The sequence below is a fragment of the Dermacentor variabilis genome, chromosome 5, assembly GCF_050947875.1.
Source record: "Dermacentor variabilis isolate Ectoservices chromosome 5, ASM5094787v1, whole genome shotgun sequence".
Taxonomy (NCBI): domain Eukaryota; kingdom Metazoa; phylum Arthropoda; class Arachnida; order Ixodida; family Ixodidae; genus Dermacentor; species Dermacentor variabilis.
Window position 1 is genome coordinate 42,349,885 of NC_134572.1, and position 126,125 is coordinate 42,476,009.

The window sequence follows — 126,125 nt, forward strand, 5'->3', positions numbered from 1 at the left end:
ATTAGGGTTGATGTAATTCGGCACCTTGGTGTGTCGTGATGTGGGCAATCTAGAAGCAGGTGATGTATATCTTCGTCTACAAATCCACAATCACATTCGGGGGTTTCCACTGGGCCAATTCTGTGTAAGGACTGTTTTGTGTAGGCATTGCCTAGCCTTAATCGATGAATAAGGGTTTCCATATTTCTGTCAAATGACAATGCAAATTTGAATTCAATAAACCATTTTGTGTTCTTATCGTTTGGAATCCATCATTAGTCACCTTTCTAGGAAGCAGTGCTTGAATAACCGATTAGTGGCGTCCTTCAGGGTGCGCATCTGACTAATATCCTTGATTGCTTGCATCTTAAGTGAGAGGTTAGCCGACCACTCTTTCTCGCCCTGTCGCCTTTCGAAGCCTTTACTTGCTGAACATCAACCAGCTGGGAACACAGAAAGAAATAAAATGGAACTTCAAAACACTAATACAAAAATGTTCGATCAACAGATCGCTAATATTTCGACTGGTCTTTGCTGATTGATGGCAGTATAACCGATAAGGCATATGAGAAGTTCTGCAATCAACTTAAGCACTTTGAGCGCCTAAGTACGTATACTGTAAGGAAAAAGCGCAGAAATAATATTGGCGGGCTTAATGCCGATATTATGCGTGCCGTATCGTTTATAGATTGGCCCTGGAAGCGCTGCAAACATGCTCCTAAAAGTGACGGATTAAAAGCTGAATATAAAAAGGCGAGAAACAGGCTAGTCGGGCTTTTTGCGAACAGAGAAAAGACTGCATTTCTTGAATAAATTCAACCAATCGCGTAAACGTTCTGCGAAAATGTTGACATTAATAAATAATCTTAGGAGAGAAAGTGACGGGCTTTCTAATACCATTGACTCATATTAGGATGACAAAAAAAAACTGTTAGCTAAAGCATTCAATGGTTTCTTCTTGCATGCTTCTGACAATGCCTTGTCCCAACTGGAAAATCATTGTGCGTTGCAAGAATCTACGTTGTACGTTGCAAGAAAATCATTGTACGTTGCAAGAATCTGTGTCGGCGTCTGCCTTTTTCTTTTTTTCTTTTTTTGCTAGCCTGTCAACGCCTGACCTAAAAAAAAGTTTATTTTTAGTTTTCGGCAAAGTAATCCACCAGGAATAGATGGCATATCAGTAGGCACTCTTTGAAGAAACTTTGATGGCCTTTCAAACATCTTGCTTTTTATAATTAATGGTTTTTTTTAGAAACCACAGTAATTGACGAGACTCTCAACACGGCTATCATTAAGCCACTGTATAGAGGAAACAGGAAAGATGAGGTTGGAAATTTTTTAGACCAACCTTAATTTTGCCGGCATACTTTCTCAGCTACTCGAAAAATTTCCGTACGATTACATGACGTATTCTTTTTTTAAAGATAAGTGTTCGATTTTATCACTCGTACAGTTTGATTTCGTTGCGAATCGAGGTACCACAGCCTCGTTAGAAGAATTCTCAGATGAAATCTATTCCGCATTTGAGAACAACTTCTTCACCTGTGCGCTATTTCTAGAGATTTCTAGCTGTGCGTGCTAGCGTGTGGATTGGCCGCCATGAAAGACAAAACGTTGGAGCGAACCTCATTATTTATTACTGATGCTCTCCGCCTCTTTCTTGTGAAGCTGCCGGCTCTTGCTTCAGCGACTCGTAGGTGTTGAATATTGTCATCGGGCTCGGTCGCGTACCCGGGTGCCAGCTTCGAAATATTCTTGCAGCCTGCCGTCTTTGTCTGCCTGCAGCTCCTAGGGCAAGGATAATGTCTGCTTTTTCCTCGTTGGAAAAAGGCATCACGAAATTGCTCGCGCTTAAACAGCCAATGCACGATAGCCCGTTTATCGCTGTCTGGAATTACCACCTACCACCACCACCACGTCCATCAGTCGCTTTACGCAGCGCAGGAGATAACGGTTGCTAGTTTAAATCGAACAGCCAACGCTTGTGTCGCTGCCCTGTCGCTTCTTAAGCAGCAGCGCACCTATGGCTGTCTGTGCGCGGAAAGCTTGGGATCAGTGCAATCATGACACGCAAGCGGGTATGTCACGTTGTGTTTTTTTGTATTTCGCGGGAATCCGCAGTGAGCTGAAAAACACAAATACTTAATAGATAGAAAGACAGAAGCTCTTTACTCGGATGTTTTGCAACCACTCGGCAACTTTCTAATTGGAATTTCTTTTACTAGCTAGGGGGTGCGCGCACGCGCGCGCGCGCCTGTGTGTGTGTGTGTGTGTGTGTGTGTGTGTGTGTGTGTGTGTGTGTGTGTGTGTGTGTGTGTGTGTGTGTGTGTGTGTGTGTGTGTGTGTGTGTGTGTGTGCGTGTGGGTGTGTTTGTGTATGTGTGTGTGTGTGCGTGCGTGTGTGCGTGTGGGTGTGTTTGTGTGCGTGTGCGTGTGTGTGTGTGCGTGCGTGCGTGCGTACGTGCGTGCGTGTGCGCGCGCGCGCGCGTGTGTGTGTGCTGCAATTATTATTATTATTATTATTATTATTATTATTATTATTATTATTATTATTATTATTATTATTATTATTATTATTATTATCATTATCATTATCATTATTATCATTATTATCATTATTATCATTATTATTATTATTATTATTATTATTATTATTATTATTATTATTATTATTATTATTATTATTATTATTATATCCAATGCAAAGTGAGAAAACAAGTTACGGAGAAAGGGAATTTAATCATGCTCAGCCCGGTTGACCACCTTACACTGGGGAAGATGTAAAGGAAATTGAAATTATTGGGTTCTACATGCCAAAACCGCGATCCGATTATGAGGCACGCCGTAGTGGGGGTCCACCTGGGGTTCTTTAACGTGCACCTAAATCTAGGTACACGGGTGTTTTCGAATTTCGCTCCCGTCGAAATGTGGCCGCCGCGGCCGGGATTCGATCCCGCGAGCTCGTGCTTAGCAGCCCGACACCGCAGCCACTAAGCAACCACGCGCAAAGGTAAACAAACAAAGGGTATAAAGAGGGAATACAGCTCGCATCACGCACTCACACCCTAACACGTTTGTCGTTCAATCCTTCAAAAGCGGTCATTTAGGCTGGTGCATGTCAAGAAACACAGCACCGCTTTTGTGTCTTTGTACCAACACTACCAAGATCTCAGTATGCTCTTGTGTCCGGACCAAAGGACCGGACACAAAAGCATCATGCAGCAGTGGGAGCGTTTCAACCGGAGCATGCCAGTCAATCTCGAGCTCGCGCCTCTCCGGAGAAGTGCAGCGACGTGGCGTGCAGCGCGGAGCCTTCCTCCTCGCTACATTCTATGCTATATAGCAAGGCGCGCCTTCGCGCTTAAGTGTTTGGAAGCACGACCCCTCGACTCACTCGTCCTCGGCAGCGCAAGTGCTGCTGAGCCAGCGCCGAATATATCAGACAACGGATGTTCGCCCGCGATCACGAGACCCATCGGGCCGCGGCCATCGCCCGGCTGCATGCAACGAGTAGCGCCCATCCCGAGCGATCGCGAGGGCCAATTAAAACGGCCACCTCGTACATACGCTCGTCCGCGCCACCCCGGCGCGCGTGTGCGCAAGACGCACGCGCACAAAAGCGAGCCCGAGGTCCCGTCGTCTTCGCGCTGACGACTCGCGCCGGTCGACGAGCTCCGTTCTTCGTTTCCTCCGCGCTTCCTTTCGAATGCAAAACACGCGCGCTGGGCCGTACGCGCGGCCGACGCCGTTGCTATATGCGCGGTCGCAATTAACCTGCTCCCGTTCGCGACTGTTTCGTCCCGTCACAGAGGTGTGCTCCCGAGGCGCCCCGCGTCGAAGCCGCGCCGCGTTGATGGCGTCCTCGCGTGACCGCAAGCCGACGCAGCCCTGTTTGTGCGAGGCGCGCTTCCGCGGGTTTCGGCTGTCCTTTCGTGAAGACTGTTGCCGAGGCAAAACGAGTGCGCTAATTGTTAAAGCGATCGCTCGAATGGTCACCGGTTCGTGAAACGCGACGCGTTCGGTGCGTTTCTCTGAGTGAACAGGCTCCCCTGTGCTAACTTGAGAGCTGCTGATGATCTGCCGAAAACGATTATGTGAATGATAAGCCTAGCTCGTATATTGTTGTAGACGAACCACCTTGGCCTTTTTTGCAGCCTCAGAAGCGGCCAAGAGACGCGAACATTTTTGTGATATTCTGAAATATCTGACTGCATTGAGTCCATACGTAAGAGACAGAAGGCATGAATTAATATTAAAAACTGACCTCTTAAGCTTACCTCCTATAGTAATATTCTAGAGAAAACAAAGCCGCCATAACAGACATGATGCTTTAGAAAGCTGAAGTGTGAACACATAATTTTATCAACGTCAACAAAGGAAAGGGTATATTAAAGCTTTCCTTTGATCTATGCCGACACGTATTCAACGTTCAAGCATACATAAACATGTCTTGCACATGCAAAGTCGGCACAGCCAAGGCCGCGTAACTAAGGCGCTTAACTTCAAGAATCCTGCAGTGCATGATTCTGTTGACAGCTGTTAGAAAAAAAACCTCGATGCGGCTCAATAGCGGTATTAGTACAACGAATTTAGACGTAATTTAAATGGAGGACGGGTCGGGCCTGAAAGAGATGTCTGGCCTAAGCAGAATGTACACGGCAGATACACTGCTGTTTTCGCATTGAAAGTGGCCCTTCGTTCCAGCCTTTCTGCATACAACGTTCCTGTTTTTTGTCTACAAACTACTCTTTCTTGTGTTTAGTCAAAAACAAGGATGATCTTTCAAGGAGCACTGGTCAGAAAATAGTAAACTTGGCTAAGGGTGCAATGTTTTCTTGAAACAGATATATATCAGGAGTGTGCGTATTTCCTTCACTCAATTTCTCTCCGGTAGAAATATGATTGCCGTCAAATAACCTATGTTTTCATCAATTGTCACATTATGACCACACTATATTCACGTGTGTCATGCGCGCGCACAATTGGTGTCTATTTATGTTTTAAATGGAAAGCATCACATCTCTGTCCTGTCCTCTGCACGAAATAATCAAACATTTATTTTGGTTTACCCTCATGTCTATCGCGTATTTTTTTCTTCTTCATCTTTCTGATACCGTGCAGTGCCTACAACGAGCCGTGCACTATACCGCGTGGTTTGCCCGTATGTAGGAAATCGTCGTCAAACGCCGTGCGCACGCTTTCGACGTCGATCACCTTCATCTTCCGCTCTGGGGCACATCTCGAACGGCCGCGTGCCACGCGATTTTCAAGGCCGTTCCCTTCGGGGTGGCCCGAGCAGAGTATTTCGTTGGGGGTCCCCGAAAAGGGTCCCCCACTCGCCGCTGGCGTCGCCAGCGGGGCTCTCGCTTCGAAGCACCAAATTGGGCCACGCCTACTCGGTTGAACAGGGGGCCCATCGCCCATGGAAAATCATGCGCGTCTGCCCGCTGCCACTTGGTCGTCCCTTAGCTGGGAGGCCATTCTCTCTCTCCCTCAACATCATCTGCCTTTCGCCGGCGCTCCGAGCCGTCGTCGTGATTTTGGCGAATTGACGTGAAAGCGCCCGCCGGAGCTCGGCGCCTGGCCGCTTTGGCCAGCAGCGTCTACCCTGCCGGAACTGTGCCTTCTGCTCCCATGCGACGCGTGCTTCTTCACCATGTCCGTTTTGTTCCTCGCCGAACGGGGCAGAGAAAGTCAACGAACGGACGCACGACTGCTGAAACGATCGGCCGTTTCCTGTGCGCGTTTTTACTTCGCTTTCTTCTTCTGCTTCTTCTTCTTCTTCTTTGCTTTCTTTTTTCACTTATGCCTAAATTTTGTGGTGGTGGTGGTGATGGTGCTGGTGGTGACCTCCGCGAGGTATGCGCAACGATCGGCAGACGTCACTCGTTCTCTCTATCTCTGATGGCTCAATTATCGGAATGCTTTTTCGAGGAAGCCAAAAAACACTCGAACAATACGCTGGCCAGCAACGGCCGTTCCAGTGCTAAGTTTTACTTGAACAAGAGTGCTTTCTACCGAACTCTCAATTGCTCTTCCTGAACTCTTTGTGAGAAAGAGACAGGTTTTGCTTCGTTGAGCAGTCGGCATTGTAGCTTCGTTGTGCAAAACAACGCCAAATATGCGACGCGTTTCAGGCGTTAGAAAAGATGGCAAATACAAGCAAGAACCAAAGTGTATGCCCTGGCAGCAACACATAAGAGTCGCAGGCTTTCGAAATGAAAAAAAAAAGAAATTATTTTTCCTCAGTCAAAACATATTTAGAGAAGAATAGAGTCCAATATTAATAAAATAAAGAAGAAGGTGGCCGGATTGAGACATTTATCAACAGGAAAAGCACGACCGAAGAAAGCGGCTGTCAGCTGGCAACATAAATATTTCGTTTCGACAAATTTTTACGCTGTTCTACAAAACTTGCAGTTTGACTAAAATTGGTGGTTGAGTTTTGGGCTTCCATTAAGTGTTTTACAATATTGCTTGTCAGTTTTACAACACAGAAGCATTGTAGAAAATCTGTTTCGAGGTGTCTATCTCTGCGTATATAGACTCATCATGGCAGTTGGACTCGGTGGGATCCATTTTGAAATCCGCGAGAGAGAGCTGTTAAAAATAATCTGTCATAACCCACCGTTTCCGAGCGTTGTAGTCTCCGTGGGACCCCTCTTGCGTAATTTATACGAAGGAACACGTGGGCCATGTTTTGAACAGCAAGTAGGCCGCCGTCACTGTCAAGGCAAGCGGCATGAGCACAGCACAAGACAGCCGTTGTGATTCATCTCACGCGCGCCGTGTTTGCTGAGGCTAGGCGCCGTCAATCGCGTGCGATGTGGCCCTACGAGAACGCTAAATGTGCGTTGTTAGAGCCCTCTGAATTTTCTACATAGCAAAGTGAACTGGAAAAACGTATAACGCGCACAACACGTAAGCCAAGGTGGCACCAGAGTGATATGCCACGTTGTCGCAAAGTCGCTGCGTGTTCAGAAGGGATGCGTATTTGTTCGTCATAAAATTGTTACTCTGTACAGTTAAAAATTGAATGGCGACTCATGTTTGTGGGCCACTGGCGAGCTCAGGCCAAGATAGTACGGAAATTCACTTTTTTTCCCCTGTTTATCATCCCGTCCTTTCCTTTGGTCATTACGTATCGCTAGCTGCCTTAGATGCAGCCCCGAGACGCCAATCTTATACAGTTGTTAAAAAGTTCGCATGTTTTAAAAATGGCGCGCGGAAAGAGCAGTTAATTGCCACTGGCTAATGCTTTAGGAAATATGTCGGCATAAGCTCTTTTTAGAATTTTTCAAAATTTTGTGCTGATAGCAGTTTATTCGAGTTTATTTCGGTGCGTAATTCGTCCGCTAGTCGTTTCGCCCACTCGCATTCCGAAAGCACGTTCTGGCCATCGTAAGCGCACGCACTACAAGAAAAAGAAGCGGGAAATGACGCCCAGCGTTATAGCGCACACATACGGTTCGTGCCATTAAAAAAATAATAAAACGTCATCATCATCATCACCATTAAAAAAAATAAAACGTCATCACCATCATCAACCTTCCGGCAGTGTTCGTCACGTGCAATCACAACTAAAACGTCAGAGCTTGGAGCGGCTACTGCAACGCTTCTTTCCCACATGACCGAGAAAGCGAAAGGCCTCAGAGGAGGCCGCCGACAGCACGGTCATATTCGGCCGCGGCGCCTTCCATGTGCTACTGCTGCTGTTGGCTTAAGTCGCCATGTTCGTGTCGTATACTGGAAGATCTGGGATCGTCGAGTGGGGACAAGGTTTGCGAGTGGTTCTGGCGCCTTAAGTTCACCGATGGGAGCTTCACGTGCAGAACGTACAAGAAGCTACAAGGGATACCCAACACGCCAATACATAACTCCCATTGGTTTTGGTTTTCGTAATAAGCCGCATATGAGCACTGCTAGACAACTTGTCTACCCCTCAACTCTTCCAAGTTTAGTTCTCGCAAAACGGGAAGTCCCGGGAGTATGGGCGTCGCTGCTTTCGTGACACTTGCATGACTTCCGCCGTAACCTTACTTGAGGCGAAGCTAGAACTTGCAACAGGATCTAACTTGTCAGATTCAAGCGTGCTTCCTTAAGCGGTTTCCTAAGGCGCGATAAATCGCTTATCCGATTCTGACTATAAGAGCCCTTTCCTGACAATGACGTGTCAATTAACGACATATACAGAAGGAAACCTTGTTTGCCACGCAGCATGTTAGACAACACATAGTAATGCTAAGTAGCAACTTAGTGACTGAGCGGATGCTGTCATCGTTCGCTTATTTTCACAGCCCGTTCCATGTTCACAATGAGGATAGCTTGCCGCACTCATTCATGTCATACAAGAAAAAGCAAGATGGCTAACATTGGTTTCGGTTTCTGTATAACAAGAGAAGCGCATGGACACTGATAAGCACAATTTCTATTACTCGCCTAAGTTCGGTTCTGGTTTGCTCGTGAGCTTTTGCACTAGCACGAACGCGTGCTGCTGTTTGGTACGTTCCTGCTGACATATAGAGTCGGGTGTCAGCACCGTGCAGCTGATTCGGCAGGGGCGACGAAGCAGCAACTATACTATTGTATACAGCGTGAGTAACTAGTTTTGTCACTACCCTTTAATTTACCCTTTGTAGTACATATCGCGGTCTGAATATACCCGTCTGATAGCGCATTTAATCCTGTGTATCACATGAACACGCCTGTACTGAGCACTCGCTGTACTAAATGAGACCGAACGACCTGGCTTCTTAAATTAAATTATGGGGTCTTACGTGCCAAAACCACTTTCTGATTATGAGGCATGCCGTAGAGGAGGAGTCCGGAAATTTTGACCACCTGGGGTTCTTTAACGTGCACCTAAATCTAAGTACACGGGTGTTTTCGCATTTCGCCCCCATCGAAATGCGGCCGCCGTGGCCGGGATTCGATCCCGCGACCTCGTGCTCAGCAGCCTAACACCATAGCCACTGAGCAACCACGGCGGGTAACGACCTGGCTTCTAGTAACTTTCTCCCAGTTAGACTTTCTCGCGCACCCTTTCACTTCACAAATTTCTTATGATGGTTCAACGACATCATCGTCATCGCCGCTGTAAAGCAGCCAAGCGGAGCGAAAGCTCGCAAACCTTGAAGTTCCACCGTACATTGAGGCATCACCGACGGTGACTATTGCGCACTGTGCTTTTTTGGGGCACTGACATTTTCCTGCATATGTCAATCACACAGAGAAGAAGAATAGACAATTCTATTGTAAAATGTTAAAAATACACCTGTATAGAGGCCAGATAGTACAGCGAAGCCGAACTAAGCCTGATACATCTAAAAGCGCTTGTGTTACTTACGATCTTTTTTTTATGTTCCAGCCTTTGCACATCCGCGCAGAACACCTGTTAGCTTTTATATATTTAAGCAAGACTGCATGCTAGCGGCTTGTACTATTTGTCTACAGCACAATTTATATTCCCCCTTTAATTTTTTTTTAATCCGTGTATTTGCTTAAGCCCACTCTTTCTTTTTTTCTTCCTTTTTTTCTTTCTATGTGATTTTTTTTACGGTTGAGACAGCAAGTCATTTTAGTAAACATCTCCTCTACAAAGCAGCTAATAAGACAGAAGAAAATCGATCGCCATTCGCAGTTATACAAACCTACCATGAATGCAGATATCGTCCGATGAATTTGCTTATGGCGAGGCAAAGAATTTTGAACGACTCCACAAGAGCCCACGTGGTGCATGGAAAGTAATCGTGACTCGGGGTGACAACTACGAGTCTCCTATATATACAAGCTGCGACTTCCGTCATATTTTTCATGTAGCTGGTAATTTGTAACCAAATTTTTCTTTTCGTGAATTTGAACACCACGGTTGGGGAAGAAAAATACGTAGAAACATAAGAAGAAACACCGAATGAATGTTGCACCAATTAACGATTGCTCGTGGCTTGCGCGTCCCAACTGACATGTTTAGCGATAATTTATATTGTGAACTTTACCATCCCTTTTAACTTCAGCATAAGTGTTGAACAATTATAACCGATTTGATGTAAACTTAGGCGCCCTATCTCATATTTTCACGAACGTAGGTTTGCGTTTTTTGGCCATAATAGCTCGATATATTTGTCGCTCACGATGATACACGGTTAGATAGGTATTTCACGCTTGAAGCGGCGAAGGCTGGGGCGGGCGACACCGACCATGCGTATGTCTTTTCTGATGACATCGGGTTATCAAAATGTTTAGTTTGGTGGCTCTAACTGGGGGGGTGTTGGATGAAGACGTTGAAAGAACTTCCTACATTTTTTTTCACATTTTTTTGTGTATGTGTGTATATATATATATATATATATATATATATATATATATATATATATATATATATATATATATATATATTGAAATTGTTATACTCGCTTATATTACATAAAGTTTAAAGATGTGTTCATAGTTAATCGAGTGCTCTAATGTCATTATGTACGCCCAGAATTTCTCATCGGCATGGTTTCGGTGCTCGTCAGTATTTTAATGAATTAAGCTATGAACGTGACGAAAGATGTATCTGCAAATAGCGTGGCGTGCTGCAGTGGCATACTGTTTTTTTTTAAAGAGTTGTCTACAAAATATCCGCAGTTCTTGTGCCGCAGTATAAGAAAACACACTGCTAGTTGATTTTATTTGAAGTGTGTGCTTGAGTGATTTGACAGAGTGACAAAGTTAGTCTGAAGTGCGCCAGTTGGAGGTGACCTCACAGCGCATTTCTTGCTTCCGCATATAGATTGGCACAGCGTGTACATAAGACGCTTCGTATTGAATGACGATTTCCTGACCATGTAATTTTTTTTTTTGTAATATAGTTCTGTTCAAGTGGTATTTTCGCACATGGTGCATTTATGCAGCTATTTACTATGTATGCGTACTCCACCAAGTACTAGCGAGGATTAAACATTATCCGTTCACATATTCAGCTTTTGGAAGTGTACAACGAGTGATTGCAGACACACGGTGACAATTTTATTTTATTTTATTTAGGGCTTGATGTTGTCCGAAAACCAAACAGGAGGAGAAATAGGAAACATAAAACGATAAGGAAGACAAGTGCGATTAATATCAGTTGGAAGCAAAAATCATTACAAGATTAACAAACGTATTGCTACGGGCTATTGGAAGAAGATGATGTCGACACTTGAGTTTACTGGGACGTACCCATAAGCGGTCCGTGGCTGATCTGAGGAAGGCGACGTGCATTGCTTGGCGTTGCCTGGCCTCCATGTTGGCCAGTGCTTGCTGCCCCTTGTAAGTACACCATGAAAATAGTTTACCTACTCTGCTTCCACGTAACAAATGCCTACAAAGAAAAGCGAGTACACCGCCTACGTTCATAATGATGCGAAGTACAGGAAACGTGCGAGCAGTCTACAAAGGCAGAGATAGAGATAGATAGATAGATAGATAGATAGATAGATAGATAGATAGATAGATAGATAGATAGATAGATAGATAGATAGATAGATAGATAGATAGATAGAGAGAGAGAGAGAGAGAGAGAGAGAGAGAGAGAGAGAAAGGCCTAATGATACAAAATGAAGAGAGGTCGGTTTGAGGTACATTCCTCTAGCCAGCTACTCTGCGTTGGAGGAAGGGGAAGAGGGAAAGAAAGGGCGAAGAAAAAGGCGCATGATGGGTGACGATGATGAGAGGAGGAAGATGTAAAACATATAGTAAGAAATTCGGACCACTCAAAGCCTGCAGTCCAGGCCCGTCGGTTTTTAAAAAATCAAGTAAGGCCTGGATGACCTAAAACTCCAAAACCTTGGTGTAATATTGAAACACCCCATCCAAACTTCGTCGCAGGTACAAATCACGCAGCAAAAGAAAAAGAAATGCCTTCGATTGCTGACGTTATGTACAGTGGCGCAGTATTAAAAGTGCGGCGTTATCAACCTCGAAATTTTCAAGAAGCAATACACTTGTTCTTTATCTTACTTTTTCGAAAATTAAGAGCGCTACGTTCCAGCGCACCCTCTTAATAATCCGAAGCGGAAACGCGAAAAATATTATGGAATAAAGGGTGTTGCATGCTGCACTATTTGATATGGGTGTTGTATATTTCTTCATTATATATCACACTATAGTAACTGGTACAAAATAACTAGAGGGTTGTGGGTATACCGTCATACACTATACAATATACAGGGAGAAACAAACAACGTAACAGGTTGAGGCAGAAAACTACGTTTCGACAGCCACATGACAGACGCGTCATTTGTCTGAACCATTCGCTGTTCATCAAGTTTAGAAGCGTCAACGGTGGTAAGGAAAAAAAAAAGAATGCATATTCATATTTCCAGGGCCCTTTCGTAAACACGTGCACGCAGACATTCAGGTCGGAATCTACATATTTTCTGGAAAATATGAGGCTAGTTTCCTTATCAGCCTATGAACATGGCCTCCTGCAAAACACAGGAGGCGCTATTCGTCGATGATTTGGGGGAAGTATAGCAGTGCTTGTCGATTCGAACGAATAGTGACAGTGGTGGTGTTGCATTTCGCACATCTTCGCTGTCGTAGTTTTGTGACGTGTTAAAAGAAATTAAATTATGGCGTTTTACGTGCCATAACCACGATATGAACATGACTTTTATGACGTACGCCGTAGTGGGGGACCCCGGAAATTTTGACCGCCTGGGTTCCTGTAACGCGCCCCTAAATCTTAAGTATGCGGGCATTTTTGGCATTTCGCTCCCATCGAAGTGCGGCCTCCGCGGGCCGGAAATCGAACCCTCGACATTAGCTGTGCAACCTGTTGGCCCAAAGCTGCACCGGCGGGTCTCTCGACGTGCTACGAAGCACATCAAGAACGCACTTAGGCCGACATTGTACGTCCCAAGTGTTGTCGAAATCAAGCATCTGGCTTCAGTTCACATCTGGCCTGTGTATGCGCGCGCGTGTGCGTGTGTGTGTGTGTGTGTGTGTGTGTGTGTGTGTGTGTGTGTGTGTGTGTGTGTGTGTGTGTGTGTGTGTGTGTGTGTGTGTGTGTGTGTGTGTGTGTGTGTGTGTGTGTGTGTGTGTGTGTGTGTGTGTGTGTGTGTGTGTGTGTGTGTGTGTGTGTGTGTGTGTGTGTGTGTGTGTGTGTGTGTGTGTGTGTGTGTGTGTGTGTGTGTGTGTGTGTGTGTGAGTGAGAGACAGAGATAGAGAGAAGCGAATTATACATTGGAAATAACCGCCAAACAAAACAATTGAAAAACACAGAAACTCATCAAGCTTTCTGAACCCACCACCTGGTTTGTCATTGGACAAAAAGCAATGAGACTGCGGACGTCTCTTTTTTATTTATTTCTTTTAACGCAAACGGGAGTATGCTCTTGCTTTCTGAAATTTTTTTTTCGACGCCCCATAACAGGGACAATACACTACCGAGTGCCGAACACGCGATCCCATTTGCCACTATTGTTTTTACGGTATCTGCTTTTCTGCAAAATACCCTATTTTCGTTTGTCTGTAGATGCATATATGGAGAGTGTTATGTTATCAAACGGGTATTTGATTCGATAGATGTACCAGAGTCATGGATGCATGTGCTTCTGCAGACAGGTGCATGAAACATTCGCATTCGCTTGTTACGCACGTGCCGAGCCAATTTGTACCCTCCCACCAGCTGCATAGTTCCAGTTCGAGCCACGGAAAACACAGGCGGCCAAGCCCCTAGCAGCGATGAGCGATTCACAGAAGCCGCGGACACTTCTCCGGTAAGTCGTCACTATATCGATGTTCACAAAGCGAGGCCAGAAGCCAGAACTTTTGGTTGAGTTAACTGCAAGCGGTACCGGCTCAACCGTATCATTGGCATGGCCGAGGGCCTTTTCTAATGATATGCATCAGGGCTGCTAAAAATTTTCTTTAGCGAACAATTCTATCGCAAGAGCCTTTTATGAGTGCGGGCCCTTATGCGTCTGTGCAACGAAGTCGCCTTAGAAGTGATTGTGAAGTGATGCTTAGTGCGGGTAGGCTACAAGCCTGTAGTTCTTTTAAAGCGGGATCGCATCTGCCGCTTGGTTAGCACGTGTGGATCGAGCACTAGTCAGAAGAGCGCTTAGGGCGCTGTGCACATTCTCACAGGCTATAGAGTCGTTGCTCTGTCTAGCAAGCACCCTACGTTCTCACCAAGGTTGATGACTCGAGCTACATGTGTTACTTGTCGTAAGGTAAGGCTTCTGTTTCCGTAAGAAGAAAAGCGTCTAGCAGATTAGTTTTACCCCATTTTTTTTTCTTTTTTGAAGCCTACTTAAACAGGACATTGCTCGGCATAGGCGGCGCGGGATATTGTTTTTTCGTTCCTATACTTTTTTTCCAAACTACGTGTGATGGGCATGGGCAGGGCATGTAATGAGGAGAGAAGATAACCGACGGTCTTTAAGGGCTATGAACAGGATTCCAAGAGAAGGGAAGCGTAGCAGGGATCGGCAGAAAGTTAGATGGGTGGATGAGATTAAGATGTTTGCAGGGACAACATGGCCACAATTAGCACAAGATCGGGATAGTTGGAGAAGTGTGGGAGAGGCCTTTGCCCTGCAGTGGGCGTAGCCATGATGATGATGATGAATATTGCTCGACCGTGCTTGTTTCTAGCCCCCTCGTGACGGACAAGCGTTTGACTGGCGCCTAACGGAGCGACATGTCCTTCGTTCACGTGGGAGGCACTTTCCGAGAAGTTGCCATGAAGGTGGTGCAAGAACAAGTATGTCCGTCTTCGTGAGCGTGCGCTTCAATTACCCCAGTAGCGGGCTTACGGATTGCCTTGCTTTATTTGGAAGAGATTAAATAGTTGGCGCGCTTCACATATCTCCCGTCATTCGCCATAAACAACAGAGCGTTGACGCGACCTCCGTTACAGAACAAGAGTGTTTCCTCCATCATAATAGTTCATGTATAACGTTATATAAGCCTTCAAATAATTCTCGATAACTGTTTTCAGGCCTGGAGAGCGCAAACGCAGCAGCTAAACTAGTGAAAACGGGAAAGGTTCTTGGGGCCTGTTCAGCTTGAGCATAACTAATAACTTTTCTTATGGGTGAACCCGCTTGCTATCTCTTGTCTTTTCAGTGCAAAGCAGAATTACTAACACGTGAGATAAGCCGTTCAGCAAGCAGCAAGGAGGAGTTCTCTTAATTTATATATACAGGAAGGGTTAGTGACGAGGTGGGTGCTGAGATTATATGAGATGAAAATGACTCATTTCAGCTTCCCACACAACCAACAGCACTAATGGAACGGTGTAGCCTGGTGACAAAGAACAAGACTTCACTAGAGATGAAGTTCGGGCTAGTTGGTTAATAATGATCGCCAAATACCAGCGCGTAAAACACAGGGGGCAAGAACACCGCTGTGTATGTCTCTTTACGTTCGTCTTTTTTTTTTTTTTTTTTACGCGCTGGTACTTCACGATCAGGAATCGGACGTAGACTGAGTTCACGCAAACATTGCATGCATATAGTAGAGGTATGGCGAAGCCAGCACGTTTGCAAGGATCTAGATGGCGCATACTCGTAGTTATTGTTTGTATGATCATTAATTTAGGCACGTATACGGTAAACCTCGTTCTTCCTCCTTGCAGGAAGAAGACAACGCCTTTTATGTGTGTGACCTGCGGGAGCTGAAGGACAGAGTGCGCCTCTGGCGGCAGGAGCTACCGCGGGTGGTTCCACATTTCGGTGATATATTGTTGCAGAAATTTCCAGGCCTAACAGTTTTCATAAACACGAAGGACTCCAGAGACTAAGCTGGCAAGCGTTGACTCCGAAACAACAGCAAGAATATATATTGAACTCCCTCTGCAAATACATTTAAGGTTTTCCTACTTGGTTTATATAATCGATAACACTTCCCCGTTTATCCGACGTTAGACGGGATCAAATGGCGACGACAAGGGGTAAACAAAACGTTGATTTAGCGGAGCACACTAGCACTGTGCCCTCATATGCATGTACACGTGCGTTTAATAGTGCACAAAAATGCATTGGCGCCTTTCTTCGTTATATTTTTCTTGGTGCAGACGATAAAAGTGTTCATTTTCGCATAAAGCACAAAACGATAATAGTAATAAAAGTGCACAAATTCTCACTTGTGAAGAAAAGTAATGTTAAAGACGCGATAATTTTTTTTTCAGCCATAAAGGCTTGCACAGATCCCGTCGTCCTGCAAACTCTAGCATGCGAAGAAGTGAACTTCGACTGTTCAAATAAGGTAAGAGGAGAGCCGGACAACTAAAGTCGTACTTCGAGGCTACCCACCGCGGCGCCTTAGTGGCTGTTGCGCTGCGCTGCTAAGCACGAGGTCGCGGGATCGAATCCCGACCGTGGCGGCCGCATTTCCATGGGGGCGAAAACGCATGCGTGCCGTGCATTAAGTGCGCGTTAAAGAAAGCCAGGTGGTCGAAGCTAATCAAGTCATAGTTCTTGCACGTAAAACCTCAGTATTTAATTTCTTTTGGGGGCGAAATGCGAAAACACCCGTGTACTTAGATTTAGGTGCACGTTAAAGAACCCCAGGTGGTCGAAATTTCCGGAGTCCCCCACTACGGCGTGCCTCATAATCAGAAAGTGGTTTTGGCACGTAAAACCCCATAATTTAATCTAATCTAATTTCTTTTCATTTTTTCCCTCTCAGGCTGCTTGAGTCATGCGGTAACAATCGTTAATGGCGATGTAATACGGAAGCGTCACTGAAGCGACAGTGCAGCTTCATTAATGTCAACGATAACAAAATTTGATATTGCGCTTGCGCGCACTCACACAAACGTATTGCACAGGTATGTAAGGTACGCACGCAGCAATTACACCATAGCCTACATTACCTTTTTATGAACTGCGCACATGCGTTAAGCGGTCTTGTTGGTGGATTCCAGAATCGGGCGTGAACAATACAAAGGGTGAAACGAATTATGCTTAGACAAACATAATTGGTTTCTCCAATCTTATGATATGCTCTGCTCGTGTACATTCCCGTTATCTTATAATCTACGCGAATGTATAGATAACTAGACTACAGCAGTAGCCTGCACATATTAAACACAGTCTTCTGGTATGAACTATTGTCGCATGGAAATCGAGGCTTGTTATTTTTGCGGAAAACTAATGTTATCTCTCTCTCTCTTCGACAGTGGGAAATCGAGCTGCTTGTCAGCGCTGGTATTGACGTCACTCGGATTCTTTACGCCAACCCCGCCAAGCAGACATCCCATCTCGAGTTTGCCAAAAACGTTGGAGTCACTTTGATGACCTTCGACTGCGCTGAAGAACTGGAGAAGATTTCAGACAGGAAGGCCAGGTTATATAGAGGAATCTTGTTAAATGCAAGAAAAAGAAAAAAGGAACATTTTAACTCGGAAGTTAGCCTGAGATGACAGGTGGTACACGAGTCGAAAGCGGAAGCCTGTCTTTAAGGAGTCAAAATAAAAGGACTAATCCTTTCTTTTGGTGTTAGGATGGTTAGGAGTGCTTTCTTTTGGCATTCTACGTTCAAGCTGCACTTCTTCATCAGCCTCACGTTACCGCTTGTTTTAAGGTGCTCGGCACTGACCGATTCGAAGAAGATCAAGAGCCGACCAAATTTTACATGAGCTAGATATTTATCATTGTTCTTAAATTTGAAAACTACAATAACAAATGAAAAACGGGAACTTTCATACCTCGATATTATATAAGGAAGAAAAATTTATGATCAAATTACTTGAAGTGTATCTGATGAATGGTTCTAATTGGAAAAAAAAAAGTTCTGTTTCTGTAGGACGAGTAGAACTCACCACTGTATTTTAAATAGATCTTTTGAAAAACTCTGTTAGCTGAAGAAACAGTCTCGCATAAACCGTAAATGCATGCATCGATATTTATGTGCCTTAGGAACATTATAAAGTGTAATTTACCAAAGTACGGCTTTTATATTACTGCGGTTTACAACATTGTTGCTCCATTTTTCGAGTGTCTTGCGATGTTTTAGTATCGTTATAAATCGCCTACTCTGGTGATAGCGCAATTTTTGTTTTTGTGTTATTGCAAACGAATTTATTGGTTAGATTCAACAGTTGCCTAAAACAGACAATCCCTTTTGGCAGTATCGCCGAGACGGAATTTGACAAGCCCAACCTAAAGTGATGGCTTCGGACACTCGTATTCATTAGCACCTCTAAACATCTTTATAGGCTCCTGCTAAGGATCAGAATTCAAGGAGGCGCAATCGAATCCAAGATGGCCTCAAAGTTTGGATGTTCGCTAGAAGAAGCCGCATCTCTGCTACGCACTGCTATAACTTTGGGAAAGTCTGTGATTGGCGTTGCGTGAGTCAAATGTTGGCATAATTCGTAATTCGTGTTCCTTGTTCCTTCTTGTGCTTGTCTATGTCCGGTTATAACCGTTTTTCCCGCCACATTGGGTCACTGGGTATGTTCGAATAGATAAGTGTCGCTTTTCAAAGACAAAAAAGAACCTTTTAAATTAAGCTTATCCGGTGCTGTGCAGAATCAAAACCGCGCCGTATATATTCAGACACGCGCCATGCGTGGACTTCGAGGCGGCGGCGCTAGATGGCGCTGTGAGTCCAGCGACATGCGCGAGAGAGGAGCCCGGTTGCATTCACGCCTCGAGCATGAAGCGTTTCGGTGGAGGCAATACGGTGTGTCGCTGTACTGATTTAATGCTAATCATATTAACGTCAACGATCATCGTGGTATATGAGTTGTGCCGGAATCTTTTTTTTTCTTACTTTCATTACGCTATTAGGATTCTTTGCGTTAGGTAGCGTCTTGTTAGAGCTGAAGTAATGCTCTCTCTAAAAGACTTGATATAGAAATGTAACAATTTCAAATTTTAATGCGATAGCATTCTTTGCCTACCCCCCCCCCCGTTCGGCCTGTCTCGCTGGCTGTAATGATGATTTCGCAAAAAGAAAAGATTTTTAAAATTTAGTACCCTTCGAGGATCGAACCCAAGCCTGCGGCATGGTAAGCGAGCAAATATGACAGTACAGTGAGCAGTACATACGAAGAAATTAACATCATACAAAGCAACACCCTCCGTTGTACTAAACACTAGGAAGGAGCTAAACTCTCAACAATTTGCTTTAAAGTTAGCTGTTAAAAGTCGATACAGGGCGCGCCTCAGCAGACATCGAACCGGGAAACGCAGCCTTACTTAATCGCATCACTTGGTCGTTGCCTCGTTGCCGCAGCCGTCTTCGCTGCGTATACTTCCGTGCAACTTTGAGCCAGCATCGTGCAAGTGAGGCATTTCTCGCTTGTGTGTCGCTCTTGATGAACGACGGACTCCGCCGAAACTTCGAAATCAGATCTCCTTGCTTTTTCATGTGCTCCTGCACTTCATTCAATTTATTAAACGTCGGAATCTCCGTCGTCGTCGTCGCGAATCTCCTATGGCTAGCGAAATGACAGAGATTAAGCAATTGGTAATTAGTCAGAGTGCTTCGGCCAGCGCGTCGACGCCGACCGCCACAGAAGCACCAGTTCCGACCAGCGACTCGGCCGGGGCCGCCAAGCGTAGGGCAGTTTCCGGTAAGGAAGATTCAGATTCGCAAACTAATGAGATCAAATGCATGCTGGTCACGCTCACTAAGAGCGTGCAACAGTTACAGCAAGGCTTAGCACAGGTGCAAGTCGCCCTAAAAGACCCGAAGAGAGGCCTAGGCGCGCTGTGCGATCGCATGGACGCCCTCGAGCGTCTGGTGATCCCAAGTAATAGATCCAGAACTCCGACGCAGGTTGTTGTTCCGATTCGAACGCGTCGGGGACTATAATCAGGGCTACGAGCACATCGGCGCGCCAGGGGGGGGGGGTGGAGTTGGAGGGGGGCACTTCTTACGTGCACCTTTGCTTACAGCAGGTAGCACAGAAAATTTGTCTAATCGTGGATAGTTCCAAAGAGGAGTTCAGAATTTGGCAATGGAACTGCAGGGGGTACTCCAACAAGAGGGCTCCGTTGCAGCAGTATTTTAGATCGCTAGCTAACAAACCACAGGTAATAGCATTACAGGAAACCCTCGTCTCTGCCGCATCCCTCCCTGGTTATCGGGCCGTCTCCGTGCAGCCCAGAGGTCGGGGAGTATGCATGTTAGTTGACAGGAGGCTCACACACTTGTCTCATTATCTGAAGCTGGCGAGTTTCAAGGTCGCATACGCCATGGCGGAGGTTCTGCTCAACACGAGACAACGCAACCAGCGGAGAAACAGCGTGTTTATAGTCAGCATCTACAGCAATCCTAGGATTCGCGACAGCAGTTCAAAGCGATACTCAAGAATTCCGTCGACCTGGCCGGCACCCATCCCGTGGTCGTCGTCGGGGATTTCAACGCACCGTACGGAGTGTGGGGGTACGTCTGCGACACGAACAAGGGCCGGCGTCTGTGGCAGAACGCCAACGAAATGGACCTCACGCTCATCACGGACAAGGCGCTCCCCACCCGAATCGACAACTCGGTGAGCCGGGACACCACCCCCGATCTGGCGTTCGTGAAGAACGTCGAGGGAGCCGAATGGAGTAACACCGCAATGGATTTTGGTAGCGACCGTCACGTGCTCGAGACCCGCTTCGACGTCACCCGAAGTAAATCCAGAGAGTTCACCGTCACGGACTGGGACCTTTTTCTCCAGCTCCGCGGCAACGACAGCGCACCCGTCCCCATAAACCTGGAAGATTGGTGCGAGCGAATTGAGAGTGACGCCGAGTCATCCACTAAGAAGATCGTCAGCGACCTGGAGATAGAGAAGATGGACAGCAGGCTAGCCCATCTGATCGAGGCCAAGCAGGCGCTGCTTCTCCGATGGAAGGAACAAAGGTTTAACCGAAGATTGAGGGAAAATATCCCCTCGCTTAACAATACCATCGAAGATCACTGTCGGACCCTCGGCAAGCAGCAATGGGACGGAGTCTGTGACTCGATCGACGGGCAGATGCGTAACAGCAAGTCCTGGGGCATGCTAAAATATCTCCTCAACGAGGGCAGCACCAGATCCAGTCAGAGACACACGCTCGAAAGCCCTGCACCAAGCCACCACATCCTGTTCCCAGGACGAGCTGGTTGCCAAGCTCATGGAAAAGTACCTTCCCGTAAAGGACTGAGACGAGGAAGACTGGTTTCCCGACCACCTAAGTGCAGCCCGTCCGGAGTTGGGCGAATACTTCACAATGAGGGAAATTAGACAAGCCATTTTTCGCTCTCAACGGCAAGAGTGCGCCAGGTGCCGACAGAATCACCAAAAAGATGCTGCGGAACCTTGACGACCGTTCTATCGGATACCTCACCGAGAGGATCAACGAGACGTAGCAAAACGGCAGCGTCCCTGAGTAATGGAAGACCGCCAACGTCGTCCTGATCCCCAAACCCAGCAAGGCTCCGAACGTGGAGAACCTCCGACCCATCTCTCTCACCTCCTGCATCGGAAGAGTGGTGGAGCACGTCATCCTCAACAGACTAAACAGATATCTCGAGGAGAATAACCTCTATACTCGCGACATGATTGGTTACCGTGCCGGCCTCTTGTCGCAGGAAGCCATGAAGATGATCAAACATCAAATCATCGACGGCAGTACCAGGGACACCAGGGCCCTGCTCGGACTCGACCACGAGAAAGCGTTTGACAACGTTCTCCAAAAATACATTCTGGCCTCCGTCGCACACCTCGAGCTGGGCCCCAGACTATATAACTACGTCCGTTCGTTCCTGACGGGGAGGAAAGTGAAGCTGCGGATTGGCGACTTTGTCTCCGACGAGGTGCTCCTGGGCCCACGGGGCACGCCACAAGGCTCGGTCATTTCGCCTGCTCTCTTCAACATCTGCATGGTCGGCCTCTCAAGGAATCTGGCCCAAGTTGAAGGTATCAAACACACCATCGACGCCGACGACATCACGATCTGGTGCACCGGCGATAGCGAAGGGCAAGTGGAAAGCTCCATACAAGAGGCGCTAGACGTCACGGAGCAGTACCTGCTACCCACCGGACTCAGATGCCCCCCGACCAAATCTGAGCTTCTGCTTTATAGAAAAGAAAAAGGCGGTAGACCCAAGGGCTGGAAACCGGTCTCGGAAAATGACATTCACCTGCTCATTCGGAGTGGTGACCCGATACCCAGGGTCGAAACCATCGGAGTCCTGGGTATGTTCATCGAATCAGGTGGCGGCAACGGCACTGCGTTGCGCAAGATCATTGCGAAGACCGACAATGCTTTTCGCCTCGTGCGAAGGGTCGCGAACAGACATCGTGGCCTCAAGGAGGACAACCTGCTTCGGCTCATCACCGCCTTTGTGCTGTGTCACTTCACCTACACGGTGGTCATGCACAACTGGCTCAGAGCCGAGCGGGAAAAGCTTAATGCCCTCATTAGAAAATTCGTCAAGAGAGCCATCGGGCTGCCCGTCAGAACGCATGCCGAGGACCTCCTTCGGCTCGGCATACACAACACCATGGAGGAGATAGCCGAGGCTCAGGAACGGGCCTAGCTAACTCGGCTGTCCACCACGCGGGCCGGCAGGCGTATCCTCGAGAAGATCGAACTCGCACCCACCAAGAACTTGGCTGAAAACACCCAAATCGTCAGAGAAATAGGGGAGAAGATCGTGGTCGCCCCTTTGCCCCGCAACGTTCATCCCGTTCACAACGGAGGTCGTCGCAAGGCAAGAGCATGAAATATACTGAAGCAAATAAACAAGGACAAGTTCGAAGAAAGCTTCGTGAATGAAACTCCATACCGAGACGGCAAGGCTTTTGCGGCTTCCGTCATGGACTCGCTGGGCAAAGTCATCAACTGTGCTTCCGTCCGGACGACGAACCCCGAGGTGGCCTAGCAAGTGGTCATTGCACTCGCCATGCAAGACGGTCGGAGAGAAAGGGTTGTTGGATCTGGAAGACAATACCAATTGCTGTCCCCCAGATTTTGGACCTTGCCGTTGGGTTCGGGAGTTTGTCGAGGTTGAGGAGGACGTTGAGATGAAAACTGGAGGTTTATTTATATTATTTACAGTGAGAGTACAAAGAAATTAACAGTCATAAAAGTCATTACGGGCCGGCAGCAACTCGGACGCTACGGCCCGTGGCAAGAAGCTCGAAAGAGATGAATCAAGGAATGCTCTAGGAATGCTCTCGGTCTCTGTCTTTTAAGCCCTTCGGTTTCTCGAAATGACGTCACGTTCGGCCAATAGGAGAGCCCGCTCAGGTGACGCCATTTTCGGCCAATCGGCGAGCCCGCTCAGGTGTCATTTTCGGCCAATGGTAGGCGCCCGTGCGATTGCGTCACACCCGGCGCACAGGGTCGCTTCTTGGGCCCCAATTGTCCTAGCGCTTACTTCACTCTGCGGTATTGCCTCGCTGGCTGGCAAGCTCTGTCACAATAGGCGGAAGGGGGCGACGTTTCAGTGCTACAAAGCAGCTTTCCTCGGGCCCTGCGTTACCTGGAACAGTGCCAGGCTCCCGCTACACTTTCGGGAAGAGTCAAGCAGTGAATAGCTCCACCTGCGGCGCACGAGGTGGGCGACGCCAACTCGTTTGCACGTGCCGCACCTCGGGAAAGGAGTAGATGTGCATCTGCGCTCCTTAATTAGCTGTGGCGCGATTCGATGTGGTCTGGTGAACTCGAAGGAGGCTCAGGAAAAGGTCCCGTATCTAACAAGGTGTATAGCGATTCGAAAGTGGCCGTCAGGGCATTCCAGAAAGGCCAGGTAGCTTGGCAGGTAATTCAAATTCTGAAAGGCGCCAAACACGTCGCCACCTCCATATACTCTATCCTTCGGTTCCCTGCCCATGTCGGGGCGATTGAGGGGGTTCCTCTGAACCTCAACGAGTCTGCCCACGAGTCTGTGCGTGGCTTTACCGACCGCGCTGCCCTCGGATCGGGCGACTCTCTTCCCGGACACAGCGACGCTCCTATCACGGACAATGAACTTACTAAATTCTTTTACTTAGAGGAAACGGTTTTCCCGCCGCCTCACTCCAAGCTAAGCAGGCCGCAGAAGATCACGCTCAGACTCTTGCAAACGAACCCCTACCCAAATCCGGCGTCCCTTAATAGCACATATCCCGAGATTTATCCGAATTGTTCTTACGTAGCCTGTGGTGCGGTTGCTACTTTGCCTCATATGCTCTGAGAGTGCGGGTCGCTGGGCCCGAAGTTCATCGAGGAAGAGTGGGACGCGCTCCCGCGAAGTCCTGTCTTTGAGGACCAAATGCTGGCCGTCCAGCGCGCCCGCGATAGGGCCGGCAGGCTAGATCTGTCAGTCCCGTCGTGGGATTAGCCGGATGAGCATTTTATCGCGTTTTGCTGGACCCAATAAAAGTTTATTCACTCACTCATTAAACACCGTATGAGAAGAAATACTTCCTTCACACACACACACACACACACACACACACACACACACACACACATATATATATATATATATATATATATACATATATATATATATATATATATATATATATATATATATATATATATATATATATATATATATAGAGAGAGAGAGAGAGAGAGAGAGAGAGAGAGAGATCGGTACCTGAAAAGGCAACAGTCTCTCCTTTATACGCAAATCAATTTAAAAAAAAGGTGTTTGTTTTTATTACAGCCAAACGGTGCGAAGTGTGTGAATGCTGTACCCAACCAAGCTGCCACACGACGGCGTCTTAGAGGTCAAGTCTATATGTAGAACCAATGGCGTGAAATGGGATGGCGTCAAGCAAGGCGTACGAATAAGACATATTTTGGGGAACATTTTCTCTTAGCTTCTTGCATAAAACTGGAAAAACACCAAGCCGAGCTTGTTTGTAAAACGAAGACGATAAATATTTACAACCAGCCAGTCAATAAATTACTTAGACGCAGTGTCTGTTTTCGTTATGGGCTCACTAGAACTTCGAAGAGACTATGGAACCTGTTCCCATGTTTCCAACCTTGCGTTATTGTGCAGAGTACAGGCAGGACCACTGCCTATACATTCTTCCTATCTTCTTCCTATATTCTGCCTGTATTCTGCTTATATATTAATTGAATATGGCCTCAATTACTTTCGTTACAATGCAAAATTCTATTTTCCAGGTTTCATGTTGGCGCCATTCATTACAGTCCTGAAGCTTTTACACTCGCTATCGCTCAAGCTCGAGAAGTCTTCGACATTGCTAACGAGTTAGGAATGGAGATGAGCGTGCTTGATATCGGCGGAGGATTCCCGGGTGGCATCCGAAAACGAGATTCCTTTGCGAAGGTAAAGAATTGACACTAAACAAAGCACGTGCATTTTCCGCACTGTGTCCACAGCGTAGTTACGCCAATATTTGATATCGGGAGATATCTGCCCGCAAACCTGAATATAAATGCATTGGTCTTCTCTTCTTACTGTTCTATTAAAAATTATTTCTTATGCACTGGTACAACAGTATGTGAAACACTAATATACTGGAGAGATTATGCTGGGAGATATTATGTTGACATGTATTGGAGCATCGAAATAACTGTTAATTTTATTGGTTAAAATGTTAATCAGCAACTATCGCCATGTGCCTGATGCCTACCTTCATGAATAAGGCGGCGCCAGAAAATAATCTCTTTACATCTAATTTTATCTTTGCAAAAAAAACATACTTTCGCCAAAACGTATTGCATAAATTATCACGCATCTTTCTTTAAAGAATTATAAATATAGAAAACTACAGACATACCGCATACGATGTGGCAACATACTGGATTTTATATTAGGCACGCACTGTTCATATGTTCAATATGAGAGTTGTGGGGCACGTGCTCTTTTTTTTCTCTTCTTCTTCTTCTAACAAGGTGGGAGCACTGATTCCGCTAATATAATAATTTTTGCTAAACGCAAAAATCTTTTCTTAGTCAACAGCTGCATTAGTTTGCACGAAATATGCAGATACTTTTTTTTATTTTAGAAGAAAAACGTCCAATTGCAGTTGTTCGTGTGCGATTCTTCAAGCCACCAGAAGTTGTGGAAGCAGTGGAAGCAGTCTTTAACATAGACTAGTTTAGCAGATTGTTTGAATTGAACACTGCAGTCAGCGTAGATCCGTGAACAAAATCGCACAAACGCATGTCTTCTGCAAAAAAAGTTAACCTATGACGAATGTGCTAACTTTTGAATGCTTTGAGTGACGGTAATACTTATCCGGGTCACTGGCTATGTGGAGTCAGGCCGCAGAGAGGGAGCCGCCACGGCCACGACTTACGATGAAGATGGCCCCGGGGAGCGGCAAGTGGCTCATATGACCCCTCAGGCCGGGCTCGCTAGCATGTCCTATTAGCGTTCAAATGTGCACGCGGCTTTCTTCTTTATTTGGCAGCGCTGTAAATGGTTGTCACATACGCTTTCATGAAAACCACAACTACAGCAAAGTTTCAACGGTTAGTGGGCATTTGCCTTTCAAAACGCGTGCAATTTCACTGCCCAGGTATGCCAGGCCGTGAGATATGCTCTAGACCTGCACTTTCCAGAATCCAGCGGCGTAAGCGTCATAGCCGAGCCCGGTCAGTACATGGTGACGGCGCCTTACACTATGGCAGCGAAGGTGATCGCCAAGCGGGCCCGGCAAACCAGCATCGGCGGTGCGTTTTTCACGCATTCCTTGCGTACATGTGCAGAGGTAACGGGTTCGATTTCCGGTTGTGGCAGCGGCTATATTCTAATGGATTGGAATGCAAGAACTTTGGTGTACTTCCCTGCACGTTCAATAAGCCGAAAGGATAAAAATTATCCTGGATACCTCAAATATTGGTGCCTCTAATAGGCCATGTGTTATGTTGCATTGGTGTGTTATCCCCATCGAATCAATCAATCAATCAATCAATCAATCAATCAATCAATCAAATTCACTTCTCTTTTGGTCTGCTGGGCTGGTCAACCACGAGCAGCTTTTTTTCTCCACTTTCCCTGTGCAATACTGTATTTTGTTTGTGGAAATAAACCATACCATTCCTTACCATTATCTTGCTGTACAAATAGAGTATAATGATATTCTTGCAATAGCTTAAATTTTCGCGCGATATCAGAGCTGACTTCTGTGCATGGTTCTTGAAATTGAAGGAACTTTCACAGCAAGTGTGAGACACGGAGCAATCAACAGTGGTCTAGCAAGGTGCACGCCTTGTTCGGCCAATACATAAAGGCTTCATTTCTAGGTGCCCTAACGTTATTACTTCCATGCGCCTGCTATACAGAAAGGTGACGGACATAAGTGTAATGATAACTATCTCTAAGTAATATCGCACTTATTGGCATCGCTAGCCTATATAAGGCTGAGTGTATGAGACATTACTTGTGCAAAATCTTTTTTTCCTTTCCCATAGGTGCTCTTTCTTATCACCACGATGTCTACTTGAACGCAAGTAAAGAGAATTGCGTACCACGAGAAATGTACACCTTCTTGGACATCAGTTACCAGCCGCTCAATGTAAGAGAGAGTAATATCAACTTTATTTCAGAAACTGGTCTTTCTCTGAACTGTCGTCTATGGTCAAACGTCGCGTGGTGCTTTGTGGTTGGAAAATTTCATGGATGTGCTGAAAGTGCCGCGCGAGGAATCACCAGAATATGGGAGAGAGGTGTACCTAGGAGAGTTGTTCAGCTCATCTACAGATGGGCAATGCATGGGGGCAGAAGGAAGTAATTGCTTTTTAGTATGGGGAACCGCAGCACTTACTAACATCCAGAAGTTGAATTTAGTGCAAAAGAGAGCGCTTCGCAACAATGTTAGAGTTTCTTGGTTTCAGCATACTGAGATTTTTTTTTCAGCATTTCGTGCGGCGCCAGTTATGAAATGGTTAGAAGGCATTCTGATCAAGCGCTACGAAGCCAACGTTATGCAAAATATATGATTTATTCTAGAACTGTCAAAATTAAAGCAATTAAAGCGGAAATAAGCGTCCTCAATGTACGCGCTTGTCCTGCTTGGCTAATTTCCATGACGCGAACTAATTATGGTCGCCAGATGTTTCGTTATGATCTTTCATATCTGTTAAACAGTACGTCGTCATAAATGTATAGCGAGTTACTATGTACATATGGAAAGTTGATTGGATTGTGTCTGCATACATATTTATTTTATTGTTGTCGTTGTTCTTGCCGTAATACTGCCCGCATATTTCTATGACTACGAAGGGAAACACCTCTCGTAGGTGGACACCGTCTTTCATCAAGCCTTTTGCCATGTTTCTAGTCGGTTCCCACCTCACATCAGCCTAACGTCGATGTTAAATAAGTCGATTCTTATTCTGGATCAAGGAAACATGGCGAGGATTTAGTGCGATGAGAGAGAGAGAGAGAAAACAAGGGGAGGGAACGCAGAGAGGTGAACCAGACGAGCGTCCGTTTTGCTATGCTCTAGACTGGAGGTAAACAAATGGGGAATAGAAAGAAAGAAAAGAGGGAGTGAGCGCCGACTGCACGTGAGAGGATGCACAGGAGCACTATAAGCGGTCTCTTAGACCTGTGCACTTAAAGTACTCTACTAGTGCACGAACCGCTTTTAGTGGCAGTGAAGGATGCGGCGACGGTCCCAGTATCTTTGACTAAAAGAACGACCTTTCCAGTAAGTGTAAAGTATGGCTGGGTAGCCACCGTACACTTGGTAGCGCAGGTGGTTGTGCCGGCGCTCAATATTATAAGCAATGTCGTGGCACCGTTGGCCAGTGCCAGTGCTTGTAGTACGTCAAGTAGGGAAGCATCGTGGCAGTTTAATGCACGACAAGACGCGGGAAGAGTTCGCGTAAGCTCTCACATGTGTCGAAGTCTGGACCGACGATATTTTCCGTGCTCTGCGCGACAAGTCCACGGGCAAATAAACATCGTGCCATGCATGTGAGATCCTCGGCACTTGTATCTCTCGAGCCAGGTGTGGAGCGAACTCGTTTCACTGCATCCCCTGGTGTTACGGTATCTACTAGAGGATGATATGTATTGCAGGGTGTGTTCGCACGTGGGATGAAAGCGTCGCTTGAATGTGGGGAGGTAAAGCGTTGTATAGCTGCGTGGACCAGCAAGCATCCAGGATGCACTGTGACGCATTACATGGCGTTGCGAAAATGCATTACGCTGAAGTAGTAATCTTGGAAGAAAAAAGCCAACATCAGTGTAAGAAAAGGCGATACGCAGCGCGTAATCCGTATACGTGGTAGAGGTATCCGTCGCTAGATTACTACTTCAACGTAACGCATCTTCAAAACTTTCGTGTCAAAACAATGTGTTCGGATCAATATCTCTTCACTCAGCAGTGCAACAGTAACAAAATTAGTAGCAGGAGGAGGAAGAGCAGTACTCGTGCGTGTTCATTTTACGAGCGCACACATCCATGCAGCCGCCTCACTACCGTGCCCGCAAACACTTGACCACGTTGTGGGGCGCCACGTGTCACCCTTTGGACATGCTTGAGGACTGCGTGCCATTCTTCGAGGTTTCCGTGGGCGAGTGGCTGGCGATCGACAACGTGGGTGCCTACGGAATGGTCAAGGCGAACGGCTTCAATGGCACCGGCTTCCCACCGGTTCACTACATAACCCATGCGGAGGACGCACCGCGTGTCGCCCATTTTCTAGAAGCCTCTCCGCTCACACCCGGCTACAGTCAGCCCCTGCAGGCCATGAAAAAAAAGCAGCTCTAGGGGAATAACCCCAGCGTTACTGAGTCGCGCATCCTGAGAGATAAGCGGTGGAGGCAGCACATTCCCACGTTAATTCTCTTCGATGCCACCAACGAAATTGCGTTTTCGTCTCAGATAAATTTCTGTAGCATCCAAACACGGAATAAGAACTCCTAATCGTCGGCGCTTACTTATTATCGTATGAACCTGCGAACTTAGGTAGTTAATTTAATTTTACAAGGTCTTTGTAAGACATTATGAAGTTGTAGGTGTCCTGGTTCCCATTCAGACACTGTATCCCAAATGACCAATGTATTAAAGAGAAAGGTTGCCCTCCCATCAAATAGTCCGCTTCATCTTCTGGTGCAAAAGAGCCTCTGATTCAGGCGCATATTTTTTCTGGCTTTTCTTTATATAGTGGACTTGGGTACGAACGTGAGTACGAATATATATATATATATATATATATATATATATATATATATATATATATATATATATATATATATATATATATATATATATATATATATATATATATATATATATATATATATATATATATATATATATATCGCTTGTTTATGTGTGCTTTTATGAAGAGTGCTTTCGATCTGGATCACGCCTACTCACACCAGTAGGCACGCACGCACTTCTGTATTCACGTCAACTCACCCTCACTTACTCACGCTGACACTGAGGCTCACCGCTCATAACCTTACTCACGCTCATAAACCTATTCACCTTCTCCGCCGGTGCCATACTTACGGAACTTTCCAGTAACGTCCACAGTTTGGTCTCGAGCTTATCAAATGTTCTAGAAGCCATAGGGACGAAAGCTGCGTAAGCACTGATGCTGTTTTCAGCCTCTGTAATCAGTGCTGACGTCCAGCTCCCCATACTCATCCTCGACTGCACTCACCCACGCTCACGCTCGCACACACTCACATTCACTGGCGCTCACTCGCATTCACACTCACGTTCGTGTTCACGTATTCTCACACTCACCACTTCTCACCCACGTTCGTATACTCACGCACACTCACGGCCTCCGTCACTCATTCACACTAATAATCATTCACACTTGTGACATGAATGCCAGAAGAGGCGGATCCATGGTAGCCTGAAAGTAGGGAAGAGGTGGCCTCATGCCAAAATATACAATGAACGGAGGAGGGGTGCCTACTGCACGCTCAGTTTGTCAACGCTCAAGTGCTGGCATGCCTTGGGGGGCATGTAAGGGGGGCCTCTGCCCCCTCTCCTCTCTCGATCCGCTATTCAGTGTGAGTGTGTATCAGTGAGTGTACTCATGACTGAGTATGCCGATATATGACTACGTACGCGACATCTGTGTTTTAAAGCATGTTCCACATCTACCACAATGAATGGTTGTGAATGACGCTTGTCCTGGCGCCATGGTCGGGGATTGGTGTCGTGACGCAAAATATACTTAATGGATGAATTTACTCTTGCTTCGACGGTACGTATATCATGTCTCTCTCTCTCTCTCTCTCTCTCTCTCTCTCTCTTTGCCTCAGTACTTTCTTCTCAACAGTCTTTGCGTGAGTATTACGCATATGAGCACGTCTATGAAAAAAAAAACGGTACTTTCAAGAAGCGTAAGGAACCCACACTGACTTCAACCTTACTGTACGTAACGCTGGAACTAAAACACGCATCTCTACGCCTTCACCTACTTGCATTTAACAATATTTGCTGGTGAGCCAGCGCGGCCTTGCTTGCCTCAGATGTACCAAGGACATCGACACGACCTAGACTAACACCGCTAGCAAGCATCATTGAGGAATACAATAGCGATAGTTTCGTAAGCTTAGGCCCGCCTCTGCCCCATTTTCGGAGCTTTCTAGCCGCGGTTACTCGTGTTAAATATACATACAGTTTTATCATTCTGTGTCCTTGGCAGTTTTCTCAAGACGAAAAGCTGCGTAATCACTGACGCCGGTGTCAGCTTCTGTAATCAGTGCTTGCCCATGCTCTCCTTGCCGGAGAAGTGTTTAGTTTCTTCCTCGTTGAACCTTCTTGTGGAGATTGCACCAAGGAGAGAAACACGACTCTGACCTATAAGTTAGCGAAGCAGGGTTGCTCTCTAGGCACTTGCGGCACTGTTAGAGCACTGACACGATATTAAGGTAAGTGTGGCAAAATGCACTTTATGCGTTGTGATGTAAGCTAAATTGCTAAAGCACCTGAAAAATAGTATTGTTGATGAGTTACTTAAAACTGTAGCAGCCACGAGCGCTAAAAGATCAGAGCAGAAAGATCTCAGAAGCGTGTTCAAGTGAAGTGCTTTACGGATTTTTTACAGAACTAATTAATTTTTGCAACATAAGTTTTGCATTACAAATCAACATACTCTAATTTATATCCGCAAGATGACCTCAAATATAAGTGTTATCCTAAGTGGTAGCTGTCCGCAGCGCCAGGATTGGTTTTTTTTTCGTCCCTAGAAAAATCCATACGTAATGAACTTTCAGTGATACAACGTCTGTTTAAAGCACGGCCAATAATGTGCGGTTTCTCCCTTCAAGCTCGCGAATTCATTGTCGTCGCCTTGAAAGTCCTCCTGTCCTCTGTGAACAAATGTTAATGCGAAAGCACATATGCCCCAATGAGCGAAATTCCTGCGTCGACGGCGGCATGACCGAGTGATGGTACCAACAATGACATATGGCGCAAAGAACGAAAAACACTTAAAGAGCGCTCGAATTGACGTCAGATTTCTCAGTATGGTTCCTGTAAGCAAATTAAATTAATGGCTTTCAAAAAAAATTGGTAAATTTCGGTCCGGGCGGGCAAAGAACTCGGAGCTCCGGCTTGCGAGGCGAGCACGTTTCCCCGACGCCCCGGCGGCTCCAGGGTTCTGGCTGACTAAAGGTGTGGCGTATGGCGTGCGTCATTGTGCACGTGACGGCACAGCCAATGGGGAGGAGGTGGCGCCACGTCATGAATGGATAAAATGAGCGCGCTGCTTCCCGCGCGTCACTTGCTCTTCGGATTTTATTGGTGCTGTGTCTACTGCGATGGACTCTGAAGCGTCTACCTCAGCGGCCGCTCACAAAGCTGAGGCCAACGTTGCACGAACGCCCACACTGAATCAGCAGAAAGAACTTCAATGCATGTAGAAAACATCAAACGAAAACATTTCAGCGACTAGAATGATTTCGCATTCCCATACGTAAGCATTAGTCTTAAGTGTCTCTGCCGAACGTTTACGCGTACTTTTTTTATGCTATTGTAGGAGGCAGTCAAGCCCCATTTTAAATTTTAACCAATTTAGCGCCGCCGCAGTAGCACGCTTGGCTCTTCCACAGTGTGCGCATGAAAATGCCGGCTGACTTTGTCTTCTGAAGAAAGAATTCATACACCGCTTTTATGAAACTGCTAACTGGAATGCCAATGTATTTGACTTTGACTTTGACTTTATTGAAATTTAGACAATATACAGTTGTCCGGGTGAAGAGGGCTAAAGGTGACACACGTGGTCACCTGACTAGGCCCTAGACACCCTGAATTCACGCAGGCACAGTTTCGACATGGTAAGTTGCGAAGTACAATTTTTTTTTACGGGAAGAATATAACAATTCACATAAAGCAATATACATACACTGTACATTCAAATCAATCTAATTAATTATGTATAATACCTAGAAACATGTTCACTTGATTAAGAAAAGAAAAAACAAAGCAAGGAATCCTAACTGCATCTCCCATACGACAAAAAAAAATGTTCACATGACAAATATGTTCACTTGACAAGAAAGAACAAAGGAAACAAATTTCTAACTGGTTTATACACGATTTAAGAAAAATCTCTTTGCCTGGCTTCGGAAAGCAGGCAAAGAGGAACAGTTTTCCATAAAGTCTATCAGAGCACGATAAAGGTTTAACACATTAGGAATTTGCCAATTTAACAGTTGTGTCCCGTAATTCGTCCTGCATTTAAACTTGGTGAAGTTGGTTCTCCTAAACTCGTAGTGGGATTCATGTTTGGTATACCTCAAAGAGAAAAGTTGTGGATCAATTTTGAAATCTGAATATGCAAGCTCTGATAGTCGCAGTTTGTATAGTGATTCAATGTCCAGGATGCGATTCTGCGAAAAATATACAGATGTTGATTCACGTTGTGGTAGATTTTCAATAAAGCGCACACTTTTTTTCTGTAATCGATGGAGGCTTTCCATGTTAGACCTAGTAGTGGTGCCCCAGACAAGCAGGCAGTAATGCAGTCGCGAGTGAACGGTATTAAAATACAGTTGACGTCGAATATAACGAGGCAACAATAAGCGAAACTTATTAAGCATACCAATACAGTGTGCAATATTACGCTTAATATAGTGAATATGGCAAGACCAACGAAGTTTTTCATGAAACTGAACACCTAAAAATTTAATTTGTGCTACCTTGTTTAGCGGTCGCGACTCGAATGCCACATCATTATTAATATAAACAGGTCTGTTAATAGGGGTAAAACAATGTACTTAGTTTTGTCAACATTTAATGAGAGTTTATTTGTAACAAGCCAGTCAGATAGATTCTTAAGCCATAAGTTTACACGGGGGATTAAGGAACCTAGATTTTCACAAGAAAAAAATACACTTGTGTCGTCAGCGTAAAGGATAATAGAAGGGGTTTGTGGGATAGATACCATGTCATTGATGTATAAAAGAAACAGAGTAGGTCCTAGGATTGACCCCTGAGGAACCCCAAATTTTATTAGCTCAGAATTAGACGTAGCATTATTAATAACAACATACTTGGAACGACCGGAAAGGTAGTTTTGCAATAATTTAAGTGAAGTGCCTCGTATTCCATAATACGGTAGTTTGCTAAGAAGTATATTATGTTTAATAGAATCAAACGCTTTGCTGAAATCTAGAAAAACACCTAATGTGTACAATTGATTTTCTATGTTGTTAATAAGTTTATCCTTAATACTGAGCAATGCAGATTCAGTTGATTTCTTTCTCTGAAATCCGTACTGGCTGGGAGAGATTAACTTCGAAGCACATTTTAATGTACCTCAAAACTGGCGCTACGTTTAGGATTTCTATATAAGTAGTCAATGCTTCCCTACAGCTCGGCTTCGGTGTCACGATTGCAACATATGCCCTGAAGGGAATTATCAAAATGTTAATTAGTGACAATGTTATTAGCTACCATTACACTGCGATTTGTCACGCAAGTAACGTCCGCTTATTCAACTAATACACCTGAACAGGTAGGATTGCGCTTTATGCAAGGTTCTGTTTTTTTTTTTAATCCATTCAAAGTCCAACAAAGAAAAACAGGGTATGTGACACTGTTTCAGCATTGATTCCATGGCTGTTCCCGACAAGTCGATAATATTATATTGCTAAACTTTAGGTTGCTATTGGCTCGACAGCGACACACGGTCACTCGTGGTCTGATCTTCCTTGCACAGCCCAACTAACGTTCGCGCCACGCGCTCGAAAGCACGTTCACGTGAACGCATATCCATTTACCTGTTGTCTATCTATGCACTAACAGAGTAGGACGGCCAAATGCATTGTCTGATTATTTAGCACTTTTGTCGTTTTTTTCCCTAGAAAACCAGGCAACATGTAGATCTACCGAAAGTTTAGCTTGGTGCAATATTCGAGCCCCATCTGCCTATCACGTATGGGCGGAAGTTTGCCTGTTGACACGAAACCAATAAAACCTTCATGCAATGACTTTGACACCGTGATTTCGCTACTACGGCCTAAATCTTCCCAGAAAACGGCTCAGGAAAGTATATTTCTCAAACCAAGTAGATGACCATGCCAAGCCTTCTGCATCTTGAATGTATTCTGGGGTTTTACGTGCCACAAACCGCGATTTGATTAAGAGGCACGCCGTAGGGGGAGGGGGGGGGGTACTACGGAATAATTTAGGCCACCACAGGATCCACGTGCCCCCAATGCACAGGGCACGGGCTTTATTGCATTTTGCCTCCATCCAGGATTCCATCCAGGATTCAATCACGTGACCTCGTGCGTAGCGGCGCAACATCACATCAGCTATGCCACCATGGCTGGTGTTCTGTGTCTTGCAGCACCTTTTAAAAATCGAACTTATCTAGAAAAACCGACTGTTCTTCAGTGACAGTGGTTTAAGCAATGAAGTAAAATTTATTTTGAGGGCTTGCTGGAACAATATAATGTCAACATCGATCGGAATATTCGCAACATAAGCTATACAGGGTGTCCCAGCTAACGTTAGCCAAGTTGTCCAACGAAAGTTAACATTGAAAAAAAAAAAACACCGTGCAAGGTACAATTTTAAGACCTCCGATGACTGAATGCTGTTGGTTGTATAAGTGAAATTGCATCGTGTGTTTTTATATCTCCTTTTTCAATCAATTAACAGCTTGTCTAATGTTAGTTGGAACACACGGTATACAAACAGTACGACGCCGGACGTAGTAACTATATAGAGCTAAATGTCTTTTTATATTGCGACATGTGTATGACCACTTAAGTACTCCAGTTTCCGGTTGCGATAATCACCGCGGTTAAGAGGATAGGATCGCGAGGACTTCGTTCTCAACAGATATCGTGTACACCGACTGCCATGGAATGGAACAACAACAACAACAACAAAATGTTCTTTCCTTAATGTCGACACACATCAGTTGTGGCATCTCGATACGCCTGCAGTGCATGAAGATGGTTTCATCTCAGTGTGACAAGCGGTTCTAGTTCGCTTGGGACAGCTATAGGTAACGACTCTTGCCGAATAGGAGACTTTACGACTCTGGGTTGTGCAGGTGCAGTACTTGTTGCGATGCATAAATTCAGACACTCCATCTCTGAAAACTACGAAAACGGCTTGACATAATTAAACGGATCATATTTTAAATATAGCAGCCTTGTTACTTGGCGCATGTTCATCAATTCAGCGGCCGCTCTGCCCATCTTGTCAACTGTGAGCGCCATATCGTGGTGCTCGCAGAAGCAGGTTTCGTAATCCAGAATACCGAAGCATCCAGAATATTCAGGTGTTTGCTCGAACTGCTTTAGTGCTATCACGCGCTTCCCTCTAAAGAGAATATTTATAATAAATACGCACATGAAATACACCAGGAAGGAAGAAAATGGAGAGATGCTGGTCTCTCTGCAGCAATCATCAAATCATACTTATAGATAACAAAGCAAATGTGCATAAACACGTTAATAATGTAGTTTATCTTATATTGGGTTATTACTATATATTTGTTGAACGATAAGTAAACAAATGATTGATTGAGTGATTTCTTTTATTATTTCTGAATTATTATTTGGTTCGGAAATATTTATACCATTTTTCCTAGAAGAAAATAAGGTAATAAGCAGGCTGGCAACTGCCGCTGGAAGGAGTGCACGACGGCTGCTAGCTATTAAGGAAGGGGGCGACAGGCAGAAAAATGGAAGATAGGAAGAAGGGAAGAGGGAATAAAGAACAAGATGACGTATCACAAAGACTAAAACAATAAACAAATAATATAATACATCATTTTACTATGCGCGAAAATGAGCAAATACTTTAATGACCTGCTTTTTCTCTCTTTTCTTTCTTTCTTCTTTTTTCTTGTGTCGTGTGGTATAGGTTCAACGATGACGCTCAACAGAGGTATGCCGACCGAGTCACAATTCTCAAGAATTGCGATGGTAACTTTTCTTGCACTGAGCGTGCCAGTGGCAGTGGCCCTCACATTGGACGGCAGCTATCAAGGTGGCGGCGACTGTGAGAGCATCTATAAGCGCTACAGTCGGGATCACGTACTGTGCCGGCAGCGCTCGTACGGCTGCCGCTCTGTTGCCTCGTTCATCGAAGACGCCGACAAGAGCGTCATCCTCGAGGTGCACAACCGTTTCCGGAGTCAAATCGCAACGGGGAGCAACGGCTCGAGGCTGCCCTACGCTTCCAACATGCTGCAAATGGTGAGGCTACATCCGCGCATAGCTTCATCGTGGCCTTGTACAGCTGACATAAAGAGAGAGAAGGAAGGAGGCCGGGAGGTTAACCGGACGCATGGCCGGTTCGTGGCCCTGCACTGGGAGAAGGGGATAAAGTGGCGAAGAAAGGGAGAGAGAGAAGGAAATAGAGAGAGAGGGGGAGCGCACTAGCAGCGTGCCCTCTTGAATGTGCGCATCAAGTCCGTAAGAAACGGTCGCCGAGAGCTGTCGACTTCAGGTATTGCAGTAACGCCATCGCTTCTCTCTGCGCCAGCGAGGCGCACTGCCATGGTCCAAGGACCTTCGCTTCAAAAAACGGTCATGAGTCTTAATTTTTTTATCCTGAACGGGTAATACTACCAGAGCTTTTACCCTCATCATCAGATCATAGAAGTGAACCTAACTAGGGGCGCTATAACGTAAAACTATTCCAAACTTTTCTATTCCAATTCTGCTATCAGCCCTCCACGATTGGTCAAAAACGTTTTTCGACCACGCCTACTTCACGTGTCTGTCACGCGACGTCACGAAAACCGCGATACCTCCCCATCTGATATGATGTGTACACGCTGATTATGCATGATTTGAAAGAAAAAAGAAAAACAGTTATTTCTGATTCGACCCCTTTTCGCCATTAGCCCTCGGCTATTGGTAAAAAGTTTTCGGGCTGCACCCACTTCACCTGCCTGTAACGCGACGTCACAAAACCGCACAAACTCACCGCGTCAAAGTGACGTGTACGCGATAAAGATGCATTAATATGCCGAACAAAACTGAATTTTCTTCGGAATAGCCGCAGGCTGCCCCGTTCCGAAAGGAATAAAAGATGGCTGCCGCTGATCGCTGAGACGCTGGCTACTCGCACCTGCCGGAGAGCATGGGTGTATTTGCGTATAATAAAACTTCTTGCGTGGCTGTGTAACGTTTTCGAGCCCTTTAGGCACGTTTACCACCTCATTCTGCCAACTCTTCTTTGCTGAGGGTCAGTTTTAGCGTCATTCTTACGCTTCCGTTGCATGCCGCCGTGATTTTCGACCAGCCACCACAAGCTAAGTAAGGAAAAGCCGACCAATCGCAGACGCCCGCACCACCCTCTTCATCCGGTTATCAATTTTCAGTGCACTGGCTCTGCCCCAGTGAATCGCTCTCCACTTGAGCGTTCTCCTCGCCTTTTGTCAGCCAATTAGATACGACAAGCCGCTCAGTGCAGGCAATGTTATTCGTTTTTCAAGCAAACAAAAGTGACCTCCTATGAACGAGGAGAGCTTTTGATTGGTCTGTTCAGACAACTGTGCGGGTGACCGCCCGATGCTTGCGTCGGTGGTTACGCAAATTTGACGTCAGGAGATTGGAATAGAAACATATTGGAATAGTTTTACGTTATAGGGCCCTAGGTTTCCTGCATGAGTGCCGTCATTTAAGAAGGTCTCGGCCCTGGTTTGGATACGAATTTTCGGCCACTCATTTGCAGGCTGTACATTCGCCTAAATTTATTGAACTGAAAAGTTAAGTTGCGGGCTTTCAACTAAACGAAATAGTGGTTCACGAAACAAGCCCCCCCCCGCCTCCCCCCCCCCCGAAAAAAAAAAGGTAGCATCGCTTGAGACCATTCGCAGAGTGCAACAAATACAGGAAGTCTCAGCAAATGCCACATCGGTCGAGTCTTTGAGCCTAAAAGAAACGTACATATATTTATATATGTGTGTGCTTCGCGGAGGCCAGACTTGTAGAAATAGTGCACGCTTGTCCGTGCAGCCTTAGTTGAACGCGCTTACCATTTGTCCTACGTCCCACTTTTGTTTTTCCAGCCCCACAAGAAATAATATTTAGTAAGGCTGTACAAACAGTTGTAATTCTGATTACGGATCTAATGGTTGTTGCTGTTCCAAACGTTCGTCGAATCTGCGGGTCAAATTTACTTGTTTTGCCACGCTCACTGGACAAATTTGGCGAAAAATACATATACGCCGCGACACCTTTATAACGGTTATTTCGAAAGCTCGCTGTTGGGAGTTAATAAAAAAAAACAGCTCAGTAAAAGAAAGTTTCTCTAACGCCGCTAAAGATGAACACAGCTCATGTGCCATGTGAAAGGTCATTTTCTATCTTCAGAATTTATTCTGATCTATATTTTTCTCTTGTTTATACATTTTTAGCTGCGTTTCTGTGATAGCGGATCATTAGCAGGTTAACTAACCGTTTTTTCGCAGCTGATAACAAATAACACCATTCTTCTACTCTACAGCGGGTTCAACCGACTTCCGGCTGTAAACATTCTTTAAGTGAGCGATAATACTGCAAAGTTATGTTACTTATTAGATGCACTACAATGTGTTCCTCACTCCTGAAAGTAACAGAAAAGTATCATTGCGGTGTGCTGAGCGCGTCATAATTTGAAATGTGGGAAGGCGTTATGCCTTTGCTGTAATTGCATTTTATTTGCTGTACTTGGATGCGCCAGCAGCTTTCGTCACCCCCCCAATTAACAGTGATTATTATTTCTTTTAAGTGTTGTACGTTTGGAAGCTACTATATGGATGACGTGTCTTGCAGGAATGGGACGACGATCTTGCAAGAGTGGCGCAGGCCCATGCCGATCTTTGCACTAACCAGCCAACCTGCTCCTCGTGTATGAGAATCGGTGCGTTTTACACCAATCATGACCGTTCATTCGATCATGTGATACCCCCACCTCGCTTTTAGCTGTCTCAAACGTTTCTCGCTTGGTCGTCCGTGTTCTAAAAATAGCTGTTTCATCATCGGGCATTTTCATCACCGTTCATTTACAAAAGAGAAAAACGTAGCTTGTTCATTCCTTTCTAAACCCTTCCTGGGTCACTGTCTGCGCGGTCGTACTAAATGTGCGATCGACAGGGCACGCTCCGTCGATATTGCGGCTGGTAAGCACGCAAAGAAATGTTGCCTATTTCAGCAGGAAACCTCACGCGCACATTATCTGCGCTTTAATGTTAATCCCCGTGTAACATAAACACCCGAAAACAAAAGTTATATATATATATATATATATACATATCTATATATATATATATATATATATATATATATATATATATATATATATATGTTTGCTTTTATTCGCTAGGCGCACAGATGAAAATTGACGGGCCGTTCGTGCTGTTATGTTCCGAGTGCAGTAGTCAAGTGCAGGCTGCAATTAGCGGGCTGTGAAGAAAATTAAGTTGTTTTTTTCCCCTGGAAACCGTAATCTGCACATTTTTCCTTCCAAAGTTCGCGTCTTCGATTTTGATTTACATCACTTGAACGCGTGTATCCCCATCAATCAGTCCGTTTTGCAGCCGGAATGGGTTCGTGTACTGCCCGAAATTCCCCAGGCGGTTTCTTTTCTGACACCGACAGCAACAAAACCTGTTCTCTGAATGTGAGTAGCTCGCAATCAAGTTTAATTCAAGAAAACTATATGGTGTTCAGTGTCATCCTTCACCGTTAAAGACGGCGTTATCGCAGCGTTATCGTTAGTGGTATGAATCGCCGTTGCTCGCTTCGGACGTTTGGAGTTAACGTCCCCTGACCAACAAGTTTATCTAAGGCAGCGCTAACACAGGGGATGCCGAAAAGGAAGGACGATATAAGCGCTGTCTCTCAGCTGAAATTTTATTAGGATCTATCCGGAATATACACAGATATAGAAACAAAACAAGAAAAGAATACAGCAAGAAACCGCATAATGAACCTAGCGACAACGCAGCGAGAAGGAAAGCAAATCATACGTGAAGCACTGTCACTGGATACACGCTGCTTATAGCAATTTATTATTATTATTATTATTATTATTATTATTATTATTATTATTATTATTATTATTATTATTATTATTATTATTATTATTATTATTATTATTATTATTATTATTATTATTATTATTATTATTATTATTATTATTATTATTATTATTGTTGTTGTAACGAACGCTCTCAGTAACGATTAGCACTAAGTACATCCCATTAAAGTTTCGGCGGCGATACAGTGCTCATGTCGCCTTTTTCTTTCTTCATCCCTTGTGTAGCGTCGCATTTTGCTTACAGCCATGAACGACATCCATCTAGCCCAATGCGCAGTTATAATTAAAGGGTATCTAGCTCAAAGCTTTGACATCTCAGCTTACTAGATTGAGGTCATGGCTACGAACACATTGCAGCAGATTGTGTTGGTTCGATCGAGGTATGTGGAAAATCCCACCTGACAAATTTTTATAAAGAAGCTCAACATTGTTTCTGTTTACAAGAGCAGCTAAACGGCTTTTAAGATTCCCCATGCCCGACGTATGCTCTCTGTTGTTGCCACCTCAAGCACAAAAAGTTTTGACAGAGCTATACGCGGGACCCTGGTGCGCCATGCTTGAATACGTGAGGCAAATATGCGTGTGAATCAGTAATCGTGTGGAAGCACACCAGGCCAATTGGTCGCGCTTAGTGTCCTACTAAATCACTAGTGGAAACGAAACGACGGGCTAGTTTCACCACCGAAGGTTAAAAGTGTAGAATTCTTTACTTCCTATTCTCCTTCTTGTTTTTCTTTTTTTTACTTCCACAAATACAGAGAAATTCCCGTACGTCGGCCGCTCCAGTTGCGTCATTCGCACGGATTATGAGCACCACAGCTCTGACTGGGAAGAATGCATTGGATCCATGTTTGACGAGTCCCACAGGATTCCCATCGCACGTTCAAGCACACCATTAAGCACAATTCGTGGAGCCGAAAGTTTCACTCAGGTGGGATAACATCCTCTATGTAATTAGAGATTGCAGTAAGAAGCCTTAAGCTTTAACTGGAGAGAAAATAAGACGATGATGACGACATTCTCTGTTACTTTAAATCACATCAGAACATGGTTTCAACATGTTCCACCACGAAGTATCTTTTTTTCTTACTAAGTCACGTAAAACCCACTGTAGAAGCATTTCAAAAAGCTATGTAAGATTTATTGAAGGAGCACCAGTTAAGGGAAGATTTTGTTCAAGTATCTGTTGTTTCGGATTCAATGTCCCAATCTCCGTGGACGCCAGCTTCATAGGCTAAACCCTCAACTCATCGCTTCAAAGTCGACTTTACTATAAAATTTGCAGTTAGCATTAGCAATTTTTAAAACTATTTGATCAATTAGTTTTGGAATATATTACTACGGTAAGCATTGACATTTACGAAGAAGGTAGACCATAATCTAACTTTGAGAGTTTTGTTATTCAGACAACCCTACACATTCGGTTCTTTGTCACCCCAAAGCTCGCCGCGTGTCAGACATTCGCTGGTCCTCTTTTCATGGCTCGTTCTGGCTTCAACTAAATTCAGCGTTGATATACAACAGCTCGCACAAGGTACGGTGCTTAAGACCACCGTGGTCAAGAAACTGTAAGGTTACAATTTGACTCGGACAGGATTCTACTAGCAGGCAGCAAAAGCAGCGAGCACATCGCAAAACAATGAGTACGTTCAAGTGCTAAGTGTATATTAGGCATATGAGACATTCATTCAAAATATGCACTTCCCTGCATATAGATATATCTACACTTATCCAGCATATTGCTCGTACAGGCAAGGAAGGGTCTTAGGTGGTTTTCATAATGGTGGATCTGCTTTAGCTAGCTTCACCCCAATACATATTTATATTGCTGTGAGGTTATTTATCACGCGAAAATAAAAATAATGCCGGCAAACGAAAGCCTCACGAGAGCACCTGAGATTATATTAAAGCGTGCGGCGCAAGACAGTGGGGCCTACAAAGCTGGAACCACGGTGGTACGTGGGTTGGAGGCTCGCTATAGCCGGTGTGTGCCAGGGGTGTTCGCATAAAAGATCAGCAATCCGCGACAGCGGACAGTCGACCGTGTATACCGCCAGCAGGCAAAGGACCTCAGTGACCCCCAACCCACGGAGTTAGCCCAGCCCGCCGAAGTATACTAAATAATGACACGTTATTTAAACTTAGTAAGTTTGCACAAATACTCACTTCCCTTCACCGCAATACATTGCGCATACTTTTTCACACTACACAACTGTACTGCAATGAAGCTATTTTGGAACACATGTAATGCGTGTTGTTGCAAACGTTACCCGTCGTGGTTGCTTAGAGGCTATGGCGTTGGGCTGCTGAGCACGAGGTCGCGGAGCGAAACGCAAGAACACCCGTGCACTTAGATTTAGGTGCGCGCCCGCTGCGGCGTGCCTCATAATCATGTCGGGGTTTTGGCACATAAAACCCCATAATTTAATTTAATTTTCTTTGCTGCAAACGTTTCGTGCGAATAATTGATCCGCCTTATATTCACTGAACTTCATACCGTTCCTGTAAGATGCTGTTTTGATTAGAGATTCGAATGTATTTCTAAGTGCACAACATCCTAAGATGATTCGTTTTTTTTTTCTGCATTGTAACACTCATACCCAACTGTTCGTTCCGTTATTTTCTAAGTTGTCATTCCCTTTCCTGTTACCAAAAAGCCATACCAGCTATGGTTTTTTTGTTTGGTTGTATCTAAGCAACGTTTTTGTACTTGTCTGTAGATGTTAAGAAAAATGCTTTGTTGTTGTTGTTGTTGTTGTTGTTGTTGTTGTTGTTGTTGTTGTTGTTGTTGTTGTTGTTGTTGTTGTTGTTGTTGTTGTTGTTGTTGTTGTTGTTGTTGTTGTTGTTCACTTGGGAAATGCGCCGTGGCGCACTGCGCCACGGCGCACTTGGGAAGAAGTATTAGTTGTAGCCTAGCTAAACTGCGAGGTTCAGAAAATGCCAGACAGGGTGTTTTCCCTGTGCTAACGCTACTCGGAACGCTACCTAATATTTTTGTTTTGTTGTCCTTCCGCACGCAGCTGGCTTGGGCGAGAACCTGGAAAGTTGGATGCGGCTTTTCCAGCTACCCGTCTCATGCTTTTCGCTTTGAGATGCGCTACACTTGTGCCTACGGTCCTGGGTGAGAAATGCCTTAAGAGAGCATAACTACATAGCTTGTATATTCAGTCATGCGATGTAAAAGACGATGGTTGTGGTGACCACCAGGACTGTCGCGTCCAAAGCGAATTGAATTGAGCACAGACAATTTCTACATTGACTAAAGCAATGACACTAATGCAAGGGCAGCAGTTTCATCAAATTCTAATTAATTTTCTTTAGATATGACACATTTAGCGAATGCGGTAATTTGGCTAACGACTGTTGCAATAAATTATTATTTATTGTAACCGTCGACACAACTCACGTAGCAAGTTCTTGTTATAGTTGAGATTTTTCTATCATGAGGCGTGTGTTACGGCTTCTTTATAGAAATATTCAAGAACAGCTGCCAGCGTACACTTCTGTTATAGTTAAGATTTTCTATTTTCTACTTTTTTGTTGAAATTAAAATAAAAGAAAGAGACGTAGTCACCTTATAACGGTGACGGCTACTCCTTTTCGCATAGAGGAAACAGCACTATAAAAAAAATGTGTAGTAAGAAAATTACAAGAAACCACGTCATAGGGCCAGAAATTCACATCACACAGTCCTATACACTCAAGAACATATAACTATAAAAGGCAAAGGCAAGTCGCACCACAATGAGTTTGTAAACAAAGTCACAAACACTCACAAGCACTGTGATGAGCATATAAACAGATGAGAATACACAGAATACAAAAGAGTGTATCACGTAATATCCAACACTAATAATTAAAAGTAATAGAAACAAGTTGTAGCTACATCATGTGACTATTCAGTACGATATCTAGTACTTGTTAATGATGTAGTGTCTTCGTAAAAACGTTCGAGCGCGTTCAATGCTTTTCGGTGCTATTTTCGGTGGCCACGGGCCCAGCAATTTTACGAGTGAGAAAAGTCGGTCAGGATCAATGGACTGAAGCTCTTGTTCTAGCTGCCGTCTTTGCAGCGCGTATGTGGGGCATTCGAAGAGCAAATGGCGAACACCCTCATAACCGTGGCCACAGGAGCAAGCCGGGGAAGAAGCCCGATTTATGCGATGTAGGAAATGCTGTCACAAGGCGCAGTCGATGAATTAGTGTCTCAGTACTTTTCGAAGTTAAATAATCGATTCCTTAGTATTTTCGTTGAACCAGGTTGACATACACAGGTCCTTCTTTAGTGCTCTTAATATGCGTTGCGTGTCCATTGGTGATAAAGGAATGAAATTAAGTTCTGCACCTTTATGGGCCGATTTTGCCTACAAGTACGATAATTCGTTGCCTGCTACACCAGCATGCCACACGACCCACTGTAATATCACTTCATGTTCTCTTTCAGCAGCCGGGATTAAACTGTTCAGTACTGCATATGTTATTCGTGCGTGTGCTTGGCTGTCATCAATATTTTAAAGAGATGCTAAAGCCGATAAGGAGTCCGTACAGATGAACCACTTTTTGGATGTCTCATAAGTTTTGATAAAATAAATGGCTTGTATATTTGCCATTGATTCCTATATTGTTGGTGACGACGTGCGTCCTAGTCGACAAGTGTTTTCTATACCTGAAAGGATGGTATAACGTAAGCTGCAGTCACACTTTCTGTAATTACAGAACCGTCCGTGTAGACGTGAAAATATTCCTGGTACTTGTCAAATGTTTGGTGTAAAGCTAATTGTTTCGCTGCTAATGTGGAAACGTAGCTTTCATGTTTAAGACCTCCGATTAACGTTTCTATTTTCGGTGCCTGTAGAAGTGATGGTGGGGAGCAGAGCTCTGAGACCCAAAAAAATTATGTAGATCCCACGCACTGTGGAAATTGATGTAAGCGAAGCTTTCCGTGCTGGATGCTTTGATTGACGATAATTAACGGTGATGTTGATGGCTAAAGCTTAATTTCTTCAACGTTTAGGCTAACACAAGAGTGGTGAGTTGATGTTAAACGTTACCTTGCGTGTACCACTGCTGTTTGTCTGCGTAGTACACAGAACACACAGGAAGAGGTGTTTGCTTGAGGCGTTGTTGTGCGCCATATTTTATAACCTCTGAGAGGGTTGAGCGTTGTCATTCCTTCGCGTGGCGCATCGCATTGTGGCAGAAGTATCAAAATGGAATTGGATTATGGGGCTGTACGTGCCAAAACCACACTCGGATTATGAAGCAAGCCGTAGTGCTGGACTCCGGATTGATTCTGACACCGTGATGTTCTTTAACGTGTCCCAAAATCTAAGTGCACGTGCGTTTTCTATTTCGCCCCCGTCGAAATGCGGCGGCCGAGATTGGGATCAAATCCGCGACCTCTAGCAATGTCATAGCTGCGAAGCTAATGCGGCGGGCACTGAAGTGTTGATTTGTCGGTCGACCGCTTACGTAGTGTCTCCTGGACCCTGCGGTGCGCTTTAATTAATGCGGCTCTGCTTTTGCATGCCCTGCGTAAGTTGCCCGCTTGACATATTTGCATGGCATTTTTCAGAAATAGCAGCAACGTACTGTACCGTACCTTAACCGCTGTCCTATAGTAGTGGGGTTTCCTTACTTTCTCACGTCACGTCCCCCCCCCCTCTTATATGGGAACTGCCTCTCCTCCTTCTTCTCCTCTCCTTCTCCTCTTCTCCTCTCTACAGTTCTATCTGCGTCCCCTCAGGCCTCGCACGTTAGTAGAAAGGGAGGCGCTGCAGTTTCTGCAATGCTCTGATGCAGATGTGAGAAGGAACAAGAAGCATGTGCTTGCCGCGGTAAAGCTAGGGAAACTATTGAGCATGTTTTATTAGAATATGAGGACGTCTGCCCAGCGGTCTATTTATGCCCCACTGGCCTCCTTGAAGCCCTTGTGTTCAACGAGAGCAAGGGGAAAAGTAAGCATGTCCGCAATAGGGATTAGTAAGAGGCGATTGGAGGATTGACGGAAGAAAAGTAGGGAAACGACAAAAAACAGAGACGTACAATAGCAAAGTTCGCAATAGAAGATCAGAAAATTTGGTTGTGGGATATAATAGTGTTTTTTTTTCTTGTTTAACCTAGGTAGGACATTAGGCAGTATAGTAGCAAGAGCTTGGTGGCGCAACCCACCACCCGTTCCAAAGGGGACGCTCATATCATCCATTCTACAACCATCCATCCATCCATGCTTCTGAGGGGAGTCCCGGATAATTACAGCTCTCAAGCGGCTAATGTGGCGATGTCCAGGGAGCTCCAGAGGGCATTGCGCACATTCGACGCGGTGGGCTGAAAAAGACTTTCTCCAGTCGCCTTTCCTCTCTTACTCGCGCTTGTAATATATATAGATGCTCTGAGCCCCTCCTCCCCCCCCCCCCCCGAGGCGGTGTGCGCGCGCGACAGTAGCCCACAGCAGCAGCAGCAGTGGGAAAGTCGATGGAAGAGGCAAAGAAAGCTTCGCTTTAAAAACCGATCGTGGAAGACGCGGTTTATTCTCTTGGTTATTCTCTTGAAACATATATAGCGTGTATCTGTGCACCCGGACGGTTCTCTATCAAAGAAAGAAGTGGGTGCGCAGAATGCTGGGCAGAAATTCTGAAGAGATGTCGACATGTTTCCAGGCTGCGAATTACGGTGAAATGTGGTTCTCGCTCATCTGCAATTCGCACTTTCCAGCGACTATAGGGGGCGCGGAGAACGTTTCAATATGGCGGGGATAGAGGTGATGGAGCCGACACGAAAGCGTGCGCGTCTCCAGGTGCAGGCGGCTCACGGGCCTCTAGTATCTCTAAGCGCGATCCTTGACCTTGCAAAGGAAACGCAGAGATGTGTTGTAGAAGGAGAGGCTGCGTTTAACGCTGGCCATATAATATGCTGCGGTATACGAGCGACAACAAGCGCGGCTGTCGAGGTCGAGTCACTATGCCTGCAGACAAGCGCCGTGAGAGGCCCCCCGCATACTATAAAAGTTCAAGTCTGCAATGAAACCGGCGCCGTAAAGGTTAGTACTTCACCTTACGTTTTTTTTAAAGATATACGTGATGTACGAGAATTGACACCAAGCAGTTAATTGGTGGCGCTCGGATGTAAACAAAGCGCAGTACCCCTCATGCCGCTGCATAAAATAAACGTTGTGTGCATTGATGACGTTATGTGCATTCATGGCTCCCTGCAATGGCTTATTTGTGGAATGCTTGTTAAAAATGCCAGGTAACACGGAAACATTTCAGTAGTGCCGATTTAGAAGCTATGAGCGAGACAATGAGGTGTGCCAGCGCGCCCCGTTTCCAGCATGATTAGCGTTTTCGCGTGCTGAACGGCGATTTCGCCAAAGTGCAACGCGTTAGATGCAATTATTTTTTTACTTACTTCTCGGGCTTAAACGCGCAATTTCGTCGTTCTAGTGTCATAAAAGCACCAATGTGTTGTTTTCGGCTTCCAGAATTCAATGTGCATGTGGGAGCCTACGCATTTGCCCTGTAAATAATTAGCGCGGTTTTAAGGTCGTTTGCGTGCTTAACATTGGTTTGATTGTTTTCAGGGAGAATGCACGTGCAAGGCCGGTCTCTCTGGTCAATGCAAACTTTGTTTGCCACTTTGATATATTTGAACAGGTAAAACTTTATACATCATGTGTTTATTTATTTTCATTAGTTGGCTTGCCTGTAATGTGCATCAAGTGACAGTGAATATGTTTACCTTATGTCGAACTAAGAGCCACATTGTAAAAGGCGAACATAGAAGTCAGTGGCAATGATGCCTTTTCAATGCCATCTGGGGCTTGTTGTTGCACTAGGAACCGAGTTTCAAGAACATGCACACAGCAATCAATTGAGTATGTGTTGCTTCAGTCACTTCAGGTGGGCACAGGCTGTATTAATAACCACAGAATGCCCAGAAATGTTTTAAACGTTCTGGGCTTTTTTATTTGTTTACTGTAGGATTTTGATTCTGAATCTGCTGTAAAATATTGTTGATGTAACTTACTAACACGGAAACAAAGGATGAAACAAAATGGAACCAATGTACACAAGCGCTAACTCAAAACTGAAATGGTTCCCGTCTGTCTCATTTTTTTTTCCGCACTACCAAGTTGCATCATAGAATTCCAACTAGCCCCATCGCGACACTGTTAGGAAACATTTTCTTGAATCATATGAAAGATGCAGAAAAAAGCCAATACACAGAGTATTTCAGCAAGGTATGTTTATTTTGATGTACAGGACAAGTGCCACTTCCCTGGATTCATTGTCATGCACGGATGTGCAACAACAGTGGGGACGTGCCAGTGCCGCCAGCATCTACAAACCAAGACCAATTAGTTTGTTTTGCCACGTCGAGCAGCTTCAACCAATAAGTGTCCCTGAAGATGTTCAAGCCCTGATTAGGAAAGAACTTATCGATGCAGTACCAAATTCTGCACTGGCAAAACACAAAACTCGTGCAAGAAAGTCAATCCCTTTCACTAGCAATTTGAACATAGTCCGCGCCATCGACACAATTTTCACACAAGGTTGCTACTTGAGAGAGCACACAAAATTTTCATTTTTTGAATCGGTGCTAGAGGGTGAAAAAACAGTACTGAAAAGGTTTACTCTTGAACATCTCAATGAAAATGAAAAGAGTTTCTATCTTCAAAATGTGTGCCTCTCCTATGCCAAAGCTAGGGAAATATGCCGCGAGACAACTGATCAGTCATCCACTCTGTGGCACAGCGAAAGAAAAAAAAGAATTACTGGAAGCATCTGCAGAGAACTCTACACGTTTGAAGAAAGAGGTACACGCAGTTGGGAAGCAAAGCTGGACAGGCTGTACTGCAGGGAGCCTTTCAAGGGAAATGAAGCCACAATGTATGGAAAAGACAACGAGCCTCTTGCACTTGAAGAGTACGAGAAGACTCATAACGAAAGCGTGAGCAAGCTGGGACTCGTCGTCATTCCAGATGTTCCTTGGCTTGGCTACAGCCCGGATGGAATAAGTGAGCAGAGGGGAACGAACATCTTGCTGGAAGTGAAGTGTCCTGTTCTAGGCAAGCACTCTAGCATACAAGACCTTGTAAATGCTAAGAAGCTGGCATTTATTGTGTGTGATGGAGAAAATTATGCATTGAGACGTGCTCACAAGTATTATTCCCAGGTTCAACTGGGCATGCTCCTCCTTAACATGAATCTGTGTCATTTTATAGTATATTCGAAAGTTGAGAGCCTTGTCATTCATGTGCCGAGAGACACCGAGCATATTCAGGCACTTGTAGACAGGCTGCAGTATGTCTACTTCAAAAGGGTACTACCTAAGCTTGTGCAGATTAGCAAGGCTTGAAAGTATGTTGGTGTTCATAGGTTTTTTTCGTTGTTGATCACTTCCATTCAGTGGGAGGGGGGATACTTAGAAGAAAAGCTATTCAGTACTTTGTAATATTTACGAATTGCAATATATTAAAAAATTAAATTATGGGGTTTTACGTGTCAAAATCACTTTCTGATTACGAGGCACGCCGTAGTGGAGGACTCCGGAAATTTCAACCACCTGGGGTTCTTTAACGTGCACGAAAATCTAAGTACACGGGTGCTTTCGCATTTCGCTTCCATCGAAATGCGGCCGCCGTGAATTGCAATATATGTAGCAGCAATTAAGCAATTGTTAATTATATTTACTGTTCAATGTCTGCTAAGGAAAGTATAGCAAATTGTGAGAACTGAAATGGCAAGAGTTTTTGAAGCATCGAAGAAGCAAAATGACGAGTTCAAGTTTGGTTCTAGGTTTTGCAGCATATGCATAAATGGCCAGCTGCAAATTTTGCTTGTATTCTGTCATTTAGTGCTTTTGGATGTCTAGTCATGGAGTTTCATTTTTTACTCTACAATCTGTGATGTTTTCTCTGCAAATGACACCTTTACAAGTGTCTACAGTGCACATGTTGCAAAAAAGAGAAGAAAGCTGTTGATCCTTTTTTTAAGCAACTATTTATTTTGCATTCTTCGAAAAGCTAGTCACACAGCAGCTCATAATTCCTGAAGAGCTTGTTTGCAGTCACTCTAAAGTAGTTGAGCGAATACAAGTACTTTTTTACTTGAAAATTAGTGCTTCTGTGTTTATAACTGGTCCTTTGTACCTGATATACTTGGCTGCTTTTTTTTTTTACTTGTCAGTACACGTATCACACCTATAAACATACCACAATAAACATTCCTCCTGTAAATGTGTGTCTGCGTTTTGCTATGTGATATTCAATATTTACTATTTGTTAGAAAATGTTGATATTCGCCCTCCTCTCAACTTTCATATGTCTCTTAACTGAATGTGTACACATCACTTCCATTTGTATAGGTTGTCTGCAAATAAATGTATGCCACATGCGAGGCTCTCGCATGCTCGTATATTTGCCACCTGCTCTCGGTTCACATTCTTCACGTCTTTGTGGTTGCAATGCCCACAAGTTCACAGCTGTACTTAGTCACACATTGCAATGTACACGACAAAGTGATGAAAAAATAAAAAAAAATAACCATCACGCCTATTTGACCCAACAGCGCATACTATAGACAGTATGTATAATTGAACAGCCGATGATGTCGCACAAATTAAGTGGAAAATACACCAAAAGAGATTGTTCTGTTAAAGTAACATTAACATTCGCCAGTTTGTGTTCCGTTAACCATAGCAATATGTGTCTGATCAACACTGATAGGTTAGTGAGGGCTAGGATTCACCTCAATTTGAACAGGGAAAGATTAAAATTGGTCAAGAAGAAACAAGCCAATCTAGATGCAGTAAGGGTAAAAGCAGACCAATTCAGGCTGGTAGTTGCAAACAAATATGCAGCCTTAGAACAGAGATGAAGATGACATAGAGCTAATGAATGAAACCGTTACGAGGATGGCTTCAGAGGCAGCAATTGAAGTGGGAGGCAAGGCGCCAAGGCAACCAGTAGGCAAGCTCTCCCAAGTAACAAAGGACCTAATAAAGAAGCGACAAAGAATGAAAGTGTCCAACTCAAGCGATAAGATAGAATTTGCGAAACTGTCAAAACTGATCAACAAGGCGAAAATAAGCGATTCGAAATTATAACGCGATAAAGACTGAAAAAAGCCGTAAAAGATGGACGCAGCATGAAATCGGTGAAGGAAGCTTGGCGTAGGTCAAACCAAGATGTATGCACTAAAAGATAAGCAGGGTAATGGCACCAGCAATCTCGAAGTTATAGTAAAAGCAGCAAAAGAATACAAATGGGTTGGAGCACATGCCAGATCCTGGCTGGAAGCTTACCATTATCATTAAAAAGAAAGGTATACAATCAGCGCATTCTACCGGTGCTAACATATGGGCAGAAACGTGAAGACTGACAAAGAAGCTTGCGAACAAGTTGAGGAACGCGCAAAGAGCGATGGAACGAAGAATGTTAGGCATATAGTTAAGAGACAGGAAGATAGTGGTGTGGATCAGAGAGCAAACAAAGATACCGAATATACTTATTGACATTATTAGAAAAACTTGAGCTGGGCAAATCATGTAATGCGTAGGTTAGAAAACCGGTAGACTATTAGGGTTGCAGAATGGGTGCGAAGAGAAAGGAAGCGCAGTCGAGTACGGGAGAAGTATAGCTGGGGTGATGAAATTAAGAAATTCGCAGGCACTAGTTGAAATCGGCTGGCACAGGACAGGGATAATTGGAAAGTCGCAGGGATAGACCTTCGTCCTGCAGTGGACATAAAATAGGATTGCAATGATGAGGATGAATTGTGTCAGCTTTGCAAGCGTGCTTACTGAAATTTATCATCAGCCAGTATTGGTGCGCACAAGTTAGTTAGCCCACACGCAACTGTGAACAGCTCATTGATATAAGGCAACATTTCCCAGGACAGAGTTGAGTTGAAGAGCTTAAATATTTTAACTCGTTGTATTGCTCGTTCTACATGAACCCGTGCCCTAGCAATATCAGCTGTCCTAAGGGCATCATTGCGGTCAAACTGGCAGTCCTTTTTAGCAAAAGGTGGCCGAATTACGCCAATTGCACGGGCAGTGCACAAGTCATCAATGAAAAAACCCCTATCGACCATAATGTCATCTGTGAATGACTCGAACTTCTCCAGTATTGCACACTCAGCTGTAATGGCTTTGTCTGAGGCTCGTCCACCAAATGCTTCACTGATGAATGTTATTGTGCCAGCTGGACTTACACATATGAGAAATTTTACAGTGTAAGTCGACTTGTATTGTGAATATGTCAGTAGCTGACATTTCACACAGCGAGATCTTTCAACTGGGATTTCTGTGCAATCTACAACACCTCGCACTCTCGGATACTGTTTAAAGTGCGAAGGCATATTGTTTAAAATTTCCTCCTTTGAAGGCCACTCAATGGCAGCTTTCAGCACTGCAGCAACAAGAGGCAGTGTGTGCACAAAATATCTGTGTATGGACGAAATGCTGCATTGAAAAAGTACACTGAGACAGGAAAATGACATAGCCTGTTTCAGAACTATGAACACCAAAATAACTCTGTCCCTCACAGAAGCTTCCATCCTATTTGCCGCCTCATACTTCTCTACGAGTGAAACAATCTTGTTTAGAAGTGCATGAGAAGGTACGCCAGTCAAAGTGTTTAGGTGAGCATCAGAAAGAAGCACGTCCGAAATCCTAAATTTTTGTGTGAAGTCCAGTGAGTTCACTTGAACGGATTTGTTTAGCTCAGGTGTGTGGCCCAGCTCTTGAAGTTCAACAAGTGCCCTTGCAGCGTCTCGTTCTGTAACGCAAGAAAAAATTTAGAGCGAAATTGGTACAGTTTTAAGCAAAAAGTTACCTGCTGTTGTTCGTGAGCAAGAGCTTGAAAGGGGGGGGAAGCCAATCCTGCACAGGTGGGTCTGCAATACAATGATGGTGAACTAAATCCTTCATAAAACCATGTGAAGTGTCCTACAACACGGTGTATTCAGTCCTACGGCAAAATAAAACAAGATGCATTGCACTGGCTTGCCTTTGCTCTAAAATTCAAGAGCAGAGAGAGAAAGTATCAGATGCGAAAGGCGGGGAGGTTGGCAGGGAGGTTACCTGGAAGGTAAACATCCACTTTGCTAACCTGGTGCACAGGTGAAAGGGTAAGAGGGGTGCCGAAATATTACAAAGAAAAGCACAAAAAGTGAGAAAGATCATAGAAAAAAACACATTCACACACACAGAACACTATTGCATCAGAGTCACTCCAGTAGGTTACTTGCCTAAGGTGACATTAGAAAAGCCTTAGTCTCTTAATAGTAGAACGTGTATTTATCTAGGTGCCCAAAATCTTTCGGCGATACCACTCTCGATATATTGCCCTTTGCAGTTGCACAACCGGACTCGCCTTGTTTGGTGAAACGGCAAACTTAAACATGCGGTAACGCCTATGCATCATCAAAACTTGGGTGCGAGGGTCGGAAAAAAAATTCTCACCATTGTATTCACTTTCTTCCAAATTATCAGGAAGCTCGCATGCGCAATCTTCATTAATGACGACTTCAGATACGTCGTCCTGTTGGCCCTCGTTTCCTGCAACATTGTTAGGTCAATAGAAGAGATGCTTTAAGACCAAGCAAAACAAATACAAGATCACAAACGCTTGCGCAGTACCTCCGATCGGTACACAACTTTCACTACAGCCAAAAAAAGTAGCGAACGCCTTGCACATTGACCGCCTGTTTGATTTTCACACAGAACGACTAAGAACAGATGCAGAATACGTTCGCTAGTGTGAAATGCTCACTACGCAGCGTCAGGCACCGTCGAGGAATATTTACCGAAACAGCGCGAGTGCAGGCAGAACATTTAATAAACGGTGACACTTGCGTACTTAAACTTACCTTGAGAATCTGTGGGGGGCTTTCTTCGGGGAACCCTAGGCCTCACACTTGCTTCGTGGGAGCGCATAGGGATCTTTTGCGAAGGCACGGCGTTTCTTTTCAGCCGCTTTCGTAAGGGCTTCAACCCGTCTTTAAGGCAAAATTTCACAATCAGCTCACCACAAGAATAAAATGAAATCATTGAGAGCATCGCAACAGTCAATTACTCACCAAGGTGGCCCCAAAGGAAGTCGTCTTTGTTAAAATGATCGCTACATACGACCATTTCTTCGCTCACTTGCTTCCCGATGCGGAGCTTGATCGCCCACAACTTCCTCCGTTTTTTATCTTTTGGAAAGTGGTGCAGGCTCACTTTTCCGGAAATTGCACGATTTGTGCATTGCGGCACACTGCACATGCGGTTGCTCTTCGCTCGTCGACTGTTTTCTTCCATAACGAAGAGCACAAGTACGCCAACGCAGCTGCAGAAACCGCGTGAGCGAGAAATCCATCACCCCCTCCCGGCTTCCGAAAAGATCCGCGCGGCGGCGCTAGCGTTTCTGGAAAGCGCGAATAGTGAGGTGACTGTATGTAGCTCGCAGGATTCCTAGACACACTCGTGAACTCCTGGTCTGCAACAGCTGTAGCCGGCGGAGGGACGTCGCAGATAATTTGTGCAATACCGGGGCGGAGTTAGCAATTCTCTGACGGACAAGTGCTGAGGAAACGTGAAGCAGCGAGGCAGTGGTTCCACCCCACTTCGTACCTGCCATTCTGTGGAAAACATTTATGACACTAGTTAGGTCCTCCATAGTGGTCAAATTATGAGTCCATCGAATCTGGTGTACTAAAGCCACGCCGAGAAAGCGATGTTTTCTAACCAGTTCGATCTCATGGCTGTCTGTTGAAAGACCGAAATTTCAAGCTTTTTTCTTCTCCTGAAAGGCTTGAGGCGCGTGTTACGGTGGTATCTCCTTTCTAGAAATACTCAAGAAAAAAAAACTGCCAGTGTACGCATCCGTGTTTTAATGGCAAAGCCTACGTTTCAAGCACACGCGCTCATGTTTACGGCTGATAAAGCTGTATTGTTTCTTTTACCCCTAGTCTCACATTTTGTTACATAATGCTTGCGTCCCTTTCTGCTGACCAAAAGAAAAAAGAAGCTACAGAATGCTAGCACCTACGTAGCATATGACAACGGCCCGTGTGGAATGTATCCTTTCACGATGAACGTTGAGCATTATGAAAATTGTCGAAACCCATATTTTCGTCTGATGAGACGAAGACGTGGCTTCGCTCGGTATGGCAACCATTTAAAATATTTGCCGGTGGAAGCAGTTAGCCGACTGGACGACTCAGATAGAATTTTCTTTTTATTTATGAGGAACACGTGAGTTGCGGGAAGTCAAGTAAATCTGGAATTCTCGAGCAGGGTAACTTGAGTTAAGTAGAGAACTACAGAGCTCACAGAAACGGAGCGCTGGCACGATACATCACATGCATGGTGGCAAAAAGAAGCGAAGTGATCAGAGTATCACGAACAAGTATAGGGCGAGCAGATAAAGCGTTCACGTCTATACAAAAATCCCTAATAGCGATTGATTTGCGAGATCCAGAACTTACCGAAAATTTGTCGAATGTTTTATCTAGCAGTAGTGCAACAAAACAAAAGGAGAAACGAAAAGAGGCACAATGTGCATGCTTGCTCTTCAAGCTTGTCAGAGGTAAAGGATGAAGCCCATTTGTGCAGGGCATATCTCTGGCTGACAGGCACAACCACGAGGAATTGGGAACAGTATCTACCAGCGTTTAGTTGACTGCAGGTGACCCTGGAGAATACCGTAATTTTGTGCATATTTGTAAGACCCAAATGAATGGAGTAAATATGCTGTAAGTGTAGCATGCCAATTCATGTAGCACATTTATCTGCCCTACATGGTACATTAGTTGTGTTTTAAGTAATAGCGATATTAGTGGTTACGAAAATTCAGCGCAAACACGATGGACAAAGAAGGAAGGGCTCGACACGGGTGCAATATTAGTCATCAGGCGGTCAAACTTAATCCTGAGTCCCTCGACTATATACGACGTGCCCCATAATGAGATCCTGACTTGGGTGCGTGAAACCCCTGCCTGTAATTTATTAAATATTTGTATCAGTTCCTTCGTAGAGCACCAGACAGTCCAATTAAAGATTCTGCTATATCTGCTGAGAACGTTTACTAAATTTGGATGGGTTTTCATTTTTCGTAAATGAAATGAGCTTCATTCAAATCGGTTCGGCGATTGGCTAAGGATACAGTTTCTGTCATCAAGGGGATTCGAATCGGGTGGTTAAGGGCAAAAGATTCTTTTTATGGCATCTCTGACGCAGAGAACGCGGAGCGCGTTCACAAGAACACTGTTACATTTAGGGTTCACTGTGATCGATATAGTTTCGTTTTGTCTGCAGTGGCAATATCATGGGCAAGGAAGTTTACAAAGTTGGGCCAGCCTGCTCTGACTGCCCTGAGGGCACCTGCTGTGGAACAGCGTGCCAAAGACACCACGTCACTCGGTCGTACGACGGCTTGTGTAGTAAGTATAGCAAAACATGAGCCAATCTTACACGATCAATATTGAGAAAGTGTCAGCCTGAACTCAGCAACATTGGCTGCTTCCGCTAGGTCTGTGCATACACTGTAAATTGATTTGTACTCTCAAGGGTCCTTAAGGGCGCAAATCGGCCTATAACTCACGCCCTTACACCCGTAATGGCGTAAGCGCGTGTGTTATAAACAAAGAACACGCCTAAATGTTTATGTCAATTTACAGTGTAGCGAATAGCACCAAGAAAGTTCGGACTTTTTTTCATGTCTGAGTTAATGTGGGTTACCGCAGAAGCTGCGGCCGCTGATTGCCGTATAGGAGCAGTGGAAGTGTAGTAACGAACAGGTTTGCAAGTAACTGAAATGCGTTATTAATGAGAAAGGAGAGCGCATTTCGATGCGTCCCGTAAAACAGACCCACAGCAAACTTTGGCGATGAACGCGCTCCGCAATTAATCGTCAGTCCAGGCGGCGGAGAAACGCGACACGGCACCGCCACAGACCACAGCAGCTAAACCATAGGTAAACCATAGCCAAACCATAGCTAAACTATAGCTAAACCATAGCTAAAGCATAGCTAAACTATAGCTAAACCATATTTAAACCTTCAGATGCCACAAAGCATCTCTCGTGACACCACTCGCGTCTCGAAGAGCTGAGTTTGCGGACGGAGAAGAACGGGCCCTGCGGCAATTCAGTTGTGCGAGAGCTCGTGCAACCGATCGAGAGGAAAATAAATTGGCGCGTGTATGTTGCAGTGATTATTTATCAGAGAGGGAACAATTTGTTTGATTAAATTCTGTTTGCAGTACCAATAAACCAGTTCGATCGGGTTGGCCCGCAAGGGTGTGTTATAGGCCCTCTTTTTTTCTCAATTTATATTAGCGATATAGACGCAGGTTTTTCACCCCAAATAACCATCAAAGATTATGCAGATGACGCCATTGTGTAAGCTAAAATATGCGCCCTTAGTGACCAACAGGAGCTTGGTAACCATTTACAAAAAGCCAGCCTCTGGTGTGACGAGTGGCAAATGGAGCTAAACGCATCAAACACTCTTTGTATGCGTATGACGCGTAAGAGAAATCCGTTAATTTTTCCCTACAGCATCAACGGAGAAGAATTAGCGGAGATTAGGGAATTTAAGTACCTATAGGGATTCATCTCACGAATGACCAAAACAGGTCGGCACATGTTGACAACATTTGTAATAAAGCCATGCGTAAACTTTGCTCATTACGAGGAAACCTTCACGACGCTACTTCAGAGGTAAAAACAATGACTTATAAAAATGACTGTACCTCCTGTATTGACTTATGTAAGTCACGTGTAGGAGCCGTACACTCAACAAAACACGTAAAAAAGGGAGCGCGTGAAAAATAAGGCATTGGGGTTTGTCTTTAGCACATACGCTACAGCCCAGTCCGCCACTGAACTTCGAAGCAGAGCTGGTCTCATGACTGTCAAGCAGAAAATACAGCTTAACAGGCTGACATTCTTTTTCACGTATTAAGAGGGGATTATGAAGCAGACTTAGAAAAACACATCACATCACAGAATCCTGGTAGCCACAGAACAAGGCATTCAAAACATATCAAACCACTTATTGATGTAACAGAATTATTCAAGCATTCGTTCTTGGTTCGAAGCATAGACTATTGGAACAACTTGCGGCAAGAGATAGTATATACAGGCTGTCCTGATTTACAAGCTTTCTTTTTAATTATGGGGTTTTACGTGCCAAAACCACTTTCTGATTATGAGGCACGCCGTAGTGGAGGACTCCGGAAATTTCGACCACCTGTGGTTCTTCAACGTGCACCTAAATCTAAGTACACGGGTGTTTTCGCAACTCGCTCCCATCGAAATGCGGCCGCCATGGCCGGGATTCAATCTCGGGACCTTGTGCACAGCAGCCTAACACCGTAGCCACTGAGGAACCACGGCGGGTGATTTACAAGCTTTTGAAGAGGTTGTTGCCAATTATTTGTAAACAGTTGAGAATATGTTTTATTGTTAGCTGTCTTTCGATTGCAGCTGTTTGGCGCATCACTTTTTCTTTTTTTATTTATGGCGATATAACTTGTTAATTGTAACTAATGTGATTTACCGTTTTAGTATTTGTTTATATGCTGTGCTTTCCTATCCTGATTGCTTCCTATAGAATTGTATAAACATGTACTACGTTCAGTTTGTACGCGACAGCAATGTAACCGCAACTTCTCTCTTGGCATGTGCTGACAGTATAAATAAATAAATAAATAAATAAATAAATAAATAAATAAATAAATAAATAAATAAATAAAACAAGTTTATTACCGATTCCTATAATTCTTTCAATATGTGTTTCGATTTCGCGTGCAACTAACCTCTACTTCTCTTAATAATCCTGTTCAAGGACTACAATTACGTTATTTGAAATAGGCGATTTTTAAAAATCCAAGAAAACTTAAAATGATCACTCCCTTTATAGTTCGCTTTTTAGCCAGCATTTGTCATGTTGTGGCGTATGCACCATGTCTGCACGCCTTAGATAGCATTTTTAATTTATGCTGCATTTGACCTCTTCTTTTCCTGCATCTGCTGCTGTTAAAATCAGATAAGCACGACTGAGTAAAATAATAAAATAAAATGCCTGCTACCACAAAAACACAGTTTTTCCTTATTCATTAACACCTTATTTTTAATGTTGACAACACTCCACACTTTGTGGATTGGGCTTTTGCTTTTCAGTGCAACTCTTGCCCGCGAGACGGAACTAATGCAAGGAGTGTATCAACAGAATAAATTCTGAAAACATTTTTTTTTTTTTCAGAGGTTATCGACGATGGCCCGAGCGTTCCTTTGGACGATGACAGATTGCTGTCAGCGTGCTTGTTCAACAAAGCAACTACGCACAACTGCAGCTTCCGAAGTGAACCTACTGATGCTTGGACGACGAAGACATTCTACGGAAGTAAGCCTCCGTACCGTCACGGCCGGCGTTCAAGAGCGTGACGCTCTACTCCAGCTACATAGCTACATAACTCATATTTTTTTGTTATATATGCACATTCATTATTTTGCCAACATTTTCAAAATGTCATTCTTCGCCCTTTGATCTTTGATTCCTCCGCATTTTTTATATAAGTTTCAATTCGTCAAAACGTGTTTTTTTCTCATATGTCGCGAAATATGAAAGAGAACTAGGGTAATTTGTTTTCCTTGTTTTTTTTTTGTTTTTAGAGCTAACAATATGTAATGATGACAGGCCGAGAGGAACTCGAGTTTCCTCCGACAAATGTGTTCGTATAGAAGCGCGCACTTCACAACACGTTACGCCATTTTTGATGTGTTGACCGCATATTACAACGTGTATACACTAAGCTCAGAGGCTGCGCAATATACGATTGGTTCAGTACTTGAACGTTGCAATAGCAAAACGCCGCTCGATTACGCGCACCGCGTTCCTAGCGTCGCGCTTGTCACGGTCCGCACTGCGATCGGCGGCGTCGTGATCGTGCAAATTATATCCACTGTTAGCGCGAGCACTTTATTAAAGCGAAAGCTTTACTAACCGCGTCGAGCCGAGTTTCACCGTCGCCAGCAATTTGACCTTTATGTGACCGCAGCTGCGCCGTAGCCTTGGCAACGCACCGTGCCGAGCTATGCCGCCGGCATGGCGCATGCGCTCTCCGCAGCTGGGTCGCCGCCTGGCCACGTGACTCGCCGCGCGCTTGGCTAAGAGGAGCGCCGCGCTTGCCTAGTCAGCGCGATCTTGGCCATGGATGAGTGTGAGGCCGGGCCATGGGCCGGGCCGTCGTCTCTGAGCGTTGCGCTGGAGCTTCGAGCCGTCGTCGCCAAGCGGCGTCTGACCACCCCGCGGATACCACCGGCGAGCTGCTTCACTGGAGAGGGTCCGGAATGCAACATGCGTCGCACCATCGAGATCAGTGTAGCGATCGCGTGCGCGCCCTGTCCGTTTGCGCTTCGACGCTACGCATGTTCGCGACGTCTCCTTGCATGTCTAGCACTTACGCTCTCCCTGTGGAACAAAAGGCGTCGCCCCGTCTAACAATGCGTGTCTACCCAACCCTAATCAGAGTCATGTTTAGCCACCAACCCAGGCACAGCCGTCATACCTGGCTTAACGATGATTGTATACCTAGGTATAATAATTACAACTAAATCAAAGGTGAACCAAGGGAAACCAAGACTTAACCAGGCTAAACCAAGCTTTCGCTGTTCATATCCAAGGTTAGCTGAGCTATGCCGCAGCCAATATTTTATCCGATTCTGACATTCATATTTTTTGTCTGATGTAGTGAGTCGTGACTGAGTGGCCGTGTTTAAAGTAGCCTTAAGTATGCAATGCGACATAATATTTCAGTATTATAACCAGCAAACACGGCGGCGCTTTTATGTTTCTCGTCGACCATGGGATATTATACGTGCAAGGAGTCATTTCGTTCCATCCTATTCGTTACTTATAGTCCATGTCTCTCGGTCTGCCGATTCAGGGGACACCGTCGGCAGAGCGCCGAGAAAGAAAAGCTTTGGAGTAGACTCGTTACGTTACCAATGAATCTGCGACCCCATAATACTTCTGGTCTCGTACCTGATCAGCCTATATACTACCGACAAAATATCGTGTTTTAAATTTGGCACAACGTACGAGATGGCTCTAGCTTTCTACGTTTTCAAAATAGAAGAAGCGCGTATCGTGTCATATTTGCAAACGTTTTTTCTTGCAAAAGTAATAACTTCTTGAAAATACGCGCGCTTCTGTTTTGCAGCGCTACCGCAGCTCGCTGCTGTCTCTCTGGCCCGCTTTGAGGAATACCCGAAACTTCTCAGGGTCTCCTGATCAAAAAAAAAAAATCATTGGTGATTTAGCCATAAATGCTAGAGGAATGCGTTAGTATTACGTTGCTCCTGTTTGAGGTCTCGGATCCATAATGTAAACCGGATTCACCGCATTGAAAAGTTTTGTTCAGGAGCTCACTCAACACACGTCCTGTCTCTTCGAGGAGTGAAGTGCATATGAAGGTGGAGCAGACCCCCGCCAATTATACGATATACATATATATATACTTCACACGCACTTTTTCCCCTTTGACACACTCCAAATGCTAACGCATTTTGAAAAAATTAAAAATCAGCTGACAGCGGTGGTGCTTCCGTCTCGAATCTTGCGCAGCGGGCTACGCCGAAACCGTGCTCGAGTCCGGGCAACGCGCGGAGTTCACCTTCGAACAGCCCATCCAGTCGATCAACGGCCCACTCTGCGTCGACATCGAATACAATAAGGGACCCAACGTGGCCGGAATGGCTGACCGCGGAGTGTTCGACCTTCTGGTGACACCTGTCGACAGGCCGCAGCGCCGGAGGACCATCGGCTTGTCAGGAGGAGCCACAAATGTCATGAACATGCGGGTTACACTCAACTATAACACTGCCGTGCAGGTGAGCCCGTCTGCCGACGTAACTATATAAAGCGCTTATCGTAGCTTCAGCGCGCGCTGAAAACGCGCCTCGAACCGAAGGTTACCTTCGAGCATTTCTCTCTTTCCCTGTCTATTTCGTTCTTTTCTCCTATTCAAATTCTTGCAATATCTAAGCAATAAAAAGAAACCGTCATCACAGTACACGGCAAAGACTTTATTAAGCAATGAAATTTGTGGGCTGTCTTTATCTATGTAAGCTGACTTGGCGTTCTAGTGTGCTTTTTGTGACCTCTGTTGGGAGCTGTCTTGAGTGTATTTATGTTACGCGAGTTCGTATTTGACTCTTTCATTTTTGTTATATTTATTTTGTTCAGTGCCGCCTTGTTCTTTTATGTTTAGCGTACACCCATTCTACGTGAAAAGGCGTCGCCGACGCTGCTTAAAGGCGCCAACATGTCTTGAATATCGTGTAATAAATAATAATAATAAAAATAATAATAAAAAACGCGGTATGTAAATATTTTTTAAAGCATTGTGATGTTTATTGCTTGGGAAATACAATACAATAAACAGGTGAAGGATGCTGGCACGACAAGATAGTGAGGAACCCTTCGGCGTGAAAGGCCTCAACGCGATTTCATTTAACGAGCTCAGTGGTCTTAGCTAGCTTTGAAGCCTTGAATGCGCGCCCAGCCAATAATAAATATTGCTTTTAATCGCAAAAACAGAATGATGGTACTATTAGCCAAAGGATAAAAAAGAAAAACGGGATAAGGTTAAGGAAGCTATGCTTGTCTTTGATGAGAGAACCAGCTTCAATTTCGTTGCGAAATATCAAACAACACGAATCACGACATCTCGTGAAACTTCTGTTCCTACAGCGATAATTTTCTATTATCTACCTACAGCAGAAACTGCCGTGGCTCATCACATGGTCGTGTTTCGAGTGCCATCGTTTTCAAAATCAATCTTTTTGAACTGATCGAATAGCTATCATTAGCGGGTAAACTAAATCACGCTGATTATATCTACGTTTACTCATCAGGCATACAACCCGCCTGCAGGTGTGCGCAACGCGACAGGAGGGTGCAATATAAGCGTCGACGAACCTTCAAATCAAATTAGCAAAGATAAAAAAAAGATCAGCGCTCACTATCCGCGTTCGTTCGTGAAAAGAAGACGCCCTGCACAGCATCCATGAAAGGCTGAACTGCTTATTACAGGAAACACCATCAACTTCAAGAACTTGTGGGTGTCGTTGCCGGCGGATTTCTTTCTTGGGGCCCTCACGTCAATTGCAGGTGATGCTTGCGGAGTCGCTGTCGGTGGCGGCGGCGGCGGCGGTGGTGGTGGTGGTCGTGGCGGTGGTGGTGGTGGTGGTGGTCGTGGTGGTGGTGGTGGTGTTTCATGGCTGTACAAGAAATTTTATGAGTAGAATAGGGACTTCCAGGCACGTCCACAGCTCGCTTACAACTGGAGTGCGTGCGTGATTGAATGCGTTAGTGCGTTAAACAGGCATAGAAAACGCTTGGCAGCTCGTACTCCCTTTCGCTTTGATATGGACACGGAAGTCCAGTGCCTAAGCGGATACAACCTAGGCTGCACCTAGTAAATGTGAGAGTTAAGGTGATTAATTGGCTAAAATAATTGCAAAGTGGCAATTAAACTTATTGAAGGGCATGACCTGCGTCTAGCACTATAGTTATACTGCAGGACACTGCATGAGACTCGTTGTTTTGAACGAAAACATTTAGTTGTTACTGGTTAAGAAACACGTTAGGCAGCAACAAATACGATTGTAAGCGCCTATGAGGGTTAGTGTCAAGTTTTAGATATAAACTGGCTTCAATTCAGATTATCTGTCCTTTCCAACCAGCGAAATAGCCTAATGGCAGTAACATACATCTATTCAGATCATCTTCACATCGGACAATTTAAGACATCGGTATCTTTATTTGCCACGATTACACTAATTTTATGTTGTGGTTCAGTATACAAATATTTCTGTTCATCTGTCGTCTTTCGCAGATCGGCTTCGCATTCGCCGTGCCAAGAGGAAGCTCGGCCCAGTACGTCAACATTCACAAGGTTGCCATCTACGATAAAGCTTGCTCCGAGTGATGTTGCTAATTTGCCACATTCCCGAATAAACAGTTTCGTCTGGTTAGTCAAATACTTTGCTTTTCTTTGTGATGCTGCTAGATAAAAAAAGATGTCTGACGATTACGATACACCCTAATGTGAAATTTGAGCGCAGCTCGATACGTGTTTCAAAGCGAAAGCTTTACTGGCCGCGAACTTGCGATTTCGCCGTGGCGGTACTCCGAGGAGGCACATGACGTCACAACGCGCGCCTCACCGCGGATATTTCTCTCTCTCTCGCTCCCTAGTCACTACTGCGCATGCGGCACTAGTAGCACCGAGCCACAGGCGTTCCGCCACTGCGCAGCGCCGCGCCTCTCCGCCGCCGCCGCCGTTTGGTATGACGTCACACCGCGTTCCTCGTCGTTGCTCTCGCGTCCGCTCGCTTCGCCAGCTGGGTCGCGTGCCTGATAAGTTATAACATGTCGGAGGATTGAAAAGGGAGAGCTCGCGTGCGCCGCAACCACAGTTGAGGCGGCAGTATGGACGGCGGCAATTCTGATAAGCAGGAGGAGGCCTGGAATCGAGATCGGAAGGAGATGAAGAGGAAACGAATCGCCCAGGAAACAGATGAACAGCGCCCCGAACGACTGGCTAAGCGCCGCAACATAGCTAGACAACCAGACCAATATGGACTTGCATTCAAGATTAACCAAGTCTAACCATGATATGCCTTAGCTTTCGCTACGTATATCCTGGCATAGCCGAGCTAAGCCACTGCCAATTTTTCATTTCGCGATATATTGAAGTAAGGAATTTGAAACCGATATCGCCGCACCGACTGGCAGTGCGCCAGTACCGTCAGAGTCTTCGCATAGGGATCGCAGCATGGGAACACTGGCATGATCAGCGGCATCGGAGCCAGCTGTGGAAGAAAACGACGACGAACGCGCGAGCAGTGGCACGAGCGCGTTCGCGCGGTTACGCCGAGGGACGCCGACGCTCAAACCAGGAATGGACGCCTAAGAGCGGCGCATTACAGGGCCCGTATTCGCAGAGTTTTAACGCGACAGCGTTAAGGAGCTCGTGTCGCAGAAAAGCCGGTGTCGTCGGCATCGGCGTCGGTGTCGACGTCGGCGGCGTTGGCCGTGAGCGATAAATCCCAGCAGGCACTTCATGAATAAAAAACAACTTGCAAGATGGGCTGGGTGGGAATCGAACCAGGGTTTCCGGAGTGTGAGACGGAGACGTTACCACTGAGCCACGAGTTTTTTTTCTTTATTACACTGAGCCACGAGTTCGATGCTTCAAAGCGGTACAAAAGCGCCTCTAGTGAACGCGGTGTTGCCTTAGAAACGAGCTGTTTCTAAGGCTCAGGCGTGCGTCGCTTGCTCAGGCGCACATTTCGTTGTCGCGCCGAACGCTGCGTTGCTCGACGCTCACCGCGTCCGATGCGGGGCGCGTAGTTGCTGCGCCGTAGCCCATTGTCTTACACCCCTTGGCGGGTCGACGGGAACGCTGTCGCGTTCCACTCTTGAAGGCGAAGCTTAAGCGTCCTCCAATTTTTTTTCATCCCACCCACGATTTTTAATCGCTGAGACGATCGTCCCGGCCGCTATATTGCGCCGATAACTGTCATGTCTAGTGGGCACCTGAACGCCGCCCAATCGGGAAGCTCTTGTAAATACGAGTCCAGCACCTGCATCCGACCACTTATGGCCAGCGCTCGTCGCGGTTATTTCGCGTTTTCTTTGTCTGCGTGTTTTTTTTATTGTAAGCTGCCAATATGAACGTAATTTATGAATTCAACTCCAGGAACTGAACTAACGAAAATATTTAGTTCATCTGTGTATGGTGAAAAGCTACGGATTAAATTTTGACCACCTGCAGTTCTGTAACGCGCATGGCATGACATGTCGCAACGCATGGTATAACGCTTGTTTATTGTACACAAAGAGAAGCACAACACATGCCCAGCTACATTTAATGATTCTGCATCTCTTGCCTATGTCGTTGTGGTAACGCTAGACGTTTATATATCGCGGCCTCTACAGGTCGGGCATACTTAAGAAACGCATCGTATTGCTATGCTATATCAGAGTTTATCTACTTCACGGGGAAAAAAGTGGCCAATATGACATCCAACGCAAGGGCCTATTAACAATTATGCCGAAGGCCTCCGTATCAAGTTTAGCTCTGGGCACGGCAGAGATTTTGGTCTTCGTTGGTGCCATTCGATAACAGGCAGTTGAGTGAAAACGTATTAGTGGGCCCCATATGACCGGACAGAATACCAACGAAGCGAGCCATCAAGGCACTCTTGGAATTTTTTGTTAACACGGGCCTAGATTCAGGGCTGAACGGGGCCCTATGAACACGAACGTGCATTACTCGCATAATCGCACCCTATACTAACCTCGCCTATCCTAATCACCACTCCTCATACCCCTCTTTTTCTCCACTTCCCCTCTGAGCAGAGTAACAGGCTAGACCAGATTAAGCTCAGGCCAACCTCTCTGCGTTTTCTCAATAAGAGAGAGAGAGAAAGCAAGGGAAGGAAAGGCAGGGAGGTCAACCAGAACAGCATTCGGTTTGCTACCCTAGACTGGGGGTGGGGGAAAGGGGAATAGAAAGAGGAAGAAAGGGAGAGAGTAAGCACTGAGTATGTGTGGGAGGGACCCCGTACACAATGACACTATAAGCGGTCTCTTAAGCCCGTGCGCTTCGAGTACCGCACTAGTGCACGAATCGCTTTTCGAGCCAGTGACGGGTGTGGCCACGGTCCGAGTATCTTTGACTCGGTGAACGGTCTCGAGTCTAGTCTGCATAAAGTTGCCCGCAGAGAGAGGCGTTGGACATCGTAGCGAAGGCAGGTACACAATAGGTGCTCGATGGTCTCCTCGCACCCACAGGAGTCGCACATCGGGCTCTCGGCCATTCCCATACGGTAGGAGTATGCGTTCGTGAACGCCACTCCCAACCACGAGCGACGCAACAAGGTTGCTTCGCCGCGGGAAAGGCTAGATGGCAGTTGTAGCCGTAGCGTGGGGTCCAGTTTACGTAATCTGCAATTGAAGCCACTTGAAGTCCAGAGATCTTGGGACTTCTTGCGCACAAGCAGGTGAAGTTCTCTAGCAGCGTCCGACCTCGCCAAAGGTGTTGGACGCGTCTTGGTATCTTCATGGGCACACCGGGCAGCCTTGTCAGCTAGGTTGTTGCCGACGCTGCCACAGTGAGCAGGAATCCACTGAAATATAATGTGGTGTCCTCTTTCCAGAGCATGGTGGTGCAGTTCCCTGATTTCAGATGTCATTTGCTCGTAAGTTCTGTGACGTAATGCGGACTTGATGCTATGAAGGGCTGCCTTAGAGTCACAAAATACGACCCATTTCTCTGTTGGCTCTTCGGTGATGTACATCATAGCGGCATGGAGAGCTGCAAGTTCTGCCGATGTAGATGTAGTCGTGTGCGACAACTTGAATTTAACTGTAACGTTCTTGGCTGGAACGACGAATGCGGCAGTTGAGCTGGTAGGTGAGGTCGAACCATCAATAAGTTATATCTTATGCTACAGTGAGGCGTTTCCTGCATCTGTGGATGGTCCTCTTCGGTGCAAAAATAAAGTTTTAGTTTTGCGTGACGCGTGATACGCCACCGTGACGTGCGATACGTTAGGCCCTCTGCGCATGCACAGCCTCCCCGCCTTAGACTTGCCGAGAGATCAATTAACGTTCTAGCAAGTCATCATCGCGTACCGTGCTAGAGTTTAGAAAAAAATTAAGGATGCAATAAAAAGTCAAGATTTTAGAGAGTTCGGCATCGCTCATGCAACACCATGATAACTATAATTATTTGGATGAACCCTAGCTATAGTCTCTTTGCATTGGGTAGGAATTTGAAAAGGTCCAACGCTAATGCTGTTGCACCTCCGCAGCTGGACCCCTCTGCAGTCTTTCTACTTCTAGAGCGACAAAAGAAACAGTTCACCTGAATATTTTTTATTTATACACACTACCCTGTCGGTGCGAGACCTTTTAGGGGTGGCTAAAGAAGTTGCTTCCAGAAGTAATAAATCAAAGACGACACAGCACACATTAGCCTGCACACTATATTACGACAATACATTGCTAATAATCTGTTCTCAGTGCAAGATGGGACTGAGCAATGGCTGTTTTTACAATTTAGATATTACGGTCGCTTTGCAAACAGCAAAATAGCAAGGGTGAATTCTGATCGAGGTGGACGGTCTGGTCTAAGCGGGGCCATGTTGTTACGCGATCACGTTAACGCGCCGAGGTAGTGAGTGGTACAAGTGGTACACGTTCAGTGCTCCTATAACGTATCACGTAAAGCAAAGGAGTAGGAGGAGGAAAAAGGGAACGACAAGGCGGTCAACCAGACGCAAACCTTATTTAAACTAGTGTTTCAATGACGTTAAAGCTTCAAGTGCACATTGCTGTAATCAAACCGGCGGAAATGGCGCGAACATGAGAGCTTTATCACTAAGCAAAACCTTCCTTACTTTTTCTTTTAATGAAATAACTGGTAACGTGTCGGCTTTCAATTACTTCCACTTGGTTCAGTTTCTTTTTTTTTCTATTTTGCACCCCCGTCGTCAGTTTCCCTTTCCATATCGCTATATTTCTAGTGAGTACTAATTTCAAGCAACTTTCGTTGGTTCAAACGACTTGAGCTATTGTGAAGCTTTTAAATTGATTTGCTATTTTGAAAGCAAACATCTCGTCTTTATAAGGCAGCAGGTATTCGCATTATGACCGTCTACGTTAAACTGCAGAATCGACGGGCGCTTAGCACTATGTATATCCGCCTTCACAATAATTCGTTTTACAGCGAAGCTGTTCATGCGGACCCTGTGCAGTGGTTGTCCGACTTCGCTAAAAAGGGACACGTGACCTAGCGGGAGAGCAAAAGACCTGAACCGGGGGAAAGAGGTTGTAGTGACCCTTTTCCCCCTGCGAGAATGCCACCTTATACGCGAATCTTATACGGTTGTCCCACGGTGCATCCTCGGCGATCGAGCCAGATAGGCATTGAATTTATCGACGATTGATTCCACCCTGCCTCGAAAGAAACAAATGGTATGCTGGCGGTTTGCGGCCAGCGAAGAGTGCCCTGTGATTGAAACGCGATACTAGGAGCGCGTGGCTGCCGGCACTTCTTGCGCCCAACAAGAAGTGCCGGCAGCCACGTCAATCGTCAAAACGACTGCAACACCCGCATCTGCAGTGGTACGCCTTGCGAACAATGTACGGAGCTTCGGATTAGTGGTTTCGCACATTCCATCCCAGCTACAACTATGGGAAGACCACGAGTAGTGCGAACTCCTGAGGAAGAAGCTATCTTAGAGCGTCAGCGAGAGTTGGCTCGTGAACGGGCTCGTCGTCGCAGGGCCGACATCGAGTTGCGCGCGCGAGACGCAAAAACACATCGGCGGCGTCGGAATGAAGAAGCTTGCATGATGTAACACTCGGTGTAAATAACAAAAGCTTCGCTGTTCGACTCTCTTCACGAACTGGAAAGGGCAGTTATATTTTTTATTTTCGTCTTTGTGAAATGCGAAACATGCTAACTCATTAATGTATCATATAGACGATACGCATGTAATACGCCACTAAATGTTGTCGCGCCCCCGCTTTCGTATTCCAACAGTGATATCTTCCACGTTCAGAACGGCGTGTCCTTTTCGAATCTTCAGAGGAACCTACACAAAGAAGAAAAAAAAACGAAGGGACGTTAGGAGTATATGCAAACACTTAGGCGTGAAAAATTGTCGCAACAATAAGCTGCGTCCTGCGCTGGCCAATGTTACTGTGCGCAAATGAAGCACTCTACGAGTTAATTACAGTTTAAAACTCAGCCGGAAAAGATACTTCCGGTGATGGCATGTTCAATTATTCAGGCAGTAAAGAGAAACGTCTGTCATAGTACGCTTAGCAAATCTTATTTTCTGGGTGCCTTCATATCAGTGCATATGGGGCCGAATCCATAAAAGTTTTCGTTCGTAAGTGCTACGCGTGTTTGCCACTGGCTGACCGTATCCTCTAATAATATAGCGACATCAAGATTGGTGGGCATATGCCTTCACGAACAGTCCTATAGCTTGATAATTTCTTCACAAACACGGGTCGAGTAGTTTCTTAGCGTCCTTTCTTTTTTTTTTCAGGAAAGTTACGCTATATGCAAACTGAATCGTTTAGCTTATTTCTAACTACATTAACCTTTAATGAAAATGAAATGCTCACGTTATTGCGCGCCTTAATTTAATAGCTAAATGCAGCACCTACTTCAGTCAAGAAAACGTTCAAACGCAATAAGATATACAGAAAACCATGACCATTTAGTTGTACATAGAATATGAATATACATACGTTTTGAAGCACTATACCGCAGTAAGAGAACTGACTAAAAGTACGACAAAAATGCTGGTCTAGATTAAGTGCGGATCACCGATCGTACAACGAGACACTGCTGACAACACAATAGCTTGGGGTGTCCGAGGACTCTTGCAACTTTGACACGTGGTTACCTGCGTTTTGTCCGCGCGCACGAACTCGACGTTGTGCACCGAGTGGAGCAAGCAGAGCTTGACCGCCTGAAGCGCGAACCGCATCCCAATGCAGTTTCTTGGGCCAGCACCAAAAGGAAGGTAGGTGTAGGGCCGTATAGAGCCTACGTTGTCTTTTCTGAACCTGCACGGTGCAAGAGAGCAGTATGACAGCGTTGTGTGTGATGCAGCCGGGGCACCAGTACGAAGCATTCGTGCATGGATTGTAACGTTATCAGATCAGATAGAAGGGTCCACGGGTTGGGCGGTCCCCAAAAATGGCAGCTACACGATGCCCATATCACATTTTTCTGTCACTTAGGAATGTACGAAAGGCACCTCGAGTTTGTGATTGGGTTGCTATAAGTGAGCTTATACACGTCCCGGAAAGTGCCAGTGATCAGCAGTCAAGATTTTATATTCGCTCTTAAAGGTTGTTGCTGAGAAGAAATCGCAGAGAATTCCGAACAACTGGCGAGTGCTGGCTTGCCAACAAGGAAAAAAGAGCGCTTGCTGATGCAAATCGCTGGAGCGGCTAACATGTTTGTACTCGGCTCCTTGCGGTGTGCCTGTGCAGAAGCTGCAATCAAGATCGTATGCTTGCGATAAACGTCTCCACGCTTGCCACGATGTGCACCCGTGAGCAAATTCATACGCGCAAATTAAAACTGACGCATCTTCCGGAAAGTTCGCGATTTCAAGTTGGTACCGAAGTCCCCAATTTTAAGTAGAGGGGAAATCGGTGTTATCGCGGTATCCCTGGTTTGTACAGTTCCGCTCAACGTAGTAGGTGGAATTCTACAGAAAAACGGTGGTTATGGTTCACATAGTGCATGGTTATGGTTTATACAGCGTTAGTGTTGTATTACAGATTGCGCCTGGTTGTCCTTCGTCCTTCATCCATTGGCGCTGTTTTCGCCTGCTGCAATAAGGAAACCTGCGGTTACAGTAGCGCTTACCGCGCCATCTGTCGACAAATTAGACGTTTCAGCGTCGAAAGTCAAATTTCACAATAACAGCACTCATTAACAACGTGGCATCGAAATTTGGGTAGATGAAATCAGGTATATGGTACGCGCTGTCATCACCTCTCTGGTTTGAAAGCATCCGGTTCAGGGAAAAATTCTGGGTCATGATGCATAGCGTAAATAGGAACGGCGACAACGCAGTTCTTGGGTATCTTGATTCCGGTTTCTCCCAGCACGTAGTCTTCACACGCAGCTCGTTCGATCCTGGTGAAAGTAGGCAACAAATAACCAAAAAATGAGGATTCAGAACCGGAGTTCTGGTTTCTGTAGAAGTTTTGCCCAGTAAAGACATATAACGTAGTGGCGCTAGCCTATAGCAAGATCGAGAGAACAAGGTTAAGAATATACAGGAAGGTTAAACAGTGGGAATACATTTGGCTACCTGCCTTACCTGAGGATAAAAGGAATTAAATAATTTAATGAGAAAAAATTACAGTGACAGAAAAAAGAACATATTGTGATGCAACGTGCAGCGTACATGTTAAGGGACACGCGGTGTAATCACTATCGCGCGCTTAAACTTGCAGGCGCCGCGTAGAAAGCTTTTCACTGCAACACCAAACCGACGAAAGTTGGCAAATGAGAAAGGGAGCATTGATGAAGTGTGAACAAAACCACGGAAAGTATTCGGAGAAAAACTGTACCTACTGCGAAATACCGAGCACGCAAGCGCCTGTGCTCTTATAAGCGTAGAGCACCCAGCTACAACTTTGAATATTTTTTCATATCAAGCACCTGCTGTAAGCATATTTCTCTGAGGCTTTAAAGGTTGTCTCATTGGGATAGTAAATGATCATTCGAGAGATTGTACTAGGTCATTAGCATAACTGTACATAAGGCATTGACACCGGATGAAGTGGAAACTTGAAAAAGATCGGTATGGGCTGAATGCCTTAAAGAAGACTTTGTTCCGTCCTCATTGTAAGTGGAAAGAAACAGTTTCAAATTTACTTTGGTGAAGAAAACATGTTCGGACAACTTGAGCGGAATTAAAAAAAAGCTCGGAAGGACAATCGCGGCGCTAACCAGAAAGGTTAAGGGTGTTGCTGAAGTAATAAGTTCACAAACAGCGAAGACTGACTGCAAACAAAGCGGAAATGCACAGTAGATATACACAAGGTATACAGAGTTTAAGTAATCTATCGTACAAGTAGAATCAAGAGTTGAGAATGAAGATAAAACGCACGACAGAGAAGCAAATGTCCAAATGTAAAAGTTTAAATTCTATGTTACTTGCTATGGCATAAAAGTCCTACACTACACCACACTTTCGACTAGCCGTTAACGCACTCGATACTCGATAAGTAAGAGCGCATGAAATACCTGCAACGAACAAAAAACAGCGCACGCCCGAAAATGGAGACAAAGGCAGTGCCGACAGCCCGTATTCGTGTCAAATATGCACAAATAAGCCCTAACCTCAAATACTGCTGGAGTTGACGAAGAAACTGGCTATATTGAAGCTGCTAGCTGCACAAGTTGTCAACAGTTGAGGCAGCATACATATAAAGAAAAAAGGGAGAGAAGGCACCTGCTCTCATAGCGAGGCTCAGGAAGAGAATAGTATGAAAGCCCTTTGAATTGAAAGACGGCTCAAATCCTCATCGATAGAAACGTCACACTGCAAACCAAAAAGCGATATTGCTTGATCAGAGAGAGTAAAACTTGTGAGAGGAAACGTAAGAGATGTCGGCCTGAGGCCATTTAGCCTGTTATACTATGCCCAGAGCAAAGAGGAAACTTGTCTTAAAGGCCAGTGAGTATCGTTATCTCATCCCAACTAGAAACGGTAAGTTTACTGCTTTTGAAAATATCAGATGTCTTTGAAGCGAAGTGTGCGGCGGATCTTTAAATCATTTATTTCAATTTGCCGATATGTGAATATCTCTCTTCGTTTACTGAATGGTAAACTAAATTCGAAGTGTTCATGTTTCCAGACTCAATTTACAGCGATACGAAATTCCAAGACGATATGCATCCAGATTAGTTTTATTAAGAATAAATAATTTATAGGCTTCTGAGCGCTTTTCTGTACGTAATTCTGAGGCACACGAGCAGTTGAACTGCCGCTGCTAATGACTGGAATGAGAGATACCTGGGTGTCATTACAAACTAAACCCCGAAGCTTCGGGATCATAACCTCACTTACGCTGCATCTGTTATGGTAACAGTACTAATATTATGGAAACTACTTATATAGTGCACTATTTTCTGCAACAATCCGCCCAAGTCTTTCTCGGAGGGAAAAAGAATTTAAATTAATTGAATCACGCAGAAAACAGTAGGATTCTTATCGACGATATACATGACGACGCTTTGGCAAAGAAGAGAGTGAACGTAATAAAATGTTTGAAATGACTGCCAAATGAACGTAAAATTTTTGAAATGCATGTTACTGACAGATGTGTCACCAACAGCTGTTTTAAAGATATATATAATTTTTGAACGCATGCAATGCAAGTTCGCAAAAAAAAAAAAAGAACGTAGACGACTTAAACATACATGCTGACGAAAAAAGTTCGCTGTGTAGTTTTAATACATGTCTCTCTTTTTGCGCGTGTTTGTGTGTGCACATGTCTGGTATGCTCCTCCGTTATTCTTTCTTCCTTTTTTTTATTGCGTAGACAAGGCGCATACCGTTACGGAAACAATACAGCTCCGAGTTCGCACTTCGCCTTGTCTGTTTTGTCGCTCGAAACGTTTATTATTATTATTATTTTTATTCCGCCTTTAAGCAGCGCGTCTAGCCACGCTGTCGCTGAAGCGAACGCGCCCCCTGTTTAAGCACTCCGCACGCAGGAAACCGCGTCACCATTCCATCCGGTGTGACGACACGCACGACAATCGTCCACTGCGAAAGAGGCTCCTTCAGATGTGAGAAAAAGTGCGCGATGCAGTGCCGAGCGTTGCAGGTTTTAATTCCCAAACGATATTGCTATCCGCACCCGGGTTTGGCCTATCCTGTTTGCCAAACTTGCCGCGATCCCACGAAATGCCGTCACTATTAACAATCCAGTAAAAAAGGAGCCAAGAAACCTAATCGAAGCGACTTTTTGTTAAGCTCGTTGCTTCGCGGTGAATAAAAAATACCGTTGTGCGCAGGAAGGAGAGACAAGGAACGTGGTGTACAGCTGACCGCTGGACTATATCATTATGCAACTCCTTCAAATTGTTATTTCTCGCAGCATCGTACCTCGTACCGGGTGGGTACAGCCGCAGTGTTTCCGACACAATGCAGTGAAGGTACTCCAGCTTAGAGACGACGTCAAGACTGGGCTCCGGTCCCTGCGTTGAGAAATTCACATAGCGCGTTAGGATAAGTATCGGCACACTTCTGCTTAGTGGCTACTATATTTCGTCACACTGAACAAATTTGACATTGAATGGGCCATTGTTCTTGTTTGTTCTTGCTCTTGGCAGCCAGCTACAGCTGTTGCGAAAGCGTTAAACGTCTTGAGTGTTTGCGCAGCGCACCGCTTGCCGAATCAGCCCGCTCAACCCATTGATAATCAGCGTAGAAGCAGCGAAGAAGACAGTGCGCGCACAGCTCTGATTTCACACAACTTTATTATTATTATTATTATTATTATTATTATTATTATTATTATTATTATTATTATTATTATTATTATTATTATTATTATTATTATTATTATTATTATTATTATTATTATTATTATTATTATTATTATTATTATTATTATTATTATCGTGGTCATCGTCGTCGTCGTACGTTTGAGAACATATATGCAATGATAAGTAAGAAAAAAGTTAGGGAGGCAGGGAATTTAATCATGCTCAGCCAGGTTGGCTACCTTGCGCAGGGAAAGATGCAAAAGAAAGTAAAATTATTGCTTTGTATTCTATTCGTGTACACATTTTATGCTCTGTTAAAATCTGTAGTCATGAAATTATTATTCTTTTTTTTTTATGTGTGCACGCGTTTGTGTGAGAGCTTGCACTGTTATTCCTGTGCATTGGTTTGCCGAATGCGCCAGTACCATGAACCCTCGAGGTTGTCCGGGCACTTCAATAAACACATTTGATTTGTTGATTGATTGATTGATTGATTGATTGATTGATTGATTGATTGATTGATTGATTGATTGATTGATTGATTGATTGATTGATTGATTGATTGATTGATTGATTGATTGAAACAGCAAAGTGCTTCGATCGATCAGTCGCGCGGCAATTTTGCATGCATTTGGGCTTCTTTCACGCTCGGAAAAAACATTTTTATGTAGCACGTACTGAGCAGCATAAAGCTGTATCGGGAGTTTTTCATGCCGCTCTGCAAGTTTATCACTGGAACTTTTCATCTAATTATAATATTTCAGAAATTGATTACTCAGTTAAGACTAATTATCTAATTAGACGGAATCAAAAAATAATTTGGGTATCTCCAAGCGATAGCAAACAACATTACCTTGGTTCTGTCCAGCTACGTGGCATTCGCATATTTTTGAACTCTGGCTAACGTTAACAGGGACACCCTGTATATCCTGAGGAATGCTTGCCTACGGACGCGGAACAAAAACTTCGCTTAAAAAAAATAAGCTGATACGTAATCGTGTCATGTCACTCCCACCACTGACTCCCAAAAACCGTAGCTATAAATGAGATCAGTAACTTTGGAGAGTCATGCGCTAGCATAACGTCGTTGACATTGTCCAGTAAAGAGTTATACGGAATCTCAAAAGAGAGGCGAAGGAAAAAAAGACGTCATTGGTGGGAGCGACATGACGTGATTACATGTACATGATTACATGATACATATGAGTCTGCTATACTTCAATAAAGAAATTGTTGGAAGTCAGCTCTGTGTGTGTGTTCTCTTCTTCTGTGCTTGCCCTGTGTGTTGCGCTGTTCGAAAATCGAGAAATTCAAGCTACGCAGAACAAAGCGAGTACGTAGAGACCGAGGCGAGCAAACAACGTGACAGGTTAGACGTATGTTACGCAGCGAACTTGGTGAGTTTTTCGACATCAATGCACAAAGGGAATAAATACATTGTGTCAAGTTTCGTTTTTCTTTTTTTATGAGAAAGGTCTCGCCATATCGCGAACAAGCGGAGTCGAAACGGTCCACTGTACGAGAGACACAGACCACAGAGAACAAAGCGATCATGTAGAGGACGGGGCGAGCAAACTGCGCGACAGATTCTGTGTACCTTATGCATAGAGCATGTTGAGTTTTGCAACACCGATGAATAAAAAGGTAACATACATTTTGTGGCAAGCAGCACAAAGAACCTCAGCATTTCTTTTTTTTTTTTCGCAGCATGCATGCGCAAGTCTTTCGTTGTTACCTGTTTTAGCGAGTGACTCAGTTTGTCCTGTAAAAAAAAAAAAAAAAAACAGGGAGGGATTCTTGCGTAGCACTTCTTTGAGCCCGAACAAAAACGGCAATGTGAAAAGTAATTCGTTCGGTTCATGTTTGTGGAGTCTTTTTTTTTTCAGACACTATATATACCTCGTTATTTTAGCGACATTCTATACTTTGCCCCTTTAATTCTATTTTCACTTGAACACACGTCGATAGCAACCATATACCTGCTATATAGGAAGACCGTATGGATGCATGGAGTTAAAAGGGGAAAAAATAATAATAGTGAATGGAACACGGTGACATACTCGTATTCCAGAATCTCACTTAATAGCACGTTTCATTACCCAAAAGTTTTCCATATATATTACCTTAGCGTAACTGTTCACCCTGAATCGTTACTATAAGGATGAGTTGGACGCCTTTTACGCGACCGTCGAGCTTGGGCACTTATAAGCAAAATTTATTTTACGACGCACGTTTCCTTACGTGGTTCGCAAAGCATTCGTCCACTTCTTTCCGTAGCTTGTCCTGCGCGTCAGGATGTACGGCCAGCAAGTAAGCGGCGAAGGCCACCGTCGACGAAGTAGTGTCCTGACCGGCCAGGAAGAAGAGCACGCACTGCGCCAGCGCTTCGTCTTCCGTCATTCCTGTGGGAGCCGTCGTCAATTTCAACAGCGTGACTATTTATTAGTGCCGGGCAAAACGCTACAATTTCTTTACTGGCGGGCGAATGCTAACGATCAAAATAAAAAAGAATGATAAGCTTCTACTGAATTACATTTCTGTCCCCAAATGCCGACAAGTAATAAGTGATGAGTGTATTATATTTTGATGTGGGATGCTTTTAAGACAGGGACAGAGTGTAAGGCACACAGATAAACAAACTGGAACGCTGTGTGCCTTACTCGCTCCCTAGTCTGTGTGCTTAATTTGTCCCTTCCTTAAACGCGCACCTCACCGCAGTATGCAATTCCAACCAGCCCAAAAAGCAGAACTCTTAAAATACATTTTATTGTTATTCAGTAAACATGGATAATGTGTTTCTAGTACACGTTAGTTTTCTTCACTTTTTTTTTCGAGTAACAAAAACGCGAAGCGCTACACTATACCCGTACGGGCTAGTTGGGGCTCGAATGAATCCCCACCCTAACTCTTGTGCATTTGAACACGACTTCGCTTGCTTTCACGATGAACAAAAAGGATAGGCTGCATGTATTGGCGTGTTCACGTATTCGTGTGCGTTCGGCTGCTATAAATGATAATGGGACTTCAACCGAATTTCGTAGTACCCATTGCGAGCACCACAATCGTGTTTTAGATGGATCTGAAATAATGTCCTCTCTCGTGCAATACATGCACTAAGCATACCATAGCAGCCAAGGATCTCCACGTCGAGTCTTTTATTAACAAAGGGTGCTAAGTGAAGAGAATTTGGCGAAGTTCTTTCTCTTTTTTTTTTTTGCGGTCGCGACTATACCACGTGCCGGTCGTGCATCACGAGCCGTAGGACAAAAATCAAATGGAAGTAAGAGTACAAGGAATTTCAGCAAGGTGCCATCGAATTGTAATAAAAAAGGAAAGCTGGCGTGCTACGGAATGAAGAGGGGGGGAAATGCTTTGGTGAATTTCTCTGTCTTTTCGTAGATCACTCTATATGGCTGAAGTGCTGCGCTTCGCACTGGCATCTAAAAGACAAGCGGCAAGCGATTAGCAACGCTTTCCCATAGATGGCTTCGCAAGGAGAAGGGTCGCGTCTTTTCTCCAGCTGCACGAAGACGACGTCGGTATAAGAGAATAGAATACTTCATAACATTTCGTAAAAAGGACATAACTTTTCTTCTGCTATCACTGTATATATTGGCTAGTAGGATTTAATGTCCCATTTTCTACCTTTCTACCTTTTTTCTACCTGCGCCCAAAGTTCAGCACACGAGCGTGTGTTTCATTCGCACCCATCGGTATGCAGGCGAAACATCAAACCGAACCTGCGACTTCGTGCCCAGTAGCGCAAAGCCTTAGACAGTGAGATTCTGCGCTTGCTCTTGTGTGCATCTATATCACGATTATCAGTAAGGAAATAAATAGTCACCCCACGAACCTTTGGCACCGAACGTCGCCGTGGACATCTCTTCCGAGCCGATGTCGAAAATCGCGCTCTCCGTCTCCGACGAGCCCTCGGTGGAAGGTTGGAGGCAACCTTTGTGCGCCTCCATCATCAGCTGAAGGAAGTCTTCGTGGAACTGCGGCGCAAAAAAAACTCGGAACTGTACATTTTTATCGTGCTGTTGACAATATCCGTTAAAATTCTTCAAGCTCATGAAACAACTCAGTTCAGTCACCATTAAGAAGAGTGCCATTTGCCTAGAGCATCATACATCTTCATGAGAATAAAAGTTATCGATTCATTCATTCATTCATTCATTCATTCATTCATTCATTCATTCATTCATTCATTCATTCATTCATTCATTCATTCATTGAAATGTAGAAGCAGCAATGGCAGTTCAAGTTTTCGAAACAAGATTGGTTGATCTATTCAGGTGAAATTTGAAATATTGGCAACCACTGCATCACCGGCATCTCCTGGAAGAATAGTGTGTTCACTGATGAGATAGAGATATATAACTTAATTGTTGCTCAGCAAATTGTCGCAGTGATCAGAGGATGACCACATAGGAGGTGCTCTGAAAACGTTCTGGCAAGCAAGCACTTTCCACAAAGGTGCTTAAACAGTCGATAATAATAAAAATACGTTTAACTTAAGAAATAATAATAATTAAAAAAGGAAACAAAAGCAAAACTATACCTGACTGTGCGCTTGCCTGTTCCGCATAATTCCTTGGCATACTTTCTTGAAGTAGCCAAAAGGATCGTCGTTCCGTATCTTGATCTTCAGCGCTCTCAACACACCCGGAAACAGCACTGCAAAAGCGTTTTTTTTTTTTTGTCATTGTGAATCCAAACTACTGGCCTTTCGTTTTTGACGGCAGCGCTGCCATCGAAAATTTATTCGACCTGAGTAAATGAATTTTTGCGCACCGCTCATATTTTTTTTTCTTATCTAGTTATTGAAAAACTGGCGTGCATATTTACATGCTCGAGTTGATAACCTCGAGCAATCATTCACAAGCATTTAAGTTGGAGCTCACAAAGCAGCCAGTTTAGAAGAAGTGTGAACAGTAATGGTAACCACAAAATGCGTTTTGAATAGGACCGTCACAAAACGAGGCGCACGAGGTGGGCATTAACAATAATATATACCTAAAAATCATGAGACCACACTTGAATATTCTTGTTGACTGCGAATGTAGCATTTTAGTATAAAATATGACGATCTTTAGAAGAAGAGTTGAAACAGGAGCGTCAAATTTGTTTAAGCTTCGGCAGTAACATGTGCGTCTGAATAACTTTGGTAGCCTTTCGCTGCAGATTTCGTGGGTTGTATTTCTCAATGACTAACGGTCTGGCTCTAAGCTTCAGGTGCCATAACACTAGTCGTGCTGTGTTGGCAGGAGTTTTACGTGTGTCTTGTTCTACAGAACTACATAGAAACGTGCACAGGTGGTCTGCATCGCTGTGACCACCTGCGAGTCTTCGAATGCACACGCTTTGTCCGGGTGTGGCGAGTTTCCATACATGCTTCTGTTGTTAGTAGCACCTGTCCCGACTGTTTTGCTTCTTGACAGTTCTATCCATAGCGCTTTAGGCAATCACTCTCTTTCAACAAGTAGACCAAAATAATTTATTTATTAAATTGTTAATCACTTCATTTCAAAGAACTCCGTACTGGAACAGGATAGGATAGTGCCTGCTTGGTTCCATAAGTTATAACTACGGGTAGAATAAATAGAAACGCATAAAGTAAATGTATAAAGTGCGTTAAGTGAAACAAATGCCTCAACGAATGAAAAACACGCTACATGGTAACTACACCATTGGTTCAGGTACCGCTGTAAAGGTAAGAAAGAACGCACCCGCAAAGACCAGCTTGGGAGTGATTTTCACGGAGAACGCCTTTCGAGCCTCGGTCACAAAATCGTTGGTGGTGTCCGTGTGCGAATCCAGCTTCGTCCCAAATGCGCATGTGGCAATCACATCCAAAGTGTAGTGACCATAGAACCTGCAAGTTATTAAGGTAAGTCGCCTTAGCATCTTTAGCGTTTCTGGTTTACGTTACCGCGTTTCGGCTGCGTGCCAGCATAGCACGTGCGAGCTAAAACAGGTTCGTGCACGGCGCAGGTTAGTCTACTTGCACACTTTATGTGACATTGAAGGAAAAGCTACTGGGGCGGAACTTCTACGCTTGTGTTACTGCGCCAAGTTGTCTGGCAAAGTTTGACAGCGCTTTCCGTTTCTTGGAACAGACAGCGTATCTTCTACTTGCGACGGTTTTGCATTTGTCAAAACTCGGAAAAGAAAAGCTAGGAAAATAGTCATATTTAACACTAAGTATAGTTTATTGTATGTCTTAAATTAATATTCGCGCTTTAGTAAATAAGATGCTTATGTTTTGTGTCTCCTACCTTAACTAACGCTAATGACGCTTTATAGAACTACATTCAGGACTGCTCTTACTTGCGCGTGCTTGGCTGTGTATTTCTCTTCATTGCCACGGAAAGTTATCCGCGAGTATTATTATTATCATTTGTTTTGAACACATATATACAATTAACAGGAAAGGGAAAGCGAGGAGCAGGCTGGCAACTGCCACTGGAACGGGCACAACGCCTGCCTACTCTTCAGAAGGGAGGTGACAGCAACACAGAAATGGAAGATAGGAAGGAGGGGAGGAAACAGGAAAGGAAGAGCAACAGGAGAAATCTAAAGACTAAAGTAGAACACAGTACAGATCACATACAGTGATCACTGAAGGTCACGCTACTACAAAATGTTGAATAGATTAGTTTAGACGCTACAAACGTAAACCTAAGTTAGTTAACCCTAGAAAAGTAAGTAGGGCGCGATGAGCCTGATCACGTCGAGACACAAAACCACTGGGGTACAAACATTCGTTGTGTGTCGTACACCGCAGGCGAAGGAGATGATAGTTTCTCACTAGCGACATGCGCTGCGCACTGAAAGCGGGACACTCAAATATAAGGTGCTGAAGTGTCTCGCAGCAGCTGTAAGTAAAAACCACTTTTGCTGCTTTATACCACAAGCACACTACCATACACACATGGTTGTTTATCGAAATTAAAAACTGATGTCTTTGCATTTTTTCGGCCAAGTTCACTATGCACAACAAGGTTTCATTTCTATAAGAAAAACCCATGTTTTTTTTCTCTTCCTCGCAAAGCCCATGGCGGCCGTCCTACAACAAGAATAGCACGTTCGCCACGAACGTCATTGTGCGAGGTTGCAGGTGCCGTCTGACGTAGCGTGGAAGAGGTCTATAAATTACACCACACAGGAGACATGGCAGAAGATAGCACTTCCGTTTGCATGGTTTGTATGCTAGTACATTTACTGCGGTACATTTACTGCGGTACATTTACTGACTTATCCTTCCGTCGAAAATTGTCCTTTTAATCAACTCATTGTGACAATTTGAGCTTGTACTCACTGCTTAACATCGACGTCCTCAGCCTTTTCCGCAGCGTTCCTCAGGTGCCGACACGTCACTTTTGCGCATTCTTGAATCAAAGAGTTCATCTGCATGGAATTTTGCGGTAATGGTTGACGATAGTAATATTCACAAAGATACCCTCAGATTTCTTACGTGTCTAAAAGAGCCATTTGGTTTCAGTGTTTGACGCGTCATTCTCGTTGGCAAAATGTTATATACCTAGATAGTGTCTTAATACTGGGAAATCTGTTTTGTACGTGAACATCTTTCGTCGCTGCCCATTAAATTTCATGCCTTCTTTTACATGCAACCTACTTCATGCTCACATTGTGAAGGGGCCCTGAGCTACAGTCTTCGAATATTGTAAGTATACCTTCAGAGCCGCCAGATCGTGGTGAACATGTTGCTTTATCGCCAACCATATCCGTATTACCAACTTACAAGCGGCAGAAAACTTGCCTTGATATAGCAGACTCTAAAAGGCCAACCTTCCCACCTTCGTCACTTAAAAATAAAGACTATATTTCCTCCTCAAAATAAGGCAACCGTTACCGAAAGTTACATTAAAGGAAAACCAGAATTTCAAGCCGATGCTTTTGGTGGCAGCGCATCCTCGTCGTCGTCCATCCTTGGTCCCCATCTTGGTCCCGATCTTTCGCAAATGTGGCAACAACCACAAACCGACCAGCCCCAAAATACGTTATTAATGCACGTAGCAATATAGCTCTAAGGATCAGGCTATCTAGAGGAGTCTTTCAGTCGCAACGACTGTCCGATGCCTGCCGGCAGACAGCAGGTAGCGACGTTTAGCGATCAAAAACGAAAAACTGAAATGAACTGCTGAGCCAGTGTATGACCCATCATGGGTATACGCTCCAACGAGCAAGGGAACGCGAGTATTTCACGCCAGCTTTCAGCGTACGTGGATAAACTGGAATGAAAAGCGCAAAACAGAAGGTATTCTTCTTGCCTTTTCCAATATTCCATGAAAAAACAGCTAAAATATTCTTGGAGGAAGGGATTCCTGAAGCTATACCATCATATGAGCAATACATTTTGAAAAAAAGTGTCGCGGGGCCTGTTTAACCAAACCCCATACTTGAAACAAAGGGCTAGGCCGTGACCATTGTCTCAACGTCGTGTTCGTGTGTCGATTTGTTCGGGGCTAAAAGTAGCAGAGTCGTTTCTTAGCTCGTTGGTGCTCTAATATAAATCGCAGCTGAGTTAGAGTCTTCTGGTATACACCGTGGGACGAACAGCAGTCGCTGGTACTTTTCTGACAGTCAGCAACGCTAAATATAGACGAGGATAAATAAACGTACTCAAATATGAACTTCCTTCAACTCGCCGAAGTTTCCCAATACTATTGCTGATACCTTTCTTAGCTTGCCAGTCGAAAATGCCGGGCTTGCCGCAGGACGTATTCTCCTCCAACGCTCCACGGGTGCGAAGACCATCATGTTGTTGAGCATGGCATTGTCGAACTGTCGTTGCTGTGAATACGTACCAAAAAAAGATAATTTTGCCTTTCCAGAATTGATGGTGTTCACACTGAATAACACCCAGCAACGTTCCCATTTGCTCAGTGTATACAATGTCCTTTGGTTGTTTTCTGTCGTTATTGTTTGTGCGTATGGACATTACTCGCACTCGGTCTTGCTGCTTGCATATTTTTTTTTTACTTTCATACTTGGTACTTTTAATGGACATTGTTCGCACTTAGTTATCCTGCCTTAATTTCATTTTTTTCGTAACATTTTATAAATCCGCATTCTCTGTTTCTCTGAAAACTATATTGTTCTTTTCATTATGCCCCCTACCCCCTTATTAAAAACCCCAATTGAGGGCCCTTTGCATAAAATAAATAAATAAGTATTAAGTCTCAATCATGGTCATGCCATCCTCATCTTAATTGTTTCGACGTCACCGCTCCAGTACTACTTGTCCGCCTCCATGATGTATACTCAAACTTTTCCCCATACTTATGCCTCAAGATTGCTATTCTTACCCTTCTATTCGGAAACAGATGGAAGTCCTTAACGAGAACCTGTTTCACAAGCTCTGGGTCCGACACCATTAGCGCAGGCATGCCACCTTCGTAGATGCTGCAATGCAGAGCAAAGTGCCCACTCATTTCTGTTCTTTTATGGTCAAAACAGTGCAATGGTATGTATGTGTATGGTTATGTTGAACAAAGCTATCGCCTTGCCTGTTAAAGATTCTCATATATAGCGAAGAAATATTGAGTGTTATGGTTGAGGAATAGCCGACCATCCAAAAGTATAGGCACTAAGATTTCCTGCCTTTGACCGAAATTACCTAGAGCTCTTTTTTGAATTGGCATGAATAAATCAGAAGACAAAGGCGTGGCAAGTTCGTGCCGGCTACTCTTTGGCACAGGGGAAATGTGGTAATATCTCCCAAGTGAAAGAACAACAAAAAGACAAAGAAGCGCACCATAAGGTGTGAAATGAATGAATGTGTGATGTTTATTGGCGCAAGGGCCAAGTGTGGCCAAAGAGCGCCATGACAGTGGTAACGAGTTCGCAGTGGGGCGATGAGTTCTGTGAAGTTGATGTGACGTGGCTGTAAAGGGGCCTGAAATAGTTGCTGTAAATTGCGTAAAATCTGCGTGTAATAAGATTCTGGCAATGACTAATGACGTGTACTATGAGAATTAAAATGCATTGCGAAATAATGATGCAATATACAAAATATGTGAGATGCTAAAGTTGGATAGAGCACTACTGCCTCACCAGACCCCTTGAAACACAAGGGCCTATAGGCATGTGCCATACAAAACAACTATCATAGCTGCATCCTCTGGAGAGAGGATGTGTTGCGAATTTAATGGGCTGTTAACATGTAGGACAACGTCATCCAAGAAAGCGAGCACTGCCTCGGTCTTAAAAAGCTGTTCTTTACCAAGAAACATAGCCGGATGAAGAGGGACACAATAGCGGTATGCAAGAGGAAAATATTTCCTCCTGTCTCCTGTCTCCTGTCTCCTGTCTCCTGTTTCCTCCTGTTTCCTCCACTCCAAGAAGACGTGGAGGACGGTCAGCCCTTCACCACATCTACCACAGGTTGGAGGCTCGTTACCAGTCAAGAGAAAGTTATGAGTGCCAAACGTGTGTCCCATTCTGAGTCGAGTGAATAGGACATCTGTTCTTCGATTTTCGTAGTTGGGGGCCAGAACCCTAACTTCGGCTTAATCACATGAAGCATATTGCTCATTTCAGCATTCCACAAGCGTTGCCAGTGGGTTCGCAGTTTGTTTCGTAGGAAAGGCTTCATGTCTGTGTCAGGAACAGCAGCAGAAAGAATACCTTGCGATGCTATTGATTTAGCGATTTCGTCGGTAAGCACATTGCCTTCGATTCCTCTATGGCCAGGAACCCAGCATATTACTACATGTCTACGAGATAAATAAATGTTGCACAAAATTGAGTAAAGTTCAATAAAAGCAGGATTTGTATGTTTTTTAAAGACATTAACGCTTTTACAAGGCTTAACCATAAAGTGTCAAACAATACGAACACTGAAAACACAGAATGGCACAAGAAAAGAAACATGCTTTGAAAAAGAAAAAGAAATGCAACACATAATATCATTCATACCTGACCAAAGCCTTACATTCTGTTTATATCCTAATACTACTCAACAATATACTGGCCTCCAACAAAACTTTTACCACGTTCTCATTTCTTTAACGTTATAGCAACATTATTGAAGAGTTTTTGTCAGCTGTGGTCCGAACAGCGTATTTTTACTCATTAGCAACATCCTTATTTCCACATCGGACGATTGCTTAGCATAGTCTTTATGACACTCCAAAAGCTGTACGTCCTCGCCTCCATTTCCATGCTCTTAGTGTATGCTTTTAGCACGATCAAGTAGGTGGGGTCCATTCACAAAAGTTGGATAAGTGTTTAACATTTCTTTACTTCTCTCAAAATATAAAATTCAATTAAGGATTCAGGATAATAAGAATCATAAGTCCTAGAATTTACGTTGTAGATTGTTATGTTGCTATTGTAGGGCATGTATTCATTAAAACGCAAAGCTCTTGATGTATTCACCACCTTGGCAACAAATTACGGGCTTTTCTTTCCCCCCCCCCTTTCTTTTTCAGGCTGAAAAGAAGAAGTTGCGAGTTGACTAAGTGATGGCAAAATGAGAACTTTGAATTTTAGCGTGCGCTTTGGTGGCTTTTTAGATCGTAAAATTTCGGCCGCGGTACATGATAATTGTTTAATTGCCTATCCTGCGAAATTTGGAAATAGGCGAAATTCATTTGAGTGTGTTGCGGATTCTCATGAGCCTATATTCTAAAATAACCAATAGACCACTCTGTGTCTATATTTTTTTCCGTCTGCACGTTTGCGGCGTCGAATTCGAATGACGTAGGGAAGTGCGGTGTAACTGAAGGAAGCAGGAAGAGTGCTCGTCTCTGAGAACATGGTCGCCGAACACTGCGATCGATGCGATATCCTCCCCTTCCCGAGTTGTTGGCTTGATTATGGCGTAAAGTCAGAAGACCTCGTTGTCCGGATTGACCGGGCTTCAGAAGCGGTGACGGACATTACGTATATAGAGCGTATAACTCAGAGCATCGCGTTTTCCTCTATGAAACCTCTCCCTCTGTTATTTCTTCAGCCATTTATAGAAAACGCTGCCAACATGTGCCGTGCGCTCTCGTGACCAGCATTTCGTTTTCCTCTCTGGATTCGCGGGAAACGCGAACCGTTTGCTTGCTCATATTTTTACACGTGGTACATGCTTAATGTGAAATAATGAGCACTGACCGATTGCACCAGCATACTTGTAATAAATGAGCGTTCGTCGACAGGCTGAAAGGAATGTACAAGACTAAACTCACCCAAAGACCCGGCCCATCTTCTGGCACCTTTCTTGATCGCCGAGACATATTGGCTGAAATGAAGATGCCCTATTTAGTCGAATCCATGTGTGCCCGAACTGGGAAGGTCAAACACATCCTTAATGTTCTTCAGAATGTAAGACGTGCACAGAAACTGGCTCAAATCAGTCTTACAAGGACGTCCGTGCAACTTAACTGCGACGCAAGTCTCATATTTTCTGTTTAATTTGTATTTAGGAAAATTCGAGCCTGTTCTGCACTTTCCGCTAAGGTATCACTAACACAACTTGACTTGAATAGAACTTGAATAGAAGTCGCGGGTAATCCACTTTCTTATATATATATATATATATATATATATATATATATATATATATATATATATATATATATATATATATATATATATATATATATATATATATATATATGTGTGTGTGTGTGTGTGTGTAGTTTGTTTACGTATTTCTTTTCTTTTTAACATGAAAAGCAAATTAAGATGAGTGAGACAAGCCAAAAAGTCTACCTTCATGACCAGTCTTAGGATGGGACCAAGGACAACGGACAACTTCTCGTGAACAACGCCTTGATCCTTCCAGAAGTTCCTGTTTCTCGCGGCATATCTGAAAATACGTATGCGCTTGATAATAGCACCTTGACCGTCATTGGCGCGCAAAACAAACACATGTGTACACTTCGTTTTCCTTCAGGTAAGATTAGTTCTTTGAACAAATACCGCTTTTGAACGAATAGGTGCGAGAGAGTTATCGTGGCGCGCTCACCACTCGTCATTCGAATCGGATGTCCGTACATTGTTGCGCAAGGCCAATGATGATTGTACCAAGCCTGGCTGCTCACCTCCAAACTCTATGCCATTAAAGAACTTCGGCTTATCAGATATCCGCAAGCGATGACGGCGAAATCAAAATCCTTTGCCTTAATAATTTCCCTTACGTTTCGGCCTGCCGCCCGATTCTCTCAAGCATGTCATTTTTGGGGCGTCCACATCGTGTGTTATGGGTGAGAACGCAATGTCCGAAACTGAAGCGGAAGCCATGCTAGGGGAGTGCGAGACATACTATATTCTGTAGTTTGTTCAAGGCAACTTTGAAGGAGAGCGTGAAAGATTCCATGTTTCACAGCGCCTCAAAAATGCCAGGTCGTACCTGTTATTTTTCTTTCTTTTTTGACCGACCGTGTAACTACGACGTCGTGTGGCCTGGCGGAAGCGAGTATACGCGCAAAAAGCTCTGAAGGTACTCACGGGTAACCCTCTCAACCTCTCTAATTTCTCATTCGGACGCAGTTCGACGTCCAACCTAACCTAACCTAATTTAACCTAACCTTTGTTGGCAGGAGTGGGGACAGAATGAAAAGAGTCTGCAAAATCAGGTGAGTTTTTTTTTTCGCTAAGAATGCAGAACAGATTACTTCTTTGCGCAGTCGCGTCGTGTGTATACGCGCTTCCGCCAGACCCCACGACATCGTGTGAGTACGGTAATTCTTTTTCCCCATGGGTAAATAATATGACAACCAGATAAGGATTAGTACGAAAGTGGAACCATATCACACAGATATAAGCCCAACATGACACAGATATATATATATATATATATATATATATATATATATATATATATATAAGTCCGCGAGATGCGGCGGCCGCAGTAAAAAATAAAACCTGTGACCTCTTGCTGAGCAGCAAAACGTCATTGCCGCTATAGCTACCTCGACCAGTGAATCGAGATCACGCAGAAAAATATTAGAAAGATGGATATAGCAATAACCCACCAGCGTATAAAGCGACAAGGTAGGTTTTGGCTCGCTTACCTATATAGCAGGAAACACGCTGCAGCCACTAGTATGACGCAGTCAACTAGACTCGAAAGAAACATCACGATTGAAAGTTCTCGCAAAGAACTGTCTTCTTTGTTCGCACGGATGATCACATGCAGCGCGGCAAGATGCGATTCCCAGGCAAAGACGACTACAAGTGCAGGACGGTGTTGGAGGTGCCCTTACATGTCTTCAAATTCAAGCGAACACTGTCGATTCGGTCATGGGAAATCCGATTAGGCACGCCCGAGACAACACCGGCAGACAAATATGTTGTTGCTCACGGCATAGAAACAAGCCACGAGAGCTGGCGCGAGCCCCGATAGGGGTGGCTATCGTTTTTGTCCTCGCCTTTGACTGATACCAGATATTGCCAACACCGCCCACAGGTTGGACAACTCTCGGAACCTTTCACCCATGGCGGCTTGCTAGTATACATTCGAGGGCATGTGGTCTGCGACGGAGCCCGCGTTCATGTTTTCTTCATGCGTCATTTGCTACGAAAATATCATGCCATGCACTGCCACTGCATGGTGGGATGCCACGGCCCCGGGTTTCCGGGCCTTGTTCCACTGCTATATATTAGCGTGAGTGATCACGAGTACAGGCGCGTGTCATGTAAATCGATTACTGGACGTAAAAATATGTGAGTAGAGATCAATCACTGCTCACGCCTTCTTTTTTTCTCGATACTTTTCGCTGTCAATTATTTTATCTATATACTTGAGCACTCAGGCTTCTGAATAGGTACTTGAAAGTACCGCAGTCACGCAAACTGCCGATAGGGAGAAAGAGATCAGGAGAAAGGAGGTCGACCAGACGCTTCCGACGTGTACAGTGCATAAAAAAGGCGCATGCATAATCGCCCACTGCACTGTCTGGTACAAGATGGTAATAAAAAGGACATCAAGCTTACTGTGCGACCTTTCAGAATCATATAGCGCAATTGAAGAGAAGCTGTTCCTTCTGAGCAGTCAGTTGCATTAAGAATTTCAGTTGCCTGAAATTAAACTATACGTGCACACTCTAAAACGTTGCCCGCATATGAGTCCCCGTTATCAACGCTTTGAGCACTTGCGACGCTTTCGAGCATTTGCTTAAGGAACTTTTAGCAAAGATCGTGCTTCGCTTACAGGCCTTTAACTTCGCTTAGCGATGGAAACGCGATACTCGTACAACGTGACGGACGACGCACTTCCTTGCACCACCGGTGGCCGCCGGTGGTGCAAAGAATTTTTTCGGTGCATCGTAACTGCATTCGGCCTCCTCCGCGATCACCGGTGGTGCAGAAAGCGCCGGCTGCCATGCTATCTGAGTGTCGCGTTTCAGTCGCTAAGCACTGTATACGTGAGCCAATGTTACTATATCGAGATGGCTGACTGGGCTAGTTAGTAATCCATACTAAATGTGAACAGCGCAAGAGGCAACGCGGTGAAGGAAACGAGAGGGAACAAGCGCTGACTTCCAAATGGCGATCTATAAATTATTGAGTTTTACGTGCCAAAACCACGATTTGATTACGAGGCACGCCGTAGTGGGGACTCCGTATCAATTCTGACCAACAGGGGATCTTTAACGCGCCCCCAATGCGCGGGACCACGGACGTCTTTGCATTTCGCCCCCGTCGAAATGCGGCCGCTGCGGCCGGGATTCGATCCCGCGACCTCGTGCTTAGCAGCGCAACACCATAGCCGCTAAGACACCGCGGTGAGTAATGATCATTTATCCACAGGTACGCAATGTATATACATGTTTACTAAACACTACATGAAAAAGTTTACATGAAAAAAAGAAGACATCCCAAACACCTGGTCAATCATTGTCACTCGCTGCGCATGATTCCTTCTTACGAGAATCTGATTTCTTTATTATATAGGGCTGCCGACGGCTTCCTAACACAGGAGGACTGCTCCCGGCCGAGCCATTTGTGCTGCTTTTTACGCGTGGTTGTTCGTCCCTAAATTCGCAAATCACTGCGGCTCGCTCGAAGTGAGGGGGCACAGATTCTTGGCAGAAGGAAGCATGGGCAGCGGGCGACAGTGTTTGACCAGAGTTCTTATGAGGTGCTTATATATATATATATATATATATATATATATATATATATATATATATATATATATATATATATATATATATATATCGTGCGAATTTCTTAACAAGCAAACAAGGCCCTTATTCACAAATTCTTTTGGGCCGTAAGTGCTCTTTGTCACTGGCTGTCCGAGTTCTCTAATGACGTGTCCAGCATAACGTAGAGACGTTTTTATGAGGTAATCACTGGGCCGATCTTAATGTAAATTGTTATAATTTAGAGAGAAAGTTAAGTTCTAGTGATTGATGAAGCGGAATTTTAATTTAAGGCCTGAATATTTAAATAAATTTTCGAAGATTACTAAGTTTCGGAATGTGTATAAAATTATATTTACTACCGAGGGGTATACGAACCTACAACGTCAATTGTAGACTGCGGCAAAGAAGTTACAAAAAAAAAACGTATTCGCAGCTTTTTGATATTCATTCAAAGTGAACGTCGTAGTATCTGCAGGGCTCTTTGTCAGCGCATGAAACAAGTCATCCTTACCATTGTCTGCTTTGACTGCGCACAACCTACCTACGCCATAACTTGAGCCCGCAGACTAGCGTGTACGCAATGCCATAGGCGTCTCATACAGACGAACGGCTATACTATCGCACGACAAAGGGCTTTTATTCACTCGCGGTTTAATGTGTCACATTGTCCCACAAGCGCGCAGCGTATGTATACATTTTAGGCATGGCACATAAAGCGCTTTGTTCGTTCTGAAACAAGCGTCACTACATCTGCACACGCGAAAACCCGAAGCTTCTACATGAAGCACAAAATAGTCGATCACCTTTCTTTATTTATTTATTTCTTACCTTCTTTCTTGCGACACAGTGTTCAGTTCCTCATCGCTTTCAATTTAGCTATCTTGTCGTTTTATAGTACAGTTGCTTTCCCTCTGCATCAGTGCGTGCATTGTAATGATTTTAACTATATAGAGCTCTTTTAGGACGATATAATCAGCAGTTTTATATTGGTGCGCACAGAAAGGGACACTGAAGGAATAATAAGTTAAGCTGTATTGCAGTCAATTGCGCTTATTAAATAGCTCGGTATTTCGATACATTGAAACGGCCACATTAACATGAAATGAGGCTTGGAAATGCCGAAAGAACGCAAGAACGAAAGGCTCATGGCGACGCTGCCCGGAAGTTAGCACACCGACTCGCCGTGACGTCACTGATTTCGACAGCGTCTACACGGTGTCTCGCTCATCGGCTAAGGACGACCACATAGTCTGAAAGAACCAAAGACTCAATCAAGGAAGTTTCTACTACTCTGCCTGCGCCAGAATGGCCCAGATACGACGATATAATTTGAAATCCGCGATGTCACACTGAAGCACAAGCGTGAAATTCAAAAGGAAATGTGGCCTTCACTTTCACCACTAACGATAAGCCATCTTCCACCAAACGAATGAAAATACCCTCACTTCCTCCTCGAATAACGTGTACTGCTAGAGCGCCCGCTTTCCACTATACGAAAATACACATAACACCGACACTGAAATCGACCAGATACTTTAGCGGTTTGATTAAATGAACAGAGGTTACGTTTAGGGCTGCGATAAGAATGAGTGTGATTGGGCTTTGTAATCAGTAAACAAGGTCTAAAACTACGTAACTAAGTTATTGAAGGAACATTCTAACGACAAGAACGACACGATCTTTCCTCTAGTTGCCGCGATTTGTGAGGAAAGATATTAAGCGCTTTAAGAAGCAGATGCGTTTTTATCCAATATTGCATCAGGACATAGCCGTTTGACAATCGCCATCTCAATAATTTAGAAATTCCGTGATTCCTTCTTGCAGGGACATCCAAACGGCACAGTCGAATGTGCAGTTCGCTATTCTTTAGAGAAGAGGCTGTTGCTCGCTCCAGCCGCATTGCGCCCTGGTCACCGGCTTGAATTTGCGCTGCAGGACTTCGTCGAATTTCTCCAGCGGACACGGGTCGGCGCAGCCTTCGACGGGAATGCTCGTCACATGTTGGTTGTTCGCCTTGTAAAAGAGCCTGACGTATCTTTCGGCGGTCGCCTCAGATGCGCCGCTCTTAGCGAACACCTCGATAATGACAGCGGCTCCGTAGGGGGGCCTGCCACTCAACGTGCCGTTCATGCCCAGAATGGCGCCGGCGACGTTCATGTCGTGGTACGAGAAGAGCGTTATCTTAGGCCCCTTGTTAGTGTCATCCTTTCCTTGCGTGAGCATCAAGCCACCGCCGGCATATTTGGGTTTCATGCTTGTCACGAAATCTCTGAGCAAGGCGCCCGCCATGTTGTCCTTCTGATACTTTCCGATCATCTCAACCAGCTTCTCGTTGAGCCAACCGAGCTGGCGCAGGTGCTTCGTAGCCCACTCGGGCAGTGGCAGGCCATTCTCGCGGTTCACGAACAGGGCGTCCACGACTCGCGAAGTGGCCGCGAACCGCGCCACACCGGGCTCGTTGGTGACGTTGGCCGCAGCGGCCACGAAGTCGAGCAGGTTGCCTGCGGTACCGAAACTTCGCGGCACCGCTGTCGTCGGCTCGGTTTTCGTGCGAGACGAAGGCGTTTTAGATGACGGCTCGCCGACCAAAGAACAGGGCACTTCGGCGGCATACAGCGCGGTCAGGCTGTCCAGGAAGCGCGGCAGACAGAGAGTGGCGTACTTGTCCGTGCCATCCGGCGGGCTCGTGATGGGCACCGGCTGCCAGTCCTGGCCACGCTTCCATTGTCTTTCCTTGCCGACGGCTGGGTACAAGCCGTACAGGAGGATCGCGGCGCTGTCGAAGCAGCGGGGGACGGGACTGCTTCGGGCGATCACCTGCACCAGTGAGAGAAGAAGGCGGCTTTTATGGCATGCACCAGCTGGCTCCCGACTGGAGGGATAAGACGGATTATTAATTTCAAGTTCTCTCCTTAAGTGAACAAGTTCGTCAAACTTGTTCACAAGGAGCGGTAGTCAAACATATATGATGGCCTCAATGTTGCATACGAACTAAAGGTAGCGCATTAAAGTAAGGTCGCTGGGGGCTCGCCCGTTCGCCTTGGGAGTCGCGCGCGGCCCGGCGCTCCTTTCTCCCACAATGCCTTGCGCCTGACCACAAGCGGAGGGAGCGCTTGCAGCCGCCGCTGACGGTGCGCGCACACTTCTGGTAAGGTCCATTGACACTTTCATTGCTAAGAATCAAGAACAGCACGGCGTGGCCGTGCATGTACTTCTTCATACGACAACGCGCAATCTCTCAGGCTCAGAGTTCACGAATCCGGTGATATGTTGTTCCGACACAAGCGTGAGCTGTGATACAAGGTGAAGTGGCAGTCGTCCTTGGCGCTCACCTCTCGCACGTCGTAGGTGAGGAAGTGTGCGTATCGCTCACGTATCCATGTTCCGAGGGCCCACATGGTCTGGCGACCCCTGTTGGTGAGCTGCCCGCGTCCCATGGGCCAAACGTAGTGCTGGTTGGGGTCTCCGGGAAACGTCGTGAGCGAAGCGCGTTCCCCGTGACGAAACAGTACAGCAACATGCACTAGACGCAGCTGATCGCTCCCACCGACGTCTGAAGCCGTGGTCCTGTGTGGCGTCGCTTCAGTCAGCGCGATCGTCCAGACTTGAAATGCAGACAGTAGCAGTAATAGCGGAACTCGGCCCTTCATCTTACAGACGATGTGTACTGAGCGCCAGCCTTCGACCGCTTTTCCTTGAAGAGACTCGGCGACGACGGACAGCTATCCTTGCAGAATTACTCCTCACGACTTCCGTTTTGTGCGTGGCTGGTTTGAAACGCGCAGAGACGCGGGCATGTGGACCGAATGCAACCGTAGCCAATTTTGTGTCTGCTTCTTCCTCCTTTTTACCCAGATGGGGCGAAAAATACCTTTCTTCTTTCTAGTCCGCACTAATGCTTGTTTTGCTATATTTTTGATGCGAAAGTGTCAAAGGACTCATTGAGTGAAAAAGCCGGCATCTGTAGCAGCGAAACGGCACCTAATTCCCATTGGCGGCGACGCCATGGCACGAACGCGCCTCGGCGGAGCTGGGCTTAAAGGCTAGGCAGGGCTAGGCCGCATGCGAGCGATCTTGTGCGCGACTTAAAGGCTAGGCCCCATGCGAGCGATTTTGTACGGACGGTGACGAGCGACGGCTTCGAGCGGCGAAATGGGTCGTCACTTGAACATATCGCTCGGTATTGTCGCTCGATCTCTCGGTTCTGGAAATCTAGAATTCGTCACTCGTCGCCCGGAAGTGCTGTGAGCCACTAGCCAATAGCGCGAAGCCGGAACTGGATGTACTACATCACTCGAATACTACCGATCGTCACACGGAATGAGCAAACGATTGAATTTTTATACGAGCGAGAATCTACTGCAAGACCTTCAGAAATATTTTATGCTGCTTTTTACAGCAAAATACATCAACTTAAAGTAATAAAGCACGAGTCACGATAGTTTCGACGCGTATTTGCTGCCCTCATACCGGCAACACCGGGGAGACGTCGCTCAAAATCGTCGCTCGCGTGGGGTACGACTTGTATAGGCGACGAGTGAACGCGACAGCCATCTCCATCGCATCGCTTGTCACTGTCGCGCGCAAGATCGCTTGCGTGGGGTTTATACTTCACACCTTCTACCGCACTATACCGCGCCACATGTTGCGTGAGGAGAGAGGGCATCGCTGCGGCCACATCACCCTCGCTCTCAGTAGCCTGTGCCTGTGTTATCCGCGCGTTCCTTGTCCCCGCAAGCATAGAGTTTTTGTAAGGAAACTCTACGCCCGCAAGCTCTCGCCTGCGTTCTCACTGCGCCTCTGCAAGGCCAAATCAATACGCGCCAAGCGTCTCAACGCGCTCGCTTGCCAGCGAGGAGTTCATAACTCGAAGGATCGCTGTTGCGGTTAGGGTGGCGCTCAGGGCATGGAATCCACCAAGCCCATCGACTACGATGTCAAGTTGTAGAAAATGAAGAAAAAAGGGTTTATTTTAGTTACACGGCTCCAGTGCGGAAGTCCCCTCCATGCAGGAGCAAGTTAACGTCTCAGTCGACATCAGGACCCTCTGTCCTCACTTTCGAAAAGTATCTGCTTTTAATCCCCTCGTCTCCCTAGGCGAGTCGACTAGGGAATCTGAAGACTGTCTAGCAGCAAATCACCATCGCCGACTCCGTTGCGATACCAGCGATACCACGCAGTAATTCCGCCTCGAAGCAACTGGTCTGGAATTTGTGGCAAAAATAAATCATCCGACGACTGGTTTGTTCGTCGTTGCTCACCCCGTTCTTCGCTCATCCTGCAAGGGAGGCGTGGGCTGAGGTCCTTTTGTGTGGTGATTTGACTAGTCTAATTAGCTGCGCGGATTTTGAAAAATGCGCAGTGCTTAAGCCCTTTAAGGACCTTTATGCGCGTTTATTGTTTCAAGCGCATGAAATTCTTTCAAAAGGCAATAGTTGTCTTAGCGTACCGTCGATTAGTCTGACCAGAAAATCTTAGAATATCTTAGAAGTTCCTAGAGTGCATTAGCTATCAGAATGTACCAGTGGCATATTGACAAGCAAAGTTTCTTTATTTACATTTTTTTACCTTTTATAATAATTTTATTCTATTTTATACACGCCTTCCTCACCACGCTTATTTTCATTATAGGTAACTTTACGGTTGCTTTTGTTGTCTTTTTGGTGTTTAGTGGTTTACATGCGTTGTCTGTTATTTTCCTTACGTGTCTTGTTTTCATTGGTTTTGCCTTCTTGCAGTGTTCTTTTTTCTTTGCTTTTAGTTTAGAATATAGTTTCCAGCGTGCCAGCATGATAGTTGCGATTTGCGTTAGTGGCCTGCCGGCCGTGGCTCTTGCTTGTTTTGGTGATTTATAAACTCACAGCCTTAGTTGTTTTTGGGGAGGTTGGCTATTCTTTATTTTTTGTTTGCTTCCCGACTGCTTTCTTGTATATTAAAGCGTTAGCATTAAGAGCGCCAAAGTGAAAAAAAAAGAGTGTATCTGTGTGAAGTGTTGGAAACCGGTCACGTGGTAGAGGCAGAGAAGGGACGGGAGAGCATAGAAGAGCGTGTATGTGCATGTATACACACACACACGCACATGCATATATATATATATATATATATATATATATATATATATATATATATATATATATATATATATATATATATATATATATATATATATATATATATATATATATATATATATTGCAACTGACGATGATCTGCTTCGGACTACCGTCAGTTGCAGATCGCTTTTCCAAGAGGTGGGATGGTGTGTCGAGTGAGCTCCTGAACATAATATTGCAATGCGGTGAACGCGGTTTCAATCATGGACTCGAGGCCTCAAAGAGTTATGAAGTTGGGTTAACAGGCATGCATGCCGAGCAAAGGTGTCATGTGATGTTCGTGGCATTTCAGGTTTGTCCGAAATTTTGAGTAACTGCGTCAGCAATGCCTTTGGGATTATCGGAGCTATACTGCGCAGATGTTTAGGGATGGCATGCTGCAGACGTATTGATGGAGTGTTTCGGCTCCGGAAACGGCCAACGACCTCAATGCGCACAAACGGTGAGAGAGCCCTGATGTGGTACTTTACTAAGCAATAGGTATCACCGTTGTGCCTGAATCGTGTTAACTCCGTCGTCAGTGTACTAATCATACGCAGCACGCAAGGCAACTACTTTTGGGCAGAAGGCGCCTGGCAGCTGGGCTCTCGCTACGCTGGCGGAATTAGGAACGCCACCGGTGGCGCTGCAGGCGTCGCATCCCGATTGGGCATGAGACGAGAGCGACGGGAAAGCGTCGGTCTTGGCTTGACTTTTAACGCTGGCTTGACTATTTTTATTTTCTCTCCTTATCTGTTCTTCCCTTGTCCCCTTCCCCAAGTGTAGGGTAACCAACCGGGCACGTCCTTGGTTAACCTTCCTACCTTTCCCTCTTCGTTTCTCTCCCTCTCTCTTGACTTTTACCTTTCCAAATGCTAATTACACACAGGAGCTCAGGAACACTGGTGTGTTTGCAGGGGTGGTCGTCATACAGCTGTCTTCACGTGTTGTCATGCGCGAGGCCGACCCTTGTAAAGAGCGGGTGTCGCAGCAAAGTTGGCTCATCCCGGAGACATTGTGTGCGGCATATGGCCGAAACAATACAAATCACAGAACGACCACTACAGATTCCAAATGAAGGTGTCTTCAGCAATACCATCGGTAGCTACAGTGGTTGAATGCCAATCGCGTTAACGTCATCATTCATCGTGAAATAGATTATGAGATGAGTCGAGATGTTCCTGTGTTTTTGATGACGTACGAAGTACGGATATCGGATGGTCGGAGGAAGGAACAACCGATCTTCTGATTTAGGAATAATTATTGCATGTTTCCAATCCAATTGACTTTCCAGGCGAGAAATTTTTCATATATATAGCAGAGGGCATCGTTCGGCATACGTCACAAGAGATGCATTAGGTACGTATTTCGTAAGCACCGCGGCACGGTGACTTTATTTAATGTTCAGGTCAAGAAGCGGGCACAGCACACTTGCTTCATTTTCGCGACATTAGAATGTCACTCTGGGATAGAATATTATCAAGGATAACTGTGCTTGATATGTTGCGGTCGTCATTCGCTTTCGCGTTGTCTTCTTACTTTTTTTTTCGTCCGAGATTCACATAAATTAGCCTTCTAAAAGTACAAAAATCACTGTTTCATCACCGTTACTTTTGTACTTCAGTGTTCACTGCCCTGTGTAAATTTACCTGCTTGCATCCACTTGTACTTTTCTATGACATGTACTTGATGCACAATGTTCACTGGAACTTAATAAAATGACGGTGTTCTTTTTCTTCAGAAATATTTCCCCTGTGTGGAGAACGTTGTACAGTTGTACACATTTTGATTTTTTTTTTAGTGCATATTCTTGTCAACTCGGCGTTCACTGTAGTCATTTGCGAACTGAAATAACATTTTGGACATAGTTCCAGAGTCGACAATGCAGCTTCTGAAATGTCCTGCATTTGAAATGCCTCCAAGGATTTTAGCTTACTTGCAGCATGCTGATAGCCTTCGATGCTGTGGTGTGGGACCGTATCCGGTAATCACCCACGGTCCTGTTCAGCGAAGGTTAGGCCTGGCGCTGTCGAGTTAGCGCACCCGCTGCTGGTGAACCTGAACTGAAATGTAAGCAGTTATGTCGGTGGAAGCTGCTTTTATAGTTCAGTTCAGACCTTGGCGATTTGAATCATGTCTCCTTTACTTCGCACCGCGCGTACACAATAAGTGGCAAGCGGCGAAACTGCGTTGTGCCAACGTATGTACTACGTCATCGTTCCCAAAGACTGCCACTCGCATTCGCTGCGTAGATTGGTGGGTCCGTGCATGCTGTTATGCCTACACGTTTAATTCCAGAGATGCACGTTTACGTGCATCTCTGGAGTGGGCCGTCCAGCGGGCCAGGGCCGTTGCCGAGGATCTCGAAAGATTTTCCTCGGGCGATGGAACTCTGGCAGCCTAGCCCCGGGCACCAACATCAACAACCGTTGGACAAATAAAGTTTATTCCTATCCTATCCACGTTTACGTCTACATCAAAGGGGAAACAAGCGACTGTGCATTTGGTAGAACAGCATAAACATACCTCGCTCAATTACCAGCGCGCTGGCATCCACGTTTACATGGCCTATAAGTGAGCGCTTAGGTCGAGCAGTTTCCTTTTCTAATACTTTATGGCACGCGTAAACCAAGTGTGACGAAGTAAAACAAAAGCTGTAATCTGAATAACAGCCCGTAATGTGTCTGGATCACAAATGACGGTGTTTAACCTCTTATTGACTAATGTTGCCTGCAGGCAACGCACCGGTAAAATGTTTTTTTTATTACGAGTTTCAGTTTTGAGTACGAAGTTTCTGGCTATGTCTTAGGCCAACGCTGAATGAGGCAGCAAGCGTCATTTGTCGGTTTAGACAGGAACACTGAACGCGGCAGAAGTTTGACCCGCGACTCGCTGCATATCTTTCGAGCAAAAGGTCAGAGGGGATCTGCCAACGCGAGATATCCAGTTGCATTGGTGTCGCACATGGGATGTAAAGCAAATGAAATGTACGCCTTTGGTTCACATATGACGAGAGCTGCCTATAGAAATACAAAGCTAAACCTCGGGTGGCTTCAGGTGAAGCCCATTTCCAGTTTCCTGCCTGGGTGTTTTCCCCATATTGCTGACAAAATTTCCGCGAAATATTTTATTTTTGTTGTTTATGAATATTGATGCATTTTGAACCTTTAGGTAGAACATGAACGTGACTCATACGCGCAGATATGTATATGTCTTGCTACGTTTTGACGTTATTTTATATCTGCGCTGCGCCATTTTCACAACATTTGAAGCTAAAAATTAACCATTTGTGGCTGCAGATAACTCCGACGCGGAAGGCGGCACGCCGAGACTTCTCGGATGTGCGAAATGTCTAAAGAATGTGTAGAAGCAGCACGAAAACTGAGGTACGGGGACGGAAATCGGCGACAAACTCCAAGGTAGCCGCGTTTTCATACCGAACTCGGCACGGCTTCAACGGCCGCACTCTTGACACAACAGCGCGCTTAAGACTTGCTCATCCAGTATTTGCGGTGAGTGCGACGTGGCTTCCAGGTACGACATGCTGCCCCGGAGAATACATTAATAATTAATGGCAATCCACGAAACGCACTACTGACGCCAACTCAACATGGGCATTGGTACATAAATTAACCGGCGAAAGCCCCGGCACCCTACCAAACCGTTTCCAGCGGGGCGCGGCAGAGGACAGCGCAGGAAAACGAAAAAAAAAAAAAAGGCGGATTGCGAGTGCTGCAGCTTTGCTGAGGTCATTCTTAATGGGAATACTACTCGCTCATGACCATTTGAAACATCGCAGTCGGCGTTTAAGCTGGCTCGAGTGTTTCATCGTGAAATTTTTATGTAACGTATCTTCCGGTGTATTAGACGCGCGCGCCTCCGACCTACCGTTGACCGATCTAAAATACAGCATCTTTTTTTTTTTTTTTGCATCGGAAGTGTTATAAAAATGTGCGACTTGCACATCGGAAAGTACGGTACTTGGAAATATGACAAGACATTCAAACCAGCTCGGTAGTCACCGTGAAACGCGATTGCGCACGTTCATCGCGAAATGTCTTGCTCGCCCGTTTCTAAGGCAATAAACTTCCGCCTCTCTTTTAAAAAAGAAAAAAAAGAAAAAGGTACACTAACAGTCACCTATAGTACGGGTGACCTCCAATCACAAAGGCACCTACATGTCAGGATGACCGTGTTGCCTACGCGGCGAGCCTTCGGTTACGATACACGTTGCCACGGTCGCTCCGCTGTTGAAACGAAATTCGATTGCTTTCAGAATGCTGCCATGCACGGAGTCTTACTCGTGAAAACGCGCGGCGGAACGAGGACGAGAAAGGACCGTCGCATTAAGGAATGATCGGGAAAGGAACTGTGCCGCCTCTTCTTTGAAGGAGTTTGAGCTCAAAAAGCAGTGCGTGCTGACGCCGAGACGCAGGTGACACTGATCCAAACAAAACAAAGCTCTCTAAAGCAGTGAAACGGAACACTGCGGCATTGTGCACGGGCTGAGAGTATGCCAGGACAGTTTCATGAGGTCGACTTTCCAGCTGCTGAGAAAATCTCACTTGCCTCCATGCTTGTGACAAAGCTCGGGCCTAACACCAATGAGCTTGCTATCAGTTGATAGAAATGGGTCATTTTCGAAAATATTTGCGTCTGTATGCATCTCTTTTCATTCGTAATTCAAAATGTTCGACATGATTTGCAATGTGCTTTATATTTGTGCACGGACCGCAATCCAGAGCCCGCGCCCGGCCCGGGCCCTACACTACCACAGGCGACGCGGTCCGGCCCGACGCTAAAGAAGCCCGGCTCGGCCTTAGGCCGAGTTAAGGGCCGGCCCGGGCCCGGCCCGACTTGCAATAAGGCGACGCCGACACAAGAAGAAACAATATCAGGAAAATCAGTTTATTTGAATGACCTTATAATGTTGAACTCTTGCATTCCATATGGCAAAATCGTGAATATATACAGATGCAGCGTGCGCACAGAATTGTTATTCTAAGCTATTGTGCAAAAACAAGTTGTCCATTGATGAAAGGTAAAGGCAAGTGCGGCGCTCCTGCATTATGAATCCGGCAGCGCTGAAGTTTCGTTCACTGCTTGAACTGGTGGCCGGAATGGCTGTTAGCCTCTTAGAAAGAAGAGCAAGTTTGGGGTACGTGGCTTTCTTGCTTTTCCAAAACTGCACTAGTTCAGATTCCGAGCACGGTGTCGATTCTGCGGCCAAGTAATCGGTCAGCTCTTGTTCAGCAGTCTGGTTGCTGGCTGCGCCGCTCCACTCGCTGAAGAAGTCCATGCATGGCTTTTTTGCGGGAGATTGTTCTTGCAGACTGCATGAGTACTCCCCTAGCACACCTTTATCGAGGGACATTTTCGGTGGACGGCCCCCGCCATTGTTGCTCGCAACTAGCATGGCCGGACTGGAGGAGCGGCGGCGGCGCGCGCTTTCCGCTCCTCGCGCCTCGCTCTGACCGGGAAGACGAACAAGAGATATGGCAAGCGCTTCCGGGTGCGCGTCATCAGAGCTTTGTGAAGCCTCGTCCTGAGAATGCCACAAAACACCCGATCGTCCCCTTTTTTTGGGTGCCGACAGCGGCGAGTTGAAAAAGTTCACCCGTTTCTAAGGTGCTGCTGAAAGAAAACAGCGACCTTTCTAGCATGGGCAGTGACGACGTGTGCTTCCTGTCGACTTCGGTCAACGACAGAGTCTTCAAGCAATACCACTGCCCATTGGAAAAGGCCCCTATACGCCGCCGCTTGGCTAATTTGTATGTGTGGCAAAGGCGACCCCGCGTGCGCCGTACACAGACTTGTCTTCGCTTCCCTCCTCAGCCTTTTTACTGGGAGGTGCCTGCAAGTGGCGGCTTTTCCAAAGCGTCGGTACTTGGTAGAACCGAAGACGCATTCCGAGCCTCCGCTAGCTTTCGTTTGCCTTTTGTTAGCGTTTGTACTTTTCTCCCGTCCCTGTAGATTCCATTTTTGATGAATAAATACATTGCACTTCCTGCTGTACCTACATGCGAGACGACAAGCATACTTTCGCATAATTAGGTACGCAGTCGAGATCGGGGAGCCAGACCGGTCCGTCCGAGATATAGAAAGCCTGGCCCGGGACCGGCCCAAGCCTGAGTAAGAGAACCTCCAAATGGCCCGAGCCCGGCCCGCGGGCCGGGCCGGGTCCGGGATTTTGGGCCGACCCGAGCCCGTGCACAGCTCTAATGTGCTTTACCATTTTTTTTGTTTCGAAGATATTTGCTGCACCATTTTACTAACCCTCCCTTCAGTTTTCTATTTTGAATAAAGTAAACATTGCTCGGTCATTACTATTCAAACTGGATTAAGTGGTTTTTAATTTTTTACATGCTTACTAGTCGGGTGAAAGCACCGGGCGACATGGTGTCAGCCAGTCTTGACATAAAACAAAGTTCTGTGCATGGAGGTTTCCTTTCTCCATGGTTCTGTGTCACTCAAGGAATATTGCAAAGGCACTCAGGGAAAACCTGAAAAACTCAGGGAATTTGAAAATGTCGACTGGGTAGACACCCTGATATTGCTAAAATGGGCGTCTTTCCTCTTTCCGAACGGAAAAAAGAGTACTTCAAAACATGGTTCAATGGTTCTAGGCAGTTCTAGGGAACATCGTCGCATCACCTCGAGCAGAATCCGCCTCGTCCCAAGTTGGCCACGCTGTTTTTTCTATAAGTCAAAACTAGTCAAGACGAGCCAAAGTTTAGTCGAAGCCGTACGGAGCAATTCAAAAAGCGGCACTCATTTGAATAGTGCGTTTCTTCTGGAAAGCAACGGTAACACACTCTCTGCTTGACGTCCGATTTATTTTAAATGTTACCCATCGTGATTGAATAGTTAAGGGGACGACTCAGTATTTTACGTGCCGAAATTTGAGTTCATGCGCCTCTAATCGGTGAAAGGCGATTTGTAGTCCAGTGGGCGCCAACCACACATAAGGCATACTTAATGTGCACCTTTTCTTCTACGTTTTTTAAAAATTTTTTCTTGATGCAAGGTGCTGCTAGTACGATAATTGTTTGCTGACCTCTATACTTTTGTTGAATATGAAGTCGGGTGGGGTTACCGTTGAGGCACTACTCCGGTGCTAAAATCCATTGACCCTGTGCTAAATGTTGATTTGTCCAGGTCATCTTGGGATGCCAGAGACCTCAATCCATTACTCAGACAAATACTACGATAACAAGTACGAATACAGGTAAGAACGTTAATCGGGTGCACACTTCAGTTGCCACGTCAGTTAAGTGCGTCAGGCTTAAGCGGGATCATAGTTCGGTAAATGAGGTTGCTAAACTTCAGCAATCTCGATTTTCCGCAAAAGTCATGTGTGATTCAAAAGTGCTCAGAGCACCAATTTTTGTGTGCTAGCGGCAAAGGTTGGGCATAAATGACGCCCCCTCTGCCGGCGAAAGTGTTGGTCGGCCGAGCCCGATTGGGATCGGATTGTTCGGTCGCGATTGGCGCCTTTGAGCAAGCTTACTGAAGAGAGCCAATCGCGATCGCAAGAGATAAAAAAGTGCACACATGTATCAGCTTAGGTGCTACTTAGGGGTTGCTCATAAGAAAAACAATTGCCAGCCATGTCGCTTTGTCATGATTGCTTCAGTAGTATGTATCAATATATTGCCTATTTAGCCAGTGTGAAATTTCGCTACAGTTGGGCTTTAAAGGAATATAAATCAATGATTAACTTGAATTTGCTAATCTGGTTTTGCAGTGGAGAATCAGTTATCAGAGTTACCAGTTACTAGAGCTGTTAGCAATAAGCATGGCTTCGTGTCTTGTGCAGTAGTGCTCCATGTTTGTCAGGGGCAGTTGGTGCGAATGCATCTTACAAATTAATAGCACTTGCAGCAAGAACGGGGATCATTCCTCTGTGCGGGTTCGTTTGTCAGCTGTGTGCAGTAGCCATATGCCTATGGGGGCAGAATATAAAAGTGCCACTCCACATATATATTTGGGTGCCCATTTAAAAGCCTCAGTGGATCTACGATATAAGGCTCAGTGGCTGTGGCGTTCTGGTGCTGAGCAAGAGGCCAGGAGTATGATTTTCAAGTGAGGCAGCCTCATTTCAATAGAGGCAGAATGCAGAAACACTTATGGCACCAAACATTCAGTGCATAATAGAAAAACTGTATGTGGTCAGAATTCATCTGCTACAGCATCTCATAGTCCCTGTGATGCTTCGGGATGTTAAACACTCAATTATCACGGGCCCTCCACTATGTCATCACTGATAGCCCAGGTGTTGCTTTGATGTCTGAAGCCAGATAAATCAACACAAAAGTTTTGTTGGTACCATCTGGCTGTGCAGAGCACAAGCATATTTGGTTGTCATATTTTGTTCTTTTTGTTCTGTATTGTCTACAACAGTCCAAAGATCAGTTGTGTTCATCAACATACAGATAGTGTGTGTTACCCTGAGGCTATTTGGAATGGTTGAGCACTTGCCACCACTCCCATATAATACACAGATCTATCCCAAGATCTCCATTTGCCACCGTTCTGTTACCCACCTTTGACCTGCACATTTGTAGATATTATCACTTCGTCTAATTATCTGCCTCCCTCAACTGCTCCCCTTCCTTTGTCCGCCAGACCTTTTCTCTAATAGACCATTGGTTATCTGTCTGTTTTGCACATTTCAGGTCCTTCCTCTTAATCTAAACAAAAATACAATCTATTTGGGTTTATCCATACTGCTGTGTTTCTATGTCTCAACATTATGCCCCTAATTTCCCTTTCCATCACTCGTCAACGCGTTGGCTTCCTTTTAAGCTTCTTTGTTGACCATCAAATTTCTGCCCCATGACTTTATAGTGGCAGAATACAATGGTGGAATGGTGGTGTATGTTTCTTTTAAAGGGTCCCTGAAGTGGTTTGGACAAATTTTGTAGACTCATAGGGTAAGCTACAGTAAAACATTCTTGCCACAACTTAAGTGAATCATCTCATAGTAAGAACACTATGGACGATTACAAGTTACCCTCCTCCCTAGCCATGCTTTTTCTCCTCAACTCGTTTTCCTAGTGATCGGGGCTAAGCTCCTCCTTCATGGCTCTGTGTCATGATGCGACATCATGTCATCTACTTCCAGTTGTCTTGGAGCAAGCATGCGAAGCCTCTCAAACCTCTATGTTAGCGGCAGGGCCATCAATTCCCAGCGAGAGCTATCTAAGCAGCGTTTGCAGTTCACATTTGCGCCTTTGCTCATCCGGTAAAATGCCCAGTCCACTTGTGCTTGCCTTTACCCAAATGCCAGACAGGCTAAAACTTGGTTGTAATGCTCTGGCATAAAGTGATAGCCGCAGACACATAGATCCTGGCGCTGACTGGATACCGACAGCCCAATGAACTGCAGCCACTCTGCTTGCATGTCGCCTTGCAGAGGGCCACAATGTCGCAGTTTGACATGTCACTGATCGCTAGATCTGCAGCCCACAACCTAATAAGGGTGATTCATGTTGCTCGCAAAAAGAAAGCTTGAGATCAACACTGACCGTGCAGCTCATGTCAACACAGAGAACTTAACACAAGCAGACATTTGCTGTGTGCAAGGAGTGCTTGGGTGTAGGGATAAATTGTCGTTGTGTATTCTGTTTCTGTTACAGCAACACATCCACCAAGATTCCAACTATCACAAACAACATTTGTTCACCATAAAGTTTGAAAAATTTTCGTTGGCGCAACCATCTCTAGTCGATTGGACAGCTCGGCCAACTGACATCAGTTGGGCTGCCTATGTCTCATGTGAGAAGGTGGCTGAAAACTCAGGGGGTGGTGCTGCTGCTATCGGTAGCGATGCACCTTTTAAAAACTTATAATAAATCACGTGCTTTATGCGAAACGCTTAAATGCGTCACTCAATGATCACGAGGACCTACCCTAACGACTCGGCACGTTTGTACAAAATTGTCAAAATCATTTTGGGTCCCTTTAAAGGATAGATGTACGTTGCCATGCTTGTCTTAAAAGCGTATGCCAAAGACAGTTCAACCCATGCTTAGTCTGTACATTTCTGCAAATTCTGTGGCTCTAGAAAAGAACCCAAAACTTAGCAGATTACAAGCTGTTTAAATAAGCTAACCTAGTATCTGCACAGGGTGGGTTCAGAATGGCATTTGCTATGTATACAGTGTTGTTTGGTGCCTGAAGTGCTACCACAGCTAAAGAGATAAGCTTCTAGACAAAATCAGAAAAACTCTTACCACGTGAGCCTGTTAGACTGTTTCATGTAAAATATTTGGATAATGTGCTTTTGGCACTGCATTTTTGTCACAATGTGTTGCATGCAGATTCAGGGAGTGCTTGTATAGTGGTACAGCATTTGTAAAAAAATTATCTGCTTTATGATTGAGGTGATATAAGAAAGAATGAAAGCATTTTGTACCAGATTGCAGTTTGTAAAAATGAAAAACAGACTGAAATGAAAACAAACTGAATAGAAAGAGATGTGGGTGATGCTGACATCCAACTTGTTCATTTCTTTCAGAATGATGGCGTATGTGTTCTTTGCAATGAAAATATGCGAAAATGTATTAATCGGCTGTTGTAAAATGCCTCTGCTCTTTCTTGCAGTGTGTTCAGTAATGTGTAATTCAACAAGAACCAAACCTGACGTAGTAGTTCTGCAGAAACCCGCAAGGGGGAGAGAAGTAATGAATAAAGGAAAAATCAGACATCCACCTGTTCGTAGCAATTGCTACAAAGGAAACCCATACGGGTTCCTCGAAATAAAAGCCTCATAGTTGAAGAAAAAAAAAAAAGCCTCATAGTTCTTCAACTATGAGGCTTTTATTTTATTTTTTATTTTTTCCTTTGTAGCAATTGCTACGAACATGTGGATGTCTGATTTTTCCTTTATTCAAGAACCAAACCTGTATTAAATCTTCAAAAGTAAAAGAAAACCATAGCCTCCTATATTTTTTCATGCCCACTCGGTGGTTCTGCCTAGCTCACATGCTCATCACCAGAGCACACTGCCTACGCAGTCCTGGAGCAGATGACATGATGACACTGCTTGCGTGCACGCTCGATGTGACACGTTTGGTGTTTGTATTGAATTTTGGACTATAAAATAAGCTCGCAAGTTAAATTGATGTTTGTGTACGATGTGGATTGAGGGTAAGCAGCACACACCAAGATGTGGACAAGCAGGAACTTCACTCAAAGGTGCCAAACTGTGACATGAAGTACAGTTAGAGTGTCTTTCCTGATTGCAATTTTATTTCAAGAACTTTGGCAACTTCGTGTTTGTCTATCGCATTGCCCTCATTGTTGCAAAATTTGTAAATATTGGTCAAGAAATCTTTTTTGTACAAAACCTAGAGTGCATAAAAGATGAGAGACAAAGGAGACATATAACACTAGCTCACTTTTCTTCTGAGAATGTCGTGCCAACTAGCCCACCTATCCCTCCTATTGCAAGTATAAAACTTTGTCAGCAACAACTGTAACAGATTCTCATGATTTTCTTGGGTTGAAAACATCAAAACTTATAACATATAACTTCTAATCCGAGGATTCCGGTGCAGTCTCTGACTTTGAGACCCTTGTCTGTATACCATTTTCTGTAACAAATTCTTATGAACGAATAATAAACTGAAAACTGAAACTTTGTGCTTGCGGAGTACTGAGCATGAACCAGCACTGCAGATGTGGCTGGTGTCCATAAATTCACCCGTCAGTCCGACACCCACGAAACTTGTGTTGCACTTATTGCCCACTTGCTCTTGCAGGAGCTACAGCACAGCTGTCAAAACAAGGCAAATCTTTAACAACTTTCTTTGCATATTCTTTTTTCAATATTTGTGGAGAAAACATGTTTTCAAGTCAACAATCACACTGGCTTTATAAGGCTGCCTTGCTGCATATTGTGCAGGCTTTTTTTGTGGTTCACAGTTATTTTGCAACCTTTTCCCCATTGCCATGCGACAAAAACTGCAATCGGTAGATTTTTTAAGACAGTCTTTTTTGGCGACTTCACATGTGGGGTTTGGGTATATATAGCTGGCTTCTTGGTCAAGAAACAGCCCTTTCGTCTCTCCAGAGCATTGTAGCGAGTCACAAATGGTATGATAAGCTAGGTCTCAACGAGACAGGAAGTGGGGAATAGTTGCAGGGTAGGTTAAATTAACAGTACAGGCATAATTACCACCAGTATAGTCAAAAATACACAACACACTTCCCAGAATTGGTGCACCTGGCCTTTTAGTAAAAAGAAAAAGAATAAAAAAGCCATGTCAGCCAGTCAAGGTAAAAGAAGACAAAAAGGAATGAAAAACTCACCATGAATAAAGTAAATAGAGCACCCAGAAAAAAATTGAATGTCTGCACAATGGGATGAAGAAAATAATGCAAAAATATATAATTATGCAACATTTAGTTTTCTCTAAGCCCCTATTTGAGTACTTGTCTTATTTCACATTGACTTTGGTTACCCCACCCTTTTTATAAGTGACGCTAATTATATGCTAGATTCAGATCTCCAGGGTGCTCAGTGCAATATACCCGAGTCTTCCATTGCATAAAAGTTAGAATGCCAAGACATTGATTTTATGGTTGTCAGTGAGAATGTGCGCATAACGAAAAATCTCATGTCTTTGACATCCTTTGGGACTTTTCATTATAGCTACTTTAAGGCAGCAAAAAACAACACACAGCACACAAGAGAAGACAACGGGACAGAGCACCTGTCCCGTTGTCTTCTCTTGTGTGCTGTGTGTTGTTTTTTGCTGCCTTAAAGTAGTTTTAATGAACTGATACCAACTTGCCCAACAAAAAGTTCTCCTATTCCTTCAGGATGTGTTGCATCCATGGTTGCAGGTTGTGGTCAGTACAATTTCTTATGAATCGGCCACGGGTATTTTGAAGGAAAGTGGAAGGTTGTTGAGGACAAAGCACTGAATCAAGTTGGCCAGCACAAGATCATTCATTGTTTCTTTACAAAAGCTTTCACCATAGTCTACCTCACCGATGGTACACTCCAAGGCATAGCTATGTTTATGGAGTTTGATGCGGCCAGGTATGAGGTGCAAACGTCTCGCATGGAGAGCCAAGGTGTGAATGGAGAAAGAAGAGAGAGCGCAACGGATAGCCTCTGCGGCACCATCGCGCAGGCATGAAAAAAACTAGGTGACAATGGCCAAACCAAATAATTGCAGAACTGGCTTATGTTCAGATAGTACAACTCCTTTTTAGCTCGTGCATTGGTGTCGAAATGTACCATTTCAATACCTTCAATTATTTCCCCTGTGATTCTATCACTTTTTGCTTTCTGTGTGGCAACAGTTTATCTAAAGAAAAGATGCACTTTTTGAACATGCCATGCTCTAGTACTGTAACTTAGCCGGTGGAATCTTATTTCTTGTTCTTTTTATATGTTGTACAGCTTAAGTTTGCCATTATGGGTTCTGATTGTACCCGAACTACACATAAGCTATAATTTTGAGAGAAATGTGCCATTTAGAAAGCTACACCATCCTCATCCTTTTCGTTGCTTAGCTCTATTCTTTACCATTCCCCAGACTTGCACTGTGCCTTTAGTACCGTTTACTGATTGCATAATGTAGTCTTTAAGCATTGGTTCTATGTGTGCCTCTCTTACAAAAGTCACATCTGTGTTACTTGAAGCTTTGCATTATTGCTGCACTGTTTCTTGCACATTTGATCAGATGCAAGCACAAGACCTGAAATGTGATTTACATTCTGCTTGTGCACAGTGATGACCCATTGTTTTTATTTATTTTAGTTAGTTACCTAAAGTAGTAGGATTCCCATTTGAAAAATTCTAACACTTCTGTGTGTATTGCAATCCCCTTCCCCCCAACCTGTAGACATGTGATCCTGCCACCTGAGATGGCCCAGTCTGTGCCCAAGACTCACCTGATGACCGAGACTGAGTGGCGTAACCTGGGAGTGCAACAGTCCCTTGGCTGGGAGCACTACATGGTTCACTCGCCCGGTAAGTGGTCCTTTTTTTATTAGTCCGCAATAAATGACAAGCACTAAGCCAAGCTTAATGTGGTAACCAGTGTGCCAACACATGTGTCACTTTTATTGAGAATGTTTTCTTAAGTGAGAAAATGACTTGAACCCCTGTGAAAATGCAGAACCAGCTCCTAATGACGTCTCATGGCTTGATTACATTTGGCCAGTAATAGTCAGCAACTGAATCAAGAAAACAAATACTAAATAAATAAAGATTAGAACATGAAATACAATTAACTGTGGACAATTTTACTTGATTCTCTTACTAAAAACCTACTGATGCTACCTCTTTGTGCACCCACCATGGTGGCATAGTGGCTATGGCGCTGTGCTGCTAAGCGTGAGGGCACAGGATCAATTCTCGGCCACATTTCGATGTGGGTGAAATGCAAAAGTGCCCATGTCCCGTGCATTGGGTGCACGTTAAAGAACCCCAGGTGGTAAAAATCAATGCAGAGTCCCCGACTGTGGTGTGCCTCATAATTATATTGGGGTTCTGGCACATAAAACCCCAAGATTAAATTTTTTAGACCGCTTTACGCAGCTCTAGTGTTGCTATTTACAGTAGTGTGTCACCCTCGTTGTGTAGCCTTCTGACTGATGGCAGTAGTGCCCAGTGGAGCAGGTTCTTCAAGACTGCTGGGACAGTACAGGAAGCATATTAGAAGCACACTTCTGTGCTACTACTAATGCTACACGAGAACATTGGAGTGCAGGCATGTGGGCAGAAATAATGGACACGCCCACTGTCCAAGCTAGGGTACCAGTTGAAACAGTGTACCAGATTTGGTGACTGAGGACTACCAATTCTACGTTGTCCATTGTGAGTTATATGTCTCGATTAGTCAATACGGACCAAAGGTCCAAAACTCGTGGCCAACAGAGCTTTTGTCTGCAGCCCGTGTGGGTCCATTAATTTGTCTTGCCTTGTGGGGGGTGTCAGCATCAGTAAGTTGGTAATCCATGCTGTTGCAACATCAGAGCAAACTGGTCATGAAGAAATAAATGTTGATGTGTGTACATTTCTTTGTGGCTAGTTTGTTGTCATGGCAACATCATGGCCGGAGTCTGCCCTTTGCTGAGCACGTTACAGTTTGCCCCATGGGCAGCTATGTGCCATTTTTGCAGCGCTGCATGAGTTTGAAACTGTCGTTATAGAATAGTATTTGCAATTCATACGAGTACGGAATATTCTCTCCTAGCAAACAGTCCAGAGGTAAGTCTTGGAAGTAGGAGTACGTGCATAAAAAATTTGCTTGTAGTAGTAACAAAGAAAGAAAAATGGATAACTTACTTTTGAAAAGTGTGGCTTATCTTAAAACTACATGTCACTTCAATTTATATTGTTGACAAAGCAGTAGTACTGTGTGGAAGTGTGGTAACTGCATGGTCCATACTAGGTGCACCTCCTGGTTTGGTCCAATAAGGAAATTATAAGAATAGGGGACTGAAACATCAGCATGTGTAAAGCACTTTATATAGGCTGACATCGTGCTCACCGATGTGGGAAAGCTCTAGAACAAGGCTTGGTGCACCTCATTTTGTTTTTGCCGCCTGCAATGCCACCACTGGTTGAAATGAAAGCATTTAGCAAAACGGTTTGCCCTATCAGAAGAACTAGTTGGCCTATTTGGTACTTGCTGTGAAACATAATCGTTAAGAGTGAGTGAATATTTGAAGTTTCAAATATGAATCGAATATTATGCACTAACTATTCATATTCATATTCTAAAATGAACTATTTGGTATTGTCAAATATCAAAACTAACTAAATATTTCACAACAACCGACTGTTAAAGTCAGGTTCATGTTCTATGTCTGCTAAACAAAGTATCACAAACTATCAGAAGTCAAACAAGGACATAAGTTTTTAAAGGAATGTAGGAACAAAATGGGTCATGCAAGCTGCGTTTTCGGTTTCACAGCAGAAGCCTGCATTAAAACCTGTGATTCTTACTTGTGCTCTGTACTTCAGTGTTTCTTGCAGTCTAGCCATGTATCAACTTTGTATTTTTCGCTACTGTCAGTGATGTTTTCCTTGGAATGGACCCTTTTACATGTGTATAGGACATGCAAGTCTGTCGGCAGCCTTTCTTTTTCACGAATGTTGACCTTTTTCTTTAACCACTTAATTAGCACTTTCGAAAAGCTAGTCATACAGCAGAAGTTCATTCTTGAAAAGCCTGTTTGCAACCAGGCTCTAAAGATCTTGAGAGATTATTTGTGAAGTTAATTATTGACAATAGTACTAGTGTGGTACCTCAATTTACCAAAATAAAGATTCCTTCTATAAATATATGTCTGCATGTGACTATTCAATATTCTATTCAATATTTGGTACTTACTATGTATTTGTATTCAACTCGTATTCAAAAAATATTAAATTCGCCCAGCTCTAATGGTTGCTGCTAAAGAGCCGCACATAAAATGCAGAGTATATTTTTTTCTTGGGTCTGTAACTCAAATATATCAGTTGCAAGGGCTGTCTATGTCATCGCGATTTTTTTATTTTGTGTCTGGGCTCTATGTTCATCTGCTCAATGTGAAACAAAGTAGTCATGAAATTTACCACAATGTGAATGATCACACTCACACAATGTGATGAGCACTCATTTCATGTACTGAAGTGACATACTGACGTACGTCAAGAACTCCTTTTTAGATTACCCTGTCTGTTTTTCTTGTGTTCAAAGCAGTGTGTTTCTTTGAAGTCGTGCAGGGTACTCGTAAGACATCAGTTTGTTGTTTGGAAGCATTCTGCTTTCTATTTACTGATTTTGCTGCTGTGCGGAGGCGATATAGAGCCAAACCCAGGGCTGATACTGCACAGTTTGAACGAATACTTGAGGGCCAAAACACAATATTGAAAAAGCTGTGAGCAATGGAGAACAAGTTCTCTGCTGAAATAGAAGAACTGAAGGCTCGTATTGTGTCATTAGAAGAAACAATCACAGGAGTGGATGATATTCTTTCTTCACTGGCTAACGTTGGGGCACAGCAGCATCAGAATCGGGCAACATTGTCGGCTTTTGGTTCAGAAATTGACGATATTGAGAATCGTCAAAGGCAGGATAATCTACTTTTTTATGGTTTTGAAGATAGTGATACTGGTGAGAATGCAACTAAATCAAGTGAACTTGCCTCAAACCTGTGCCGCACGAAACTGGAACTTAATGCTGTTAGAATTGAACGCGCTCACAGGATAGGAACCTATCGAGCAGATAAAGCACGCCCAATTATAGGGAACTTTTCCTCTTTCAAAGAACGCTAACGAGTGTTAAATAATGCACACAAGTTAAAGGGCACGGACTATAGCATTTAGGAAGATTTTTCACACGTGGTGAGGGATAAAAGAAACTGTTTATGGAATTTTGCGAAACAGAATCGGCAAGAAGGTATAAAAGCAGTGCTGAAGTTGGATACCTTGTACATGGACAACAAACGCTATCAGATTGATAGCGTGACCAACAAAGTGAAGCAGATGTGACCATCACCAGTTACTAAGATAAAGGAAATGCTCAGTGTTTTGGTGATAAACTGCAGGAGCAAAAGAAATAATGTCGATTCTTTCCATATCCTTCTTAGATCAGTTGAGCCGTCAATAGTTACTGGCACAGAGTCATGGTTGGACTCAAGCATCTTAAATTCTGAAGTTTTTCCAGATGGCTATCATTGTTTCAAACGCGATCGAAGAGCAATAGGGGGAGGGGTATTTATTCTCGTTAGCTCAAGCTTATCGTGTGTACCGCTTTAAGGTTGTACAGCCAATCTTGAGTCTGTTTTTTGCAAAGTGAGGCTATCTTATGGGAAAAGTATAGTTATTGGATCGTATTACCATCTTCCTGGATCATACTACGACCAGTTCGTTCAGCTGTCTGCTTTCCGTGATATGCTTGAAAACGATATCATAATACTAGGGGGACATTTTAATCTTCTGGGTATAGACTGGTCATGCGATGACCCTGTAGCGTCGGTCACTGGCCATGTGTATTCTGCATTTTTGGATCTCGTCTGTTATTTTACGTTTCAACAGTACATTCGTGCTGCTTCACGGAACGACGGCACAGGTCACATACTTGATTTGCTCTTATGTAATGTTCTGAACATTATAACGAATGTGAATGTACTTCCCGGCTTAAGTGACCATTGTGTTTTTACTGCTGATATAAACATTCAATATGTATCCGTGCCGAAGAAGGAACCCAGAAAGATTTATGTGTATAAGAGGGCTGATTTTGGTGCTATAATTTCAGCGTTTGAGTCATATTTTCCTACCTTTGATGCATTAGTTGATGAATTGAGCATTGAAAATTTATGGAAGCTGTTTAAAGACAAGTTTTTTGAATTGCACGATACATTTGTTGCTACTCATGTTATCTCCTCTAAACGGTCAAAGGTTAAGCTTTGATTTAATCATCAGTTGCGCACACTAATACGAAAAATTAGGAGAGCTTATCTCAAGTTTCAGAGAGCGAAGTCCCAGAATACTTGGTTAGAACTGAAATGTTTGTAAAAAAGCTTTCAAGGTCTTGTGGAGCAGGCCAAGCAAACTTACTTTGAAAACCTTGGTGTGAAGTTGCTCAAAGATTCCAAAGAGTTCTGGAGATTTTTTAGGTGCAACGGTAAAGAAAACAATTCTGTTCCCCCCTTAAAGAGCTATGAAACCATAATTGATGCTGATGAAGACAAAGTGAAACTTTTTAGCAATTTTTTCTAGTCAGTGTTTAGACCAAAGCATTCTCGCACTGTTAATGTGATCTGCCCAATGGACATTGAACAAATGCCTGAGGTTATATTTGGTGTAGAAGGTTTGCGTAAATTACTGCAGGAGATGAAGCTGACAATTGCTTGTGGCCCTGATGATATTCCGGCAGTGATTCTTAAAAACTTTTCTGGAATATTGTGTTTTTACTTTTCTCATTTACAAAGTGTTTATCTTCGTCTTGTTTACCGCGTGATTGGAAGCTGGCACGGGTTGTACCCATTCACAAAGGCGGATCGAGAAGTGCCGTTGAGAACTACAGACTGGTGTCTTTAACAAGTATCACATGCAAGTTAATGGAACACATAATTTATACTTCAATCATGTCGCATTTAGTTAAGCACAATAATCTAAGCTCTAGTCAACATGGTTTTTGACAAGGTTTTTCATGCTCTACACAGTTAGTAGAGTTCTTTCATGATCTGGCCTTGGCAATAGACAAAACCAAAATAATAGACTGCATATTTCTAGGTTTGAAAAAAGCCTTCGATGTGGTTGCACATGATCTTCTCATCTCAAAACTTAGGGCCTACAAATTGGACAATAGTGTCATAGCTTGAATTGCTGAATATCTTCGTGCAAGAGAGCAGTCTGTGGTGCTCAACGGTTTTTGTTCTGTATATGTTCCAGTTACCTCAGGTGTTCCTCAGGGATCAGTTATGGGTCCCCTTTTATTTCTACTCTTTATTAATGATATTGAAAGTGACCTTATGTCTACATTTAGAATGTTTGCGGATGACTGTGTCATCTATAGAGTCAGAGATAATGCAAGTGACATTTCATCATTACAGACTGATTTAGACCTTATAGGAACCTTATAGGAACCTTATAGGAACATTGTGCAATACGTGGGAAATGTCACTAAATGTTCAAAAATGTGTTCACGTCACCTTTTCAAGGAAGCACGCATTTCAGTCATGCGCTTATACCTTGAGTAATATGGCATTAAAGAAGCTTTACGAATACAAATATTTAGGAATTTTAATGACGTCTGAGTTACTAAGATGGAACAGGCACATTACGCATATTAAGAATACGGCAATATGTTCATTGGGATTCCTCCACCGTAACTTCACTCAATTACCGAATAAATCAAAAGAGCAATTGTATTTCACTTATGTTTGTAGTTTACTTGATTACTGTTGTATTTGTTGGGATCCGTACACATCTGATCTCACGGAACATCTTGAAAGGGTGTAGATTAGAGCAGCTAGGTTTGTTCTTAATAACTATAATAGAAAATTAAGTATGACAGAAGGACCAGGGAAAAAATCTGAGGTGAAAATTTTTTCATGCTGTTTATTATTCAAAAATGGATTGATAGAGAAAGATATATTAAGTCGCCTACTTATATGTCGTTGAGACGCGACTATGTGCTGAAAGTCCGCGAGTTTCTTTCAGGGGTGACGTCTTTAGGTATTCTTTTTTTGTTTGGTCTATAGAAGAATCGAATGCTCTTTCGCCTGACATTGTTAATATTGAAAACAATGATGCATTTTATCGCGCTTTATGTAAGTGATCACTTGTTTCTTCCTTTGAAATGTAATCCCCCCTGCTATAATGCCTGCATGGGCGATTCAGATATGTAATAAATAAATAAATAAATAAATAAATAAATAAATAAATAAATAAATAAATAAATAAAGGTGGTGCCCATATTGCAGCCTTACGGCAGTGGCTTCATATGAGTAATTTAAGTCAATAACAAAAGCTTGCTCATAGTTGTAAGACGAGTCAGGAAGCTGTATGTGAGACCTGTAGTTTTATCAAGTGTTGTTTAGCTTCACAAAACCATGGCAAAGCTAACAAATGTCTACATGTCCAAAAATTTCACATGGGCTCCAAGATCTCAAGGTTCTTACATTGCTATAGCATGGTGCAACAAAAGTTTCGAGACCACAGCTTTTGCATACTGCTGCCACGACCCATCATCTTCACACAGGTGCAACACTCTTTGACAAGCTGGGATGCAATGAAAAAGCAGATTTCACTCAACTGCATAGGATATTGTAACCAACAGTTACGACAGCCGTTTTTATGAAAACTAATTTATTCTGGGCAAACCTGTGCCCGTTAATGAAAATATCCCTTGAGCTTCGCTTCTTCGAACGTCATTCTCCTCTTTGTCGCCTCCTGTTGCGTGCCAGTCCGATTCTTGCGCACGAGCCGCCAGTCTGTCAGCAGCGGCCCAGCGTTGCCTTGCAGTGCTTTTCTTGACGCTTGCGGTGTGGCAGCTCTTTGAAACGCAGTTCGGATGTGGCGGTCATCTTTTGTTCTCGCAATGCTGGCGGCAATATATTGCATCAAAGGCATACTTGGCCAGGAACCAACTCCAAAGCACATGTTTGTATCAGCTTACTAGGAACACAGTATGCAGTGGCAGACATCGAGATTATTTGGATACTAAAAGCTTAGCGTGTGTCGCACACCAACTGTAAGACGAAGCAACTTAGTTTATACTGCTCATTTATTTTGGCTGTACTCGGCCATACTAGTACACAGCTCACTCTATTGCCAGAAAAAACTGAGTCACAGTGCAATATTTGAAAGCCTGTGGTTTATCACTCAAACTTTGTCATTGCTTTAAGATGAGAGAATGCAAAGCCCCATTAAAACCACAGTGACTTCCAGAAAAATTCATTGCGTTGCACTTAAGCTGCTTGGTCAAGCTTCTTGTAGTTTTGGCACCCACCACTAATGTGAAGCAGTGCACCCACGAGTCACATGTGTGCCATGGCAAGTGTGGCAACTAATGCTACATCTGTCATGTTGGTTTAGTCTCTAATAAAATGGCATGTTAAGAATGGTGTTATGTAAGATTCTGTTATTAAAGCATAAGCACGCACACTATGCTATACAGGTATATAAAATGTGAACAGCACAACCGGCAAATCACTAAATTTGGAGGAAAGGTGGGATCTGAGCCCATTGTGCGAAAGCATTTATCACATTCCCAGTTTCTTCACTTGCTTGTTATTATGTGAGGAAATGTTATGGGAAAACCAAGGCTTTATTGGTACAACTTTGACCATACTTAAGCCAAGCTATTCTTGTTTGTGCTTGAGCAACAAATGGATTTGCTGTATACAGTTCACTTGTGCCTGCTGAAATTCCTCAGCTCCAGACTTCTGTTTAAATCCTGAAGATTGAAATATTAGGAATAAGGCAGAGTGAAACGCGAAGTTACAATTAAGAGCATTTTGGGACTTTTATTTTTTCTCACGAAATCTATTTTCAGCCTGCACCATCATTATGGTGCACTGCAGTGTTGCTCACAAGTACATCACCCACCACTTCGCATACTGAAGTCACTCATCTTTTGTAGATTGTTTGTATTTTTTCCAAAGCTGTGCCGTTTGCCCAAGTCTTAAAAAGAGGTGATGCAATGGATTGGGTTCAGTGGTGCACTGGCTGCCATACTATAATTGGAGGTGGCTTTTGCCTCTATATTTATGCTGGGTGACTAGGAATGCACCATCGTAAAGGGCTCATTGGCATCTGTGATAGGATAGCAATGTTGCTAGGCAGCAAACTTATTGGAGGGAAAAATGAAAAAAGATAATAATAGTTCTAGAGACAGCTCTTTGGTATTCTTGAATCTAATATTTCAGCATTCCTGGCATGTTGAGCAACTTGTTAAGGTCAGCAGGCTTCTTTCTTTTTTAAGTGCATTTTAATGGTGCCTGCAAAATACAACAGTGAGAGCCATTTGCACATTGGCAAGCCATGAATATGTTTCTGATTACAAGCTCATTGCATATACTAATGTTTTACATTTTGCCATCATGGGCATGCACATGAAAAATGAGTGCACTGTTTTTAATTTACGATGTAGTTTATGAAGTCTACTGCTTCCAAATAGCTGCTTTCTGTGTGTATCTACTCAGTATATGTTATGTTATTGCTTGTTTCATGGAATAAGTTGTTTCTCTTCCAGGACCACAGCTTTAATTGTTTTGTTGGGCAAAAAGAGCCTTCTGAAGGTGCTGACAGACTTGTTTTCTCCTATTTTTTCAGAGCCCCACGTCCTTCTGTTTAGGAGGCCGACCACAGCAATGTAAACCACTCTCACTGCAATGCCATTGCTGGTGATACAAGGCAGCTGACTACTATAGTGACAATATAAACATGCAATGACCCACTCGAGTACTTTTCTTTTTCTGCACCCATTAAATAAAGGGGGGTATGTTACACCTCTTGTCACTTTAGTCTTCACCAGTTTCTTGCTCGTGCTGTTTGCTGGAAACTTAGACGTCTGCATGATACTATAGCTCAGCCTGACGTGGTTTCTTAGGGAAGAAAACATTTATTTGCTTTCTCATGTTGTTAGCTATCTTGGCTGCTACAGGGCAAGCACGATGTGCGCCAAAACAAGACAGTTTCTTTGCAAGGTTAGTAATCTGACATGAAATGTAGCATGCAAAACACAATATGATGGTATTGTAGGCTGTGGAACATGTATAACTGCTGTTACTATTATCTGTGTAACTATCTGCACGATAAAATTGAGCATGCACAACGGAATTGCTATGCATTCATGTGTACATTTTCTTTACTTTATAGTACATTATTAACCCTCCTTAATAATAATATTTGGGGTTTTACGTGCCAAAACCACTTTCTGATTATGAGGCACGCCGTAGTGGAGGACTCCGGAAATTTTGACCACCTGGGGTTCTTTAACGTGCACCTAAATCTAAGCACACGGGTGTTTTCGCATTTCGCCCCCATCGAAATGCGGCCGCCGTGGCCGGGATTCGATCCCGCGACCTCGTGCTCAGCAGCCCAACACCATAGCCACTGAGCAACCACGGCGGGTAACCCTCCTTAGCATTCTTAACCCCACACAATTCAACGACCAATGTAAATTCAGCAATCAGCCAGGGACTCTCAGACACACCATATTGGAGTGTGTCAACAACCCGGACATACAACCCCCTTTCCCTGAGCGTGGGTAGACACTGCTGTCCAGCTCCCTACCTCAAGATCAACTCCTGCTGTTGCTGGATTTCCTCCTCCTTTAAGAATCGGCAGTTGGGTGGGTTGACAGTTAATGGGTGACTGTGAGCACAGCATGCTAGATGAGGCACTAGAGCAACTGTAAACACATTGCTAACTGATAATGATGCTTTCAGAGTTTAAAGTTATCACTGTGTTATACTTTTAGGTGCTTGTCCCATGCATTGCACTCGCTGTCACCAAGGGTGCAAGGATGCAAACAGGTAAGGCAGAGAACTGGGGGTAGTAACCTCTAAAATTGTAGCACAATAACACAAAAATAAGGTTAGACAGGGACAGTGGTGCTACTCTAGCAACTCGTAACTGAATATTTATCCAGATCAAGCATTACAAATAGAGGTAAGATTTTTAACAGGGAGAGGCGGCCTAGTTGGTGGTCGATATTGGAATGCATCATGTAACTGCGCAAACAACAAAGGACAAAAAAGGAAAAACCGCGCGGTTACATAATGCGAGGTAAGATTTGACAAATTTAAACAAACACTTGTAAGTAAACGTAAACTTAGTGCATCTAGCATGTGATCAGTAAATCTCGTCACTTCCTCATGCTAAGATGCCAAAGCCTGATCTGCATGCATCACTGCTGCTCTGATGGAAATATGTCTTTGCACTCACTTTCCTTTATGTTAGTATCATGGTGCTGGAGGATCGCACACATCTTCATAAATGGCCGATATTCACAACACTCAATATCGCGGTGTACTTGAGTACTACAGGGGGCGAATAGCTGTGGTTGCATGGGCAAGCATGGAGGGAATGGCTACTTTGGCTGATGTAAAACAAGCCGCTAGTCAAGGGAATGTTGACACAAGGACACCACGCTATCTGAAGGTCGCAAACTTCTTAATGTATTTAATTTCACAATCGGTGTTTGCATTCTCGTCAACTCCTCCATTACACTCTTATACTAGGTGTTTTTTACTGCACATGCATGATGTCTTTGATCTTGCTATGACAGACCACAAGTATTCCCTGTGATGCAGCACTAATCAAAAGCATTCATGTGGGCCTGTTTGCCATATTCCTTGTGAAAAAAACACTTGTGCTTTTTTTTTGTGTGTGTGTTTTCTTTCTTTCTTTCTTCTTCTTTTTTTTTTCTTGGAACAGGAGTTTCTCGGCCTAGACATTTGCTTGACAGATCAATGGTGACTACTGGATCGGTCATGTTCAGTGGAGGTCCTCGTGAATTGGGATATTGATTTCATAGGTGCAACAATCTGCCAATCATACTAGGAACTATGGTGTCTTCTGCTGCCACCAAGTGTTCCTTCCATTGTTATAAAAGCGTTGCTTTAAAAGCAAATGGAAATCAGTCATTTCTGTTTAAAATAGATGATGTGACCTGGTTTTGGAGATTTCTATTTGAAACTGTCCTAGCAGCCTGTGCTTGAATAAATTTAAAGCTATCGATGTAAAAGTGAAACTAAGATTGTGCTTTCTGTCATTCAAATATATCTACCAGGTGTTTCATGATATGTGTTTGCAATCCCTTAAAAACAGGGAAGATGAGATAACTAAATGATTTCTTCTGCATTGCTTTTACGACAGAGGCATAAGGCATACATTTGAAGATGAGTTGAGGTAGTAATAAACTAATAATAGCGTGGGCTAACTTTCTAGATGAGAATGTCTTATGATTGACCATAATGGAAGAATTGGAACCCAAAATCTGAGGTGCTTGTAACCATCTCTGGACATGCAAAAGGTGGACGCTGCTAATTTTTACAATGTAATTCGGGCTAATTGCAGTTAATTTCATTCGGAAAAGCAAAACTAAAGTGTCGAATAGCACAACTGTCAAGCCATGAATGACGCAACTGCTTGAGCCAAACTGTTGGGTTAGCATCAAGCTAGTGTCCTTGTAAGTCGCGAACCTGCTTGCTTCATGCACGCCTTGATGATGAGGCACGTCCACTTCCAGTGCATTGCAGTGCATACTGGAGACTAGCAAAGGATGAGTGGAGGCATCACTGTCTCCCAATTAACTCTTCATGCACACTGAAGTGTATGAAGACAGGACTCTGTGCTGAAACAGGGGTGGTCTGTTTGCCAGAGACAGAAAAGAAGGAGAGACCTTAACTGCCAGGTCAGGAGGCTGATATCTTTTGTGTGTTAGATGATTCACAGTGAAATCCTGGTCATGTCATGTATGTTCTGCCTAGGCTATGCAAAACTCGTGGCATAGCAACTGGTCGTTTAGGCAGTAACAAGCTGAATTATGAAATGATGTCAGCTGCAAAATTAAATGCGCAATGAAGCTGGGTTATCACTATTATAGCTTTCATAATCTTGAAGTATAGCTAGAATGCTGTCTTTCACGACTTTGGAGTGCTCCAAATCAACCATTCAAAGATGTCATAAGCAGCTTTGGTTGTTGTACATACTTCTTGTGTATTGCTCCTAGTCTCGCATTTTTCTGTTGTGTTTGCAACATGGTTGCATTACTACTAAAGCACATAAAAAAAAAGTTGGAGGTATGAAAGCTTTCACACAAAGAATCTACGGGCAGTTAGCAGGTTGCTAAAACCTTGTAATGTTGCTCGTCATGTAGTTCAGCAACCTAAAATGAAGCAGGACTGATGCACAGCTGTGCACAGCTGCTCATGAAGCCTGAATGAATGAAGGGTGTCGCCACGATTCACGGGGAACTCAACATTCGAAAAGGTTTTTTTGTTAGACCAACTCTGCTCAGGGCCCACCAATCACAGCAAGTTGTTCACTTTCAAGTACAATCATATAGATGTAAAGCTTACCGCAGTAATATCAGCACTTCTGTTGATCTCTGGGCAACCATTGGTATGAATAATGTTAGTTGATGGGTTTTCTGTCTTATTTAAAATTATGAGTAGAGAACCTTCGATTAATTTTCACTCTTGGGATTCTTGGATACGCACCTAAATTAAGTATGCAAGAATTTTTATACATTCTGCCCCCTTTAGCACCCAGCTGCTGTAATGCCACACTGACTAAACCACGGCACTGGTGCTTCAGGATTCGTTTTTTTATATACATTTCATCTATACTGTTTTTAAATGTTGCAGTTTTGATTAACTTGCGTTGACTAACTCTGCTATCCTTCTGGTCAAGACACACAGATGCTAAATTTGATGGAAGAACCAAAATACTAGATTTGATAAAAATTCCAGAGTCTGAAATTATGTGCAAACTTGGGTGAATGCTTCATATTTTACACTGGTTCTTATACAAAACCTTTTTGTATGAAATGTTAGGTGTCATCCAGTTTCGACTTTTGCCATGACTTAACACATATGATTGGTAATTTGATTCGAGCTTGAATTTTGTTACTGACACACCACATTCAACTATTATTCCCAGTGGTTTGCTATGCTAAATTTTAGGTAGGTAGTTTAAATATTTGTGGTGCCTTGCAAATGCAGAAAGCAGAAAATTTGCAAATTCAGCTACTTTAGGAATTTAGGAATTTTGGAAAATGCATTGTGAATGGTCAGCATATTTGATAAAAGTTGTTTATAAAGTTGGCACTTTGATGTCCATATGAGGAATTAAGTACATCAGCCAGAGCAGCTTTGATGTTACGGTTAACGTTGCCACCTTTGTCAAAATAAATGCCACCGAGAGGTGGCA

General features: G+C 44.4%; 5 protein-coding genes and 1 long non-coding RNA gene across 10 annotated transcripts; 4 read left to right on the forward strand and 2 right to left on the reverse strand.

Annotated features, from left to right (window-relative positions):
- The first annotated feature begins 14,649 nt into the window (after window positions 1-14,649).
- LOC142583506 (ornithine decarboxylase-like) lies at window positions 14,650-29,794 on the forward strand. Its single transcript, XM_075693994.1, has 9 exons — window positions 14,650-14,712; window positions 15,589-15,685; window positions 16,141-16,217; window positions 17,134-17,300; window positions 18,172-18,306; window positions 25,070-25,235; window positions 26,434-26,587; window positions 27,329-27,432; window positions 29,335-29,794. The coding sequence occupies exons 1-9, from the start codon at window positions 14,650-14,652 to the stop codon at window positions 29,635-29,637; spliced, it is 1,266 nt and encodes a 421-aa protein (XP_075550109.1). The 3' UTR covers window positions 29,638-29,794.
- Window positions 29,795-31,661: 1,867 nt separating this feature from the next.
- LOC142582478 (venom allergen 5-like) lies at window positions 31,662-65,437 on the forward strand. Of its 2 annotated transcripts, XM_075692244.1 has the most exons (10): window positions 31,662-31,766; window positions 37,225-37,559; window positions 40,128-40,215; window positions 42,153-42,325; window positions 44,415-44,515; window positions 57,700-57,824; window positions 60,651-60,791; window positions 63,015-63,280; window positions 64,485-64,562; window positions 65,290-65,437. In XM_075692244.1, the coding sequence occupies exons 2-10, from the start codon at window positions 37,233-37,235 to the stop codon at window positions 65,380-65,382; spliced, it is 1,392 nt and encodes a 463-aa protein (XP_075548359.1). In that variant the 5' UTR covers window positions 31,662-31,766; window positions 37,225-37,232; the 3' UTR covers window positions 65,383-65,437. The 2 variants fall into 2 exon arrangements, with proteins under 2 accessions (XP_075548359.1, XP_075548360.1); XM_075692245.1 differs by lacking the exon at window positions 64,485-64,562.
- On the forward strand, window positions 49,017-51,811 carry LOC142582476 (uncharacterized). The gene is made up of 2 exons (XR_012828445.1): window positions 49,017-49,046; window positions 49,656-51,811. It is a non-coding gene; the product is annotated as an uncharacterized LOC142582476 (long non-coding RNA).
- LOC142582477 (uncharacterized) lies at window positions 53,286-55,471 on the reverse strand. Its single transcript, XM_075692243.1, has 4 exons — window positions 55,269-55,471; window positions 54,862-54,957; window positions 54,233-54,293; window positions 53,286-54,175 (listed from the first exon to the last, which is right to left on the reverse strand). Exons 1-4 carry the CDS (start codon window positions 55,456-55,458, stop codon window positions 54,148-54,150), a joined length of 375 nt encoding a protein of 124 aa, XP_075548358.1. The 5' UTR covers window positions 55,459-55,471; the 3' UTR covers window positions 53,286-54,147.
- Window positions 65,438-70,864: 5,427 nt separating the features above from the next.
- LOC142582479 (cytochrome P450 3A41-like) lies at window positions 70,865-96,377 on the reverse strand. 4 transcript variants are annotated; one of them, XM_075692246.1, is made up of 16 exons: window positions 95,960-96,369; window positions 95,290-95,444; window positions 89,245-89,341; window positions 88,719-88,771; window positions 85,845-85,941; window positions 85,213-85,329; window positions 83,834-83,922; window positions 82,242-82,387; window positions 81,074-81,189; window positions 80,366-80,507; window positions 78,754-78,914; window positions 78,248-78,274; window positions 76,130-76,221; window positions 72,997-73,140; window positions 71,891-72,053; window positions 70,865-71,065 (listed from the first exon to the last, which is right to left on the reverse strand). In XM_075692246.1, exons 1-16 carry the CDS (start codon window positions 96,275-96,277, stop codon window positions 70,976-70,978), a joined length of 2,007 nt encoding a protein of 668 aa, XP_075548361.1. In that variant the 5' UTR covers window positions 96,278-96,369; the 3' UTR covers window positions 70,865-70,975. The 4 variants fall into 4 exon arrangements, with proteins under 4 accessions (XP_075548361.1, XP_075548364.1, XP_075548363.1 ...); XM_075692249.1 differs by lacking the exon at window positions 72,997-73,140 and having other exon boundaries at window positions 95,960-96,377; XM_075692248.1 differs by lacking the exon at window positions 78,248-78,274 and having other exon boundaries at window positions 95,960-96,366.
- A 9,068-nt stretch (window positions 96,378-105,445) lies between these two features.
- Window positions 105,446-121,693, forward strand: LOC142582480 (cyclin-dependent kinases regulatory subunit-like). Its single transcript, XM_075692251.1, has 4 exons — window positions 105,446-105,525; window positions 105,878-105,947; window positions 112,585-112,712; window positions 121,518-121,693. The coding sequence occupies exons 2-4, from the start codon at window positions 105,889-105,891 to the stop codon at window positions 121,559-121,561; spliced, it is 231 nt and encodes a 76-aa protein (XP_075548366.1). The 5' UTR covers window positions 105,446-105,525; window positions 105,878-105,888; the 3' UTR covers window positions 121,562-121,693.
- Window positions 121,694-126,125: the final 4,432 nt, after the last annotated feature.

What these genes read in the sequence shown, in the direction of transcription:
- LOC142582480 (XM_075692251.1), top strand. Translation starts at nt 105,889, where the DNA reads ATGCCAGAGACCTCAATCCATTACTCAGACAAATACTACGATAACAAG. An exon ending in GATAACAAGTACGAATACAG is followed by an intron (nt 105,948 to 112,584) that starts GTAAGAACGTTA and finishes CCCAACCTGTAG; the next exon opens with ACATGTGATCCTGCCACCTG. An exon ending in CTACATGGTTCACTCGCCCG is followed by an intron (nt 112,713 to 121,517) that starts GTAAGTGGTCCT and finishes CTATTTTTTCAG; the next exon opens with AGCCCCACGTCCTTCTGTTT.
- LOC142582477 (XM_075692243.1), bottom strand. Translation starts at nt 55,458, where the DNA reads ATGCTCTCAATGATTTCATTTTATTCTTGTGGTGAGCTGATTGTGAAA. An exon ending in GGAAGAAAGTGAATACAATG is followed by an intron (nt 54,294 to 54,861) that starts GTGAGAATTTTT and finishes ATTGTATTGCAG; the next exon opens with ACCCACCTGTGCAGGATTGG. An exon ending in TTGCTCACGAACAACAGCAG is followed by an intron (nt 54,176 to 54,232) that starts GTAACTTTTTGC and finishes CTTGCGTTACAG; the next exon opens with AACGAGACGCTGCAAGGGCA.
- LOC142582479 (XM_075692246.1), bottom strand. Translation starts at nt 96,277, where the DNA reads ATGAAGGGCCGAGTTCCGCTATTACTGCTACTGTCTGCATTTCAAGTC. An exon ending in CCGCCGGATGGCACGGACAA is followed by an intron (nt 89,342 to 95,289) that starts GTACGCCACTCT and finishes ACGTATTTTCAG; the next exon opens with ATATGCCGCGAGAAACAGGA. An exon ending in ACGAATGCTTTGCGAACCAC is followed by an intron (nt 78,275 to 78,753) that starts GTAAGGAAACGT and finishes TTTTTTTTACAG; the next exon opens with GACAAACTGAGTCACTCGCT.
- LOC142582478 (XM_075692244.1), top strand. Translation starts at nt 37,233, where the DNA reads ATGACGCTCAACAGAGGTATGCCGACCGAGTCACAATTCTCAAGAATT. An exon ending in GTCGTACGACGGCTTGTGTA is followed by an intron (nt 57,825 to 60,650) that starts GTAAGTATAGCA and finishes TTTTTTTTTCAG; the next exon opens with AGGTTATCGACGATGGCCCG. An exon ending in ACTATAACACTGCCGTGCAG is followed by an intron (nt 63,281 to 64,484) that starts GTGAGCCCGTCT and finishes TGCTTATTACAG; the next exon opens with GAAACACCATCAACTTCAAG.
- LOC142583506 (XM_075693994.1), top strand. Translation starts at nt 14,650, where the DNA reads ATGTCCTTCGTTCACGTGGGAGGCACTTTCCGAGAAGTTGCCATGAAG. An exon ending in ACTTCGACTGTTCAAATAAG is followed by an intron (nt 16,218 to 17,133) that starts GTAAGAGGAGAG and finishes TCTCTTCGACAG; the next exon opens with TGGGAAATCGAGCTGCTTGT. An exon ending in TCAGTTACCAGCCGCTCAAT is followed by an intron (nt 27,433 to 29,334) that starts GTAAGAGAGAGT and finishes ACATCCATGCAG; the next exon opens with CCGCCTCACTACCGTGCCCG.